The sequence below is a fragment of the Drosophila mauritiana genome, unplaced genomic scaffold, assembly GCF_004382145.1.
Source record: "Drosophila mauritiana strain mau12 unplaced genomic scaffold, ASM438214v1 Y_07, whole genome shotgun sequence".
Taxonomy (NCBI): Eukaryota; Metazoa; Arthropoda; class Insecta; order Diptera; family Drosophilidae; genus Drosophila; species Drosophila mauritiana.
In genome coordinates this window covers 46797-190975 of record NW_022881546.1, presented here as the reverse complement: position 1 = coordinate 190975, position 144179 = coordinate 46797, and the positions used below count along the sequence as shown (strand labels likewise).

The following is a 144179-nucleotide window of genomic DNA, read 5'->3' as shown; positions in this document are numbered from 1 at the left end:
CATATTGCCTTAGCAATATGGGGCTCGCTGGTATCGGACACCCAAGCAAACAAAATTCAAACAATGGAAAACAAATATGTCAGACGAATCATTAACGCCAGCAGATATACGAGACAAGCAACCATAAGGACAATTTATAACATTAAATAATTCGACGAAATTTTCCACAAAGCAAGCCAACGCTTCGCCAACTCCCTTACTGACCATGAAAACCCTCTAATATATGACCTCCTTATTAACGCCTACAAGCCTATCAGACTGGAACTAAGCAGAAGCAGATACGTCAAGCAATTTTCAAAATATTTCCTGCCTCTTCAACAACACCAACCAAAACCACCTGCGGAACCCACCTACAGCTCCATACATGATTATACAAAAAACGAGGAAGCTGAAATAGTCGCAAAAATGAGAACCAAATACAGACAGACCCTTCCAACCCTCCTCCTGATTGCTGACCAAGAATTGGAAATAAGGCAATCTATAGCTGAGAAAATGAGAGTGGAAAAGGAAAAAGCCGAAAGGAGAAAAGCTTTAGAGAAGGGACCACCAGACAGATGGTGTGAACTTGAAATAAATCATTACAGCAAATTATTCAGAAAAGGACTAAGGACCAGAGAGGAAATTCTGGAACTAATGCTCGGACAACCCACCACTGTAATCAAAATTATAATCCCAGACTACGAACCCGAAGCTGACCAACCTAATTAGTCTTCACAATTTAATTAAAGCAATTAAAACCAAAAATACATGTATTTACAATTAATTCCTAATTAATTAAGATACAAACTACAAACTATGACCGACGGAAAGACGCATGTCGACCTGCTTCTCTCTTGACAACAATGATACATATCTTCTTCTCATGCCAAACGTAAAATCCTGAGGAAAAACAAACCAATTAGATGGATGGTACAAAAACCTAATTAATACCCTCACCTCAACGCATCCGGATTATAAAGCCAACGACAATGCACTCCAGCTGACCCTGACGAAGTGATGCGAATAAAACTAACTCCTTGACATAAGGGAGGTACCGGAGGATGGATTCGAAAAGGATTAGTGCGGCAAAAACATGATGAATATAAGACGACTCGCTGCAGCAATATATGCACATCGTCACCTACCTGAATTTTCCTGCCGCACAGTCCCTTGAATAATACTTCAACTCCGCTACAATCTTCACACATCGTCGCACCGCAAAATACGGGTCATCTAAGCTGCCTCCGCGTCGATCAGGAAACTTTGCTGCTCTTACAAACTTCCAGCCGGACGAGCGCCAACAGTAATTTGATACTAAAACCAAAAAAAAAACAAATAATTTATTAACAACAAACAAATCACAAATAAATAAAACAAAACCTAATAAAGCACTTACCTCACTAACCGCAGTCAATGACCCACATCCTACGCAACAGACAAGAGGAGATGGGCCCTTCAAACGTAAAACAAAATCGCGAATTTTCGCGTTAATAAACACAAAAACTAACAAAACTATGATGCCGTCTCCGCTACCTGATGCCACTGCCTTAATATGGATCACCGGCGCGGATCTGACCCCACACCAAAAGGCTGCAAAATTTGTCCTCAAAATGAATACATTTCCTCAGCATCACACTTTCAACGAATTTTCCACTAACCTGTAATAAAAGGAAAATAAATAAGAACGTGATACAAAACTAACCAAGAACACATAGAAAACATCAAACCGGATAAGCAAAGCAATTAATACCAATATCGCCACTCCATCCTGCTGAAAACACGCATGCATCCTCCTTCCAAGACTGCTAATACTGAAAGAAGGAAACACAAGCTATTCTGGGAAATATATTGTAAATTTAATACTTATCTAATTGCCAACTTGAAGAACTCAAAACCACGGCATCCCAGCTGCGACGGCCTTAATATTAGCTGCTACAAATGTACCAAAAAACAAAAACAAATATTACTGCAATTATAACAACAAACAAAATACTTACCTCCAGATTAATTGAAACTTGAAGAACCCAAAACCACGGCATCCCAGCTACGATGGACCTAATATTAGCTGCTACAAATGTACCTGAAAACAAAAAAAAAACAAAAATTTAGTACAATTTAAAACCAACATAATACCCACCTTCAGAACAGCCTACCTAAAAAACACACCTGAAAAACAATAATTAATACAACTATATAAATAAACAAATACTTACCTTCAAATATCGTCCAGCCTGGGCACCTGAAAAATACAAAAAACTAGTGAAACCACAAAAACAATTAACAAATGTAATACTTACCTAAAATTTTACTTTACATTCATTTCCATGGCCCCAATCGTTGCTACGGTCCTCGGCAACAATTCCTGACCCGGAACATCCTGAAATACCATGACCTCTACCGTTGCGGCGGTCCTCGGCAACTATTCCTGATCTGGAAGCTCCTAGCAGCCAGTCCCGACGCAATGGGCACAGGACGCGGCGCTCCGTGCAACCTTCGTCTCCACCACCATGTTGCCAGCAGCTCCAATACATTCCAATGACGGCTGCGCGGGATTTAGCTTCTTCAAAACTCATGCAATTGCTTGCAACACCGACCAGGACGAGCTTGTTGCAAGCGGAGCTCTTCCAGCGGCCACAACAAATCACAGCCAACACACTACAGGCGCTCACCGGTGATGACTCCTGAGGATTCCAACGACTCGGCGCTCCTGTCCTTCTGGCAGGGGTACCTGAAAAGAAATAAATCAAACAACATTGTTAGTCAAAATTGCAAAATCTATTGTAAAATAATCCAATTGTTAAATGTAAACAAACCATGCAAATTTTAATGTTACCAGTCCATGTTACTGTTGAAATCTAAACTAACAAATACTACATTAATACTAACTATGTCCAAGCCCCAAACTCACCCCATGCAATGTTAAAACTCTAAATTTCAAATAATTGTACCTATATATTACACACATTGTAATCAAAGGCAAAATAAATTGTGGATGCGGAACAGAATTCATTCTGTCTCCGTACCTCAATCTACAAAGTTAAAAAAAAAAAATAAAAAACAAAGTAAAAAAAAAGCAAAGTTAAAAAAGTTTAAATAAAATGAATTAAATAAATAAATAAAATAAATTAAATAAATAAATAAATAAATAATTAAATTAAATTTATTTAATTAAAACAAACGCGCTTCGCTTGCCTATTACTCTCATGCGCAAACTTAACTAAACTCGTTCTTCAATAGACAAATTAATTGTTATAAATTGTCTTCCGGCCGCAAAGTATTAAACCGCGACAACAATTAACATTCAGTGGTCTAACGAAAACGAACAATAAAACAGTAATTGTGCAACTTGGAAAAGACGCCGCCACAACCAAAGGAATAAGGAGAAGAAACGCAGAGAGAAAGGAAGAAAGTAAACCAGGAGAAATCTTAGAAGAGAAGGAGGAAATTCAAAGCAAAGATACGATAAACTGGAGAACACACTAAAATCAAAAATCCAGGGTATTTATACCTCTACTAGTATCGCTTAAATTTTTAAATATAATAAAAAAAAAAAAAATAAACATGTCCAGTTCTGACCACCTTTTTCCTGAAGACGAGGTACTTTCAATTACCTCTAGTTCAGAAGAGCGATCTTCCCCTTCTTATTTAAATATTTCGCCTATGTCCCACGGGTCTGGCAATTCCCTGGTTAATACCGTCATTATTAACCAGAAGAAATTGCCTCCAAATCAAAAGAAAAGCCAAATAACTCTTCTTGGGTAGCCTTGAATTTCTTTAATTCCCTTTCACTCAATAAGAAAGAGAATATAAACACCAAAAATGCCCAAAGAGACCCCCTCTCGCTCACCAATACTGCTGCAGTCAATGTTGGCGCCAAAAGCAGCATCTCGAAGGGGAAATCGCCTTCTCCTCCATTCTCTTCACAAATACACAAGGGAAATTCACTCCCCACAACGACTCAAACAAACCGACGCTACTCAAAGAGAGTACTTACCCACCACAGCGATCTGCACTAATGCAGCCGCAGCCACTAATACGGACACAGATTTAAGAGGCGCCAAACTGATCGACGCTATGGGAAATTTCCCCTCTCTACCACACAGCGACAGCACAGAGAAAAATCTCAGCTCATCCACCAAAATTGGACTCAATGCTTTACCCCTCCTTCACATACGCAAACAAATAAAGCCACTGAAATAAATTCTGAAAGCTGCTCTAGATCTCCCGCGTTATCCAATCTTGACTCTCATCTCAAAAAAGCCAATGATATTGACAGTGGGGAAATTGTTTCCCCACTTATACAAATTAATGAAAGCAAGCAGGAGGAAAGACCAAGTACAACTGTCTACGCTTTTTGGTCAATTTTTAACCCTAAGCCGGACATTTCGAAACTCAGCTTAAGCAAGAAACCCACTGTGGCAACCGGCATTGCCAACAACCAAGCATCGAGAGAGCAGCGACGGGACAGGCGCGAACGATCGCCCAGCAGAGGAGTGAGAGAAGGGATTATTCGGGTGCGAACTGTGAAGCGGAGTGGGTGCGCGAATATTATTAAACCGAAATAAACTAACTCATTACAAGCCATAAACCCTAACGTGTATTACTGTGGTTAAGCGGGTCATTACATTGGCGACGAGTGGAAAAATCGGTAAATGATAATAATAATAACTAAAACCTTGGAAAATTTGATGAATTAGGGAAAAGGGCGCGAAATTACGGTAAACGACTGGCGTGATATAGGCTGGACGTGAGTGTGTGTGTGATTGAATGGGCTTACCGGCATATACATATGTGAAAGTGTTAAGAAAGAGGAGAGAAAGAATAAGCTGCGGGAGTGCAGATTGCACGTTGCCAACATAAACTGACTTTAAGCACAAAGCAGAATCAGTGATTCTGTATGCACAATTTTTCACTCACTCTCATCCAACACACATGCACTCCGACAGATAGGCTGAGTGAAGAGATTACTCTTCGCAAGCTTAAGAGAAGGTGAGTTAGAGAGACACTCTCTAGCAACCAGGAGATTAAAAAAAAAAATAACTAATAAGGCCGGGTAAAGAGTAATACTCTTTACAAGCCTGAAAGGTGATTGATTGAGAAATTTCTCTAGCAACCAAAGAGTTGCAAGGGCCGAGTACGCATTATAAGCTCTAAATAGAGGAGCTGAGTAGTGGTACAAGCCAAAGCATATTTAGAAAAAAATAAAAGAAACGGAACACGAAAATATATAAATAAAAAAAAAATTTGTATAAAAGAATCTAATAAAAAAAAAAAAGATAACATTACAAGCTTGTAAGAAAAGAGCTGAGTAATCGGTTTGAGTGGTAAACAGAAGGTTAAAGGTCGGGTGGAGCAGTATTCTCTCCACAAGCCAAAAGAATTAATAAAATTAAAAAGGAAAAAGTTAAACAACTAAACCCCAAATGTAAATTGGAGGTATTATTGAACTGAGACTGAGTAATAATTACAAGCTCCTAAGAGGGCCGGGTATTAATTACAAGTCAAGTCATAAATCTAATAATGTATTTTTTTTTAAACCCCAAGTCTAGGTCCCGTATTTAAAATGACCGACAGTGTCATTAAACCGTTTCTGTGCGAGGTGATCGACAAGGCAATCCTCCGAAATGAATGGGAGAAGTGGTTGAGGGCATTTACAATATACCTCGAGGCCGAGGGCATTGTTACCGAGAAGCAGAAGAGGAGTAAGCTACTGCTTTTGGGAGGAGTCCAGCTACAGTCAGTAGTATTCTCCCTACCTGGTGCGCTAGTTGAGCCCTGCGACGGAAATAAAGAAGACATCTACAAAATCCTCATCGACCATCTAAATAAACACTTCTCACCAAAGCAGAACTCAACGTTTGAGAGACATCTATTCAGAAGTCTGACACCGTTGGACACAGAAAGCTTTGGGGATTTCTTGCTGCGACTCCGTCAACAAATGCAACGATGTGCATTTGGATCCTCAAAAGCGGAGATTGAGGATATATGTCTTAAGGATAAAATTATAGATGTGTGGGCACCTCTAGACCTCAAGAAAAGACTCCTGGGGAAGGAAAATTCACTAGAGGAAGTGATCGAAGTATGTCAGGTTGAGGAGCAGATCAACAAGGAATCAAAAGAAATGACATCAAGACCAAGTGCGGAACCCATCTGTAAAATTGCACATCGTGGTTTCAAGCAGAGTGGGGAATGCCCCAGATGTGGAAAATTCGGACACACACACAATGACCCATCATGTCCGGCAAGAAATGTGACTTGCAATAAATGCTCGAAGCCTGGACACTATGCCAGGAAGTGCCGAACTAACCTGAACAGCCGATTCCCTAAGTCCCAAAGGAATAACCTAAAAAGGCCTCGCACGTACATACGATCTGTCGAAGAGGAGGCCACCAGCTCCAAACTTAAAAAGGGCGAGGCACATTGCTTTCGAGTGTCAAGCGAGGATGAAGAGGAGTTCATACGATGCCGAGTGGGAGGCCGCGAAATTCCTTTAATCATTGACTCGGGGTGCAAGTTTAACCTTATCAGCCACGCGGACTGGTCTCTGCTAGTGAAGAGAAAGGCCACAGTCTTTAACGTAAGAACCCATACAGAAAAGCAATTCCGAGCCTATGCCTCTAATAAATTACTTCGAGTAATGTGTATTTTCGAGGCCCCAATTTCCGTCGAGCCGGGTGCCGAAGGGATTGCTTCATTTTACGTGATTGAAAATGGAGAACAATCTCTGTTGGGCCGAGACACAGCTATCGAGTTAAAAGTCCTCCGACTGGGAAGAAACATTAACCGGATTGAAGAAATAGAGCCTTTTCCGAGTTGGAAAAACATTGAAGTAAGGCTGTCTATCGATTATGACGTAAAACCCGTTCAACAACCGGTGAGACGAATCCCGGCAGCGCTCGAGGACAAAGTCATGGAAAAACTGGGGGAAGCCCTGAGTCGAGATATAATTGAACCAGTCAAGGGTCCGAGTGCTTGGATATCTCCCATCGTGCTTGCGTTTAAGGAGAACGGGGACATCCGCTTATGTGTCGACATGCGACTGGCAAACAAAGCTATCCTACGGGAAAACTATCCATTACCAACTTTCGATTGCTTTATGACCAGACTCAAAGAGGCGAAATTCTTCGCACGCCTAGACCTCAAGGACGCCTATCACCAAGTGGCCCTTGATGAATCGAGCCGGGAGATAACAACGTTCATAACCCCAAGGGGACTTTTCCGCTATAAGCGTTTGATGTTTGGAGTTAATTCTGCTCCCGAAATTTTTCAACGCCTTCTGGAGCAGATGTTATCTACGGTACCTAACGCCATGAACTTCATCGATGACATAATCATTTTTGGCGCAACTGACCTCGAAATCGACAGCGCCGTAAAAGAAGTATGCGAGATATTCCAGGAAAATAATGTCCTACTGAATAAAGAGAAATGCATCTGGAAGACAAGGAAACTAAAATTCCTCGGACATATTTTATCCGACAAGGGAATAGAAGTCGACCCAGAGAAAATTGACGTCATCCGATCTTTCAGAGACCCGAAGAACAAAGAGGAAACACGGAGCTTCCTCGGTTTGGTAACCTACGTCGGAAAGTTCATTCCGGACCTTGCAAGTCACACAGATCCTCTAAGAAAACTGCTGAAAACTGAAAACAAATTCACCTGGGCGAAGCCGAGAAAAATGCTTTCAACAACCTTAAGAATCTCCTATCCAAGGTACCCAAACTATCATATTTCGATCCTAAACATCGAACTCGGGTGATTGCGGACGCTAGCCCGGTTGCCCTTGGGGCTGTCTTATTGCAATTCAAAGTCGACAACGAACCATTAATAATTACCTTTGCTAGCAAGGCCCTGTCAGAGGTGGAGAAACGCTACTCCCAAACGGAAAAGGAGAGCCTAGCACTGGTTTGGGCAGTGGAGAAATTTTATTACTTTCTGGCAGGCCTGCACTTCGAACTCGTAACCGATCACAAACCCTTGGAAGCCATTTTCAAACCAACATCCAAGCCCCCGGCCCGCATTGAAAGGTGGCTGCTGCGACTCCAGGCATATACGTTCACCGTTATCTATAAATCCGGAAAAGACAACATATCAGATGCGTTGTCTCGTCTCTGCCAACTATCTACGGTAGAACCAATCGATCTCAGGACGGAATACAGCATCCTACGCGTCGTACAGAGCTCCATCCCAAAATCTATGACAATCTCGGAAATAGCAGAATCTTCCAAGAGGGATGAAGAGATTATGGACGCAATCGGTTGCCTGGAAAACGACTCCTGGAAGCCTGATAGTTCAGTGAGCTTCTATCCGTTTCGTAACGAGCTGTCAGCGGTTGGCTCGCTCCTGTTGAGGGGAAACCGAGTAGTCGTGCCGAGATCTCTTAGAATGAAAATACTGGAGTTAGCCCACGAAGGTCATCCCGGCGAGACAGCAATGAAACGCCGCCTGCGGTCCAAAGTATGGTGGCCACAAATAGACCGAGAGGCAGAAAAGTTTGTCAAAGCTTGCAGAGATTGTTGCCTGGTATCTCAAGACATCCGACCACCGCCTATGGATAGAAATCCTTTTCCCACTGGCCCGTGGATTTGGGTAGCGTCGGATCTGCTAGGTCCGTTACCTAACAATGAATATGTTCTAGTCTTTATTGACTATTTTTCACGATATATGGAGCATAAGTTTCTTAAAACCATATCTTCAACGACCCTGATAGAGGCAATGAAAGAAATCTTTTGTAGACTGGGATATCCTGAGTACCTACGAACTGATAACGGACGCCAGTATGTTAGCGAGGAGTTTTCTAACTACTGCAAAGCGTGCGGCATTGAACAGGTTAGGACCCCACCGTATTGGCCGCAAGCAAACGGGGAAGTTGAGAACATGAACAGAGCCCTTGTGAAACGCCTAAAAATAGCATACGCAAATGGGAAAAACTACAAAGAGGAAATCCAAAAGTTTATTTTGATGTACAATGTAACCCCACATGGAACAACAGGGTCAGCGCCCACAAAGCTAATGTTCAGCAGAGTCATCCGTGACAAAATACCAGGCGTTGGGGATATCTACGAGAAAACCTTAGACTCTGAGGAAAGAGATAAAGACATTATTGGAAAATATAAGGGAAAGCAGGCAGCCGACAAAAGAAGAGGGGCAAAGGAAGTCGATATAGAAGTGGGCGACAAGGTACTTTTGAAAAACGTAATGTTCCCAAACAAACTTACATCAAACTTCGACAAGACGGAATTTACGGTGTTAGAACGACACAATAACATTGTGGTGATCGAAGGGGGTGGTAGAAAACTAACAAGAAATGCCTCACATCTTAAGAAAGTCCCGGCTAGCCAGACGTATCCAGCCTCCTGCCCAACGCCGCAATCAGATGCCAGCCTACCGGAATCAACACCAACTTCGGAGGTCGCAGTACTTCAGCCCACAGAAGGAGGCCTCGGGATCCACCCCCCCCTGCCGCCATTAAAGCTAAAACTCGTCAATAAAGGAGGGATGTGGCAACCGGCATTGCCAACAACCAAGCATCGAGAGAGCAGCGACGGGACAGGCGCGAACGATCGCCCAGCAGAGGAGTGAGAGAAGGGATTATTCGGGTGCGAACTGTGAAGCGGAGTGGGTGCGCGAATATTATTAAACCGAAATAAACTAACTCATTACAAGCCATAAACCCTAACGTGTATTACTGTGGTTAAGCGGGTCATTACACCCACCATTCGCTCTGTAAATACTGGGAAAAGAAGCATTTCCCCTTACAAAAGGAATGCTTCTTTACACCCTTTTTCTCAGGGTGATTTAAAATTAAAACCCAACAATAGCGCCATGCCCACTGTGGTGAATTTAACAACAGCCCAAACCCTTAGTCGGCCGGCTGCCAAGCGGGACTTATTCAACTCACCGTCCAGGAGCCCAGACGAGCAGCGCATGAGTTTTTCGAAAGTGGTTGCTGGAACAGCCTCTGTTCCGGCTCCAATAACGAAAACTCCGGCCAAGAGGACAAATGACGATCTGGACAGCTCAAGCTTCAAGACACCTAATAAAAGATTATGCGCGACCTCCAATTTCAAATCTCCCAGCATTTTTCCACCCCTCACCACACCCGTTTTCCAAAGCAAGGCAGCCAAATCTGTATATGAGGAATCCAAAACCAGGAATCGACACTCCCACCAGCCGTTACCCTGCAGCACCAATGCTCCTGCACGCAGCGCAACGACGCCAGCCCCTCAAAATACAGATGCTGAGCTACCACCTTGGAAACTTGTGCCACACAGCCGCAGAGCACCACCCATACTCGTCAACGACGTCAAAGAAATTGTCCCGCTCCTGGAAAAGCTAAACTATACATCAGGAGTCTCCAGCTACACTACCAGGGCAATTTAAGGGAACGGGGTCAGGATTCAGGCCAGGGACATGACCGCCTACCACAAAATCAAAGATGTCCTTATAGCTAACGGCTTTCCTCTATTCACCAACCAGCCAAAGTCCGAGAGGGGCTTCCGAGTAGTAATCAGACATCTCCACCACTCCACTCCATGCTCGTGAATTGTCAAGGAGTTGCTGACGCTCGGATTCACAGCGCGTTTCGTCAGAAATATGACGAATCCGGCTACAGGTGGCCCCATGCGCATGTTTGAAGTGGAGATCGTCATGGCCAAGGACGGCAGTCATGACAAAATTATCTAACTCAAACAAATCGGTGGGCAAAGGGTAGACATTGAAAGAAAAAACAGGACACGGGAGCCGGTCCAGTGCTACAGATGCCAGGGCTACAGGCATGCCAAAAACTCATGCATGAGGCCACCAAGATGCATGAAATGCGCTGGCGATCACCTGTCATCTTGTTGCACCAAGCCAAGAACCACCCCTGCTACCTGCGTCAACTGCTCTGGAGAGCACATCAGTGCTTACAAAGGATACCCCGCTTACAAGGCCGAAAAACAAAAGCTTGCGGCAAACAACATTGACACAAACAAAATTCGGATAATTAAAGACGCAACAAATAACTTTTATAGACGTCAAGGCCCTCCTCCACGCAATAATACCCCTCGGCTGCGACACAGCTCAGCAATCCTGAGCAGATCAATCGCTGAAGCCCGCCAGGAAGCAGCCAGAAAGTCGATGTTAATATGAATGACAGAAGGCCACGTTTTTCCTCCCATGACACTGCCGTTCAGATGCGGCTGAATAAATGGCGCCGAAACACTAATAAGATACCAAAAAAGGGTAGGTTAACTTCAAAAAACAATGCAAAGCCAAGACTGGTATCCAAGACAAGCAACCCAGCGCAAAGACATCTGGAAAATTACCAGGAAATGCTCCGAAAACAAAGGAGTGAAGAAAATGACCAGGAACCTGAAAAAGGTACTTCAAATCCCATGCAAGTTAGCAACGACAGCCCTCCTACTACCAGCAGAGCTGCCAGAGCTAGCTTCAAACCAAGATTTATTGATGAAGCCACGCCATCGCCAATAAACTCCAATCCTAACTTACAAAAAGGCCTCTCGGACGACCACACAACAAACCTAGCAAATAGAGTCGACAATTTAGAGAAGAAAATCGACAGTTTATCGGCCTTAATCATACAAGGAAGAGATATCAATCTTGACATGGAAACATCCAATTAAACCTACATCTACTTATATCTATTCTAACGATATCTATATCCGATGGAAAAGCGCACTTCAGTCAGCTCCCAAACTCTTGCACGGTCATCACCTTCCTCGACTCAGCCTAATTTTCTTGGAATACAAATTCAATTAGATAATGGCAATAAAATATAAACAATACTCTCACCTCAAAGCATCCGGATAAACAAGCTTACGAAAACGCACTTCAGCTGATCCTGACGAAACGATACGGAAAAAACCAACCAAGGCCTATAAGGTGAAGATCGATATGAAAAGGATTAGTTTACTTACGTCACTTACCTGAACTTTCTTTCCACACGGTCCCTGATAGTATCCCTTATCACCGATGCAATCTACTTGCAGTGCTGCGCTGCAATAGGCGGGCTATATAAGCTGCCTACGCTTCGATCAGAGCACCTAGCGCGGAGCTGCAAAATCTATCCTTCCTGCTACTCTTATAATCTCCCAGATCGACGAGCGCCTACATTAGTTGACGCTATCATAAAACATGAAAACAAAACAATTAACCAATAAGAAATTAAACAAAACAATCAAATTTTGCTCTTACCTCCTTGACCACAGCCAACTGGTGATCCAATGCAACCAACAAGAAGAGGCGGTCTCCGCAAAAGAAAAACAAAATCGGCAGCTTTCGCAATTATAAACACAAAAAATTGACAATTTTACGACGCCGTCTCCACCTCCTGATGCCACTGCATTATCAAGGATCACTAGCGCGGAGCTGACACCACATTTAAAAGCCTCAAAATCCGTCCCTAAATTGCATTATCGTATGTTCAATAATCTTCCGATAACCTGTAAGGAAAGGAAAATCAATAAGAACATGTTACAAAATTAATCAAGGACACACAGAAAAACGCAAAACTTGCCAGGCAAACTAGCAGATACATATATGCGACTCCATCCTCCTGACGCCACGCACGTAAATCCTTCAACACAACCGACAACAAGAGACAGGCACCGCAAAAGCAAAACAAAATCGCCAACTTTCGCGATTTTAAACACAAAAAGTTGACAATTTTATGATGCCGTCTCCTTCTCCTGACGCCACTGCATTAATAAGGATAATTAGCGCCGCGCTGATGCCACATTAATAAGCTGCAAAATTTGTCCTTAAAACGAATAATTCTCCTCAGTATCGTATCTTCAAAGAATTCTCCGCTAACCTGCAATAAAAGGAAAATAAATAAGAATTGGATACAAAAATTACTCAAGAGCATATAGACAATAACAAACCGGACAGACAAAGTAGCAGATGATAATAGTCGGCTCCATCCTGCTGATGTCAAGCACGCAGCTCCAGCTTCCAAAACTACAACTATTGAAACAAGGGAACACAAGCTATTACTGGGAATTATATTTATAATATAATACTTATCTAATTGCCAACTTGTTGACTCCAAAATCGCGGCATTCCAGCTGCAATAATCACAATAACAAGGGCCTCCAAATTAGCCCTCACAAAACGTACCTGAAAAGCAAAAAATCAACACAATTATAAAAGCAATACAACACTCACCCCAGACAAGCTTCCTCCTTAAGTACCTAAAAAACAATTATAAACGCAACTATCTAAACAATTACACACAAATATAATACTTACCTTAAATTAAATTCCACTCAATGTACCTGAAACAACAATAATTAATGCAATCATAAAAAACAAATAACATATATAATACTTACCAAATACTATTCTTACATTCATTTCCATGCCTATCTCGTTGCGGCGGCCCTCTGCAACAAATCTCGAACCAGCGGCCCCAAACTGCCAATCCTGACGCTATGGCCACAAGACGCGGCGCACCTGGCTTTCCTCGGTGATAGACCAAGCTACAATCCTCAATGACGACTTCTCTGCCACGAGACGAACTCCACCACATAATGCCAGCAGCTCAATAAAAATGCAATGACAGCTGCGTGGGATTACTCTACGCAACTCCTCTTCCTGACGACCGGCAATTTGCATCTGCAATACAAACGATTTATTGCATAAATCTGCCACTGACGATATAACGGATCTTCACCAATGACGGCGGCGCGGGATGCTGCTACCGAGAACAATTCACCTGCAACTCCGGCCGGACATACTAGTTGCAAGTGGCCCACTCCCAGCGGCCGCAACAGTCCACAGCCAACGCACAACAAAAACTCTCCTGTGATGACTCCTTAGGCTCCTCAGCGACTCGATGCTTCCGTCATTCTGGCGGGGGTACCTGAAAAGAAATAAATTACACAATGTTAGTCCTAAATTTCAATGTTTTTTGTAAAATCACTACCATTTATTAATGTAAACAAAACATGCAAGACGATAATGTTACCACTCCATGTCTCTGTCTATAATCTAAAGCTTACAAAAAAAAATACTAACTTATATTATATTTTTTTTCACATATGAGTATTGCAAACATTTAATTATGATATATATACGTGATAGGGCAGACAAATTTAATAAATTTTGTGTGGCTCTAGTCTTGATAAAGTGCCAAATTTGGTGTGTCTGTGTCTTGAACATTTATCTATTTGATAAAGCTGAAATTATTTTGCGCTTGCTCTACTATTTAATGTTGAACAATACGATTTTTTTGAGGCGGATGCTTTAATTAAGGATACTTTCACTTGTGGTTGTTACGTTATAGAAAAGCATTCGCTTTTCTATTTCAGGTTACGTGTTTAAGAGTTACTAATGCCATTTCAAATTGATCATGTCGATCACTAAGCCGAGGATAAACTAATTAACTACGTTCTCATTATTGTTATGTTCAGCTCAAGTTTCTGCATCCATGTACATATACATATGCTTATAAAAATTCAGACGCCCTACCCTACTGCCCTATTCCATCGAATCGACGATGGCGCGTGTGAGACACCCATCGATGGATCGACTCCATTTCATTTAACTACGTACTCTTATAAATGTAGATTTGCCGATTCGCATCTCGGGTAAATATATATATATATATATGGTTTCTATGCGGCACTTGCTCATGCTCTACCATCGCACTCTTATGCGTCGCTTTAAATAAAAATTAATAATGGTATCGAGAACTGTCGAGCCTATGTACAGGATTCGTGGGGACGTGTTCGTCTAGGCGGTAATACAATATTATAGTTTCAATTCAATTGAGTTAACTGGATCACGGAGACTGCTGTAATGCTGGCTGCTGATGCTTTGGTGGTTGCTGGAGTAAAAGTTGTTGTTGCGTATGTTGCCAGGGTTCGCCAGCGGATGCAGCTAAGCAGGGCCACGCGGGCTGCACGCAGTGGATCTTGCACAGCAGGCGCAGATGCATCTCAGCCAGGTTGCGACGACGACAGCGACGGGCGGGACGATGCCAGCGGGGGCAAGTCCTGCCGGCGACGCCGTCACTTACGACGCTGGAAGAAACGTCGCAGTGCCTTGCGCCAGAAAAAGCGATGCGATTTGTTCTTGGTGGGTGTCTGCGGGTCCTCTATTTGAGCAAGTGCCACACCCAAGTCCTCAACCAAGTCCAAATCATTTTCGGGAGCGATGCGACGACGTGTAGGTGTAGCTGGCACTGTGCTGGCCGTGTTTGTCGAAATGGATGCGTGGGGAATGTGGAGTGGGTGGTGCTGAGGCTGTGGTTACGAAGGGTGCAACCAAATAAGGTCGGTCCTTCAGTGCCGCCATTGCTGCAGCCGATATGGAAGCAATTGATGAGATGGAAGCCACCGATGCCGAAGATTCTATATAGCCCCTGCCAACTTCTCCGTCTGCTGTTACTGCCGGTGATCCACCTTTTAGTGCTATTGCTCTTGTTCCTTTTCCTGTTCCGGTTCCTGCTAGAGCTCCCCCTCCATCTGCTGTTGCTGGCTGGGTGGCACGCAGCCAACAACCAGGTTGCATCGTATCTTATCTAAGCCACGGGTGCTGCAGACACTCCGCAGCGGTGGCACGCTTGTTCGGATCGAGCTCGAGCATGGGCTTAAGGAACGAAGCGAATGACGCCGCATCCTTTTGCGACCACTCGTACTTCTCCAGAAGAACGTCCATTAGGCCCCAGGGCTTAAGGCCCGAGATATTTCGTAGCTCGCAGGAACGGGTAAACGACTTCGCCGCATAGGTGCCGTTTAAAAAAATGTACCGCGGTATTGGACCCAGCAGCTCGATGATGTGGGCCAAATGGTCCTCGTCGCGGGTGTACGATTCGCCGGAGTGTGGCTCAAAAAGATAGTCACCGGTGGCCAGTTCGAATACCATGCATGCAGTGCTCCAGATATCCGCAGAGGTGTTATAGCCCACACCGATAATAACTTCTAGTGACCGATATTGGCACGTTTGAATGTCCTCAGTCAAGTGATTATTAACCCAACAAGATTTGCCCAGAGTGGCGATCTTTACGTTGACATTGCATTCCTCTAACGCCGGATCCTGTTTAGCCTTGTGCTTTGCTTGCGGCGGCGGAGGAAGTGTTGAAAGGGTTAGATCCGAATGCGGTCCATTCGTAGCCGAAGATGTATTCTCCACGGAGCGTGAGCGCACATGAGGCTCGTCCACGCACAGGAAGACATTCTCGGGCTTTATGTCCGTGTGGATGATCTGGCAGCACGTGTGAAGATAGTCAAGACCCTCCAGCACCTGGCGGGTAATAGCTTTGACGTTGGCCAGTGGAATACCGCGTAATTGGGACTTCCGTATGAGTTTCAGGAGATTGTCACCCAGCATCTCGAACACAATACAAATATGGGTGCCATTAAGGCCGGTGATCTTGAAGTCGTCCAGCATCTGGACGGTTTTGCGACGGCGTGGATTCGATGGATCGGTCTCGCGCACCGTCTTGAGTATCTTTATTTCGTCCCTTATCGTCTTGGCAAAGTGCGGTGCCGACTTGAAAATTTTAATTGCCACATATCTCATTGCCTGCAAGTCCCAGCACAGCCAAACAGTACAGTAGTCGCCCCAGCTCAATTTACGGATGACATGGTAGCGATCTGCCGAAAAAAAAGTAGATTAAGAAAAAGAAAAAAAAGTAGATTAAGAAAGATTAGAAAAAAAAGCGAGAGCTGCTCTCCGCTTAAATTCAATTAAAATACGACAGCGACAGTTGAGTGCGTTTTCACGGGGCTACTTCTATATTACAGCACAAAGGCCTGAAAGGTATGGTATGGTGCCAGAATCAGTAGATTGGCATTTGGAAGCTCCAAATATTCTACTGACAATGTATATGAACTTGACGTTTATTACAAGGCCTGTTTTATATTTTGTAAACTCTAGCAGCTCCTGTCAAATATAAAGTTTTTTTTTTGTAAATTTTATTAATTGGAATCTACAGCATAGGCATACCAATATATACATTACTTATACATTACAATTTAAACTACTTTAACAATATAAATTTTTTTTTTTTTTTCATTAAAAAATAATTATAATAATCTCGATGGGAGAGCCTTCTTTTTCTCGGGGGTGGATAAGCCTTCTCGCCAGGGTGTTGGGGTGGGAACCTAGTCGCCGCATATTACTTTCCGCATGGGTCCTCAATACAATACAAAAATACTAACTTGAACATTTCTAGTATTTCTGCCCGATATGCGATAGGCTGGCGGCAAAAAAGATAATAGCCGATAAGCCCGCCAAAAAAAAGGCGCGAAATATCGATAACGAGCTGCAGGGAAATTGATAGCATATCGATATTCCGACGTGCCTTGATTATCGAAAAAGCCTGCCTTCTCGCCTAGCCCAAAATTTTCAAGTCAGTTGTGATTATAAAACCGACAGAGGCGTGAGTTACCAGTCGTGGGTTAGGGTAACTATGTTTCCTAGTAGTATTGGTTATGGAATGTTTAAACTGTTCTAATTAAACACGTCTTCGTTGGTTGAAATGAACAAAACGACTATATTTTGATAGTGATAATTGTGCTGCTCACAGGCAGCTCTTATATATATATGTGTGTGTTTTGCTACATAGTTCCGCAAGTAGATCGCTCTGTCCCTGTCTCGCATACTTCTGTAAGTTGTGTGTGTTGGTGCTGCTCAGAGTCCCGGTTGATGGCATAGGCGTAGTACGGGAAGTCTGCAGGGGAACACTGAAAGTGGTAACTCTCTGTCCCTGTCTCGCATACTTCTGTAAGTTGTGTGTGTTGGTGCTGCTCAGAGTCCCGGTTGATGGCATAGGCGTAGTACGGGAAGTCTGCAGGGGAACACTGAAAGTGGTAACTCCTCCCTCCCTAGAATGTCGTGACGGCCAGCGAGATGGAATGCTTGACGGAACGACTTGCGGTGTAGCTAGTGTACTTATAATTAACATTAATATTGTAGTGCTTATATGTATATGTGTTCGTGTGTGTTTTTGTAATAAATATTATTATTATTTACATTAATAATGCTTATCGTGTTGTGTGTTCTATTTGCTTCTTGCAACAGGGTGATGTGTTTTTTTTTTTTTTTTTTTTTTTTTTTTTATTTATTATTATTTTGTTTGTATTTTATATCTTTATTTTATTTATTTTATTTTTGTTCTAAACTGTTTGTCTATCTTTAAATTTTCTTTTTATTTTTTCTTTATGAACTTTTTGTCCTTTTTTTGTTTCAAAAGTTATTCCGTGGTCTGTTCTAACTATATGCTTAGAAAATCTTGGCGTTATCTTATTTCTTCTATTTTCTTTTCTAAATACTATATCTTCTGCTGTTAGTGGTAGTGGGTCTGTCCTTGTTTCATTCTGTTTCTGATTTCTCTCTATGGCCTTTGCTGTCATTTCTGTTTGAACTTGGGTGTATAATTTTGTCTTAAATTCGTTAAGTTTCTGTAAATAATCGTGTTGATCTGAATACTCTACTGTTCTATTGAATACATGGGTCTTTCCTGTAAATAATTCGAATGGTGTCAATTTTGTTGCCGAATGTATTGCATTGTTGTAGGTTATTAAGGTTTCGGTTAGTATTTCTTCGTGGTCACAGTTTATTTTATGGTCTTTTTTTACTTTGTAAATTATTCTGTACGTTTCCGTCAGAGTGGAATGTAGTCTTTCTACTGTGGAATTACTACTAGACTGCTGGAATGAAGTAAAATGAAGTTGCATGTTATATTGTTTACAAAAATCTTTGAATAGTTTAGAGTTAAATTCTGCCCCCTGATCACAAATAATTAGTTGAGGTATCCCATAATTTAAAACGAATTTTTTCAATTCCGTAATAATAGTAATGGTATTTCTATTCTGGATTGTGTATGCTGCTGCAAACTTAGAAAACTTGTCTATGATTGTTAACATAATTGCGCTGTTAATAAAATACAAATCTATGTGAACTATCTGTAGCGGTAATGCTGGTATTTGAGGTACTTGAAATTTAAGTTTCTGAGGGTTTCTGTCGTATTTCATAGTCTGACAAATGTCACAATTATTAATTATTTTTGTTACAACTTCTTTTACTCTTGGGAAATAATACAATCTTCTTACATGCAATATGGTCTCATCTATTCCCCTGTGATTACTATTTTCGTGATCTTGTATTAATATGGAATTTTGTTCTTCAGGGTTTAACACCTCTTTGAGGAACAGTGTCGCACGAATAATTTTACAACCCTTTTTTTTAAAGTAATCCTTATATATCATAAATATTCTGTTGAATATATCGTTGCTTGTCATAATCGCACAAAGCCTTCCTGATTTTAAGGTGTCCTTAAGTATTTTTAATATATTGTCGTCCGTATATTGTGGCTGTACGAATGTTATCCTTATTTTGTTTTTAAAAGGTGTTTCAGTTATCTTGTCTACAATTTCTCCTATTTTCAAAATTAATTGCATCTTAAAATCGTTTATTGGTTTTTCCGTTATTTTCGCGATTTCTCCTGAATCCCCAGGGTCATCCCCGTTGACTGCTTCTACTGACTCACTTTCATTTACAAATGTTTCGACTTGCATTCTACTTAATGCATCTGCGTTAGTATTAAATTTGCCTTTCTTATAAACGATATCATATTCGTACTCCGTTAACTGTAGTCTCCACCTTATTAGTTTAGCGTTATTTTTTATATTATTTAAATAAATTAAGGGCTGGTGATCTGTATAAATCGTAAACTTTGTCCCGTATAAGTATTGTCGAAATTGTTTAACCGCCCAGACTATGGCTAGCATTTCTTTTTCTGAAGCGGAATAATTAACTTCAGCCCTATTTAGCGTCCGACTTGCATATGCTACTGGTTTGTCATTTCCTACTTTTCCTTGTGACAACACTGCTCCTAGTGCGTAGTTACTAGCGTCTGTCGTTAGTAAGAACGGTTTGTCATAATCTGGATATTGTAAAATCGGGTCGTTGCATAGTAATGTTTTTGCGTACTGAAAAGCTTCTCTAAATTCTTGGGTTATCTCCACCGCTTTGTTTTTTTTTAGTTGTACAGTCAAAGGTTTTATTATTTTTGCTAAGTCTTTTATAAATTTCCTATAGTAACTCAACAGCCCTATAAATGATTTTATTTGTCTCCTAGTTGTCGGTAAGACAAAATTTTGTATTGCCTCTATTTTTTTTGGATTAGGTTTTGTACCCTCGGGTGTCACTATGTGTCCCAAGAATTCTAACTCTTTCTTTAAAAACTCTGATTTATCTTGTTGTATTTTAAGATTAGCTGATTTTAATTTATTGAACACAACTTTTAAATCCTGCATATGTTGCTGCAACGATGCTGAATAAACGATGATATCGTCCATATATACTAAGCAACTTTTTCCTATGATTTCGCCTAATAACTTGTTCATGAATCTTTGGAAGGTGGCTGGGGCATTGGTTAGTCCGAAAGGCATTCTTATAAACTCATAGTGCCCCCCTACCGCTGTGAACGCTGTTTTTGGGATATCTTCCGGGTTCATTTTTATCTGGTGATACCCGCTCTTTAAGTCTAATGAAGAAAAGTATTTAGCTTTGCCTAAAGAATCTAATACCTCACTGATAAGTGGTAAGGGATACTTATCCTTAATAGTTTTCTCATTGATTTTTCTGAAGTCTACAACTAATCTAAATTTTCTTTCTCCGGAAGCGTCTTCCTTTTTAGGCACTAGCCATACAGGTGCACTCCATGGTGAATAACTATTTTTTATAATATCCTGGTCTAATAGGTCTGTAATCTGTCTTTTGATTTCTTGATTTTCTTTCAGCGAATATCTAAAGGGTCTTACATAAATTGGGTTTTCGTCCGTTAGTTTTATTGTATGGTTGGCGCCCTTTGTTACTGTTAATTTGTCCCCTTTTTGGTAAAATAAATTCCTATATTGTTTGCATAGTTTTATCACCGCGAATTTTTCTTCTTTATTTAGGTGTTCTATTCTTAATTTTAACTTGGTTGCTTTTTCTGTATTTATTTCCTTTTCAGTTATCTCATTTATAAATAAAAACTCACAGAAGTTTTCACTGTCATACCGCTGTGCAACTATTGGTTTATTAATTGTGATTGTCAAATCTTGTTCGGATGCGTTAATTATTTCGACTTTTGCCTTGTAGTTTTTTGCTCTATAAATTCCTTCCGTAATGGACAATCCGTCTTGTATATATATTTCGTTTATGTATATATCTCCTTCTTTATTTATCACTGGTATTTCTGTCAAGGTTTTTGTTTGACCCTGTATTAACGTCGACGATTGTGATTTCTTCTCCTTTTTAAATAACTTAATCGTTGCGTTTATCGTTTCTAACTTTTCTTCCTCAATATCGATTTTAGCTCCTACTTTCGTTAGGAAATCCATTCCTAATATTCCGTCAAAAAATGGGTGAAATTTAAATATAAGAAATGTAAAGTCTCCCTCTTGTTTAAATTCATTAAAAATCTTATACGTAATTCTATTATGAATATCGTGTGTATTCAGTACTGTTCGAATTTGTACTGGGTTTCTAAGTGATTGTTGAGTACCTTTCTGAACGAATTCGGGGCTAATTATAGATATAGTGGATCCCGTATCAATCAAGAATCTCACCTGTCTACCAAATGGTGAATTTATCTGGACATAAAGGAGTTCCTTTCCGAATCTTGATTGTTCGGTATAGTCTGTGGTTCCGAGGCATTTACTGAAAAATTTTCAGTTTGATTAGTGTTGCTAGCTTCTGTGTGAAACATATTGTTGTGTCCACTACTGCCAGATTGTTGGCTCCTGTCAGAATTAGTACCATTTCCAGATCTAGTTGATCCTTGATAATTCCGTCCTCTGTCCAAAGAACCTGAAAACCTTCCTCTCTTTTGGTGTTGTCCTCTGTTACTATTACTATCGTCATTTGACCTGTCCCGTCCTCTCTTGTAATTATTGTTTCGTTGTTCATCGTTATTAGTTGTGTTATTGTATTGTTGTTGTTCTGAATTATATCTATAACTATTATTATATTGTCCTCGTCCACGTCCCCGTCCTCCAGGGTTGTGGTACTCATCTCTATTTCTGTCTCTTATGTAGTCATCTCTCAACTCCTTTGCTATTTCGTTAGCCTGTCTGAGAGTCTTAGGGTTTTGTGCCTTTACTGTCCATCTCAATGGATTCTTTAAGCCTGCGATGAATTTTTGTATGTAAGTTTTTTCATACGAACTTTCTTTTATTTTTCTTATTTCAATATTAGTTTCATCTCTCTCTAAAACTTCTAACATTGCGACTCTTATTCCTGCAATCTCCTGATATAGATTCTTAATAGCTAGTTTTTTATAAGGAATCTCGCGGAGATCATCCATTAAATTTTCCTCGCTTCTCGATTCCCCAAAATTATCCGTTAAGGCTTGTTTAATGTCATCCCAGTTTAACGGCACTCTCTCTCGAATTAATATTTTGTCTGCATGTCCAATAACTTTGTCTCTAATTACTCCTAATAGTACTTCCCCATATGCTGTCTTGTCTATATTCGTGATCAACTTCAATACTCGTTCTACACTTGTAATGAATTTGTTTAGTAATTCTTTGTCTCCGTCATAAGTGGGTAATAGTTTTATTGCGTCGGGTATTTGTAGTTCGTCCATCACGTCTCTATTGGTTCTTTGTGTCATAGTGGTTTGGTTTATTAGGGATAAATTGTTTTCTTCTTCCTCTTGTTCTGTAAGTTGCAAGTTTCTAATTGCTCTTTCTCTTTCTGCTGCCCTAACTTGGTTTCTCGTTAAAGGTATGGTTCTTCCTTGTTTAGCTGACATGTATTACTATATGAGATTGATAAAAGTAGATATCGTAATGCGGATGTAGTGAAATATTATATATGTGTATGTGTGTGGATATATATGTGTGTATGTATATGTTTTTCAAATAAATGTGTATGTGTTTAGTGTACTATGCTTAATATAATATTTGTATCTATATATGTGCGTTAAATTTATATGTATGTATGTGTATACATGTGGATATATATATATGAGTATATTTAGGGATTTATATATATGGGATTATATATATATATATATATATATATATATATATAGATTTATGCGTGTGCTTATTTTTATAATATATATATATTTTTGTGTGTGACGAGTAAATGTATATCTTTATTAAAATAAAAAAATTATTAATTTTTGTCTGAATATTTGTACACTGATTGCTATTACCTTTTCACGAATATGGTATATTTTGATTTTTAACTTATTGTAATATGGTTTGTTGTTTGGTTGTGATAAATGGCGAAGAATTTTGTATCGATTTTACGATTTAGTTTCTTTGTGCACTTTGTTTCACTGTTAGCGTAAACACTTAAATGCATTTACAAATGTCACTTTCACGTCTTTTGCGTATAGATGTTTGTGTCACAATTAATGTTACTATATATTTTTATATTTGATTTGCGTTTTTTGCATACAAAATTGATATTTTCACAACGATCTTGCTTCACTGGAGGACAACTCTTGAATGATCTAAAGAATTTTAATATTGCCTTACCATAGCTGTGGTCTGTGGCAGCGACGTAGACGACGCTGGCTTAGGCGCCATAGATGTCGCGCCAAAATTTTTTATTATATATATTTTTTTTTTTTTTTTAATTTTTTCCGTTACAAACCCTGTGGTAGTAGTTGTGTAATACCCGTGATCGGACGACATTTACCGTTTCTCGGCTTAGCTGTATTTAGCTGTTAGTCGTGAGTCGGCGGTGGCGACTCGCAACGCCAGCCAGGCGACATCGTCGACGCTAGGTAGGCGCCGGAGTCGTCGCGCAGAACTGCCGAATTGATATACATGCTTATATGTGTATGTATGTATTATATGTGTGTTTGTATATATGTATTTTTTTTGTACGTTTTGTATGTATGTTCACATCAGCTACTGTAATGTAAGCGAACTATTCGACCGATATGAATTCGGCACCTCACACTGCCATATAGAGGATAGCGTGTGAACAAATAGAACACGGCTAACGAATACACTTGCTGATTGAACATTTCGTTGCGGATGGGCATAGGCGCCTGTTTCATCCGTGAGCCTAGGTGGCCCTTTGTTGATCGTTGCGAGTGGGCATAGGCGCCTGTTTCACTCGGGAACCTAGTTGGTTCTTATGCGATGCACTTAACTTGTATACATTTTGCTAATAATATTATTCCAATCTGCATTGCGTGGGGTCTTCGTCCTCGGCTCTTCTTCTAGTCCAATGACGAGTCCGACTGCGCCAGTTACCAGTCGTGGGTTAGGGTAACTATGTTTCCTAGTAGTATTGGTTATGGAATGTTTAAACTGTTCTAATTAAACACGTCTTCGTTGGTTGAAATGAACAAAACGACTATATTTTGATAGTGATAATTGTGCTGCTCACAGGCAGCTCTTATATATATATGTGTGTGTTTTGCTACATAGTTCCGCAAGTAGATCGCTCTGTCCCTGTCTCGCATACTTCTGTAAGTTGTGTGTGTTGGTGCTGCTCAGAGTCCCGGTTGATGGCATAGGCGTAGTACGGGAAGTCTGCAGGGGAACACTGAAAGTGGTAACTCTCTGTCCCTGTCTCGCATACTTCTGTAAGTTGTGTGTGTTGGTGCTGCTCAGAGTCCCGGTTGATGGCATAGGCGTAGTACGGGAAGTCTGCAGGGGAACACTGAAAGTGGTAACTCGTGCGCGCAACAGTAGCTAAAAGTGAAGCCAGCAGCAACAACAACAACTAATGGACGGCCAGAACGTGAACCAAAGCGGAGGATGGGCATCGGTTTTATCCATCTCATCGGACGATAGCAACTGCTCATCCTCGCCGCCATCAGCTAGAGTCTCATCGCTGGATACCACGCCAACGGCAAATGAAACCACCTTAGTAAGAAGAAGCCTATATCAATTAAATGCCGACATGAAATCTTACGATTTTGAAAATATTGTATTAAATGAAAATAAAAATACTATATTGCCAGACCCTTTATTTGTCGATAAATGCGGGAGTACTGCTAAAAAACAGCCTGCCGATAGCCCTTTCCCCATTTCCATAAGCAAAAATTTTAGCACTTCCTCGCCACTAACACATGTAGACACACATACACAAGAAGATGACGCCAGTGCATTCAATACATTGAAAGCAGCTAAAACAGCTAGAATAACCAAACCTCTCACCTACACAGACAAAACTGCAACAATACAGAAAAATCTTCCGACCAAAACACATGTAGACACACCCACACAAGACGATGACACTAATGCAACCAAAGCACCAAAAACCGCTCAAATAAATTCATCACACTCACAACTAAGTGAAACCAAGCCAACACAGCCCGCCAAAAACTCTTCACCCCTTACCCAAACGCAAAACACAAACACAAACATAACAGCCAAGACACACACCCACACAGACAAGCCCACAGCTTCACAAAATCTCTTTCCCGCCAAAATGCATATAAACTTACCCACACAATATAACGACACTTGTCGTCGTGCGTCAAATGGAGTTGCCTTGAACGGCTACTCCACGCATTGATTACCGAAAGAAAGGGCAGACTAATCCGTGGTAGTAGAACACGTTTTATTCTGGAAGAATTCAATGTTTCATAATTGTAACTAACTTAACTTATAGCTCACCGCAGTGTGTCCTCCAACTTTTACACGACAATGAAAAGCTAAATTTTCCCGGCAATTTACAATGGCTAATAACAATGTGCCCAGACACATATGGGCTTACAAATCCTTCCACATTCGGACTTCTCAAAATACTAACTAGCCTATCGATAACAATATTCGATCCGCGACATCCCCGACCCCGTGAAGAACCGCTTCACTCAAATCCAAAACTGCAAGTTTAGAGACGGGTCGCATCATTGTCCTAGATAGGCCGTTGTCGTTCACGCGCACCTTAGCGCGTCTGACGACTCCATCAGCTCCGCTGTAGATCTCCTCCACGATGCCCTTGCGCCACTCTCGTCGGGCCAAGGCAGGATCACAGACGAAGACCATATCACCCTGGTGGATGGGCTCCGTTCGGCGGCACCACTTCTCGCGGCGCACAAGCGTAGGCAGGTACTCCATGACCCACCTCCTCCAGAAACGGTCTCGTAGCAGGCGAGCAATCCTCCACTGCTTCCTCGTAGAACCCTCCTTGGGCAGCTCCGCATCCAATCCAGGCGTATCCGGCAGATTGGCTACTCCCTTGAGTAGATCGTTTGGCGTCAACGGCGCCTCCTGGTCCGCATCCACAGGCAAGTGGGTGAGCGGACGCGAGTTTACAATATTCTCCGCCTCAATCAGGAAACTCTCCAATACATGGTCCCTCGGCGCAACTTCCTTCAGGGTATGACGCAGTACTCTCTTGACGCACTGCACCATGCGCTCCCAAACTCCGCCCTCAGACGGGTTCGCTGGACAATTAAAAACCCATTCAATGCTTCTGCTTGACAACTCACTCTGAAGCTTCTCCATCTCGAATACGTCACCAAAGCGCCTGGCTTCCCTGTCAGCTCCCACGAAGTTCTTGCCGTCATCGCTTCGCAGTCTATATACTGGCCCTCTACGACAGACGAAGTTTCTGATCGCAATTATGCAGGAATCCGTCGACAGGTCATGCGCCAGCTCCAGGTGAATCGCCCTTGTCGTCAAACACGTAAACAAGGCGACCCAACGCTTCTCCTTGTGACGGGACACAGTCACCAGCAGTGGCCCAAAGTAGTCCAGTCCTGTGTATTTGAATGGCCATCCACCCGCATCCAGTCTGTCTTCCGGATGGGGTCCCATTATCGGCGACATCGGCCGCGCTCGCTGCAACTTGCACTCGTTGCACGATGAGATGACTCTCCGCATCACACGCCTCATCTTTGTGACCCAGAACTTTGTCCGGATCTCCGCAATCGTAGCATCCACATTTTGATGCTTCATCCTGGCGTGGAAGTCTCTCACAATCAGCTCTGTCAGACTGTGCCTGTGTGACAGTAATACGGGCCTCCTCGCACTGTACGGCATGCACAGTGCGGCATCAATTCTGCCGTAAGCTCGCAGAATCCCGTCCTCGTCTAGGTAGGGCACCAACCCTCGAATGTCGCTCGATCTACCGACGTCCTGTCCAGTTTCCGCCGACCTCATCTCGTCGGGGAAAGACTCCAATTGTGCCTGTCTGACCAACAGGTTCTCCGCGGCCTTACATTCTGCTGCAGTAAGGCCGTATTCCTCGAGCTCGTTTCGCTGTTTGCGGCACCAGCGCGCAAACCGTAGGACCCAGGCTGTGGTCCTCACCAGGCGACTGAAGCTCGAGAATCTCTGAAACGGAATAACAAATTGGTCTGCCACAACTAATGCAAACTCACTGGGCATCTCTTCTTCAACAGGGGCATCTGGAACACGCTCAGTTCCTTCCTCAGGCCCCGGCCAGCTGGCTGCTGGCTGCCTCAAAAATGCAGGTCCTCTTAGCCACCTTGATTCCTGGCTAAGGTCGACTCCTTTCTGCGACCGCGTCGCATCATCAGCCGCATTATCGGTTGTAGGCACCCATCTCCACTGGGAAACCTTCGACGACTCCAAAATCTCCGCCACTCGGTTGCCAACAAACTGCTTATACCGGCGGTGGGTGCTGCCGATCCATCTCAGCACCGTCTTAGAGTCCGTCCATAACACCAGGTCCGTGATGACCACACTGTGCTCCTCCTTGACAGTGTTCATCAGCCTGGTTCCAAGAACTGCTGCCTGTAGCTCCAGCCGTGGGATCGTCATCGTTCTCATTGGGGCACACTTCGTCTTCGCACTCACGAAGCTCACCTGCACGTCGTCGTCCTCATACGTGACCCTCCAATAGGCCACCGCCGCGAATGCTGCCTGACTAGCATCCACGAAGACGTGCAACTCTACGGCCCGGACTGCTCCACGCCCAAAATAATGGCGCGGACATCGGAACTGTCCCACGGCGTCCATCTCTTTGCGCCAAATCGCAAAGGCTTTGCTTAATTCCTCCGGTAGTGGTTCGTCCCACTGGATCTTCTGCCTCCAAATCTCTCGCAGCAGCAGCTTCGCTGTAACCATGAGGCAGCACAGGAATCCCAGGGGATCAAACGTAGACATCACCAGGCTCAAATATTCCCTCTTCGTAGGGACTCGGTCTCCACTCAGGACGCTGCTTGGCACTCGATGATACTCCACGTTGAATCTGAAGTCATCTGTTGCTACTTGCCAACGCATTCCGAGGATCTTCTCTTCAGCCTCACCCCATCCGACGCTCTTGACTCGACCAGGTCCTAAAGCCGTCTCCACGGTGGGTGAGCTGGATGAAAACTGGCATAATTCGAATCCAGCATCCCTGTGTATCTCCTTCACTCGGGTAGATACGCTGATAGCCTCGCTCTCTGTAGCGAAACTGTCCACATAGTCATCGACATAATGGTAGTCGGTGATGGCCTTGACCGCTCTCGGATCCGAATCCCGATACTTCAGGGCATTCATAGTCTTCACGTAATGCGCAGCGCTCGGCGAGCAGGCTGCTCCAAACGTCATTACGTTCATCTCATAGACATCCGGATCTCTCTCGTCGTCGCCATCTCTCCAGAGGAATCGTTGGGAACATCTATCCTCGGGTCGGATCAGCACTTGGTGGAACATCTCCTTGATGTCACCGCAGACTCCGACGGCTCCCTCTCTGAAATGAAAGAGCACAGCTGGCAAAGGCTTATAGTGCTGAGGCCCTTTGTCCAGCTCCGAGTTTAGCGAGGTTCCTCCAACTTTGGCTGCAGCATCAAACACAAGCCGTACCTTGCCGGGCTTGTTTGGGTTTTCGACACCAAAATGTGGCAAATACCATAGGCAATCGCTCCTTACCGCGACCTCCTCCGGCTGCAGCCTCCTCGCGTATCCTTTAGACACGTAATCCTTTATGATCCGATCGTATTCCTGCGCCAACGGCTTGTTGCGCTTCATCTTCTTCTCGACGTTGACCAGCCTCCTGTACGCCATCTCATAGCTCGGTGGCAGCACAACGTGGTCGTCCTTCCAGAGTAATTCCGTCTGGTAGCGACGCCCCACTTTCACCGTGGTGTCTTCGAGTATCTTTTGGGCCCGGACATCGTCGCTGGCTGCGACCGGCGGCGCGGTCTTCACTCCAAAGTTCTCCATGTCGAAATAGTCCTCCACCATCTTCTCCATCGCGTCATCCACTGACACGGCAAGTAGGCAGGACCTCGGTGACGGCGTGGTCGGTTGCCCACTTACAGGCCCAAACACAACCCAGCCCAGCTCGGTTGCGGCCGCATACGGTCCTTCTCGAGCGAACCGCCTCGTCCTAAGTGGCAACCCCAGATGTCCGTGATCCAGACCGATGAGCAGCTTCGGCACCACGTTGCTGTAAGGCTTCATCGGCAGACGCGCATCCCTGTGCACGCCCTGGACATCTCGTCGGCTCAATGTCTGCATCGGCAAACTCAAACTCGAAACGGCATAAACGTTTCTCAATACATGGCGAGTGGGCTTTCCAACTCCACTTATCTTCAGACTCACCACGTTGGTAGGCTCTCTGGTTGACTTACCTCCAAACCATCGGATATTTAGCTGCCGACGCTCTCCTTGCACTCCAAGATCCCTTCGAAGTTCGTCATCGATCATCGTGACGGAGGATCCCTCATCTAGGAGCGCATACGTATCCACCTTTCGCCCCGCTCCGTACAGCGTAACCGGCAGTATACGGAACAGTAGATGGCCTCCTTCGGCGTCAACGCAGCTCAAATTCCTCTGCATGGGCGCTCCCGCTTCACGAGGAGCTCCTGGTTCCAGGCTGTTGCTGGGAACGGCTGGCTGCCGGTTCCTCTCCTGGTCCCTGTGACCATCTCGTAGCGAAGGCCTCCTGGCCGGGCTGCGTCTGGAAACTGCTGGCTGCTGGTTCCCTTCGTGGCGTCTGAAGCCACCTCGCTGCAGCGGCCTTCGCTCCTCGTCCGCACCATGTAGCAGACGGTGATGCTCCCTTCGGCATCCATTAATCTGGCACTCACCTTGCGTATAGCAGGATCTAACCGTGTGCCCGCTTCGCAGGCAATTGAAGCAGAGCCGATGCCTCTTCACATTGCTCCACCTTTCCTGTGGCGAAGCTCCAATAAATTTCCTGCAGCTCAATATTCCATGCTGTCCTCCACACATGGGACAACCTCCATGCCGATCATCCTGTTGATCGCATTCATTATGGTCGACGCTTGCATGTAGAAGTCGACGCCTCGGCTCCTTTCCCTCGACGTCCAAAACCGTGCACACCACGTTTGCGTACTCCTGTAGCCACGCGCTGAAGTGGACTACAGTGGGAAAGGGCGCAATCGTTGCAGCATGCCTGGCCCAGTCCACTCGCTTGCTCGTTGGCAGCTTGGCCACAAGCTCCTCCATGAGGGTTGGGTTCCCCAGGTGTTGCTCCGCCTTCGCTGACTGCAAGAAGTCCGCGAGGTTACTCACTCGGGTTGCGAAGGGAATGATCTTCGCCAAATTGTGCTCCGAGATTGGCTGCACCTCTCGCACGTTGTTGAGCTGGCTGCGTATAAGCTGCTCCGGTCGGCCGAACCTAAAGCGTAGCTGCTCCATCACGGCGCTGACATTCCCTGGATGAATCAGTAGCGCCTTCACTGCCTCGCGCGCTTCATCCTTCAGCGCCTTCAACAACCTCTGGTTGTTCTCCAGGTCCGTGCAGTTGTACGCTCGGGTCGTCTCCACGAACGCACAGCTGAAGATCGGCCACTCCTCGGGCTGCCCTCCAAATATAGGCAAGTCCGGAAGCTTCCTTGGCCCATATGCTCCCTGGATTCCACTCGGCGTCGTCGCGGCGTAGGATCCGACAAGTGGCGATGCTGTTGCCGCATTGTGGATGCTCACGCCCGGTAGCACGAGTCCATGCGCTGGCTGCGCAGTGCCTTTTGCACACAGTGGCTCCACAAAATAGTTGCTAGTCGTTAGCAATGGCGGTCCACTCGAAGATGGCGGCAGCGTGCAGGCCGCACCGCTCGCACCGTCACCGTTGTATGGCACCGACCCGACCCCGTTATGTAAGGCCTCTACGTTAGATGTGGGTATTGGCTGGCCGCTCCAAGATGGCGGCCGCCCCGACGCTCCACTGTTGGCGCCAACTGCGCTTGGGCCAACTGCGATTGGCGCGCAATTGGCGGTGCTCACACTTTCCTTTGATCTAGCCTTCTCCAGCTCCCTCTCCAACGCTGCGATCCTCTCCATGAGTTCCAACACGAGGGGCTGGTTCACCTCCGGTACTAAACTCGCAGCTGTGACAGCAGTACTTCTAGGTTGGGAAGCTACTGTAGTCACCGTAGTGGCCGGGCAAGGAATCGATGCCGCCGTGGTGTTCACCCGCGTCCGAGTTCCTGCTCCACTACTGGCTGGCTGCTGACTCACTGTTGTTATAGGGGTGGCTTCCCCTCCGTTCAGCCGGGCACTCTTCCTGGGGGAATGCTGCATCTTCCCCAGCTCCTAAATGGCGGCGCCTCTGCGCGTCCAAAATGGCGTCTCTGACGCTTCGTGCAGCTGGCTGCGGCCACGGATGCTTGGCGCTCCTTGCGCCTTCTGACCGCTGGCTGCGGTCTCCACAAATGACGCTTCTTGCGCTGGCTGCGACTCGTTCGTACCGGCGTTCGACGCTGGCTGCGTCCCTCTATGTCACTGACTGCGACGCCACTGTCGCTGGCTGCGACTCCTCTGCCGGTACGTAGCGCTGGCTGCGTTCACACAAATCCTGGCTGGCCGTCTAAACCGTCACTCCAGCTCCGGCAACTCTATAGCTGGCCGTCTAAACCGTCATTCCAGCGCAAGTTGCCCCTGCAGTCGCCCTAGGACTGCGAATAAAAGATTGTCGTCGTGCGTCAAATGGAGTTGCCTTGAACGGCTACTCCACGCATTGATTCCCGAAAGAAAGGGCAGACTAATCCGTGGTAGTAGAACACGTTTTATTCTGGAAGAATTCAATGTTTCATAATTGTAACTAACTTAACTTATAGCTCACCGCAGTGTGTCCTCCAACTTTTACACGACAATGAAAAGCTAAATTTTCCCGGCAATTTACAATGGCTAATAACAATGTGCCCAGACACATATGGGCTTACAAATCCTTCCACATTCGGACTTCTCAAAATACTAACTAGCCTATCGATAACAATATTCGATCCGCGACAACACTAATGCAACCAAATCACCAAAAACCGGTTAAATAAACCTATCTTCACACTCACACCTACGTGAAACCAAGCCAACACAGCCCGCCAAAAACCCAGTGTTCACGCCGGAAGGGCGCAAACAGTTGAGCGGCAGTGTAAGCGGCCAATGCTTGCACTCAAAGCTCCTCCACGGCTCGCAAGCACCGCTGCACGCGCTCTCCTTCTCTCCTCTCGCTCTCCTCCCTTTCCTCAAGGTATTCACCTCTCCGCGGTCCCGCGGTATTTCCACTGTTAGTGTTAAGGTAGTCTTAAGTTACAAGTGCGCGAATAAAGTACGGAGTTTTCGTGAAGTCGATCCCGAGTGTTTCATTTCAGGGAGAATCAGCAGCAGCCGCAGCAACTACAACCACGGCAATTTTCCGCCCACTCCATTTCATGGTCCTTCGAGCCGGATGAGCTCTGATCCTGCCAGCGCTCCTTGCGGAAAATTCAAGATAAGTACGGCTTTAAATCCTATTCCGTCCGTGGTCGCCATTTTCGTTTTTTCCAACGGCGTTTATTCTTTCCGTCCATCCGTATCAAGTGAAAAGTGAAAATATATAAGTATGTCGCATTACGAATGTATTTTGACCACTGTACGTGTCTGTCATATTATTAGCATGGTTTGACCACTGTGCTTGCCAGACGCAGCTGCGCAATAAGTTTGGTATATTGTGAGGACATTCTTAGAATTTGACTACAACGTAGAATATGACTGGCGCCAAAGTACCGTTACGAGTGAGGCGACAGCGTTGTCGCGCTGTCGCCAAGTGTAGTCCAGCTAGCGTGTGTAAAGGATAGATCGATGCGTAGAAAATACGATCAGTTGCATACAGACAGTCGCGCACGCCGGTTGGAATTCGCTTCACTCGAAAGGTTTATTTGCTAATATGGAAGATCAGGAGCAAGAAAATGCCAACGCTGCGACATCAGAAGTGGGATCTGCTTTGCCTACAAATATCACCGATGCATACCTGGCAGCTTTACAAGTGCAAAACAACAACCTATTGGAGATCATCAAAAATATGCAGACACCAAAGGCATCGGCAACTGATGAAAAGGGAAAACATATAACTCTCCCAAAGTTTCATCCTGAGGGAGCTGGTGCAGATGCCTCCGCTTGGTGTACAACAGTGGATCTTATTTTTGCTGATAAAATGCCCGAAGGTAGCAGCCTGATGATAACTTTAAGTAAGGCGCTAGAGGGAAGTGCATCACAATGGCTGTCCCAAATATGCTTTGCTGGCATCACATGGCCACAATTTAAAGAACTCTTCGTTCAACGCTTCATTGGCATCGAAACGTCTGCAGGCACACTGATGAAAATTTTGAGCGGGCGACCAAAATCTGGAGAAAGTTACACCGAACATGGAAGCCGAATCGTCACCTTACTTATGTCCAAATTTAAATCTATTGATCTGGAGGAAATTGCGGTTTCACTTAATCTGGCTCACATGGCACAAATTGATGACAAATTGTCGCGCTGGGTTTTTACAAACAATATTAAAACTCGAAATGACATGCAACAACAACTACAAGCGCACACTTTTAAAAAACGGAACCTTGATGACGACGCATCTACAACAGACCCGGAGCGTAAAAAGTCTAAGTATCTCTCTCAAGTGGAATGCAATTATTGTGGAAAGACTGGACATAAATACGCTGAATGTCGTGCTCGGCAGAGGTCACAAAATCAAAGTCACAACGGAAGTTCAACGCAGGGATCAACAGTCAAATGTTTCAAATGCGACGAGTTTGGGCACTTCGCATCCGCCTGTCAAAAAGGACGATCACGAGGAAACGACCAAGTAACCGAGAAACGTGTTGACATCTGTACTGTAGCTCCAACATCAGGAATATTGTGAAGTTCAACCGGTGAGTCCGTTCCATACTTTTTTGATTCCTTATTGAAAGAGGGATTAGCGGATGTGTTCATGGAAGGATGAATTAGTAGTGCTGTGCTTATGAGTGGTATAGGTAACGGCTTCGTGACATGCACGATGCAAATTCTAGCTACGTAAAGATTTGTAATTTTAATTTTATAAATAAATCAGATTCAATATAAGAAATAAGATTCAATGTGGCATCAAACAAAGCTAAACCCAAGGTTTGGGGCCATATGTAATGGCGGAAAAGCTTGATGGTGACCGATATGTGTTGAGATCTTTGACAAGCAAGAGAACGTATAGTAGGCCCACGAAAAGTTATGGTCGATGCCTGTTGAGGTAGACGCAGACCAATGCGAGAGATCGCCGACTGAGGCACTCGTAGAGATCAATGTGAGAGATCGCCGACTGAGGCACTCGTAGAGACCACTGCGAGAGATCGCCGACTGAGGCACTCGTAGAGACCATATACTCTGAGTTAATTATTCACAAGGCTACAGCTATGAGGGTCCGGAGAGACCATGACGCATGAGGATGCGTGAGATCGTTGCAAGGAGTGCAGCAAGAGCCTGACAGTGTGACATAATAGAGAAACTGAAGACCGCACCATAGCAGAAGAGACTTGTTATGGCGGGGGTCGTTTGTGTAAAAGGAACTACACAAAATATAAGTTCAGTTTGTGTAAAAGGAACTACACAAAATATAAGTTCAGTTTGTGTAAAAGGAACTACACAAAATACAAGTTAATTATGTGTAAAAGGAACTACACTAAAGATAGGTTTATTATGTGTAAAAGGAACTACACAAAAGATAAGTTAATTATTTGTAAAAGGAACTACAAAATATGTTTGATTTGAAAGATTAAGAGAAAAATGTGTTAAAGGAATTACACGAGTGGTATGATTTGTTAAATTTGAGTTGTGTTACGAAAATTTAAGTAATTTAGTCATGTTATGATAAGACTAAAGTTGAAACTAATTTGAATCAGAAAAGGATTGAATGGAAATAATTCTTTGAAATATCCAGGGAGTCTTTGAATCCTGAAGTGTTATCACTTATGTGGTAGATTTAAGACAACACACGAGGACGTGTATTATGTCAGGAAGGCCGTGTCGCATTACGAATGTATTTTGACCACTGTACGTGTCTGTCATATTATTAGCATGGTTTGACCACTGTGCTTGCCAGACGCAGCTGCGCAATAAGTTTGGTATATTGTGAGGACATTCTTAGAATTTGACTACAACGTAGAATATGACTGGCGCCAAAGTACCGTTACGAGTGAGGCGACAGCGTTGTCGCGCTGTCGCCAAGTGTAGTCCAGCTAGCGTGTGTAAAGGATAGATCGATGCGTAGAAAATACGATCAGTTGCATACAGACAGTCGCGCACGCCGGTTGGAATTCGCTTCACTCGAAAGGTTTATTTGCTAATATGGAAGATCAGGAGCAAGAAAATGCCAACGCTGCGACAAGTACATGCGCCCAGCCACCGTGATTACTTTTTTTTTAAGTGCATAAACAAGCACTTTGCCAATACCGGCCCCCTAATTCGTCTCACGGTGCTCCGCTGATATCCAAGCGCATGTACATATATATATATATACACTGTCCAAAATTCACTGTTATCGTCCGCTGCTAAACTGCTGTTTTTTTTTGTGCCTCAATAAAATATACAACCCAATACAAATACAACAATACAATACAATATACAAATTTAATTAAATTCAATTAAATATACACATACATATAATCACCAAAAATTTCACATACACACAAATATACATAGCCATATACATACATTACGACATATCCATTGTCATACATAGATTCCAACGATATTCACATACACACAGTCGCGACTTACACAGACTTGCCAAGTGCAAGTTCTTTCGTCTCCTCTTTGTTCGTTATTGCCCTGACCAAAAAAAACCAGCGCATAGCGACGAGAGAATACCCTATTGTCGAGACATAAAATAAAATAAATAAGTCCGACGATAAAATTTAAAAATAAATAATTTAATAAAAAAAAAAAAAAGGGAAAGAAACGATTGTTTTAATTATTATTATTATTGATTATTATTTAATAATTATTTAACCCAAATAATAATTTTTTTTACAAGCTATTTCTGGCTCCCATTTCTGGTTCCCAAAATAAAAATAATAAAATTGTGGTCCTAAATCCGGTAGCTATTTTTATAAATTTAAACTTGAATTTTCTAGCTATTTTCCATATATTAGCTATTGTTTTTCGGGATTTCCAGTCGATAGCGATTTTTTATAAATCCTTGGCTATTTTCCAGACTCCAGCCGGTAGCTATTTTTTTTATAAATTCAAGTTTATAGCTATTTTCTATATATTAGCTATTCTTTTTCGGGATTTGCAGTCGGTAGCGATTTTTTATAAATCCTTGGCTATTATCCAGACTCCAGCTGGTAGCTATTTTTTAGCTATTTTTCCAGAAATTGCAATTTATAGTCTTTTTATAAATTTGAGCTACTGTTTTTTCTAGACTCCAATATAGCTATATCTTCTTGTGGACTTCACTCTAGCTGTTGCTTTTTGTGAATCCTCCTAGCTATTTTTTCACACTGAGTTTTAGCTATATGAAATCCGGTAGCTATTTTTTATAAATTCAAGTTTATAGCTATTTTCTATATTAGCTATTCTTTTTCGGGATTTCCAGTCGGTAGCGATTTTTATAAATCCTTGGCTATTATCCAGACTCCAGCTGGTAGCTATTTTTTAGCTATTTTTCCAGAAATTACAATTTATAGTCTTTTTTATAAATTTGAGCTACTGTTTTTTCTAGACTCCAATATAGCTATATCTGCTTGTGGACTTCACTCTAGCTGTTGCTTTTTGTGAATCCTCCTAGCTATTTTTTTCACACTGAGTTTTAGCTATATGAAATCCGGTAGCTATTTTTTATAAATTCCAGTTTATAGCTATTTTCTATATTAGCTATTCTTTTTCGGAATTTCCAGTCGGTAGCGATTTTTATAAATTCTTGGCTATTATCCAGACTCCAGCTGGTAGCTATTTTTTTAGCTATTTTTTCAGAAATTGCAATAAACTGAATTTTAGCTATATTGTACTTCATTTAAGCTTTTTTCCAGTTGATTTAAGATCTATTGGGGCCTTATTTCACAAAAATTGGGATTTTTTTTCCTTCGTGCTCCAATCTCCAGATCCCAATTGCAACTTTCTCCCGAATTCCGACGGGATCCTTTGTCCATCCAGATTTGGATGCCCTCTGGGTCTGGTTCCTTTTCAATTCCACATTTTTTGCGGCGTGCAGGCCTTCTTGACTTCCTTCTCCTAGGGCATAGCTGAGCATGCCCCTAGAGGGAGACAAGAAAAAGACACCCGCACCTGGAAAAGAACAAAAGTTCAAACCGCAATCTCCGCTATCCACTCGCGGTAGGCCAGCACCCAAGTCCGTTAGTCCCAGGGTCAAAACCGCGACTCCCACTCCGAAACCAAAGGTTGTGCCATCGACCAGTTCGAAGACAACTCCTAGGTTGGTCATTTCCCGACCAGTGACGCGAGCGTCTAGTGAGTCTTCTCTATCGAGAAAATCCGAGAGTCCCTCCGCTGTCGGGATTGATTTCCTCCGCGTCACACGCTCTACCACAAAGAGAATGGCATCCTCTGAGCAGCCGACGCCCGCAAACGCAGCGTTGCATAAATTCATCGCCGTCAGCGATCGCGTAAGCCTTTTCGAAGCGAAGATCAACACTCCTGATCAAGCCTCTCCGTCCCTACACACGTTACAAGTCCGTCTGCAACAGGTGCGAGCCTTATGGGACAAAGTGGAAAGAGAGTACGAAACATGCTCTGACCTAATGGCCCAAGAAGGATCCCTCGACACAGTGCCTATTCTCCAGGCCAAATATGACTACTGCTACTCAGTATACGAGCCATGTGCAGCACAAATTGGCGAAACAATCGACAGAGCAACGCCTCAAGTCGCGCAAGCACCCTCTCAGCCGCTAATTGCGTCCGGCTGCCGCTTACCTCCATGCGACACGGAAGTCTTCGATGGCGACTACCTCCGATGGCCCACTTTCCGGGACCTATTCACGGCAATTTACGTAAACAACCCCAGGTTGACTCCGGTCGAGAAGCTATTCCACCTCCTTACCAAAACAAGTGGCGAAGCAAAAGCCATCGTGGCGAAATCTCCTCTCACGAATGATGGTTTTGCTTCGGCTTGGGAGGCGCTTCGAGATCGGTTCCAAAATAAGCGACTTTTAGTCAACAGCCAGCTCAAGCTTCTTTTTAACTTGAGTTCAATTTCGCAAGAATCTGGTCATGCTTTAAAAGAGCTACAATCCACGATTCAGGGGTGTTTAACAGCACTGGCGCATTCCCAGGTATCCACAGAAAACTGGGATTGTCTCTTGGTTTTCCTTTGCGCGAGCAAACTGCCCAAGCAGACCCTGTCCTTATGGGAACAGTCGCTAACTGCCAAATCCGAGATCCCAGCTTGGGAAGAAATGAATGCCTTCCTGAGCGAAAGGTATCGGACATTGGAAGCCATCGAAGATATGAAACCGACTCAGGCGGTTCCAAAAAGGATTCAATCCTTCGAGACAAAGGTCAGCACCAAACAGAAAGGGTGTGACTTATGTTCTAAGGAGAACCATCCGGTACGATTGTGCCCGCGTTTTCTTCAAATGTCTGTTGACTCGCGCTCCGGATATATAAAAAAGAAGCAGCTATGTCTGAATTGTTTTGCCAGAGGTCACCAGCTACGTGACTGCACAAGCACACACAGCTGCTTTACATGTAAGGGCAGGCACCATACGCTGCTGCATCGCAGCCCCCCAAATTCCGAAAATGCGAGTTCCTCAACCTCGCCCCCTACACAGCAACTTCCGAGACCCTCTAGCAGAAATGCATCGGCAAGCACCTCAGCGGTGCAAACTTTCTTCGCGTCCGGCACTTCAGCCGTCCTACTGAGCACAGCGATGATTGACGTGTGCCATTTGGGGACGAACTACCGAGCCCGAGCCTTAATCGACTCGGGATCCGAGGCGACGTTCATTTCAGAACGCTTGTTCAACCTCATCAAGTTGCCATTCCGCAACACCCAGACCCAAGTCTCCGGGTTAAATCAGTCGGTCTCCGCGAAATCCTCGAAGCTGTGTCACTTCGGGATTCGCGCTCCTACTAAGCCAGGTCTACAGTTAGACACTGAAGCGTACGTCCTTCCGGAGCTCTCAGGCAAACTGCCCTCCTATCCGATCCCTCGGAATTCTTTGAAGGACCTGCCCGCACTCCGCTGGGCAGATCCTACCTTTTTTGAGAGCTCTCAAATTGATGTACTGATCGGGGCTGACATTCTACCATCCATAATGATGGATGGCACCCGACAAAATATTTGCGGCTCGCTCCTGGGCCAAGAAACTATTTTCGGGTGGGTGCTAACGGGGCCGATTTCCAAGGGTAAGCCGAAACGGGTCGCATCCTTCACGACCCAGGTGCACCAAACAGGCGACCCTGATTCGCCCGAGATAAAGGGCGAAGCAAAGTCGATAATAAATCGATGGCAACACCTCAAGGCACAACATCAGCAGTTTAGTGCACGGTGGAAAGAGGAGTATCTCAAAGAACTCCATAAACGAAGCAAATGGCAATTTCCGACCAGGAACCTACAAGCCGACGATATGGTAGTTGTCAAGGAGGACAATCTACCACCGAACGAATAGCGGCTCGGCAGAATTGTTTCTGCCTTTCCAGGAGCCGACGATCGCATTCGAGTCGTTGAGATCCGTACGTCTCGCGGCACCATAAAACGCCCTGTCCACAAAGTAATTCTGCTACCGATGGAGGACAAAGAGTCCTCCGTTCCTAGGGATAGGGCACTTCCCCCATTCCGGGGCCCAAATAGTAGTCGGCTCACACTAAGCTTTTCATTTCTTTATTGGCAGACTTACTCACTTCCTCCAATAATGGCTCCTCGTCCTCGTGCCACCCAGTCGTTGGAGAGCAGACGTGCTCGAGGTATTAAATCCTACCGCTGCCGAGTCTGCTCTGGAATCCATCCTCTTCGAAAGTGCACGAGGTTCCACAAACTGAGCGCTGAAAAGCGCCTTCGGGCAGTACTTATTAATAAGTACTGCTCGAACTGCCTCGCCCATCAGCACTCAGGAGGAGACTGTCGCAGCCAAGAGGGATGCAAGAAGTGTGGAGGAGACCACCACACCCTACTCCACATGCACGAGGTCCTCCCCGCTCCGAACCCGGCAGCGCTACCTGCTCCGACGCGCAGAGAGCGCCATCCCGCTGCACCTCGTCCGGTCCGGATTTCCCGCACTCCGCCACCAGTCGCCAACATTCGCCCGCGTCAGCAGCAGCAGAAGGCTGTCCCCATACTGCCTACAGCCATCGTCGTGCTGGACACGGGCTCGAAGACCTTCGAGACCGGGGCCATGATCGACCCATGCATGCCGGTGAGCAGCATCGACCGGTCGTTAGCGGCTGCGTTCCAGCTGCCCATCACTCGGCTGGGAGGCAACGAGGTCTGCTCGGTGACACTCCGGTCCCGAACAAGCACCTTCCGACTCAACGTCGTCCTGAAGATCGAACCCAGCCTAAGGATCCGGACACCCATCCGAGCTCTGAGCGACGCCGCCAGGGCCAAGTTTGACGGTGTTCGTCTCGCGGACGAGCGCTTCCACCGGCCGGCCTCCATCTCCCTCGTGTTGGGATCAGATGTATATGCCAATTTGATCCAACCGGGGTTCCTAAAAATTGATGATGGGTTGCCCGTCGCGCTGGATGGACCGTTTCTGGAACGTGCACGAAATGAAGAGGCCGATCCTGCTGTCTAGCCGGACAGGGATACCTTTGCCTACGCAAGGGGGGGGAGAATGTTCACGCCGGAAGGGCGCAAACAGTTGAGCGGCAGTGTAAGCGGCCAATGCTTGCACTCAAAGCTCCTCCACGGCTCGCAAGCACCGCTGCTCGCGCTCTCCTTCTCTCCTCTCGCTCTCCTCCCTTTCCGCAAGGTATTCACCTCTCCGCGGTCCCGCGGTATTTCCACTGTTAGTGTTAAGGTAGTCTTAAGTTACAAGTGCGCGAATAAAGTACGGAGTTTTCGTGAAGTCGATCCCGAGTGTTTCATTTCAGGGAGAATCAGCAGCAGCCGCAGCAACTACAACCACGGCAATTTTCCGCCCACTCCATTTCACCCAGCAATAGCAACAGCGAGCATAGCAGCCAAGACACTCACCCACACAAATAAACACACAGCATCACAAAACTTTATTCCCGCCAAAACACATATAAACTCACCCACACAATACAACGACAATAATGCAACCACAGCATCAAAAACCGCCAAAGCAGCTTCTCCCTCCCACACATGCTTACGTGAAACAAAGCCAGCACAGGCCGCCAAAAACCCCTCCCCCCTCTCCCAAAAGCAAATCCAAGCATTGCAGCCAAGACACACACCCACACAGGCAAACACATAGCATCACAAAACCTGCTTCCCGCCAAATCACATATAAACATACCCACTCAACATAATGACACCAATGCAACCAAATCATTAAAAACTGCCAAAGAAGCTTCTCCCTCCGACTCATACTTACGTCAGAAAAAACCAATAAAGCCCGCCATAAGCGCATCGCTTTCCGCCCAAGACACAAACCCAAGCCCAGCAATCAGTGCTGTCACTCACGCAGGCAAACCCACAGCTACTCAGAACATTTTTCCCGTCAAAACTTTAGCTGAGTTGGTTAGAGAAAATGCAAAACGCTCACCAACTCCAATGCAAAATTTACCCCACGCAAAACATGACTCTGCCGCCCTCGGACGCTCACCGAGTGCAGCTAGAAAAAACCTAACTAAAACACTGAGTTCTCCCAAAACTCCTGGGAAGCGACGCGGGGACTGTCTGGATGAGGGCCTACTCCAAACCTCTAACAAAAAGGTTAGAATACGCGATGACTTCTCTGAAAAAATCTACCCTCCGAAACACCCATATTCAAAAGCAAAGTAGCTCTTAAAATTCGGCAAGACTCAAGTAGAGAATCCCTGCAGAAGTCAGCCAAAATGGACACAGCACCAGCAATCAGTCCCTCAAACACAGCAGCTGATCCCGACTTACAGCCTTGGAAAATGGTTCCAGCTAGCAGAAAACCACCATCAATCTTCTTGTCCAATATACAGCAGATAATCCCGCTAATAGAAAAACTAAACTATAAAGCCGGGGTTAATAGCTTTACCACCAAATCTGAACTTGGCAACAATATTACAATCCAGGCTAAAACGATGGATGCCTACAATGCAATTCAGAATGTTCTCCTTGAGGCAAACATTCCCCTACACTCCCACCAGCCAAAGAGTGCAAAGGGCTTTCAAATGGATTGAAAGCCAACTTCAAGACATCGGTATAGCTACAAAATTTATCAGGGCAATGCAGTTTAGCAGTGCACGAGAAATCCTATGCGCATTCATGAGGTTGAGGTTGTACCGAAAGCTGATGGCAGCCATCTCAAGGTCCTCCTACTAAAATCCCTTGGAGGTCAAACGGTCAAGGTCGAAAGGAAACGGGTATCGAAGGATCCCACACAATGCCATCGCTGCCAATCTTTTGGACATACAAGAAATTATTGTAGAAACCCGTTTAAATGTATGAAATGTGGCCAGCCGCACGCCACGGTTTCATGCACTAAACCCAAAAACCTTCCGGCTACTTGTGCAAACTGCAATGGAAGCCACGTAAGCAGCTATAAAGGATGTCCTGCTTTCCAAGAAGCAAAGCAAAGACTATCTATTAACAAGATTCAATCCCTACATCCCTACATTCACGCGTATTGTCTGAGATTGTAAGAAATAAAGATCGATAGTCTGTTTGTATTTCTATACCGATTACTCCATATAAATAATTTCTGAGAAACTAACTATGGCTAACAATTCTTTTTTATTCGTGGCATAAAGTTGTTCAGTTTTATTTATGGTTTTAGATATGAAAGTAATTTTTTTATTATCCTGTGATACGGCTCCGATAGCTACATCTGATGCGTCTTTCGTCAAAGTGAATTTTTTGTTAAAGTCCGGTTAAACTAATTCTACGTGCGGTATTAAATAATCTTTGGGTTCGTTAAAGGCTTTTACAGCTGGGTCATATAACTGTATTGTTATTTTTGTAGACATTCTCCTAGACATTTTACCATATCTCCTCCTAAATATTTTGTTAAAGGTTTGTCAATTTTTGGATAATTTTGGATAAATTTTCGGTTATATCCTGTGAGGCCTAAAAAACTTCGAAGCTCTCTAATGTGTTGTGTAGTCGGATACTTGTGGAAATTTTTTCAGGATCTGTTTGAATTACATTGCTAGAAGCAATATAATCAAGAAATGCTGTTTCTAATTTAAATAATTTTGATTTTTCAAGAGAGATTTTCATATTATCTTGTTGTAAAATATTAATTATTTGAATTAGATCGGTATAATGTTTTTCAGTTTTATTTGAAAAGATTATTTTATCATACATATAAAAATGGCAAGTTTTTCCGACTTGTTCTTTTTGTGAAATCTTGATTCCAAATCAATTGTTAAAAAATATTTTGACTTTCCTAAGTTAGATAATATTACAGAGGGGTCTTGCATTTGGTATCTGTCCGGTATTGTGTTTTCGTTTAATTTTTTATAGTCAATAACTAGTCGATATTTTAGAGTTCCATCTTCGTTTTGACCCTTTTGTGTACTACCAAAAACATTACAATAACAAGATACGTAACGTCATACGATTTTTTGGCACACGATTTTTTCGGCGTGGCTCTATAGGTGTCTCCAGGTGTAGGTGTAAAAAAACACTATAGGTGTGGCTTTATAGGTGTCTCCAGGTGTAGGTGTAAAAAAAGACTTTATATTAGAATATTTGTTGAGCATTAAGTGCATAAATGAACGTAGTGCTTTCTCATTATGGTTTTATGTAAATCATGAATGTTATATGTACAATGTACATTTTAAATATTAGACATAATTAATTATCAACATAAATATAGTATATAAACGGTATCTAATTCGAACTGCGATTTTAACAAACAAATTTAAAAAACTCTAAAATTATAATAATCAGGGCGTGAATTTTTAATTATTATTTTATTTAATCATATTCCTACGAAATGGGAAATACTCCAAATAAGTACATAAATTAGTATACAAGTTAAAGTAAACGTTTGTTTATTTTCACAAGAAGGTAAGTAGGACCGGTGGTCCGTATTTATTTTGACAAAAATCGGAACTAAATTTAAAGTACAAAATTGGGTGGTATTTATGCCCCCCAGCACCGTCGCTGCTTCTGCCATCGTCGCTCCCACGGATGCGCTCCAGATCTGATCTTGCATTTATGGGCTATTGCAGGTGCACGGCCGGATGCGCGTGTAAGCCTTCGCAGATTGTTGTTGCGAATTCTTTTGGTGCTAACTCCCCGCCTATAAAATCGAGTGTCCCCACTCGTTGCGGTCGTTGGTCGGTTTGTCATCGGTGGTTTGGTTGATATGGAATTTTATAACCTTTATAAACTTAATCAAGATGCGGATCGTTATTACGACGATTCCGGTGATTAGGACGCAGCCCATCAGTATATCGGCTGTGTGGGAGGTTGTTTAGAACAGCTCCAAGGTTTTAATATTATTGACATTAAGTTCACATTAAGAATTCTAGTGATAGTTTCTCTTCTAGGTTTTTAATTCTCATCTCGGTTTGGAGGATTGCCGGTATAGGTTGGTGGTATACGGTGTACTTGTTCGTAAAGGCTTGTTCATCAATTTCTATGGTGGTATTGCGTTGACTGAGTAAGTTGAGTAAGATAACTCCGGGTGCGATTTTATCAATTGTGGGGATGTGTTGGTTGTTGATTCTAATGCAGGTGGCAGGGCGACTTTTTACGAGATTTGAAGAAGATTAAGATTAATTACTAATGTCTACCATGTTCTTATGTTTACAAATCGTTATATCATTATAAGTATTACATTTTGTAGTTTTTGCGAATATTTTATCCAACATTAAATTACATTTTCGGTTTCTATTTTGTTGACATATTGACCAATTTTTATTGGTCAATATTATTTATACAATATAGATTAACATTGGAACGTTACTTGCTATGTTTACTTCTGCTATGTGCATGTCTTCCTGCAAGTTTGTGTAAGGTTATTGATTCTGATCTAATATTCATTTAACTTCATTGATCTCCTCGTCTCCTAATATTTGGGGGTTGCTAATGTCTGCTTTTGCCCACTGTATGGCCTGATTAAGGTTAAGAATTTTTTCTTTAAGCATTTGAATTTAAAACATTAATCTAGTGATAGTATCCCTTTGAGCGTCTCCTTCATATTTTAGGCTGTTTTTTAAATTTCTATTGGCCAGAGTGATTTTATTTATTTTGTCAATGATAACCCTTTTAAGAATAACCTGGTTATTGTTGTTAGTTAAAGCTGAATGCAGCCATCTCAAGGTCCTCCTACTAAAATCCCTTGGAGGTCAAACGGTCAAGGTCGAAAGGAAACGGGTATCGAAGGATCCCACACAATGCCACCGCTGCCAATCTTTTGGGCATACAAGAAATTATTGTAGAAACCCGTTTAAATGTGTGAAATGTGGCCAGCCGCACGCCACGGTTTCATGCACTAAACCCAAAAACCTTCCGGCTACTTGTGCAAACTGCAATGGAAGCCACGTAAGCCGCTATAAAGGATGTCCTGCTTTCCAAGAAGCAAAGCAAAGACTATCTATTAACAAGATTCAATCCCTACATTCACAACCCACGCACCTTCAGACCCCACGCGTATTGTCTGAGATTGTAAGAAATAAAGATCGATAGTCTGTTTGTATTTCTATACCGATTACTCATAAATAAATAATTTCTGAGAAACTAACTATGGCTAACAATTCTTTTCGTGGCATAAAGTTGTTCAGTTTTATTTATGGTTTTAGATATGAAAGTAATTTTTTTATTATCCTGTGATACGGCTCCGATAGCTACATCTGATGCGTCTTTCGTCAAAGTGAATTTTTTGTTAAAGTCCGGTTAAACTAATTCTACGTGCGGTATTAAATAATCTTTGGGTTCGTTAAAGGCTTTTACAGCTGGGTCATATAACTGTATTGTTATTTTTGTAGACATTCTCCTAGACATTTTACCATATCTCCTCCTAAATATTTTGTTAAAGGTTTGGCAATTTTTGGATAATTTTGGATAAATTTTCGGTTATATCCTGTGAGGCCTAAAAAACTTCGAAGCTCTCTAATGTGTTGTGTAGTCGGATACTTGTGGAAATTTTTTCAGGATCTGTTTGAATTACATTGCTAGAAGCAATATAATCAAGAAATGCTGTTTCTAATTTAAATAATTTTGATTTTTCAAGAGAGATTTTCATATTATCTTGTTGTAAAATATTAATTATTTGAATTAGATCGGTATAATGTTTTTCAGTTTTATTTGAAAAGATTATTTTATCATACATATAAAAATGGCAAGTTTTTCCGACTTGTTCTTTTTGTGAAATCTTGATTCCAAATCAATTGTTAAAAAATATTTTGACTTTCCTAAGTTAGATAATATTACAGAGGGGTCTTGCATTTGGTATCTGTCCGGTATTGTGTTTTCGTTTAATTTTTTATAGTCAATAACTAGTCGATATTTTAGAGTTCCATCTTCGTTTTGACCCTTTTGTGTACTACCAAAAACATTACAATAACAAGATACGTAACGCCATACGATTTTTTGGCACACGATTTTTTCGGCGTGGCTCTATAGGTGTCTCCAGGTGTAGGTGTAAAAAAAGACTATAGGTGTGGCTCTATAGGTGTCTCCAGGTGTAGGTGTAAAAAAAGACTTTATATTAGAATATTTATTGAGCATTAAGTGCATAAATGAACGTAGTGCTTTCTCATTATGGTTTTATGTAAATCATGAATGTTATATGTACAATGTACATTTTAAATATTAGACATAATTAATTATCAACATAAATATAGTATATAAACGGTATCTAATTCGAACTGCGATTTTAACAAACAAATTTAAAAAACTTTAAAATTATAATAATCAGGGCGTGAATTTTTAATTATTATTTTATTTAATCATATTCCTACGAAATGGGAAATACTCCAAATAAGTACATAAATTAGTATACAAGTTAAAGTAAATGTTTGTTTATTTTCACAAGAAGGTAAGTAGGACCGGTGGTCCGTATTTATTTTGACAAAAATCGGAACTAAATTTAAAGTACAAAATTGGGTGGTATTTATGCCCCCCAGCACCGTCGCTGCTTCTGCCATCGTCGCTCCCACGGATGCGCTCCAGATCTGATCTTGCATTTATGGGCTACTGCAGTTGCACGGCCGGATGCGCGTGTAAGCCTTCGCAGATTGTTGTTGCGAATTCTTTTGGTGCTAACTCCCCGCCTATAAAATCGAGTGTCCCCACTCGTTGTGGTCGCTGCTCGGTTTGTCATCGGTGGTTTGGTTGATATGGAATTTTATAACCTTTATAAACTTAATCAAGATGCGGATCGTTATTACGACGATTCCGGTGATTAGGACGCAGCCCATCAGTATATCGGCTGTGTGGGAGGTTGTTTTTAACAGCTCCAAGGTTTTAATATTATTGACATTAAGTTCACATTAAGAATTCTAGTGATAGTTTCTCTTCTAGGTTTTTAATTCTCATCTCGGTTTGGAGGATTGCCGGTATAGGTTGGTGGTGTACGGTGTACTTGTTCGTAAAGGCTTGTTCATTTCAGGGGTTGTTTAATGTCTTGGGTTGCTCGTGAATTGACTATTTTAGCTTGTGCGAATTTAGAAAATGTATCTATTGCTGTGATGACTACTTGTTTACATGTGAGATAAAAGTCGACGTGAATAATTTGCCCTGGGTATTGTGGTATAGGTGTGCTTTGTAGCTCTGGCTTATTTGGGTGTCTTTCGTATTTGTGTTCTTTGCAGGTCCGACATTCCTTCGTTATTTTTGTGATTGTAGCCCTCATTTGTGGAAAATATACTTTTTCTAACAGCCGCTGTTTGTTTTCGCTGCTATTGCGATGTGCTCTCCTGTGTTCCGATATAATTGCGTTTTCTTGGTCATTTTCGTCGGTCAGGTCTGTAACTATTTTATTATAGAATCTTGTTTTTTAATTATTAAAAAGTGGATAAATTTTTTGTGGTTTCCCTAAGGTTTCCTCGTCGGTGTATATTCCATTTATGACGGACGGATTGAGTCTGTCCCTATACAGGAGTTCAGTTCTGAGTACGTTATCAATCGCGATAACACTGCTAAACCCACTTCAACTTCGAAGTCCATTATCGAACCTAGTGATAATCCAAAGGCTCTAGTTCTTCCTTTATTGGAAATAATAAAAACGTTTAATAATACATAAAAAACATAACTGTTTTTTTTTTTTAGTATACTCTCGGTCTGAATTTTTAAATATATATAATAACGAATCCAAGGTAATTTATAAAGAAAAAAAATATATTCTTTATTCAAATAAAATTACAAGTGTAGAATCGGAGACAATTCACGTCTTATTTGTAGAGCGAAAGAATTAAATCTAATTGTAAGTTGCGAAGCGAACGCTTAGCAAACGAAAAACGGCTGAGACTTATTTACTTGTTTATGTATTGAGCGTGGTTGGAGTCGTGAATGCGGCTGCGGATGTTTATGTCTGGTGAATTGGGTGCCCTCTTGAGTGGATCGCGTATGGATACTGAACAGCCGAGAACTTGAGCTGCGTAAGCGGTTTTGACCCTTTGTTGGCAGGATTCGGCAGCGGATGTTAATGTTTATGGTACATTAGGGCAAGCTGGATTTGTTATTGTCACCAAATTGGGGATCTTATGGGATACTTGAATTTAATTTACTTATATCCTAAGGCATTCTATGATTTGGTGTATGGTTGTTGCTATGTTTTTTTTTTTAATTCGTTTATTGAACCATTAAAATTAGCTATTTAACTATTTACAATATAACATTATAAATTTAAGGAGGGCAAGTCCAGGACTCCAGCAAGTATGGCCGTGAAGAATTGCTTCGCGAGGACGATCAGGATTTGCTCACTCGTGGACTCTCCTGGCTCTCTCGGCTCTTCTGAGCTCGGTGGTTATCGCTGCGGCGAAGCTGTTGACCGCTTGCCATTCCACCTCCCCCTGCAGCATGAATGGGACTAGGTTGTCCGCATTCAGTCAGCTGCCAAGTACGGTTTCCAGAGAGCTCCGTTCCCTAGCGTATTTATCGCACGGGAAGAGAACGTGCTCAGCGGTTTCGCTCCGTCCACTTCCGCACCATGGGCAATCATCCAAAGCGCTTCAGGTAGCTGCGAAAGCAACCGTGCCCGCTGATCAGCTGCGTTAGGTGGAACGTTATTTCGCCATGCTTCCGTTCTAGCTACGGCTTAGGGTTGGGTATTAGCTGCTGCGTCCAGCGACCCTTAAGCTCGTTGTTCCATCTGTGCTGCCATGCTCCAGGGTGTGCTGCCTTGCTTCCGCACGTATTGTCCTCTTGACGCAGGGGGAGAGGTATCAACCGTGGGTTTGGTTGAAGACCACTTCGTTTTCCTGCGCTAACAGTTCTAGAGGCGGTATTCCTGCGATCACCAATGCCGCCGCGTTGGACACTGTTCTGAAGGCGCAGCAGATACGTAGTGCCGACAGTCTGTGGGCCTGGTGCCTATCATGACTCCCAGGTACTTGATTGCCCGAGAGGAGGACACTGCCTACCTCGACAGTGGCTGTTTCCACTGCCTTCCTTGAGCTAATCAGGACAGCCTCGGTCTTCTCCAGCGCCAGCTGATGTTTTGGTTACACTTCTCCTCAGCCTTGCCGGGATGCTTGTCAACAACGAGCAAGGCTACGTCGTCCGCGAAGCCTACGATCTCGCTCCTCCCGACCAATTGTAGGGGAAGTATCCCGTCGTACATGGTGTTCCACAGAAGCGGGCCGAGGACCGAGACTCCACCCTTTTTTTTTTTTTTTGTAAATTTTATTAATTGGAATTAAACTAGTTAACTGCTACCTATGTGGCAGCTTGACCAGGTTTTACATAAAATTTTACAGCATAGGCATACCCATATATACATTACTTATACATTACTTTATAAATTAAGTTATTCTAACAATATTTAATTGATTTCTTTTCCATGAACAAATAATTATAATAATCTCGATGGGAGATCATGTGGATGGTATCTTTTTAGCCTTCTTTTTTTTGGGGGATGGATAAGCCTTCTCGCCAGGGTGTTGGGGTGGGAACCTAGTCGCCGCATATAACTTTCCGCATGGGATGATCCTGATTAGGTAGGCTGGGACGCTGAAGCCAATTAGTGCTTCTAGGATCCGGTCCCATCTCGCTGTGTTGGAGGCGTTCCTGATGTCTAGTGTGACCATGAGGCAGTACTCTTTGCTACCCCCCTTCCATCTGGTGCCCTCGATTGCTTGGGCCGCTACTTCGACCACTCTGTTGACCGCGTCGACGGTAGACCGCTCTTTCCTGAATCCAAACTGGGACCGTGGTAGGTCACCCGCGTTGGAGATAGCCCTCTCTAGCCGAATGCACACCAGTTTCTCCAGGAGCTTGCCAGTTCGATCGATGAGGCATATTGGCCGGAACGATGAAGGGAACACTCCTTCCGTCAGGCACTTGGTGAATGCCTTCGCAAACGAGTCTGGCTGGAGGTAGAGAGCGAGCCGATGCGCCCTGATCGGGATGCCGTCGGGCCCGGGGGCCTTGCCGTCCTTCAGCAGATTTGCCAGCTCCAGGATCTCTCTGTGGGTGGGTCGGCGGGGCGTTACCCATCCATCACAGGGAGCGGAGCATCGCTGGGTCCAGTAGCTTGGGAGTCCTTGTGTACGCCTTCTTGACCACCACATTGTAGGCACTTCCCCAAGGGTCGCTGTCGGCAGAATCGCATAGGTCGAGGAAGCACTTGCCCTTTCTCTCCCTTATGGCTATCTTGAGAGCTTCTCTGCGGGATCTGTACTCGGATTGGCGTTCGGCAAAGGACTCCGCACCTCTCGCGCGTTGGTAGCGACGTCTGGCGGAGAGGCACTCTCGACGAGCCGTCTCTATCTCCTGGTTCCACCAGTAGACAGCTGAATTACTGGGTGCACTTGTTGCATTGCTTAGTCCGACGGCAAAGTGTGCCGCCGTCGGGGCGGGGATGGGAGAATGTTGGGTAGGGCCTCTAGAATCCGTGCCCTAGCCTTGGGAACAGCCAAGGGTGGATCTCCACATGTGTGGCTGCCAACTGGAGTAATCAAGTTTGGTGGAGTGAGCAGGGGGAAAAAATGTTGCGACGGTGGGAGATTCACCGCTCCAGCTAGGTCGCCAGAGCCCAGAGTTTATAGTGTGCAGCCTACGTTGGGGGGTTCTGCCTCTCCTGCTCGATTTATGGATCTGTCTCCGGGTTGCCATTGAATGTTGCCAAGGATAACCGTTGGCCGCCCATTTATGTATGCTACGCCCGGAGAACAGATCGTTAGGTGATTTCGGTAGCTGCTAGCTTTTGTCAGTGTGTACACTGAGAAGAAAGCGCCACCTATGCTAGGGGACTCGTGCAGCCGACCAGCGCTGCCAGACCTGGGAGCTTTTGCCGTTTGCCAGCACTGCTATCCCAGCTGACTGCGTGATAAGCTGGCGTGCCTGGCAAGTGGCAGCCACCGCAACAACACACGGGACGAAGAGAAAATAGCAAAGAGAAAGTTGTTTGCTACTCTCACCCTGTCCTGCCCCATGGCCCTAAAGATCGTCGTCGGCGGGCGATCCCTGGACCCTTGGAGCTGTGCATACTGCTGGTAAGTACGGCCCAAACATTGTGCGTTAGGGACATCCGCTCCTGTCTCTGTCGGGCCGGCGCGACCCGGAAAATTTAGAGATTTTCTATGCATTACACTTACACATGTAGTATTTAAGGCACTATGTATTTCCTCTTTACATTTCTCAGCGCAGGTCTCATTGTGACCGCCGCTGAAATAAAGAATCAGATCAGTTTTGTCATCGAACAAGAATCAACGTCTTTTCTCTGAACACCAAAACTCGAAACTTCGGGCAACTAACACAAAAGCTTCAAACCCAGCAAAACTACCTTAAGGACGTCGCATCCTGAATCATAACTGGCGCAGCCGACGACTACGAACCGGGATGGGTCGCTTCATAATGATGTTGTTGTAAGCAGACACATACACCAATTGATGGTTATCTGTGAGTAGTAAAAATTTGTTTTAAATTTAAATATCTGAGTATAAAGAATACTAAAGAAAATAAGGTGCGACATGGGAAGCAAAAAAAGAAAGAGAAGTAAAGTATCGTTTTGGTGTTGTGTAAATAATAATTTAATAATTTAATTAATAATTTAATATTGACCAAATAATTTTTGATATCCACAGTGTCATTTAGCTTGAGTTAAAATTTTTTTTTAATTTGTACTGATCGGAAAATTAATTGGAGACCAGTCTGCAGTCTCATCGCGATTCTGCAGAGTGCAGCCAATTTGTTTTTGTTGTGTCATAAAGAGAAAAGTAAAGAAAATAGAGATAGGTCAGGAATAGCATCTGCAGTCCCATCGTGTGTTCTGCAGAGCGCTGTAAAGTGTACGTTACTTATGAAGTAATAAAGAAAAGGAAGACACAAAGAAAGGTTAAAAAAAAATATTTGGTGAAAGAGCCTCGGCAGTCCCATCGTATGTTCTGCGGAGTGCAGCAAATTAAGTTTCATCAATGAATTAGAACAAAAAAAAAAAGAAAGAAAACAAAGGAATATAGAGAGAAAAGTTAAAAATAAAAACAACTCTGTAGTCCCATCGTGTGTTCTGCAGATTGTTGCAATATTTTTCTTTTTGGGTCAATCAATTAATAAAAAGAGAAAGAAAATATAGAAAGAAAATTTAAAAAATATTTTTAGAATAACTCTGCAGTCCTATCGTGTGTTCTGTAGATTAGCGCAATATTTTTCTTGCCGTGTAATGAATAATTAAAAAAAAAAAAAGAAAAAAAAGAAAAGAAAAGAGATGATAAAGATAAGAAATATCAAAGATAAATACATAGAGTTAGCTCCTGCAAGTCCCATCGCGTGTTCTGCAGGGGTTAACCAAAGTGTTAGGGGTACTGACAAAAAGAGCCGTGCATTTAGGAAGGAACTTCCAACAGTATAAAAATAGAATTAATATTTTTAATAAATTGTGCTTATAAAAAAAAAGAAAAGGATGAACAGTCCGAGAAAATACGAATATTCGGCGTAAGTCGCAAGGTATTGGATATTCTCGTAGGTAGGTCTAGATCAGCAGTATATAAAGAATAGAGCAGCGGGCCAAGGTCATCAAACGCCTGTAGTATATGTTGTACCAGTCTGTGAACCTGTTCTACGGTGCTATGACACTCTCGGAAGCCGAACTGATGTTCCGGCAAGATGTTAGTTTGGATTGTGACAAAACTGGTACGCTTGGCAATAAGCCTCTCCCACAACTTAGAAATTGAGGTCAGAAGACTTATTGGCCTGGCCGGTTCGCCTGGCTTGTGAATCATATGGATAGTTGCCATCTTCCACTGTCTTGGGAAAAACTGGACCCGAAGCATAGCGTTGAAGATCGAGCATAAGTAGATAATTGCTCGAATTGGTAGAGCTTTGAGTGTCGCATAGCAGATCCTGTCGATACCAGGAGCCTTGTTCTTTGGTAAGACCTTTTTGACATCTACTATCTCCTCGACCCTAGCTGGCGTGTTGAGTTGGTTTGCAGCGGTGTCTGTAGGCCGTCATTTGTTTCACTGACCTCTTCCGCAGTAGCAACATCGTACGGTGTGAATCGTATTTGCAGATGTTGAGCAAATGCATTTGCCTGTTCTTCCTCATTCCTAGCAAGATTACCTCCAGGGCATTGGACAGGAACCTGCCTAAAGGGGTGTCGTTTGAGTAAATTTTTACATTTCCAGAAAGAGTAATTAGCATCCACGGTATAGCAACGTCAACTTTTGCTCAAAGAATTCGTTTCCCATGAGTCTTGATATCGAATCACTCGTCTTCGTTAGCGCCTTTTTGTTGCAATAAGCTCTCTGGCCTCTCTTGTGAGTATGATGCCATATCTTAACGGTTCTGTCGGAGAATCAGGAGGAGTTGAATCAGCAGCTGCTCTTCCCCGGAATTATCATAAGCGTAATATGTAATTGAATCGAGCTCTCCAAAAGCTGTTTAAAAGCTGTGATGCTGGTAGGCTTGGTAACTAGCCAAGCAGATGGACGCGTGATAACTCCAGCCGATTGTATCGTGACGACTAGAGCCAAATGGTCAGAGTCAAGACCCCGGTATACCGTGATGCAATGCAAAATCAATGCAGGTGGGCGTATGACTTGACACATATGGATACCTTGTAGGTGATCCTGTTGCACGAATATTAGCCCCACAGCTAGAAATGACTTGAGCTAGTTCTGGCACCAGTGTCGCGCATTCCAGTCACCACCTACCAAGTGCCTTTGTCCGCAAGCATGGAGTAGATTAGTGAAATGTCTTTCTTCTAATCTGTTTCTTTGAGGGAAGTAAATGGCATTGAACTCCATGTTACCAAGGTCAGTTGCCACCCTAACTGATGACATCTGGATAGTTTGCGTTTCAATGACCTTCTTTGGGAAATGGCAAAGGGTATTCTTCACCAATACCGCCGCTAGCCCGACGCCGTGATTATTAAGCGATGGTTTGTATGCAGGATAGAATGTATATCCATATATTTTCACTGCTTCTCCTCGGTTCAGCCTAATCTCATTTAAGAGTAGGATATCGACGCTGTTGTTGTGTGCGAAGAGCTCAATTTCTCTGGCTTTGCATGAAATGCTATTGACATTCCATACAAGAACCTTAAGGGTGTTCATTGCGAGGACGAAACTTTTCTAATCGCTGGTTGACATGTTTCTTTTGCTGTTGCTGTTCCTGTTGTTACTGTTGAAGCCACATGAGAAATTGCTGTTGCTGATGCTGAACAGCTCCTGTTCTTGCTATTGCTGAAATTGTTGTTGTTGTTGCTCCAGAAGCGATTGTACATCAAGAAATCTGTGCTGTTGATTACTGTCTACTCGTTGTTGCAGTGAATTTTGCTTCTGTATAATATCTAGTCGGCGCTGAGCAACTAGAACGTTGCTTGGTTTAAAATTTCACATCCTGGGGACTTTTTCACATCCTTTATAATATTTGCTATTTTGTTGGCTCGAAATTCGATTGGCTCATGTGGTGTTTGGTTGTCGTCTGTTAGCGTCGGTAATACCAACGAACTTGTAGCAGGGTTCGGCTGGAACACATGTTGAAGGTGCGTTGCGAATGTGGTAGCTCTCTCTATATCGCTTCGGGTCCATCCACCTGCGATGGTTCTTAAAGGTGAAATAGTTTCTGCCGGGGTAGTTAAACTGGGATGGGCTTTCCATAGTCTAGCCGCTTGACGGCAAGGTTTGTCATCGTAGGGGTGCGAGGTGCACTCTCAATTTTTGGTGTAGAGATGCGGGCCGCTGCAGCTAAGACACTCTCGAGAGTATTTGTTGCGGATTCAATATCGGCATCAGAGTTAAGCATTGGATTTAGCGCGATATGTGAGCTTATATATTTTCTGTACTCGATCCAGTTTATTCTTTTTGATGTTAATCTGCTAGTCATAAAATGTTCCTCCTCTGCAAATGTTCATCTTCATTTTAAGCAAGTTCACCTCACGGACACCTTATAGGAACCGGTCTAAACGGCTGTCCTTCAAGGGACTTGGTGCATTTCCATAGCGAGTATCCAGCATCCACTGTGTAGTCCATAGTAGTTAGTTTCTGCCCAAAAAAGTTCTCTTAAGACATTTCGTAGTTGCTTTGCAGCACGGTTCCATAAAAGTCGGTCGCAGGGGTCTTGAGATCGGATTGCTCGCCTTCGGAGTCTTCTTTTCTGTGTCAAAAGCTCTCTAGCCTCTCTTGTCAAGACTATCCCATAGGTTGTGCCTGTCCGAGGGACGGGAGAAGTAGAGACAGCCGCAGCCCTATGAATGCTTTCTGTTAGGTTGTCAACAGCCATTTCAATTTCCTCACCAGAATTAAGCATGGTGTTCAACGATATAAGGCTCTCCAATTGTTGACTAAAGGCAAGGAGGTCAGTGTGTTTGGTGACTAGCCTGGGACTTGGATTGACATGAGTACTATCTGTCTCAATGCTAATGATAAGAGGCAAATGATCAGAATCCAAGTCCCAGCTTTGTGTTATAGTTGCTAGGTGGTCTGGTATACCATGATACACTGCGAAGTCTATGCAGGAGGGCGTATGGCTGTACACGTACGGGTACCTTGTCGGAGAGCCAGTTGCGAGGATCTTAGCTCCAGTCACGGACAAGGCTTCTGCAAGTTCCCGCCCGCGAGGTGAATTGTAAGTGTCGCCCCAAAGCCAGTGGCGGGCATTCCAGTCGCCACCTACCAAGTACCTTTGGCCGCAGGCGCGTATTATTTCACTAAAATGTCTTTCCTCGATTCTAGTACTTGGGGAGCAGTAAATGGCGCTAAACTGCAGGTCCCCCGGTCCTGTGGCTACTTTTACTGATGACAATTGTATGTGGCGTGTCTCAATGACCCTTTGTGGAAAGTGGCGAAGAGTTGTCCTCACGAACACCGCTACTCCGCCAACAATATTAAGGGATGGCCTATATGCTGGATAGTACGCATATCCATATATCTTGACAGTTTTCCCTCTTTTATGTCTAAGTTCAATCACAAGAAGAATTTCTAACTTATTGTTGTGCGCGAACAGCTCAACATCTTTGGCTTTTCTTGAAATGCCGTTAGCATTCCAAATAAGAATCTTTAGTGGATTCATTGGGAGGCTGAGACGCTGTTAAAGAGATGGGGGTTAAGTTAACTCCCAGTCCATTCTTTTAACATATTCGCTAGTTCAAGAACCATTTTTTCAAGCTTTTCCAGTCGTTGATTGGTTTGGCTTTTATACTGTAGTTGTTCTTGCTGCTGCTGTTGCAACCACATAAGAAACTGCTGGTGTTGTTGTTGTTGGATCTGCTTTTGTCATTCCAGAAACTGTTGTTGTTGCTGTTGTAAGAATACTTGCACATCAGATGAGTTATTCTGCTGTGTATTCGATCGATGTTGCTGCAATATCTGTTTCGTTTGTGATTTGTTTAGGCGTTGACGCTGGGTTGGTCCATCCTTGGAGGGCGCTATATTTGGGAATCCTTTTACTACTGTAGCATAGGATACTGCTCTGTTTCCGCCAGTGCCTATAGATGGTTGGCTTTGGGCAAAATTAAGCTGTGATTGTGTTGGTAGCTGCTGTACTGTTAATTGGGTGTTGTTCTTGCGGTAATTGGGCTGCAAGGCAGGAAGCACTGGCTGGTCTCTAGAAGAGTGATGATGGTTGTTCTTATTTAACCTGTACACATTTTTTGCAGGCCCCATAGATCTGCGAAGAAGCTCCTGATCCTTTAGGCAACCTTTGAAGCTAGCTGTATGATTTTGAGAGCAATGGTAACATGTGGACAGCGCGTCTATCGGTCGGGTGCATTGCATGGTTTGGTGATGTTCGCCACATCTGGCACAATTTGGGTGTCTGCGGCAGTATTTAGCTGTATGGTCGTACTCCTGGCAACGACGACATTGCGCAATTTCAGAAGACTTTCTCACAGGGCTTTGTATTAAAAAAAAGATGTTTAATTTTTCGTCCTTATTAGTCCTAGAACTAGGGTTGTGAATGTGGCGGTTATGTCTTTGTTTGATGTACTGTGATGTAAGTCCCTTATTACAATTCTGTGTGGTTTATCTGTCAGCATTTGAAAAGTGTGAAACTGAATACCAATGTCATCCATATGGCTTACTATTTCCCTGTAAGTGTCACTGTCTTTTGGAAATATTCTGACCTTTTCCCCATGATTAGTTTTGACGACAACGTTATGTAAGCTTGTCTTTTCTTTTATAATCTCAAACAGATCATTCAAGTTACTAATATTAACAACAATTTGTGGTGGTTTTTTGTGAAAATTAAGTTGATTGGTTGTATTGGATGGTTCCTGCAAGTTTCGCCTAGTATTGGAACCATCGAGTTGAGAATCATCCATATGACAGTGCCCGTCAATATCAGCACCCTCTATCATCATGCCTTCCACGCTATCTTCTTTAGTAAAAACATCCGTGTCCAGGATGGCAAACCTATTATTGGAGCTTATCTTCAGGCTAGTCGTAGGGGGCGAGTGTAAAACGTGGCTGCTACTTCCTCTTTTCGGATTGGAAATGGGGACAAGGGCTTTCCATTTTTCCTTTTACCCGCTCTCTGGTTTTGATCATTTAATAAAATTCTGGCAGCATCGCTGAGATTATCTTCTACGATGCCGGAGTTTGTCGATGTGGAACTTTCCTGGTGAGTGGATCTTGTTCCAAGGCACGGGCTGCTTATTGCGGCATTTGCCATTGTATATATAATGCTGCTATTGGCACTAGTAAATGTCACCGTTGTTGTGGTGACGCTACTGCTTTGGGTTACGTTGCTTGTAGAGCGTAGCTATTGAGAACATTGTTCTATGATTACTCTGTTTATTTAAAAGCTGGGAGTCATCAGAATTGTTCGCATTCATTGTCTTAATAATAATTCTTAATATTTACAAAATAACTTCCTTAACTGACCAAAAAACAGATCATATACGGATCAGTTTTACTGATAAGCATAGATTTTATTGCCCCCTTTAGCGGCTCTGCGCGGGGTTGTTGCCCGAAGGGCAGTTATCGTAGCTACACCGCACTTCGCGCGACACAACTTATCTCTATGAATGCAGATTTGCGACTCCAGCTAAACAGCTGTTTTTTATTTTTGCACAAGCAAATAATAATCAATAATCAGCGTTGATTCGGAAGGTCATTGCGGCGAAGACGGGATCGGTCGCAAGCCCGCGATAAACTTTTTGCAAGATGATTAGGATGTGAAGTTAATTTGCTCATGTAATTTTGTTTTTGTTGAGTTATTTCCTCTCTGACAGATGATGTTAAGGTCTCTTTGGATATTTTCGTTTCGGATATACCAGGTGCCCCAGTTTTTGTTTTCAGTATCTTGGATATGATCTTTGATTACATTTCGTACTTAGACATTTATGTGTGTGTGTGATTGTTTACAATAGTGTGTGTGGTTGGGGAGTTGTGGGTGTAGATATGTTACTATATATGTCGTCGATATAAATGCTAAAATTTCTCAAGTCTCCGCTGAAAAATTTTAGGAGCTGAGTCCCTTAGTTTCATCATAAATGTCTCATGAGGCAGTGGCCTTATTTCTATGCAAATTCTAGTGTCGCCATTCTCTTTGAATTCTGTTACCATGGGTGATATCCAAGGTAAATGTCCTATTACTGGATCAATAATATCAAAACCGACAGCTCCTTTCAATTTCGCGATTAATTTGTCCTTAAGTCCAACGAATTGCTTGCTGACTCGATTTGATATTTGCATAGATTGATACTTTTACCGCCTGTCCTTTCCACTTTGGAAACGGAGTCACATTTTCAATTTTCTTTATTTCGAGTCCCAATCGTGAGACATTTGGTTTGAGAAGTTTGCCGTATCCTTTCGCAATAGACATAGAAATATAAATTTACAAGACTAAAAAAATTAGGACAAAATTTCGAAAAATGCTTACAAAATGAGCGGTTTTAGGGCGTTATAGTGGGCGTGGCAGAAATTTTTTTAAAAGTGTGGACGTGGCAGTTTTGTGCGGTTTGTGGGCGTGGCAATATGGGTCAACAAACTTCCGCTGCGTTTTCGTCTCCAAAAACTATATGCTGAATCTCAACCTTCTTGCTTTTATAGTTCCTGAGACATGGACGTTCATACGGACTGACGGACATGGCTAGATCGACTCGGCTATTGAGAGAAGAATATATATGTATATATTTTTTTATTATAACTTTACTTTATTTTTTGGATCTTCTCAGAAATTATTATTATAAGTTTATAAATCTTAATTATGTACTTTTTAATTTATTTATTTAGAAGCGATGAATCCATACAATGCAGTAACAGTAACATAACAGGGCAATTAACAGATAAATGATAAAACCATTCCTCGCACTAAGCATGTGAGGACTATGTCCTTACAACTATGTCTCATACTTCGGGTCTTTCGGGTTGTCCGAGTGTTTTGGCGAAACCCTTCCTTTTTAATCTCCTTAGAGGCCTACCAGGGAGTAAGCGTCTAGCAAGTATACTGTGTTGTTGTCTAAGTCTATTACTATATCTGCTGGTGTGCCTGGAGATCTGCTCTTCCACTGTATGAAGATTCAGATCACGGTGAAGGGTAGTGCCACGTATGTAGTATGAGCGGTCTGTAATTGCACGCATGGCACGATTTTGCAATACCTGAATGCGGTTGTAGTTGGATTTTGCAGAAATACCCCAATCAGCCAGATCGGGGCTACGCAGTGGACGTAGACTGCTCTTTTGGCTCTCAATGACATTGTGCTTTTTCTGTTTATCAGCCATCGCAGTTGTTGCATCCTTTGATAGCATGGGATTCATGGGATCTACCATATGATAGGCGTTTGTGCAGGGCAGATATGCAGTAAATACTGAGTAGAGCAGCGGTCCCAGTACGCTGCCCTGCGGAACTCCATCTCTCATAACACAGTGAGTCGAGTAGGAGTTTCTGACCCTGACCATGAATTTCCGATCTTCCAAGTATGATCTTAGAACTCCATAATATGGTGCTGGGAATAACTTTTTAATTTTGCTGAGAAGGCCGTCATGCCAGATCCTATCGAATGCCTGTTGCATGTCAATGAACACAGCATTACAGTATTCCTTATCATCAAAGGCCTGGAGGATGTGTTTTGTCAGTCTGTGTACCTGCTCCACAGTGCCGTGTCCCTGACGAAATCCAAAGTGATGATCCGGCAGGATACGACGCTCGGTCATAATGTCATCTAATCTGTTGGCAATCAGTCGTTCCCATAGCTTAGATAGCGAAGATAAAAGACTTATGGGTCGGTACGATTCAGGGCTCTCTTCAGGTTTACCAGGCTTATGTATCATTAAGATTGCTGCCATTTTCCACTGTTTTGGGAAAAACTGCACCCTGAGTATGGCATTATATATCAGCGCCAAGTAGAGAATTGCTCGAACAGGTAGTGCTTTTAGTGTGGCATTGCAAAAATTGTCGATGCCGGGAGACTTCTTTAACGGGAGAGATTTGATAACTTCGGCAATTTCCTCAACCCTGATGGGCTTAATGGGTGGTGACATTTGCAGAGGTGTCTCTAGGCTATCAAGCGTCTCTTGATACTGCTCCGTTGTAGCGAATTGTTTCCTTGTAGGAACCTGTCTAAACGGCTATCTTTTAAGGGACTTTTCCATAGCAAGTATCCAGCATCCACTGTGTAGTATTGTCCAGACTATCCCATAAGTGGTGCCTGTCCGAGGGACGCGAGAAGTAGAGACAGCCGCAGCCCTATGAATGCTTTCTGTTAGGTTGTCAACAGCCATTTCAATTTCCTCACCAGAATTAAGCATGGTGTTCAACGAAATAAGGCTCTCCAATTGTTGACTAAAGGCAAGGAGGTCAGTGTGTTTGGTGACTAGCCTGGGACTTGGATTGACATGAGTACTATCTGTCTCAATGCTAATGATAAGAGGCAAATGATCAGAATCCAAGTCCCAGCTTTGTGTTATAGTTGCTAGGTGGTCTGGTATACCATGATACACTGCGAAGTCTATGCAGGAGGGCGTATGGCTGAAAACGTACGGGTACCTTGTCGGAGGCTTCTGCTAGTTCCCGCCCGCGAGGTGAATTGTAAGTGTCGCCCAAAGCCAGTGGCGGGCATTCCAGTCGCCACCTACCAAGTACCTTTGGCCGCAGGCGCGTATTATTTCACTAAAATGTCTTTCCTCGATTCTAGTACTTGGGGAGCAGTAAATGGCGCTAAACTGCAGGTCCCTCGGTCCTGTGGCTACTTTTACTGATGACAATTGTATGTGGCGTGTCTCAATGACCCTTTGTGGAAAGTGGCGAAGAGTTGTCCTCACGAACACCGCTACTCCGCCAACAATATTAAGGGATGGCCTATATGCTGGATAGTACGCATATCCATATATCTTCACAGTTCCCCTATTTTATGTCTAAGTTCAATCACAAGAAGAATTTCTACCTTATTGTTGTGCGCGAACAGCTCAACATCTTTGGCTTTTCTTGAAATGCCGTTAGCATTCCAAATAAGAATCTTTAGTGGATTCATTGGGAGGCTGAGACGCTGTTTAAGAGATGGGGGTTAAGTTAACTCCCAGTCCATTCTTTTAACATATTCGCTAGTTCAAGAACCATTTTTTCAAGCTTTTCCAGTCGTTGATTGGTTTGGCTTTTATACTGTAGTTGTTCTTGCTGCTGCTGTTGCAACCACATAAGAAACTGCTGGTGTTGTTGTTGTTGGATCTGCTTTTGTCATTCCAGAAACTGTTGTTGTTGCTGTTGTAAGAATACTTGCACATCAGATGAGTTATTCTGCTGTGTATTCGATCGATGTTGCTGCAATATCTGTTTCGTTTGTGATTTGTTTAGGCGTTGACGCTGGGTTGGTCCATCCTTGGAGGGCGCTATATTTGGGAATCCTTTTACTACTGTAGCATAGGATACTGTTCTGTTTCCGCCAGTGTCTATAGATGGTTGGCTTTGGGCAAAATTAAGCTGTGGTTGTGTTGGTAGCTGCTGTACTGTTAATTGGGTGTTGTTCTTGCGGTAATTGGGCTGCAAGGCAGGAATCACTGGCTGGTCTCTAGAAGAGTGATGATGGTTGTTTTTAATTAACCTGTACACATTTTTTGCAGGCCCCATAGATCTGCGAAGAAGCTCCTGGTACTTTAGGCAACCTTTGAAGCTAGCTGTATGATTTTGAGAGCAATGGTAACATGTGGACAGCGCGTCTATCGGTCGGGTGCATTGCATGGTTTGGTGATGTTCGCCACATCTGGCACAATTTGGGTGTCTGCGGCAGTATTTATCTGTATGGTCAAACGACAACGACGACATTGCTCAATTTCAGAAGACTTTCTCATCTTTTCAATCCGTATTTTCTGTCGGCAAAGGGTCTTCACATGGTAAATTTTTTTTATTTTTGAACAGGGCTTTATGTTAATAAAAAAAGATGTTTAGTTTTTCGTCCTTATTAGTCCTAGAGTACTTCGTAGCCTAAACATTTCAGATCGGCGGTTATGTCTTTGTTTGATGTACTGTGATGTAAGTCCCTTATTACAATTCTGTGTGGTTTATCTGTCAGCATTTGATAAGTGTGAAACTGAATACCAATGTCATCCATATGGCTTACTATTTCCCTGTAAGTGTCACTGTCTTTTGGAAATATTCTGACCTTTTCCCCATGATTAGTTTTGACGACAACGTTATGTAAGCTTGTCTTTTCTTTTATAATCTCAAACAGATCATTCAAGTTACTAATATTAACAACAATTTGTGGTGGTTTTTTGTGAAAATTAAGTTGATTGGTTGTATTGGATGGTTCCTGCAAGTTTCACCCAGTATTGGAACCATCGACTTGAGAATCATCCATATGGGCACTGTCAATATCAGCACCCTCTATCATCATGCCTTCTACGCTATCTTCTTTAGTAAAAACATCCGTGTCCAGGATGGCAAACCTATTATTGGAGCTTATCTTCAGGCTAGTCGTAGGGGGCGAGTGTAAAACGTGGCTGCTACTCCCTCTTTTCGGATTGGAAATGGGGGACAAGGGCTTTCCATTTTTCCTTTTTCCGCTCTCTGGTTTTGGTCATTTAATAAAATTCTGGCAGCATCGCTGAGATTATCTTCTACGATGCCGGAATTTGTCGATGTGGAACTTTCCTGGTGAGTGGATCTTGTTCCAAGGCACGGGCTGCTTATTGCGGCATTTGCCATTGTATATATGGTATGGTGCTGCTATTGGCACTAGTAAATGACGCTACTGCTTTGGGTTACGTTGTTTGTAGAGCATAGAGGATATTTGCTAGCTATTGAGAACATTGTTCTATGATTACTCTGCTTATTTAAACGCTGGGTGTCATCAGAATTGTTCGCATTCATTGTCTTAATAATAATTCTTAATATTTACAAAATAACTTGCTTAACTGACCACAAAAAAGGTCAAATACGGATCAGTTTTACTGATAAGCATAGATTTTATTGACCCATTGACGGGATTGGTCGCAAGCCTGATGCATCTTGATTTTTTGGAACCACCCAGATGGGACTATTGTAAGGTGAGTTAATAGTACGAATAATACCCTGATTTAGCATATCTTTTATTTGGTATCTGTAAATTTAGGAATAATGGGTGGATTATGCTTTGTATTAATGGTATGTTTGGTTTGATTAGTAAATCTCAACTTGTCGCCTTCGTGGTACTGTATGTCATGGTATTGCTGCAGGAGTGCACGCAATCTTTGCTTTTCTTCGTTATTTAAATTTTCCAATCTGTATAGGTCTGATTCTAATATGGGTGAAATTTTTTCTGGTTGTCTAAACCGTTTCCAGCACGACGATGGCTGTAGGCAGTATGGGGACAGCCTTCTCCTGCCCTGTTGCCACCGCCGGAGACGCGACGGAGACCTTCGGACGCGGGCGATTGTTGGCGACTGGGGCTGGTGGCGGAGTGCGGGAAATCCGGACCGGACGAGGTGCAGCGGGATGGCGCTCTCTGCGCGTCGGAGCTGGTAGCGCTGCCGGGTTCGGAGCGGGGAGGACCTCGTGCATGTGGAGTAGAGTGTGGTGGTCTCCTCCACACTTCTTGCATCCCTCTTGGCTGCGGCAGTCTCCTCCTGAGTGCTGATGGGCGAGGCAGTTCGAGCAGTACTTATTAATAAGTACTGCCCGAAGGCGCTTTTCAGCGCTCAGTTTGTGGAACTTTCGAAGAGGATGGATTCCAGAGCAGACTCGGCAGCGGTAGGATTTAATACCTCGAGTACGTCTGCTCTCCAATGACTGGGTGGCACGAGGACGCGGAGCCATTATTGGAGGAAGTGAGTAAGTCTGCCAATAAAAGAAATGAAAAAGCTTAGTGTGAGCCGACTACTATTTGGGCCCCGGAATGGGGGAAGTGCCCTAATCCTTAGGAACGCAGGACTCTTTGTCCTCCATCGGTAGCAGAATAACTTTGTGGACAGGGCGTTTTATGGTGCCGCGAGACGTACGGATCTCAACGACTCGAATGCGATCGTCGGCTCCTGGAAAGGCAGAAACAATTCTGCCGAGCCGCCGTAGGGATGTTGAGAGTCCCGACTTGATTAGTCGGCTTAACTTCTCGGTTCCAAGTAGATTCACTAGAAACTATATATATACCCCTTATCTTAAATCATTGACCATGAGAGTCTATGAGATACTTTGAAGCTCCCCAGGGATACCAAAATTCTGAAACTTCAAAATCAGAATCGTTAAAGCTGTAAATAACATTCCAGCCATGTTCTAATAATTTTTTTCATTCGAGTAGGACTGTATGAAAAGAACACAAAGCGAATAATATCTTCTTATACTTGCTGGGTTCACTACAATTTTCCATATTAGCCTCATTTATGTTGTTATGTAGACGTTTCATATTCGATTTGATTCCACGAGGAGGTTCAGTTGTCATCTTAATACTGTTTTGCAAAATAGATATTGGAAAGTCCGGATGAGGGCTTAAGCTTAGCCACAGTCGAAATTTTTTATGTAGTTTCATGGACTGCATAATAGCTATCATCTTGTCAAGAGTAGGCATCCAACTAAGAGACAAATGACAATTCGCTAAAAATACCCAATTACCATCCTTAATGCCATTCATTATAAGCTTTGTTGCAATAGGTGCTTGCCCTTGACCCAAGCAAAGTGAGTACATTCGCTGTGCCATTTTACCTGATTCTGATAGAGATATGAGTGATTGGGCTGGATCGACACCTGGTGATAAAACGAATATAAGGGGAGTCGGTGAAATCGATTCATCAAAAGTTGCCTTGAGATCAAGAACTGGCGGATCAACATATCGCGGCCCAAGTTTGGTAATGATAAATTGTGTCACACTAAATGAAATTCTATCCGGTCGTAGTGAACGTAGAACACAAATTTTTTGAAAATCTGTAAGTTTATCATTCCATTCATTAACGAGATCTTCTTGTTCTGGAAAGGTCGTGGCATACCAACCTATACAATTAAATATTTTTTAATGTAAAACATATTTAATGTGACTATACTACCATACCAAGCTAGCGTAGCAAATTAAGCAAATTGTATTGTGATAGTCTTTCATTTGCATCCTCCCTCCGAAGTCTTCCCAGGTATGTACAGTATATATATAGGTTTGACCGTCCCTCCAGACGGGGAGGTGGAGTCTTAATTGCGGTTAGATCTACCCTCGCGTCGGGGGAGTTACTTTTGGACGATTCCCGTAACTCGGAATTTTTATGTGTAAAGCTGTCTTTTTCCGACAGATCAGTTTATATTACGGGCTCGTATATTCCGCCATCTTCTGAATTCCCAGAATATCAGAATCATCTGTCCGCTATCCAGTCCATCTTGAATAAACTGTCTGACAGGAACCAATTGGTAGTTCTAGGTGATTTTAATATACCTGGCACAATGTGGTCCCCAGAAAAACAATCGAATATCCTTCTCCCCTTACCACCACATGACTTTATTGACGGCTTGCTCGACTTATCGCTGTCGCAAGTTAATTATATTCCAAACTCTCTTGGTCGACTATTGGATCTATGTTTTGTAACAAGTCCTGAAAGTGTGTTTCTGACCAGGGTAGTACCTCTTACTCAACCTGAAGATCCATATTATCCTACTTTCGAGGTAACAATCGACATAGGTACGGTATTAAAAGTAAATTCAGAGAAGTCAACAAAGCGAATTCCCTGTTTTCGCAAGGCAAATTTTCGGAGGCTAAACAATTTTATAGCTGGCTTTAATTGGTCCGATCTTTACTCCTGCAACATAATGGCGGATGCGATTAATATGTTTTATACCGCAATTAAATCATTTTTTCACGTTGTGTTCCGATGTACTATCCGTCAATCTCTAAACCTCCTTGGTTTAATAAAGAGTTGACACACCTAAGAAATGTAAAGTCCAGACTCTATATGAAATTTAAAAATACCGGTTCTCAGTCCATCCTTTGTAAATATTTAAGCGCTCGGTTAAACTTCACCGTGCTTAATGCTCAGTGCTACAAAAATTATTTAAACCGTTGTAAGTTCCAGTTTGCACAGGATCCGAAACAGTTTTATAATTTCGTTAGCACTAAGCGAAAAACAAGTTCTTATCCTTCTTCGCTATTTTTTGAAAACACTACGGTTACATCGGATCAGGAAATAGCCGATCTATTCGCCAAGTTTTTTCAAACAACATATTCAACTTTACCTCATTCCGAACAGCCATACTCGTATGCGGAATCTAAGTCGAATCTAATATTTTGCCCCCCTATTACCGAAAGCTCACTGCTTAACGATCTTCAGCGTGTTAAACCGGTCTATTCGCCAGGTCCCGATGGAATCCCTGGCTGTGTGCTCAGATTCTGTGCGGAAGACTTGTGCAAGCCTCTACTGAAACTGTTTACCTTATCTCTGGAATCTTCACAATTTCCTCATATATGGAAGGATTCCTCTTCCTCTTCACAAAAAAGGTAGAAAACTGGATTCAAGCTATTACAGAGGAATCTCTAAATTGTCGCCTATCCCAAAACTTTTCGAAAATGTTATCACTCCTCATTTGCAGCACCTTTGTAGATCAATCATATCACCGTGTTGACACGAAAAGCAGATCTACAACCACTAACCTCTTGGAGCTAACTTCTTTCGTAATACAGGGTTTCAAAAATAATCTTCAAACAGATGTCATCTACACTGATTTTAGTTGATTTTAATAAAGCATTTGACTCTGTTAAGCATTACCTTCTAATAAGAAAACTTGATCTTATAGGTTTCCCTGTTGATCTTCTAAATTGGATTTCAAGCTATCTGAATGGCAGGACACAAGTCCTCTTTAAAAATTCTTTATCTTCTATTCTCGGAGTCACATCCGGTGTCCCACAAGGGAGCCATCTTGGTCCGCTTCTTTTTACCTTATTCATTAACGAACTTCCCTTAATAATAAAACATTCGCGTGTACTTATGTACGCAGACGATGTTAAATCATGCCTCCAGTACAAGGACACTTCGTGCCATTTGGACTTACAATCCGATATAGACCGATTTCAAATATGGTGCCGTGATAACATATTAGACTTAAATGGCTCCAAGTGTAAAGTTATGACCTTTTGTCGTGTCAACCCAATACGCACGACTTACATCCGTGGGTGCTCTTTGGACAGAATAACACGAGTTGATGTTCTTGGTGTTCTTCTGGACCCAAAATTAAAATTTTTTTCTATAAGGCCAGGGGTGTGCTTGGTTTTATAGAAAGGTGGTCAAAGGAATTTGATGATCCTTACTTGACTAAAGCCTTATTTATTTCGTTAGTCCGTCCCATTCTCGAGTACGGATCACCTGTTTGGAGTCCACAATACGCAGTCCACTCAGACCGCATTGAATCGTTCAAAAAAAAACTTCTTACTTTTTGCCTTGAGGCGCCTAAATTGGGATGCAAACCGTATATTACCTTCTTATTCCAGTGGACTACTTTTAATCAATTTACCGTCCCTAGCTAACCGTAGAACTATGCTTGGAACAGTCTTTATTTGTAAGCTAATTCGTGGGGATGTTGAGAGTCCTGACTTGATTAGTCGGCTTAACTTCTCGGTTCCAAGTAGATTCACTAGAAACTATATACCCCTTATCTTAAATCATTGACCCTTACAGAGTTTTAGTTCTGACTATGATAGACTTTATCCTATTATCTGTAATCTTGACTCTCTGCCGCTATTAAAGCAATCGATTTTATCTTTTCTATTACATAATTAGATCCTACTAACACTAATATTTAACATAGTTATTTTACATTATATTCATTTCCTCGTTCCTGATCTCTTTTTTATATCGCGGTATATCTTCTCGCGAATCGAGCCGTACGATACACGGCAGCGCCCCTCGGTCGGTTGGGCGGGAGGTGTGGCCGTGGGACCCGTGGGAATTATATATAAGTTATTAAGAGTCGGCGATCCCAATCGTCGGTAATATGTCCTCCGTAATTTACACCTGCTATGAGATACTTTAAAGCTCCCCAGGGAGTGTCTTCATATTCATTAAGATACCATAATTCTGAAACTTCAAAATCAGAATCGTTAAAGCTGTAAATAACATTCCAGCCAAGTTCTAAAAATTTTTTTCATTCGAGTAGGACTGTATGAAAAGAACACAATGCGAATAATATCTTCTTATACTTGCTGGGTTCACTACAATTTTCCATATTAGCCTCATTTATGTTGTTATATAGACGTTTCATATTTGATTTGATTCCACGAGGAGGTTCAGTTGTCATCTTAATACTGGTTTGCAAAATAGATATTGGAAAGTCCGGATAAGGGCTTGAGCTTAGCCACAGTCGAAATTTTTTATGTATTTTCATTGACTGCATTGTAGCTTTCATCTTGTCAAGAGTAGGCATCCAACTAAGAGACAAATGACAATTCGCTAAAAATACCCAATTACCATCCTTAATGCCATCCATTATAAGCTTTTTTGCAATAGGTGCTTGCCCTTGACCCAAGCTAAGTGAGTACATTCGCTGTGCCATTTTACCTGATTCTGATAGAGATATGAGTGATTGGGCTGGATCGACACCTGGTGATAAAACGAATATAAGGGGAGTCTGTGAAATCGATTCATCAAAAGTTGCCTTGAGATCAAGAACTGGCGGATCAACATATCGCGGCCCAAGTTTGGTAATGATAAATTGTATCAAACAAAATGAAATTCTATCCGGTCGTAGTGAACGTAAAACACAAATTTTTTGAAAATCTGTAAGTTTATCATTCCATTCACCAACGAGATCTTCTTGTTCTGGAAAGGTCGTGGCATACCAACCTATACAATCAAATATTTTTTAATGTAAAACTTATTTAATGTGACTATACTACCATTCCAAGCTAGCGTAGCAAATTAAGCAAATTGTATTGTGATAGTCTTTCATTTGCATCCTCCCTCCGAAGTCTTTCCAGGTATGTACAGTATATATATAGGTTTGACCGTCCCTCCAGACGGGGAGGTGGAGTCTTAATTGCGGTTAGATCTACCCTCGCGTCGGGGGAGTTACTTTTGGACGATTCCCGTAACTCGGAATTTTTATGTGTAAAGCTGTCTTTTTTCGACAGATCAGTTTATATTACGTGCTCGTATATTCCGCCATCTTCTGAATTCCCAGAATATCAGAATCATCTGTCCGCTATCCAGTCCATCTTGAATAAACTGTCTGACCGGGACCAATTGGTAGTTCTAGGTGATTTTAATATACCTGGCACAATGTGGTCCCCAGAAAAACAATCGAATATCCTTCTCCCCTTACCACCACATGACTTTATTGACGGCTTGCTCGACTTATCGCTGTCGCAAGTTAATTATATTCCAAACTCTCTTGGTCTTGGTTTTGTAACAAGTCCTGAAAGTGTGTTTCTGACCAGGGTAGTACCTCTTACTCAACCTGAAGATCCATATTATCCTACTTTCGAGGTAACAATCGACATAGGTACGGTATTAAAAGTAAATTCAGAGAAGTCAACAAAGCGAATTCCCTGTTTTCGCAAGGCAAATTTTCGGAGTCTAAACAATTTTATAGCTGGCTTTAATTCGTCCGATCTTTACTCCTGCAACATAATGGCGGATGCGATTAATATGTTTTATAGCGCAATTAAATCATTTTTTGACCTTGTGTTTCGATGTACTATCCGTCAATCTCTAAACCTCCTTGGTTTAATAAAGAGTTGACACACCTAAGAAATGTAAAGTCCAGACTCTATATGAAATTTAAAAATACCGGTTCTCAGTCCATCCTTTGTAAATATTTAAGCGCTCGGTTAAACTTCACCGTGCTTAATGCTCAGTGCTACAAAAATTATTTAAACCGTTGTAAGTTCCAGTTTGCACAGGATCCGAAACAGTTTTATAATTTTGTTAGCACTAAGCGAAAAACAAGTTCTTATCCTTCTTCGCTATTTTTTGAAAACACTACGGTTACATCGGATCAGGAAATAGCCGATCTATTCGCCAAGTTTTTTCAAACAACATATTCAACTTTACCTCATTCCGAACAGCCATACTCGTATGCGGTATCTAAGTCGAATCTAATATTTTGCCCCACTATTACCGAAAGCTCACTGCTTAACGATCTTCAGCGTGTTAAACCGGTCTATTCGCCAGGTCCCGATGGAATCCCTGGCTGTGTGCTCAGATTCTGTGCGGAAGACTTGTGCAAGCCTCTACTGAAACTGTTTACCTTATCTCTGGAATCTTCACAATTCCCTCATATATGGAAGGAGTCCTTTGTGATTCCTCTTCACAAAAAAGGTAGAAAACTGGATTCAAGCAATTACAGAGGAATCTCTACCATAAATTGTCGCCTATCCCAAAACTTTTCGAAAATGTTATCACTCCTCATTTGCAGCACCTTTGTAGATCAATCATATCACCGTGTTGACACGAAAAGCAGATCTACAACCACTAACCTCTTGGAGCTAACTTCTTTCGTAATACAGGGTTTCAAAAATAATCTTCAAACAGATGTCATCTACACTGATTTTAGTTGATTTTAATAAAGCATTTGACTCTGTTAAGCATTACCTTCTAATAAGAAAACTTGATCTTATAGGTTTCCCTGTTGATCTTCTAAATTGGATTTCAAGCTATCTGAATGGCAGGACACAAGTCCTCTTTAAAAATTCTTTATCTTCTATTCTTGGAGTCACATCCGGTGTCCCACAAGGGAGCCATCTTGGTCCGCTTCTTTTTACCTTATTCATTAACGAACTTCCCTTAATAATAAAACATTCGCGTGTACTTATGTACGCAGAAGATGTTAAATCATGCCTCCAGTACAAGGACACTTCGTGCCATTTGGACTTACAATCCGATATAGACCGATTTCAAATATGGTGCCGTGATAACATATTAGACTTAAATGGCTCCAAGTGTAAAGTTATGACCTTTTGTCGTGTCAACCCAATATGCACGACTTACATTCTAAGTGGGTGACCTTTGGACAGAATAACACGAGTTGATGATCTTGGTGTTCTTCTGGACCCAAAATTAAAATTTTCTTCTATAAGGCCAGGGGTGTGCTTGGTTTTATAGAAAGGTGGTCAAAGGAATTTGATGATCCTTACTTGACTAAAACCTTATTTATTTCGTTAGTCCGTCCGATTCTCGAGTACGGATCACCTGTTTGGAGTCCACAATACGCAGTCCACTCGGACCGCATTGAATCGTTCCAAAAAAACTTCTTACTTTTTGCCTTGAGGCGCCTAAATTGGGATGCAAACCGTATATTACCTTCTTATTCCAGTGGACTACTTTTAATCAATTTACCGTCCCTAGCTAACCGTAGAACTATGCTTGGAACAGTCTTTATTTGTAAGCTAATTCGTGGGGATGTTGAGAGTCCTGACTTGATTAGTCGGCTTAATTTCTCGGTTCCAAGTAGATTCACTTGAAACTATATACCCCTTATCTTAAATCATTGACCCTTACAGAGTTTTAGTTCTGACTATGATAGACTTTATCCTATTATCTGTAATCTTGACTCTCTGCCGCTATTAAAGCAATCGATTTTATCTTTTCTATTACATAATTAGATCCTACTAACACTAATATTTAACATAGTTATTTTACATTATATTCATTTCCTCGTTCCTGATCTCTTTTTTATATCGCGGCATATCTTCTCGCGAATCGAGCCGTACGATACACGGCAGCGCCCCTCGGTCGGTTGGGCGGGAGGTGTGGCCGTGGGACCCATGGGAATTATATATAAGTTATAAGGAGTCGGCGATCCCAATCGTCGGTAATATGTCCTCCGTAATTTACACCTGCTATGAGATACTTTAAAGCTCCCCAGGGAGTGTCTTCATATTCATTAACATACCATAATTCTGAAACTTCAAAATCAGAATCGTTAAAGCTGTAAATAACATTCCAGCCAAGTTCTAAAAATTTTTTTCATTCGAGTAGGACTGTATGAAAAGAACACAATGCGAATAATATCTTCTTATACTTGCTGGGTTCACTACAATTTTCCATATTAGCCTCATTTATGTTGTTATATAGACGTTTCATATTTGATTTGATTCCACGAGGAGGTTCAGTTGTCATCTTAATACTGGTTTGCAAAATAGATATTGGAAAGTCCGGATAAGGGCTTGAGCTTAGCCACAGTCGAAATTTTTTATGTATTTTCATTGACTGCATAGTAGCTTTCATCTTGTCAAGAGTAGGCATCCAACTAAGAGACAAATGACAATTCGCTAAAAATACCCAATTACCATCCTTAATGCCATCCATTATAAGCTTTTTTGCAATAGGTGCTTGCCCTTGACCCAAGCTAAGTGAGTACATTCTCTGTGCCATTTTACCTGATTCTGATAGAGATATGAGTGATTGGGCTGGATCGACACCTGGTGATAAAACGAATATAAGGGGAGTCTGTGAAATCGATTCATCAAAAGTTGCCTTGAGATCAAGAACTGGCGGATCAACATATCGCGGCCCAAGTTTGGTAATGATAAATTGTATCAAACAAAATGAAATTCTATCCGGTCGTAGTGAACGTAAAACACAAATTTTTTGAAAATCTGTAAGTTTATCATTCCATTCACCAATCTTCTTGTTCTGGAAAGGTCGTGGCATACCAACCTATACAATTAAATATTTTTTAATGTAAAACATATTTAATGTGACTATACTACCATTCCAAGCTAGCGTAGCAAATTAAGCAAATTGTATTGTGATAGTCTTTCATTTGCATCCTCCCTCCGAAGTCTTTCCAGGTATGTACAGTATATATATAGGTTTGACCGTCCCTCCAGACGGGGAGGTGGAGTCTTAATTGCGGTTAGATCTACCCTCGCGTCGGGGGAGTTACTTTTGGACGATTCCCGTAACTCGGAATTCTTATGTGTAAAGCTGTCTTTTTCCGACAGATCAGTTTATATTACGGGCTCGTATATTCCGCCATCTTCTGAATTCCCAGAATATCAGAATCATCTGTCCGCTATCCAGTCCATCTTGAATAAACTGTCTGACAGGAACCAATTGGTAGTTCTAGGTGATTTTAATATACCTGGCACAATGTGGTCCCCAGAAAAACAATCGAATATCCTTCTCCCCTTACCACCACATGACTTTATTGACGGCTTGCTCGACTTATCGCTGTCGCAAGTTAATTATATTCCAAACTCTCTTGGTCGACTATTGGATCTATGTTTTGTAACAAGTCCTGAAAGTGTGTTTCTGACCAGGGTAGTACCTCTTACTCAACCTGAAGATCCATATTATCCTACTTTCGAGGTAACAATCGACATAGGTACGGTATTAAAAGTAAATTCAGAGAAGTCAACAAAGCGAATTCCCTGTTTTCGCAAGGCAAATTTTCGGAGGCTAAACAATTTTATAGCTGGCTTTAATTGGTCCGATCTTTACTCCTACAACATAATGGCGGATGCGATTAATATGTTTTATACCGCAATTAAATCATTTTTTCACCTTGTGTTCCGATGTACTATCCGTCAATCTCTAAGCCTCCTTGGTTTAATAAAGAGTTGACACACCTAAGAAATGTAAAGTCCAGACTCTATATGAAATTTAAAAATACCGGTTTTCAGTCCATCCTTTGTAAATATTTAAGCGCTCGGTTAAACTTCACCGTGCTTAATGCTCAGTGCTACAAAAATTATTTAAACCGTTGTAAGTTCCAGTTTGCACAGGATCCGAAACAGTTTTATAATTTCGTTAGCACTAAGCGAAAAACAAGTTCTTATCCTTCTTCGCTATTTTTTGAAAACACTACGGTTACATCGGATCAGGAAATAGCCGATCTATTCGCCAAGTTTTTTCAAACAACATATTCAACTTTACCTCATTCCGAACAGCCATACTCGTATGCGGTATCTAAGTCGAATCTAATATTTTGCCCCACTATTACCGAAAGCTCACTGCTTAACGATCTTCAGCGTGTTAAACCGGTCTATTCGCCAGGTCCCGATGGAATCCCTGGCTGTGTGCTCAGATTCTGTGCGGAAGACTTGTGCAAGCCTCTACTGAAACTGTTTACCTTATCTCTGGAATCTTCACAATTTCCTCATATATGGAAGGATTCCTCTTCCTCTTCACAAAAAAGGTAGAAAACTGGATTCAAGCTATTACAGAGGAATCTCTAAATTGTCGCCTATCCCAAAACTTTTCGAAAATGTTATCACTCCTCATTTGCAGCACCTTTGTAGATCAATCATATCACCGTTTTGACACGAAAAGCAGATCTACAACCACTAACCTCTTGGAGCTAACTTCTTTCGTAATACAGGGTTTCAAAAATAATCTTCAAACAGATGTCATCTACACTGATTTTAGTTGATTTTAATAAAGCATTTGACTCTGTTAAGCATTACCTTCTAATAAGAAAACTTGATCTTATAGGTTTCCCTGTTGATCTTCTAAATTGGATTTCAAGCTATCTGAATGGCAGGACACAAGTCCTCTTTAAAAATTCTTTATCTTCTATTCTCGGAGTCACATCCGGTGTCCCACAAGGGAGCCATCTTGGCCCGCTTCTTTTTACCTTATTCATTAACGAACTTCCCTTAATAATAAAACATTCGCGTGTACTTATGTACGCAGACGATGTTAAATCATGCCTCCAGTACAAGGACACTTCGTGCCATTTGGACTTACAATCCGATATAGACCGATTTCAAATATGGTGCCGTGATAACATATTAGACTTAAATGGCTCCAAGTGTAAAGTTATGACCTTTTGTCGTGTCAACCCAATACGCACGACTTACATCCGTGGGTGCTCTTTGGACAGAATAACACGAGTTGATGTTCTTGGTGTTCTTCTGGACCCAAAATTAAAATTTTTTTCTATAAGGCCAGGGGTGTGCTTGGTTTTATAGAAAGGTGGTCAAAGGAATTTGATGATCCTTACTTGACTAAAACCTTATTTATTTCGTTAGTCCGTCCCATTCTCGAGTACGGATCACCTGTTTGGAGTCCACAATACGCAGTCCACTCAGACCGCATTGAATCGTTCCAAAAAAACTTCTTACTTTTTGCATTGAGGCGCCTAAATTGGGATGCAAACCGTATATTACCTTCTTATTCCAGTGGACTACTTTTAATCAATTTACCATCCCTAGCTAACCGTAGAACTATGCTTGGAACAGTCTTTATTTGTAAGCTAATTCGTGGGGATGTTGAGAGTCCTGACTTGATTAGTCGGCTTAACTTCTCGGTTCCAAGTAGATTCACTAGAAACTATATACCCCTTATCTTAAATCATTGACCCTTACAGAGTTTTAGTTCTGACTATGATAGACTTTATCCTATTATCTGTAATCTTGACTCTCTGCCGCTATTAAAGCAATCGATTTTATCTTTTCTATTACATAATTAGATCCTACTAACACTAATATTTAACATAGTTATTTTACATTATATTCATTTCCTCGTTCCTGGTCTCTTTTTTATATCGCGGTATATCTTCTCGCGAATCGAGCCGTACGATACACGGCAGCGCCCCTCGGTCGGTTGGGCGGGAGGTGTGGCCGTGGGACCCGTGGGAATTATATATAAGTTATTAAGAGTCGGCGATCCCAATCGTCGGTAATATGTCCTCCGTAATTTACACCTGCTATGAGATACTTTAAAGCTCCCCAGGGAGTGTCTTCATATTCATTAAGATACCATAATTCTGAAACTTCAAAATCAGAATCGTTAAAGCTGTAAATAACATTCCAGCCAAGTTCTAAAAATTTTTTTCATTCGAGTAGGACTGTATGAAAAGAACACAATGCGAATAATATCTTCTTATACTTGCTGGGTTCACTACAATTTTCCATATTAGCCTCATTTATGTTGTTATATAGACGTTTCATATTTGATTTGATTCCACGAGGAGGTTCAGTTGTCATCTTAATACTGGTTTGCAAAATAGATATTGGAAAGTCCGGATAAGGGCTTGAGCTTAGCCACAGTCGAAATTTTTTATGTATTTTCATTGACTGCATAGTAGCTTTCATCTTGTCAAGAGTAGGCATCCAACTAAGAGACAAATGACAATTCGCTAAAAATACCCAATTACCATCCTTAATGCCATCCATTATAAGCTTTGTTGCAATAGGTGCTTGCCCTTGACCCAAGCTAAGTGAGTACATTCGCTGTGCCATTTTACGTGATTCTGATAGAGATATGAGTCATTGGGCTGGATCGACACCTGGTGATAAAACGAATATAAGGGGAGTCTGTGAAATCGATTCATCAAAAGTTGCCTTGAGATCAAGAACTGGCGGATCAACATTACGCGGCCCAAGTTTGGTAATGATAAATTGTATCAAACAAAATGAAATTCTATCCGGTCGTAGTGAACGTAAAACACAAATTTGTTGAAAATCATACCAGAAAGTTGTTCTGGAAAGATCGTGGCATACCAACCTAAACAACCTAAATATGTTTTAATGTAAAACATATTTAATGTGACTATACTACCATTCCAAGCCTTTTAATGTTGCTCAAAATAACCTTTTTTCCCATGAAATCCAGAAACTTTATCTAATTCTGTTATCCCAGTTTTGCTCACTTATCCACCCTGAAATGGTATATGACACAAACACCACAATATATTTTTTACACCTCTTTATTTTTACTTACATGGTGCCGGGTTGGCACCTTGTCCCAGCTTATCTAATACTATACCTCCTTTCAGAATAAAATCATACTCTTCTTCCAAAAGCTTTCCAGCATTTGAAAGAATCTTTGCTGTCATATGAATTGAAAATAGTAGCTAATGTCACTCGAAAAGCGACACGACAGGTATTTCGGTAGACCGAATAGGAATGGTATTCATTAATGTTTTGTTTTCGTTCGTGGATTAGCTGATTACGAGGACTTTGTTCAATAGACTGTGTGAATAATAATATATATAAGCTGCCAGAGAAAAAACATACATTGGATCAATTTTAGACATATCCATTAAAACAAAGAATAAAATGGATGCGCGTTCCGATGCTGGTTTGTATTTTTGTCGGGCGGCATCGATTTCCACTTCAGTTACCTCGGCAATGCTAAGAGACTCCTTAACTAGCACTGATGTCTGCCGAGATTTTTGTAATGTTGAGAATAACTCGTCGTAATCTAATAAGGAACCTCGACTTTCAATAAGTAGCCGTAAAATCTCATTATCAAGTACAATTAGTGTCTGTTTGTTTCGAGCTATTGTCAATACCAGTTTGTCTTTTTATACTTCTAGGGCGTGTTTTTCTTTTCAAACAATAATTCCTAGTAGTTGGGCTTCAAGCCCATCTTGCTTAAGTGCAAAATTTACAATTGTTGTTTTTGATGAGATTTCCGGTGGGTAATGTGGATTCGATATTTTTGTAATTATGTAAAATCTGAACGAATTAGCGGCATGGGCTAGAGACTTAATACGTCGTGTAGGACATTTTAATAGTTGGGCGAAAACACTCCGCTCTCCAATATTATTTTGGCTCGCAGCTTATACGTTTCCAACCGGATTTGTTACAGCAGTATTACAAAAATCAGCTCGAGCCACCAAAACACCAATTGATGAACTGTCTTGGGATTTCTATGTGTTTGTTGAAGAAGATACTGCCGCAGCTCGTATGATAAGAGAAGGAGGAGGTGTTTACACTCGAAGCTTGTTTTTGGAGGGTGCCGGATGGTTGAGGAAGAACCAATGCCTTCAGGATCCACTTCCGAAGAAACTAATTTGTCCATTACCAGTAATACACTTTAAACCAGTAGAAAACCTAAAAAAAACGATGTCGTGGTGTTTACCAGTGCGCCGCATATTACTATCCCGTTAGGTCAGGATCATTTTTAATAGCCGTGGACTTAAAGTCTGGTAATGAAAAGGCTGACTACTGGATAAAGCGAGGTACTGCACTTTTATTAAGTTTAGCAAACTAATATTAAAATAACTGGTTTATTTAATAAATTTTGAAAAATACTTGTTGAAGCGTGTAGGGGTTGTACGGAGACAGCATGACTTCAGTTCCGCATCCACCACATTATTGCCTTCGATTATTATTATTAATATCAAGTGGGTTTCTATGTGTACTGCGACCCAGTAGGATCTATTGTACTACCAATCAGGGTTCATCAGGGTTCAGGGCTGCAATTGTTTCACGTGGGACTACATACATGCCCAGGAGTCTGTTCCTCCTGATGGAAAGCGCCGTGCAGTCACATATAATATGTGCAGAGCTCTCCTTCTCCATGCAACAGAAGCGACAGAGTTCACTGTCTGCAATGCCAATCTTATGCAAATGACTGCGACGTCGGCAGTGCCCCGTAAGAAGGCCAGTTAAAATGCGCAAGGTGTTTTTCCCGTGTGTCATTAATGTCTTGAATCTTTTGTGGTTATATTCACGAAGGAGAATCTTAGACTGCTTAAGTCCTGGTCGGTGTTCCCAGAAGAACAGACGTTTTTCTTCCTCTATTGACTTAGTACTCCCAGTACTCTGTGGTGACCAACACCACAGAATGGTTCGGGCCCAATTATGTTGTTGGGATGTTGTTGTGTCCCGGAACCCACCTTATTGTGAGTTTGTTGACAGCTCCCAGTTTGTCTAGGGCTGTCCTCACTTGATTTACTAGCTTAGATGTTATCTTAGCTTTGCTGAGCGCCTTAATGGCTGCTTGACTATCAGACACTATAGCAATGTCCTTACCACGATAGTTCCTTTGCAGATTAAACTCCGCACAGCGTCCAATAGCACAGACTTAAGCTTGAAAAATGCTGGTGTATCTGCCCATTGATTCGTGGTATTTTAACCTGGGCCTACAACCCCCAGCCCACTCCCTAGTCGGTGAGGGATGCGTATTTACCTCTGGCTATAATGACAATATCGTCAGCATAGCCCTGGCAAAGTATACCTCTGCGGGTCAGTCTGTCCATCAGCTCGTCTACCAGCAAGCTCCACAAGAGAGGCGAGAGGACACCACCTTGGGGACATCCCCTTGCGGTAGATAGTGTGGACGACTGTTCTCCTATAGTGGCCATGGCTCGCCTAGATGCCAGTAGTGATTTGATCCATTTACTGGTTGTTGCATCTAGTCCTCTTCTTGCCAGGGATGCGTTGACCGCCTCATGAGAGGTATTGTCGAATGCACCCTGTATGTCTAAGAAGGCACTTCCTTATGAGTAAGTGGATCCTCAATAAGGCTTTCCAGGTGATATAGGGCAGTATCAGTTGACCTGCCCGCCCTGTAGGCATGCTGCGTCCGTTGCTCTACAAGCAGAGTGCTTCTAATGCTGACATCCACTGCTGACACCATCCTGCTTCACGCGTCTTCCGCACACCAACGACCACATACCCGAGTGCACCAATACACTCTTCATTTGCACCGACCATACTGCGTAATTTTCGCCGTTCAATTTGTCGATCGCACACAGCCCTTGTCCGCTCATGTTTATAAAAAATGTTCAAGCTAATTATATACAATAATTATTTTCCTCTTGATCACACACAATTATTAAAGTCTTTACTACTCCTGGGCCCATAACCTATTATAAATGGTGGAGTAAAACGCGAGGCGATTTAGTTAAAGTTTAATAACTGTTTTATTTGACATAAGCGTGACACCGTTGTGAGTCGTTTGGAAGTTAACATAAGAAGAAGGAAGTTTCCAGAAAAACAAGAAGAACTTATTCAGATCAGTGTGACCAACTTTCAGCATATAGTTGTTGCCAACTTAACATACATAATATTCTAGTATTTCAATAAAAAATTTCTGAAACTCAGGAAAAAGTATCCTTAATGTCTGACGAGCTTAAAGCTAGCTCTGAACAAGTTAAAATACTTGCTAAAGAATGTGAAGATTTTATATCCATGATTGAAATTCAAAAGACTGAAGCAACGGAACAAAAGGAAAAAGTGGATGCCGAAGCCGTGCTTATTAGAAGGGAAGAAATATTTTGCCTCGAATTAGCAGCTACAGCTCGTGCGGACTTGGAGGTTGTAATGCCTATGATAGATGCTGCTGTAAAAGCATTAGATGCATTAAATAAAAAAGACATTTCAGAAGTTAAGTCGTATGGACGCCCGCCAATGAAAATCGAAAAGGTTATGGAAGCGGTATTGATCTTACTTGTGTGGCGCCCAGATTGAAGCCCGGTCTGGCATCACGGCGAAAACAAGTATTAACGCCAAGACCTTTCCTGGAGGACGATATCTTCTGATATCGTCAGACTGGACACACTGGAACTTCAGCTCTGCCCGCGCAACAAGCTCACGGGCATAAAACAATAATATATTATACATAGTGATTAAATAAAGCGGTAACTACATAAGTTACTATATTGGTGACCCCGCAATAAGCAAAATGCAGAACACCGGAGATTGTTTGCCTGCACCGCCAACTTCGCCTGACTCTGGTGAAATTCAACGCGGCAACAGCACAAGCACCGTTATTCCTGTCGTCGAGACGGTTGCCACCATCAAGCTACCGCCATTTTGGAAGCAAAATGTGCGGTTATGGTTTGTGCAGATCGAAGCGCAATTTCAATGCAGCCGCATTTCTTCAGATAACACGCGCTACTACCATTTAATCAGTGCTTTGGATGCTGATATAATGACTGAAGTATCTGATGTTCTGGCGCAACCCTCGGAAGTAAACAAATACGAGCACCTGAAGGAGATTATTATCAAGCGATTTACGGAATCGCCGGACAGACAGTTGCAGCGCGCTTTACTGGAGCTTGACCTTGGGGACAAGAAGCCCTCGCAGCTCCTTCGGCAAATGACAACACTTGCTGATGGTCGCGCGTCTGCAGACGCCTTGCGAGTCCGCTGGCTCTCTCAGCTACCGCAGCACGTACAACGGGGCTTGAAGCTCCTACGCTCAGCAACTTTGGAAGAGCAAACTGCACTCGCTGACGATCTCATGGAAGAGGAATCGGGTTCTTTTGTCATGGCTGCTGGGTCCTCCTCGGCACAATTCAGAGGTAACACCCGCGAATACGCGCGGGAGACCAAGTCTACATCGCCGTGAAGACGGACGTCTTAAAGTAACGCTGCGCGAAAAATTCGAAATTGTTGAAGTTGTGTCGGCCGGTGAGTGCGGCAAGGTGACAGAACAACACGGTGGAGCCGCGCCACAACGTTGCGCTGCAATCCCGCGAGTTAGTTGCGCGCCTGTTTCAGGTAAATGGGTAAATTTGAATATTGGCTGGCGTTTGTTTGTTGCAGCTGATAAAACAGCTGATAGCGCTGCCAACTCGGCGCAACGGGTGATCTGGAGAGGGCGGCGTTGCCAGATCAACCGTGCGATCAGTGTTGTGTTGCGACAGTAGGGCGCGAAATTCAAAATTAAATTCAAAATTAAGCCGTTGAAATTTAATTTAATTGAATTTTGTAACTGGTTACTGGGAGCGCACAAGTCGTTAAGAAAGGAGAAAAGGCACAAAGGTCGCGGACAGACCAAAAATCATCCTCTCACCGTTCTGGTGCCTAAGCAGAGGCTCTGGTGTCCGAGACGAGGCGGTCCAAACCTCCAGCAGTAAAAGCCAGGGGGAAATCCGTGGCCTACGTGGGAACCCCTTTCTAAGGCTGGTGCTTCGCCTAGGTAACCTTAGGCCATCCCCCAGTTGATGGACAGCTCAGTGGGGGGCAGTCCCCCTGATCGCAACGACCCGTTCAGGAGGAGCTCCCGACTTTCGAGATCACCCACCAGAGGAGTCGGTAACCCGTCCCATGGTGACGGAATCCCAGTCCCGTCGGTGGCGAGGGGTGAGCATGCAGGCTCCCAGCCGCCGTTGTCTAGCGACTGCAGCGATGCTGTAGAGGTGGAGAACTTGGCTCCTACAGCATCTACGACCGCGACAAGTCAGAAGTCGATGGACCACATCGCCGTGCCATCGCAAAAGACGGGAGGGAAGTCCCCAGCTGGTTCCCCTCATCGGTCTTCGGACCTAACCACGGCTCTCCAGAACGAGGACCTGAGGGGCATTCTCACCAGGATGAATGGCAAGATAAACATCCTGCTATCCGCTTTCGAGACCCAACGGCACGTGACACGAGAGACAAAGGGCATAGCGTCCGAACTCTCAGCCCTTAACACCAGGGCGTTAGAGCTGTACGAAGGTACGTCTAGCGAGCACCGCTTGAAGAGCAGTGCTACCCAGACGGAAGTACAAAAGCCTTCGAAAAAGGTTTCTAAAAAGGCGCAGGTACCCAAGGTGCAAGTGCCAAACGCCCAGGCGCCCAAGCCGAGCAACCCTACGTTGGGTGGCAACGGTGAAGAAAAGGCGCCATCCAGAACTAACGAGTCCAAGCCAGGCAGCTACGCATCTGTCGCCAAGAATGCTAGCACGGGTGCAGAGTGGACCAAGGTGAAGCCTACGCGCCTGCGTAAAAAACCGGAGGCTCTCATTGTAAAAAAGACAGGAGAGGCTTCGTACGCAGAGATGCTCCGGAAGCTAAGATCGGACCCGAGCCTTAGCGAACTGGGCAGCCACGTACGTAAAATCCGGAGAACGCAGAAAGGTGAGCTGTTGCTTGAGGTAGAGGGGAAAGCTTCGGAAAGCGTTCCCAAGTTTAAGAGCGACCTGGAAGCGGCGCTCAATGACTTGGCCTCTGTGCGCACGGGAGCGCAAAAAATAGCTCTATCCTGCAGCGGTTTGGACGAGGCTACGACAGCAGATGAGCTCCACAGCTGCATGGTCGCCCAATTCAAGGGTCTGCAGATAAACCCTGAAGATATCAGGGGCCTTCGCAGAATGCGGCATGGCACGCAGATAGCCTCAGTGCTGCTGAACGCGAATGTGGCGATACCAGTCCTTAAACAAGGAACCATAATCGTTGGATGGTCAAGATGTCGTTTCACCCAGGACGTCCGACCAACGAGATGCTACAGGTGTTTGGGCTATGGACATCGATCAGTAAACTGCAAGGACATTGACAGGGCAGACTGCTGTCTTAGATGCGGTGAGCGTGGGCACAAGCCAAAGGGGTGCGTTGCAGCACCAAAATGCCTGATCTGTAGCAGCGAAGTGGACAGAAACCACCCGACGGGTAGCTTTGCGTGCCCGACCTACAAAGCGACCCTAAGAGAAGCCAAGAGCCACCTCAATGCACGGCCATATTAGAGTAGTACAGCTCAATGTCAATCATTGCGCAGCAGCTCAGAGCCTCCTGGCCCAGACTGCGGCTGAGCGCAATGTAGACATCATGCTCCTAAGCGAACCCTACGTCTCTGGTTGTGGAGAATCACCCATGATTCTTGACGAGACAGGTAAAGCAGCTATCAAATGCTGCAGCTCTCTCCACGTCCAGGAACTGGCTGCTTTACCTATGCGGGGTATCGCTTATGCGAAGCTAAATCACGTGCACATGTACAGCTGCTACGCTCCGCCGAGCGACACCCCCGATCAGTTCGAGGAGTTTCTGGAGGCGCTCGTGGTCCATGCGAGAGGGCGAAGCCCGAAGGTCGTTGCCGGCGACTTTAATGCCTGGGCAGTGGAATGGGGCAGCAGGACATCCAACGCCAGAGGCCGAGCTGTGATTGACGCCATGGGCATGCTGGACCTTATACTGCTGAACGACGGGCGGAAGCCGACGTTCAACATCGATAGGGGCACGTCCTTTATTGACGTTACCTTTGTCAGCAGAGGGCTAGTGGACATCAACAACTGGATGGTCCATGACGTCATGACGCTGAGCGACCACGCCCTGATCTCTTTCAGTCTCTCCCCGGAGGGCATGCCCAGGAGACGGCAGAGCAGAACAGCCGGGAAAGCATGGGACACCAGGAAGATCGATTAGGCCATGCTGGCCTATCAGATCAATTCCCTGGAAATCCCAAATGGGGACGCAGAGAGTATGGCGGCAGGCCTCATGTTTATGCTCGAAGGAATCTGCGACGCAACCATGCCTAGGAAAAATAAGGCACAGCGCAAACCACCCGTTTACTGGTGGAGTGCCTCCCTAAGCCAACTAAGGTCTGATTGCCTCAGGGCTAGGAGAACGGCGCAACGTGCCAGAGGCAGTACCCACCACGCGGAACTCTTAGAGGCTTTCAGAAGGAAACGCCTAGAGTTCAAGCACGGCATCGCGGCTGCCAAAGCGCGGTCGTTTAAGGAGCTGCAGGATGGCGTAGACAGCGATACCTGGGGCCTCGCCTACAAACTCGTTACCAACAAGCTAAGGAGGAGAGCGGCAACCCCATCCGACCCGGGGGTCCTGGCTAACATAGTAGGCGAGCTATTCCCAAAGCAAACCACTCTATGGAGGCCAACAGAGGCAGCCCCTGCCCCAGTTTTCCAGTGCGTCACAAAACTTGAAGTCGTCGAGGCAGCCAAGCGCATCAAACCGAACAAAGCCCCTGGACTAGACGGTATTCCTGGAGCTGTTATAAAAGCAGTGGCGCTGGGTAGACCTGAAATCTTCAGGGCCACCTTCCAGCAATGCCTTCTGGACGGAATCTTCCCAACAAGGTGGAAAAGCCAGAAGCTAGTCCTGTTGCCGAAAGGCAAGGGACCAGCACATGCTGCAAACAGCTACCGCCCTCTATGCCTACTAGATATAGTAGGAAAACTATTCGAACGTATCCTGTATACTAGAATAGAGGCAGTCACCGAGAGCACCAACGGCCTGGGAAGCCATCAATATGGCTTCCGGAAAGGAAAGAGCACACTGGACGCTCTTTCGGCCGTTAGTAACATCGCCAAGACCGCTCTATCTGGTGATAGATGGTTAGGGGCAGGAAGGAATACTGCGCTATAGTGACTCTGGACGTAAGGAACGCATTTAACACCGCCAGATGGCCCGTAATACTCGCAGCCATGAACCGCATGGGGATCCCGGAGTACCTAAGGATAGTCGTTTGCAGCTACTTTAGGGACCGGGACCTATGGTACGATACTGAAGATGGCCCAAAAAGATACCGAGTTTCGGCAGGTGTTCCCCAAGGATCGGTACTTGGACCAATCCTATGGAACATTATGTACGATGGGATCTTGGGCATCAACAGGCCCGTAGGAGTAGAGCTGCACTGTTTTGCTGACGATGTGGCAATCACAGCTGTCTCTAAAACAATCGCAGGGTTGGAGGACAAATGCAACTCTACGATCGGTGCTGCCATCCTGTGGCTCGAGAAAGCCGGGCTAGCAATAGCGGCTCACAAGACCGAAGCAGTCCTTCTCAGCAGCAGAAAAAAGGTGGAGAACATGCTGGTCTCCGTCAATGGCACACAGGTGACCTCTCAAGAGTCCCTAAAGTACCTGGGGGTAATGATAGATCGCAGACTATCGTTCAAGGACCACGCAAGCTACGCCAGCAAGAAGGCAGCAGTCACAGCCTCTTCGTTGGCTAGGCTTATGCCCAACGTCGGAGGCCCAAGACACCCGGCCAGGAAACTGCTGGTTTCAGTAGCAAAGGCTTCTCTGTTATACGCTGCACCAATCTGGAGCAATGCCACTAGCAGGGGCTCATACCTGAAAGGAGCTCGTTCGGTGCTACGGTCAATGGCCCTCAGGCTCATTCGAGGTTTCAGGACCATATCCGAGGACGCGGCGCTAGCCCTGGCAGGCCTGCCGCCAATTGATCTGGAGATCAAGGCTCTCAGCCTAATGCGAAGTGGCGCTTCCAAGCAAGAGGCACACGAGTGGCTAACAGGTGAATGGCAGAGCAGATGGCAAACTTCGCGACGGGGGAGGTGGACTCATCAGCTCATCCCTGAGTTGACGGTTTGGGCAGAGTGCCAGCACAAATGCTTGGACTACCACCTAACCCAGTTTCTTACGGACCATGGCTGCTTCCGGGCCTACCTACTCCGGTTCCGTCACGTAGAGTCAGCTCGATGCATGTTCTGCGTCGACGGTGAGGAAACAGCAGAACATGTGCTAATGCACTGCTCCAGGTTCACGGCGGAGAGGGAGCAGCTAAAGACGCTGTCAGGTACCCCGTTCAGCCCTAGTGGCTTGTTCGCGGCTATGCTGGCGAACAGCGAGGCTTGGGAGCTGGGACACAGCCTTATCATTAATATGATGAAGCGTGTCCGATCAGACGAGATGGCCAACAGAGCGGATGTCTAAGCCCAAACTGGCGCCCTGGGTGACGGCGGGCGAAGAATTTTACCCCAGAGTTCCCGGCTCGTCGTAATAATCAACTAAAGGGTGGAAGGAGGAGCCACCATGGACTACACTGAAGGCAGGGAGTGCGACCTGGCCTCACATCCTGCTCACCGAAGTCATACCTTGACTGGCAGTCCCGGTGAGCGAGTAAGGACTGAAGAGCACGCGGAGGTCTTTGTTTTAGTACGTAGGCATAATTCCAATAGGGCTTATGAATCGTGCATGCCACCTACGGACAGTAGGTGGTATCTTTAGAAGATTTTAATTTTCCTACCGTAAGTCGAATAATAAAAAAAAAAAAAAAAACCCGCGAATACGCGCCGGCTGCTGGCACAAGTGTCGTGGACGACTTGAAACGCGACATCGCTGCCATCAAGGCCTCTTTAACTCTTCTGCAGAACATGCAGCCTCAGCAACCAGCAGCAACTCCGAGCACCACGTGTCTGCTTTTATCATGCCAAATTCGGACCTAATGCACGAAAATGCTTCTCGCCCTGTGCCTGGGTGCCACAGCAGGGAAACTAAAGAAGCTGTCACCTGTTCAGGCGACTAGTGACAGCAGACCTCCAAGCACTCGCCTCTCAAAGGAGTACCGACTTCACATAATCGATCGTAATACCCACATAAAATTCCTTATCGACTCCGGATCAGTCATCTCACTTATACCTGTTTCGATAATCAAGGGATTGCATCGTCGCAAAGACGACTTCAAACTCTACGCGGCCAACACGTCTATAATTGATACCTACGGCACGCTAAATCTAACTTTTGGTCTCAACCTACGGCGTAACTTCACCTGGTCGTTCGTCGTTGCAAACGTCCAATCAGCAATCATCGGAGCAGATTTCCTCACGCACCACGGCCTCATCCTCGACCTCAAGGGTAAACGCCTTATGGATCCCTCAAAAGCTGTTTCGACCAAAGGAGAAGTTGCAGAAGCAAAACTCTACAACGTTTCTACAATCAACGTGCAAAGTTCCAGTGGAATAGATCGCCCGTACTCCAATCTTCTTAGTCGCTTTGTGCAGATCACACGTCCTAATGAGCCTTTAGCAACCCGCATTCATAACGAGGTTGCGCATTGCATTCAAACAACTGGCCCACCTGTTTTCGACAAGCCAAGACGGCTTACAGGCGAAAAATTAAAAGCGGCACGCCGAGATTTCGATCTCTTACTCCAGCAAGGAGTGATTCGTCCCTCCAGCAGTCAATGGGCCAGTCCTATTCATTTGGTCCCCAAGGGGAGCAACGAATGGCGTACTACTGGGGATTATCGCAAACTTAATGCGTTCACTATTCCAGATCGCTATCCGATTCCCCATGGGGAAGACATTCTTCAACGTCTGCATGGATGCTCGGTTTTCTCCACAATCGATTTGGTGCGTGCCTACCACCAGATCCCAGTCGCTCCAGATGATATTCCGAAAACAGCCGTCACTACACCGTTCGGCCTTTTCGAGTTTGTCGGCATGCCACCCGGACTCCGCAATGCAGCGCAAACCTTCCAGCGCCACATGGACAACCTGCTTCGTGGCATTCCATTCGTAGGATGCTATATGGACGACATCATCGTGTTCTCCACAACGCATGAGGAGCATTTGAAGCACCTCCAGACAATCTTTGAGATTTTGCAGAGGAACCACCTCCAAATTAACCCTAAAAAGTGCCAATTTGGTAAAAGTGAGGTTATTTTCTTAGGGTTCCAAGTCAACGCGAGCGGATTCAAGCCCCCTGTTGAGCGCACGCAAGCAATCAACAATTTTCCCAAGCCTCAAACTATCATGGAATTGCGCCGGTTTTTGGGAATGGTCAACTATTACCGACACCTCATCCCAAACGCGGCTCAGGCTCAAATCCCGCTCACAGACTACCTAAAAGGCGCAACCAAAAATGAAAAGCCCGAAATAGCCTGGACCGGCCCTGCGGAGAGTGCATTCCAGGCCTGCAAGCAAGGAATTTTACGTGCCACGTGCTCTTCGTTCCTTTCCCCATCGGCTCACCTCGCCCTTAAAACGGACGCCTCCGATACAGCGATCGGTGCTGCTCTCGAACAACTAGTCGGCAACGTTTGGCGTCCCATCGGGTTTTTCTCGCGGAAACTATCTCCGGCAGAGCAAGGCTACAGCACGTATGATCGCGAGCTCCTGGCTATTTTCGCTGGTATCATCCATTTCAAGCACATTCTAGAGGGTCGTCCATTCATCATCCAAACCGACCATAAACCATTACAATACGCTTTCAGGCAGAAAGCAAGCAAAGCATCGCCTCGACAACTCCGCCAATTGGATTTTATCTCCCAATTCTCAACGGAGATAGTGTACAATCCCGGGCAAAACAACGCAGTGGCAGACGCCCTCTCACGCATCAACACCATAAGCATGCCGTCTAGCTTCAGTGCTCAAGCGATATTCGAGGCCCAACAAACCGACGATGAAATGGCTGAGCTCTCTCAAACCACGTCCCTGGTTCTACAAGTTAGGAACATCGACAACCTAGACATCTGGTGTGACATCTCGGGTGGACGCGAGCGGCCATATTTACCCAAAAGTCTGAGACGCCAAGCTTTTGATGCAGTACATGGATTGGCGCATCCCAGCGGCCGTACAACTGCGAAATTACTTAAACAGCGGTTTGTCTGGCCAGCAATTAACCGTGATGCCACCCTCTGGTCTCGACAATGCGTTCCTTGCCAGCGGGCCAAAATCCATCGCCACACACGCAGCCCGGTGGAGAAGATCGATGTTCCTGACAATCGTTTCGAGCACATTCACGTCGATCTGATTGAACTTCCCACAATCCGTAACTTACGCTACTGTCTCACCATCATCGACCGCTTCAGCAGATGGCCTGCAGCTATTCCACTATCCAATATCACCGCGGAGACTGTCGCGACAGCTCTGTATACACAGTGGATCTGCATGTTTGGCTGCCCACTCATTATAACAACGGACCAGGGAACTCAATTTGAATCCTCATTGTTTGCTGAGCTGGCTAAACTAATTGGAGCCGAAAGGATTCGTACAACCGCATATCACCCTCAGTCAAATGGCATTGTGGAGAGATGGCACCGAACCCTTAAGGCCGCCCTGATGTGTAAGTCTCACATAGCATGGCCGGATCTCCTGCCTACAGTTCTGTTGGGGCTGCGCTCGGCGTTTAAGGCGGACCTCCAGTCATCGCCAGCCGAAATGCTTTTTGGCACCACTATTCGTATCTCCCAACCACTCGAGCCGCCTTACACGGGACCTCATCGGGTAATACTCCGGGTTGATGACAAGTTCTACATCATCAGCATTCATGGACAAGAGAAGGCCATATCAGTCGATCTCCTCAAGCCTGCCTTCTTAGCTGAAGCTGACGCTTGCGAAGACCACCACGAGGATCCACCGCCTGACCAACAGATTTCGCAGCCACCTACACCACCGAGCCCTGCACCTGCAGCTCCTGAATTTATACCGTTACCTTCACCACCTGGCGAAGTCACTGGACGGGGAGTAGATGTGGCGCCCAGAATGAAGCCCGGTCTGTCATCACGGCGAAAACAAGTATTAACGCCAAGACCTTTCCTGGAGGACGATATCTTCTGATATCGTCAGACTGGACACACTGGAACTTCAGCTCTGCCCGCGCAACAAGCTCACGGGCATAAAACAATAATATATTATACATAGTGATTAAATAAAGCGGTAACTACATAAGTTACTATACTTGGAAAAGAACCAACATGGGAAAGTGCTAAAAAAGTTTTAAGTGAATCAACATTTTTGAACGACCTAAAAAACTTTGATAGAGATCATATTTCCAAAAAAACTATTAAACGTATTGCAATCTATACAAAAAATCCTGAGTTAGAACCCGATAAAGTGGCTGTTGTGTCTCTTGCGTGCAAATCATTGATGCAATGGATAATGGCCATAGAAAATTACGGAAAAGTTTACCGAATAGTCGCTCCAAAGCAGGAAAAATTAGATAGTGCAATGAAGTCACTTGAGGAAAAGCAAGCTGCTTTAGCTGCGGCAAAAAAAAAAACTTGAAGAGCTACAAGCTGTCATTGAAGAACTTTACCGCCAGCTTGAAGAAAAAACTAACCTGCTTAATGAATTGCGTGCCAAGGAAGAACGACTAAGAAAACAACTGGAGCGTGCCATAATTTTGGTAGAATCGCTTTCTGGAGAGAGAGAAAGGTGGTGTAATGATGAACTCCAATTAAGAACACAAGTCCGTTTTAAGTTGAATGCAGCCGTCGGGCTGACTTATATTTATTAAATTTCTTCTTTTGATTTTAGAGTAGGCAGAAATGGTTCTGCCAGAGTGTCTGTCTGTCTTCAGAGTGTCTGATTTGTCAGTTTTGAATATATTTGCTGGGTACGCCAGCGGCGGAGCGGCGTTCTTATGTATATCTTATATATCTAGGCTTATCGGGAGAGCGAGCTATGTATGTACGTATGTATTATGCATTTGGTCGGTGTGGGAATGCTGACCATGCACATACTACATCTCCCTCCTTTTGAAAAATAACGTAACCTAGTGAAGTTATTTAAATTATTAAATGCAAATTATTTTTTTTTTTTTGTGTAATATTTTTTTTTTTTTGTGTTTTTGTTTGAACAACAATAGTATTATTAATATAAAAGTTGATTTTTTAATGCGAAAATAAAAATATACATAGTGTATGGAAAATTTTGTAATAATGATTAAGGAAAATATAAGTTTAAAATCAATCATGAATGAAATTTCTTTAATCTATCTTTATGAACTACTTGTTTCTTATTTTTATTAGTAAGTAGCGTAATATTGTTATTATCTCCTATGCTTTCTATCTTATAGGGCCCTGTGTATTTAAAGTCTAATTTATGACTTACCTCATTTCTTAGTAAAACTTTATCTCCTACTTCTAACTCTATGTCATTTACTTTTAAGTCGTAATTTTCCTTATTTTTCTCTTTATGTGCTTCAAGCAGTTTTCTTGCTCGAGCATATGCTACTTCTAACCTATATTTACTCTCCTTAGCGTAATCATCTATGTTATATATTGGTTCTATGCTATGTAGTTTATTAAAATGTTTTGGTGAATTACTTGTTCGACCGAAAACTAATTCATATGGACAGTAATTATGTACTATAGATGGGGTCGTGTTGAAGCAGTATACGAAATATTGAAGCCATACGTCCCAATCGGATTTGTCCGCCGATATGTAGGATCGTATATACTCGTTTAAAGGTCTATGACTTCTTTCTACTACTCCAACTGTCTGGTGGTGATGAGCTGTTGATGTTATAATTTTTATTTTCAAATATTTACATAGGTCAGTAATTATTGAATTCTTATACTCTGTTCCCATGTCCGTTATGATGTCTTCATTGGACCGTACTTTAGAATAAAAGATTCAAATATAGCTTTTGCGACTGTTTTTGCGCTTTTATTTGCTATTGGTATGGCAACTAAGTACTTGGTTAAATCACATATGAGAGTGACTGCGTACTCGTTACCATTTTCTGACTTAGGTAGTGGACCAATTGTGTCCACGACAACTCTATCGAAAGCATGTTCTGGTGTGTCGGTTATAGTCATTGGGGTCTTTATATGCTTTGTTGTTTTTGCTTTTTGGCATTTTTGGCATTTTCTTACGTACTCTTTTATGTATTTACTCATATTTTTCCAGTAGTAATGTCTTTTGACCTTGGCCAAGGTTTTTATAATGCCTGTATGCCCTCCTTGTATTGGATCATTATGTAGTGTAGACAATATAGCTTCTTTTTCATTATTTATTTGGGTCACCGGGATAAGTAGAGTACTACTACTACTACGTAGCGTAGTACTTTTAAATTCTTTAATATTTTTTTGCCCATATTTTTCTTTTCCTGCGCAGGATTTTTGTCTACTTTGAAATCTTATAGTGATTTTTAATATATTTCCAGTTATTTCTTTTAGCTCTTTGATGGTTATTCTTGATAACGCATCAGCTACATGATTGTCTTTGCCCTTTAGATACTCTACCGTAAAATTATATTCCTCTAATTCAAGCCTTATTCTTGTTAATTTAGAACTGGGGTTCACCATCGAGAATAAATATGTCAATGGTCTATGGTCTGTTTTCACAGTGAAGTGTTTTCCGTAAATGTATGGTCTAAAATGTACTATTGCCTAATGAATTGCTGCTAACTCTTGTTCTGTTGTACTCTTATTGCTTTCACCTTTCGTAAAAGCTCTTGGTGCATAGGCAACTGGGAGTTGGTGGCCATTATGGTTTTGAGTTAAAACTGCGCACACGCTTGCTTGCTTGCATCTGTTATTATGCAAAATTCTTTGCTGAAGTCTGGGTACTGCAAGAGTGTTGGGTTAATTAGCTGATATTTTAAATGTATGAATGCTTTTTGACATTCATCTGTCCACTCGAATGGAACATTCTTTTTACATAATCTTGTTATGTGCCGCGAATGGTCGGTGAAATTTTTGATAAAACGTCTGTAGTAATTGCAAAATGCTACAAAACGTCTAGCGCTGTCCGCATCAAGTGGAACTGGGTAGTTCTGAATGACATCATATTTTTTTGTCATCCGACAAAATTCCTTTGTCTGTGCATTTATGTCCAAAAAGGTGACTTCATGCATGAAAAATTAACATTTTTCAGGATGTAACTTAAGGTTGTATTCCCTGCATTTACCAAAAACTTCAGTCAGGTTTTTAAGCATATGTTTTTCGGAACAACCCATGACTATTAAGACATCCATATAAAGGAATGCCTGAGACGGTTCTATTCCGGAGAATGCTATAGTCATCATTCTTTGGAATGAATTAGGCCCTTTTTTTAAACCAAATGGCAATCGCTTGAAACGATATGAGCCATTGTTAGTTGAGAAAGATGTTATATCTCTCGAGCCTTCATTCAGTTCGAAGACTAGTTTTACGCCTGTTTCGGCATGAATGAATGTAGAAAATATGTTGAGATTATAATTGATGGTGTATACTCTACGATCTTCTTCTACTGAATAAAGGCTGTTGCGAGATTCCCTGATCTTGGATTACTCGTACATTTGCATTATTTCCGTTACAGTTATTCTGATTGTTGTTACGGCCTCTATTTCCATTATTGCGGCCTCTGTTATAGTCATTATAGCGGTTATTATTATTATTTCCATTACAGCGGTTTTGGTAACCGTTATTCTGGTAACCGTTATTTTGGTAACCGTTATTGTAGTTGCCTCTATTACTATTGTTATTGAAGCCTCTACCTCGGTTACCACCTCTATTGGTATTTCCGTATCCTCTGTTGGATATGTTACCTCTAAATTACATCACTTTATTGATGTCACCGGTAACTCTTGCGCTCGTTCTTATGTATGCGCTTATCGCTGCATCCATAGTGGTGCAAGTCCCTGCTTCCAGTACTGTTTTTATACTTTCGTGCTCAGCACGATTTATCATTGTGTCAATTGCCTCTTTAGTACTTAGACCAGTGGCATGTTCGAGAGGTATACCCTCATCGATAAAGGAAGCTTCTAATAGCTTTCTCAGTCTATCAACTTCAGCGGTAAATTGCATTGCAGTTTTACCTCTTTGCTGAACTGTTGATAGTTTTGCCTAGACATTACTGCATGTTTCACCTACGACTACTTTCTGCAATTTGTTTATAATTGCCGGAATCGTCGTTTCATTGTCAACTGAGTTCAAAATTGTGCCAACTTTTTGACTTAATGACCTCAACTGCAATGTCTTCAAATTGTCCTTTAGCTAGGTCTACCAATTTGATTGCCTTAATGAATCTTTGTAAATGGATCTTTTGCCCATCAAATTCTGGCACTGCGCAAGCGACTTCCTTAATGTACGACCTAATGGCTGCTGCTTGTTCTGCCATGGTTAATTTATTTTCGGAGTCAGCTGCGTTATTTGTTTTATCTTCGTCCTTCAGCATTAATTTTGCTGGTAAAGTTAGATCGTGAAGATCTTCCTCTTTAATATCTTCTTTGACTATAGTCCTATTTTCTTCGTCAGAGTTAGTGCTGTCTTCATTCAAATTTGTTCTTAGCGGAGTGTTTACTATTGTCGAAATTTCTATCTGGAGGCTGAATTTATTTTTTATAAATATTAATTTTTCTCCTTATGTCACCAGTAGTTCCGAAACTTTAGCACACTGTTTGCTGTCCAAATTCATTCTATTTTGTTGGATCAGTTCTCTGACTTCATTATAACTATTTACCAAGGTTTGGGCATTCTTATTAATTGTTACAGCTTGTATTGATCTGTTTTGCGTTAAGCATTTATAAGATTTTCTGAAATTTTCATTTGAATCTTTTATCTGATCAATAAGCTTTTCCCAGTCCATGCTGTTGTATACTCATACTTTCAAATTTATGCATTTGTATTTTTAGGTTCTAATCTAGATAAAATAAATAGATTTTTCTTCAAAAAAAATTTTTTTTTTCATATTTTCATTCATAATTGAGTTTCTTCAAAATCTTCCTTAAATATTATCTAAACCGTTAGCAGTGCTACGGTATCGTTTCTTAAGACACTTGTTGTGCAATTTGTATATTTTTATTAATGCATTGGATACCATAATTAGTGCAATTACAATTAGTATTATGGTTATCCAGAACAAATCCGCATTTTGGACTTCCACTTTATTAATAACATTAGCTGTAGAGTCCACAGTTTTAGTGTCTACCATATTAGACCCATTTTGGGTATACTAATTTTATATTTTGGTAGAGAATCTTTATTTATATTTATATTTTTATATTATTTTTTATATTTTTAGTTTTACTTATTCCATTTGTCTCTATAGACATTTGGAATTATTTATTTCTAAAATTTTTGCCAATGTTCGAAAGAAAAAAAAAAAAATTGTACTTTACATTATTGCCTGCCTGATTCTAGCTATGGCTTCACGGGCCATATTGGGTTAACAGGGCATAGTAGTTTATGCTCCGTTTTACAATATTTCTTACAATTTTCTTATATATATATTTTATATTTATTGTTATTTATTTAATGTTCTGCTGCTGCTCATCAGGTGTCAGATGGTCGTCGCCGGGGGTGGCACGTTGACACTCCCTCGCTGCTGTCTATTGCTTGGCCGCTGTCGATGTTGATGGCTGCTCACAAGTCCCCAGGCAGTGAGTACTCCAGATTCCTTCGCAGCCAGGGGGGCAGGACTTCTTCGGCTTTGTTAGTGCTGGTGCTGGACATGCCTTGTATTTTGGAACTTCATTAGTTTTGGGTATATTTTTAATATTATCTGAGTGAGTTTTTGGGTATTTATCTATTGCTGATATTGCAGCAAGTGGTCTAGCTCTGCATGTAGCTTTAGAGCTTTCGACCAAACCGGTGGCGTTTTTTGACTGTATATTAGCCACCTTACGTGGGCTATACGTTTATTCAGCTTAGTTTTTAAACCGCCACGGTGTTTTCCCATACTCAATAGAACTCTACTCACTCAGATTTTTCCTTAGTTTTGGAAATTCCATTTAATTATTCCTTGGTGATGGGTCTTCTTCCAGTCCAGTTTTCCTTTTTTTGTTTTTAACTGCTTTAGTCAATTCGCCCAGCGTTGGACGACTGTCACGGTCGCCATGTAAAGAAATCTCCAAATAATAACACAAGTCCTTTTTGTAGTTAGTTGCAGCCGTCAGGCTGACTTAGGTTTATTGAATTCTTTCTTGTATTTTTAGTTGGCAGAAATGGTTCTGCCAGCTCAACGTCTTCAGAGTGTCTGATTTGTCAGTTTTGAATATATTTGGTCTTAGGCTAATCCGCGTAGCTGCGCTGCCGGGTACGCCAGCGGCGGAGCGGCGTTCTTATGTATATCTTATATATCTAGGCTTATCGGGCTTATCGGGAGAGCGAGCTATGTATGTACGTATGTATTATGCATTTGGTCGGCGTGGGAATGCTGACCATGCACTTATACTTTGTGGCCTTCAAGTGTGCGATCATGTTACATCCGCCCTGGGCCTTACTGCTTGCATAAACATAAACATAAACATAAACGTAGCAACAAAGTGCTGCCATATGTTAGTATGCTATTTTATTTAATTGTTCTTAATATTGCATAGGCACATACTACAATATAAAATCTTCACATTATCTAGCAAGTATTTTAACTTGTTCAGAGCCAGCTTTAAGCTCGTCAGACATTAAGGATACTTTTTCCTGAGTTTCAGAAATTTTTGAAATCTATCTATTTGAAGCAGTTGATACTTCTAATCTTTTTTTTTCTAGGAGTTTTTTAAAGCCACTTACAAGCTGCAAATAATTTGGTGAGGTTGCATAGTTATATCGCTTAACTTCTATATACATATTTTCCGACATTTTTGCAACACTTGAGTGAAGTACTGAAAAAACATAGGGTGGGTTTCTGTGCTTATAACCAAACTTTCTCGATGTTTTTCGTCCCCTTTTCCAGAAAACACTACGTTTAATGGAAATCCGATTAGGAAATGCGAAGCTACTTCCAAAAGGGCTTCTTGTGGCCAAAATCTAAACCAGTTTGGTGTTGTTGAACTTAACAAAGCCGGATATTGCCTTATAAAACTTGAAAAATTTTTTCCGATTGGGCTAAAACAAAGTGCTACATTAAGAAAATCGCGCACATTTAAAATAAAATAGGAATACAGTGCTTCAGTTGTTTGAAGAACCCCATTTTTTTTTTGCCGGGCGTTCAAGCTCAGCTGAATTAAATAAGTTTATTTCCCCAGTACTTAGCATATTGTTTGTTGTTTCCAGGAACGAGACTTCAGCTATTTGGTCGATGACATCCATTATAAGCTTGGTCGCAATAGGTCATCTTATACTTGATTGCTTCACTACAAATTTCCATATTAGCCTCATTTGTGTTGTTACACAGTCGAAAGATTTTTATGTAGTTTTATGGACTGCAGAGTTGCTGTCATCTTGTCAAGAGATGTCATTATCAACACGTGTGTCTCTAGCCTAATCATCACTTCACTTTATATGTTACAGCGGATGTACTCAGCTTTTCTGAGGATAATGGATGTCATCAGGGATGAGAACTGGTCATTTTAGCAAATTGTCATTTGCCTTTTAATTCTCATCCCTGATGACATCTATTATAAGGTTTATCGCAATAGGTCATTCCCCCTCACTACAAAAAGCTGAGTACATATGCTGTAACATTTTAGTGACACGATAATTAGGCTAGAGACATACGTGTTGATAATGATCCCGACGCGCATTTTGCATCCTCTGCAACCGGGAATAAATATTGCTTAATCACATAAATCATACACACGACTGAGACTCCCGACGCCACCAGCAGTCGGCAAATTTCGGCTTCATTGGCCTGAAAAAATCTCTAAGGACTGCGGAGTGTCATCTTTTCCTTTCCTCCGGCGGCGCTTCTGAATGGGAAATACATCATCGCCTCAAAATGCGATGAGGCAGGGAGGAGAGGGTCGCGAAGGCCGAATAAGATACCGAACGTCACAAAAACCGGTTGTATCAATTGGTCAGGGAAGGGTGGCACTGCACAAGACTTAAAAAAAAAATCCCCCTTTTATCAAAGGTGTTCTCAACCCGCGGACGATACACCCTGAAACCATAACATCCTATTCTCATTCGAGCCGGCACGAGGTCCGTTTTCAAGGACACAGCAGAAGCAACGCGATCATCGAAGGAGTCAGCAGTAAAATCACACAAATCATTAATTTGGTGGGATGAACACAAACTTTCTGCGATAGCCTTTACAACTCGTAGCGAGCAGAACTAAGAAAAACAGTTCGTTTCACATAGACGTACCGCAACTTTGTAAGAGAAAATATCAAAACATTTTACAAAAGTTTTGGCGTGGCAGTTTTGGGCGGTTATTGAAAAACTAATTAAAATACGAAAAATATCAAAAATACGAAAAATCAAAAAAAAGTGTGATCCAGCAGCAGACTCCACCGCCAAATGATGCCAGTAGCTTCTAAGAATCTGCAAACTACCTGACGATTGGCGGAATGTCCCTGCCATTCAAATCAATTCAGTTCAATCTGCAAATAACTGGCGCTTTTATTTTTGCAAGTTTCGCGCATCTTGCGCCTGCAAGGCCAAAACCCGTAACTTCTTTCCAGCTATGACTCCTGAGGCCTAGAGCGATTCGGCGCATCGGTCCTTCATTAGAGGTGCCTGCAAATAAAATTTAATTAAATTTTGGTCTTAATTTTAATAAATTCGTAAATTTTCATATATAAATATCCAAGCAATATGTTAATGATACCAGACCATATTTCGTTATAAATTCTTAGGAAAAATACTAGCTCATAAAATACTTACCTCTACTAACCTTACTGCACACTGATCCTAGACCCCAAAGTTAAATCTCACACACTTCTACCCATATATTTCAACCAAATTTAATCGAAGGCAATTTGGCCGCCACGCCAGTAGGTATCACAAGGGGATCAACGCGCCACCAACGGTGGTACGCGCCGTAATTCTGACACACTACTGGAAGTGCATCTACACTCTCCACGCGAGGGTGGCTGGAAACAAGCTCTTAGTTACGTCATGTCTCTGCTAAGAGTGCTGGCTAATCGTAGTTGGGCTGGAGCTGGTAACTCTCAAAAATTTCCACACCTCCGGGCCGGACTAAGGTGTCATTCGACCCGTGCCGAAAGTCTGCAAGGCTGGGGGCCCGTGTACTAACTAGCCCAGTCGATAACGGAGAGTCCGGGCAAGTGGCGTCCGCCCGGTCTAGTTAGCCTGGCCGAGCGGACTTTTATTTCTCTGCAACTCGTGGGTACTATGAGCAATAGACCTAATAAGTTTAAAGTACCGCAGGCCTTGACTGCTGGAAATGTCGCAAGACATTACGAGGACCGTCTCCTTGACGGAGAGCGGCCTACTTCGGTGGTAACACCAAAAAATGCTCCTAAACGGAGTGCGCCAACGGCACAAGCACGCCCAGTTGCGGGAGGGAAGTATCGGGCAGCCACACCGAGTCACTCGAATGTGGTCCAAGCCGCCCAAGCGGGACGGGCTAAAAACCCATTACCGCAACTTGGTCAGCCTGGGGCCCGGGATGACCCTAACCGTAAGGGGGTGAGCGGGGCCAGAACGAAGTGGTAACTTCGTTACCTTCAGCAGGTCAAGTCACCCGCAGAAGCTTTGTCTCTGGCCAAGACACCGCAGCCGCTAGAGCAAAAGCCCAACTCTGCTTCAAAGCGGGCAAACACCAACCTGACGCCTCCAACGGAAACGCCTAAGATGCAGAAGGTGGAGAAGAGCAGGCCAATAACTGCTTACTTCGATGGCCCAAGTACCTCAAGAGCAGCAAAGGCAACTGAGGTACTGGGTCCATTAAGGTTGCGGTCGTACCAGAGTGGTACCCCAAAGTTATCCCCAGCAGTGAGAACCTCTCACAGCTCGAGGACGCACTACTGGAGGAAATAGTCCTCTCCGGTTGAGATTCTCCAATCAAGTTTGGAGGAATCCACTTCAGGGTGGGCCACCTGATAGTGGACTGCCGCAACGAAACCACTGCTGAGTGGCTGCAATCAGCAGTCCCCAGCCTCAGTAAGTGGAGCGTCGTCTCCCTGGAGGTAAGGATGGGCGACAACCTGACATCGTCACACAACATGACCATCTTCTGACCCAGGACAGGGGACAAAACAACAAAGTGGATCATGGAATTGATCAAGAAACAAAATGAGAACTGAGAACTGGCGTCTCATATCAAGGAAGAATGAGGGTGGTGGCTCCCTCCTCAGCCTTGGCATTGATGACAACTCATGCGCCAAGATTATCTCTAGGGACCACAAGCTGAGCTTCAGATTTGGAGACATCTCAGTTTGTGGTCTAAAGAAGGCTAAAGCGATGAAATCCGGCCCAAGACACGTCGAGACTCCTCGAAATCCACCAGTCTCCGCGGAGAAGGAGAAGCCCAATAAGCTCTCCGAATCCAGCGAGGATCTGGCGGATGATGAGGATCTTGATGCGACCATCATCGAGATGGGGGATCAGACCCCGTTATGCTCTCAGGAGCTAGGCATGGAACCAGACCAGCTGAGTAAGGAAGAAGCGATACCGGTGGATGGTGATCTGGGTATCTCCAGATCATCAACGCCGACGATGGAGCCGATCATCTAATGGTCGGAAGTACAGGGATAGCTCAGGTGAACATCCATCGCGCCAAGGCGGCCTCGGCTGTGCTGGCAAGGTTGTTCACCAAACAACGTCTTGGGCTAGCCCTGGTACAGGAACCCTGGTATAACCAGGGAATAAAAAGACTGTACGTGAAGAACGCCAAGGTAATTTGGGATCAACGCGCCTCTAGCCCTAGAGCCTGTATCCTGGCATGTAGAACTATTAATTATTATATACTTACAGAATTTCTCACGCGGGACTGTGTATCGATCGTGGTAGAAGATGTGGGAGCAGCCAAGAAGACTGTGGTGGCATCGGTGTACTTTGCCGGTGACGAGGCGTGCCCACCGCCCGAAATCACTGCACTGGCAGAATACTGCAAGAGGACACACTCATCCATCATCATCGGATGTGATGCAAATGCACATCACGTGATATGGGGCAGCAGCGACGTAAATCAAAGAGGTGAGCCACTCTTAGAATTTATCTTGAATAATAATCTAGAAATCCTAAATGTCGGCAATGTTCCGACGTTTGTTACCAGGGTAAGATCTGAGGTTCTGGACATTACACTTTCCAGCAGATCAGTGGCTTCGCATATAAGCGACTGGCACGTATCTCCTGAGGAGTCAATGTAAGATCACAGAATTATTCGTTTTAACATAGGGCTAAATCTAGAATGAAGCGAGCGTAGGCGCAATCCCAGGAATACGAACTGGGAAGGGTTCAATGCCTCCTTACTGCGGAATCCAGCTTCTGGGGTAACCGGGAAACTACGTACCACTCTAGAACTGGAGGCCGCCGTAGAAGATATTAACTCGTGTCTTACTAACGCGTTTATAGAAAACTGCTCCCTTGGTCGAGGTGGAACGACCAATTGGAGAAGTTACGGAAAGCGACCATGCGTCTCTTTAACAAAGCAAAAAGAGAAGGGAACTGGGATGCCTACCGGAATAAACTGACTATGTATAACCATGAGATCAGGAAAGCCAAACGAAGGAACTATAGAACCTTCTGTGAGGCAATAGTAAACACATGTGAAGGCGCAAGACTTCACAGAGCAATCTCCAAAGGAGTTCCAGAATCAAATCAGACACTACGTACGGAGGATAACTCCTATACTATAGGAAGTAAGGAGAAACTTAAGCTACTACTGGCAACTCACTTTCCGGGAAGCACGCTTCAAACGGATGGGAATACCCCGGTTACGGCTCAAAATTGACCGTTTGCTACTGATTGGACCAAAGCAAAATCCATAGTGACAACAGAGGGAGATTAAGATGGGCAATTGGTATATTCCAGCCCTACAAATCTCCTGGTCCAGATGGCATTCAGCCAATCCTGCTACAACGAGCGCTAAATCAGCTCGCAGTGCCGATCAGGAAAGTACTGATCAGCAGTCTAGCTTTAGGACACATACCTATTGCCTGGAGTATAGCAAAAGTGGTCTTCATTCCAAAAGCTCGAAAGAAAGACATCACTGATCCGAAGTAGTTCAGACCTATCAGCTTGACATCGTTTTTGCTAAAAACGTTGGTTAGTGGATGTCAGCATTAGAAGCACTCTGCTTTTAGAGCAACGGACGCAGCATGCCTACAGGGCGGGCAGATCAACTGATACTGCCCTATATCACCTGGAAAGCCTTATTGAGGATCCACTTACTCATAAGGAAGTGCCTTCTTAGACATACAGGGTGCATTCGACAATACCTCTCATGAGGCGGTCAACGCATCCCTGGCAAGAAGAGGACTAGATGCAACAACCAGTAGATGGATCAAATCACTACTGGCATCTAGGCGAGCCATGGCCACTATAGGAGGACAGTCGTCCACAGTATCTACCACAAGGGGATGCTCCCAAGGTGGTGTCCTCTTGCCTCTCTTGTGGAGCTTGCTGGTAGACGAGCTGATGGACAGACTGACCCGCAGAGGTATACTTTGCCAAGGCTATGCTGACGATATTGTCATTATAGCCAGAGGTAAATATAAGGAAACACTCTGCGATATCAATTAACTGGGCCTCAACATGACCAGCGAATGGTGCAATACCTTTGCTGATGCACCCAAGGGATGAGATGCCAGCTAAGCACAGGTTCGCTCAGAACTTCAGCACTCATCTCAGTAATAAAAACAGTTGGACAACCCTGGGGAAAGTACACCCTATGAAACCACAAACAATAAAGTGGTATATAAACGCATCCCTCACCGACGAGGGAGTGGGCTGGGGGTTGTAGGCCCAGGTTAAAATACCACGAATCAATGGGCAGATACACCAGCATTTTTCAAGCTGAAGTCTGTGCTATTGGACGCTGTGTGAGGTTTAATCTGCAAAGGAACTATCGTGGTAAGGACATTGCTATACTGTCTGATAGTCAAGCAGCCATTAAGGCGCTCAGCAAAGCTAAGATAACATCTAAATCAAGTGAGGACAGCCCTAGACAAACTGGGAGCTGTCAACAAACTCACAATAAGGTGGGTTCCGGGTCACAACAACATCCCGGGAAATAACCTAGCCAGGAAAGGGGCAGAGAACCCTCTAATTGGGCCCGAACCATTCTGTGGTGTTGGTCACCACAGAGTACTGGGAGTACTAAGTCAATAGAGGAAGAAAAACGTCTGTCCTTCTGGGAACACCTACCAGGACTTAGGCAGTCTAAGATTCTCCTTCGTGAATATAACCACAAAAGATTCAAGACCTTAATGACACACGGGAAAAACACCTTGCGCATTTTAACTGACCTTCTTACGGGGCACTGCCGACGTCGCAGTCATTTGCATAAGATTGGCATTGTAGACAGTGAACTCTGTCGCTTCTGTTGCATGGAGGAGGAGAGCTCTGCACATATTATATGTGACTGCACGGCGCTTTCCATCAGGAGGAACAGACTCCTGGGCATGTATGTAGTCCCACGGGAAACAATTGCAGCCCTGAACCCCAATAAAATTCTGGCTTTTATACAGTGCATTGGACTTCAGGGAGATCTTTAAGTCATGAAGGGGTAGTACAATAGATCCTACTGGGTCGCAGTACACATAGAAACCCACTTAATATTAATAATAATAATCGAAGGCAATAATATGGTGGATGTGGAACTGAAGTCATGCTGTCTCCGTACAACCCCTACACGCTTCAACAAGTATTTTTCAAAATTTATTAAATAAACCAGTTATTTTATTATTAGTTTGCTAAACTTAATAAAAGTGCAGTACCTCGCTTTATCCAGTAGTCAGCCTTTTCATTACCAGACTTTAAGTCCACGGCTATTACAAATGATCCTGACCTAACGGGATAGTAATATGCGGGGCACTGGTAAACACCACGACATCGTTTTTTTAGGTTTTCTACTGGTTTAAAGTGTATTACTGGTAATGGAGAAATTAGTTTCATCGGAAGTGGATCCTGAAGGCATTGGTTTTTCCTCAACCATCCGGCACCCTCCAAAAACAAGCTTCGAGTGTAAACACCTCCTCCTTCTCTTATCATACGAGCTGCGGCAGTATCTTCTTCAACAAACACATAGAAATCCCAAGACAGTTCATCAATTGGTGTTTTGGTGGCTCGAGCTGATGTTTGTAATACTGCTGTAACAAATCCGTGTGGAAACGTATAAGCTGCGAGCTAAAATAATATTGGAGAGCGGAGTGTTTTCGCCCAACTATTAAAATGTCCTACACGATGTATTAAGTCTCTAGCCCATGCCGCTAATGGTTTCAATGAATTATATGCTGGAGATAGATATACAACATGAACAACATTTTTTTAATATAATTTTATTTACCTTTTAACCATTGTAATGGCAGAATGGCTTCCTTCAGAGACAGCTACATAAATATCCTCTAAGTCCGAACTCATTACAACAAGTCCCTGTATTCCACGTCTTAAGTCACGTAATTGAGTGGACATGTCGACAAGAAGTTTATTATAGCGCTCAATTTCTTGAAGTAAGACAACTTCTAATAATTTATTAGAATAAATTCCAATAATTTTTGCCGTCTGTTCATAGTTTATCTCATCCGGTGTATTTATTAAAAGTTCTGTAGCTAGATCAAATACTTTTGTCTCACCGTTTTCATTACTACTTGTGCTATTAGTCTGAGCTTGCATAGAAAGGAGGGCCTCAAAAAGCATTCTAGTTTCTCCTATTAAAGACGCTATATCGGCATTTAAATGTTGTCCAAAAGCATCAGGCTTATCAAAATTGGGAAAAATTTGTATGTGGTCTAAATATGATTGCACATCGCCGTCATCGGGAATAAAATAATTTGGAAGGGTTGATAATCTTCAAATGGTATAAATTTAAAATCAATTCTGATTAGATTAAAACAGATAATTATTTTCGTACCTAAACTTTCTAGTCTGCAATGCTTGGTCACAGAAAAATTGGTTTATATTATTATATTATATCTATTAGCTTTCAAAGCGAACGGTCGTGTTTTTTTTTTTGCGCCCCGGTTTTTATTTTGTGTTTGTCAAACCAGCCGTGGTTTTTAATAATCTTCTTTAATTATCTTATATTTAAACATAATTATTAAAGATCCGTTCGCTTCGAGAGTGATTCTTTTGTGATTTGTGCAGTTAAAATAAATATGGTATACAAAGTATTTTGCATTTTTTGTCTTTGTGTTTTGTTTACTCTCCCTTTTTGTGCGTTGTTCGCAGTGGTGTTTGGTGTTGTTTTTTGCATGCACATAAACTGCACTTTTTGCTCTCACTCTCTCTCTCTCTTTCGCTCTCCCACACAAAAGTCTAAATTTCTCAGCGTGCAGACTGCTCTCGTGCGGTTCTTTTAACAGCTCGCTTGAAAGTTTTTGTCTTGTGTTTTCGTGCACAGTGGTCTGATTTCAGTTAAACATGGAAACCGTAAGTGTTGTCTGCTTTTATAAAAATTGTTGCCAGGTTATAAAACCTGAACAGCCAAAAATGACTTGTTGGCTATGTGATAGAATGGTGCATACTAAGTGCGCTAGTTTTAATGGCCGTACAAGTGATGACCTAGCAAAGGGTAAAAATCCAAATTACTGTTGTGATGCTTGCCTTGTGGTTGCGAACGAGATGAAATCGTCTTTCAACATAACTGTCCCAAACGAGCTCTTTTCGACCATATGTTCGGGTGATTTTTGGCCGGATTGTATGGTGAGTAAAAGAGTTCGAAGCTAAGATCAAAAATAAGAAAAAGGGGCCCGTGGGAATTAAACTTCCCTCACGTGGCCAGACCACTGCACCATCCGCCTCTTCGTCTTCTTCATCTTCAAAAAACTAACAACAAATCTTACTATCTCCTATCAAAGAGGAGGCTTGCGTAGCAAATTAAGGAAATTGTATTGTGATAGTCTTTCATTTGCATCCCATATAATAGTGCTTACAGAGACTTGGTTAAAGCCGGAGATTCTTAACTCCGAAGTCTTCCCAGGTATGTACACTATATATAGGTTTGACCGTCCCTCCAGCCGAGGAGGTGGAGTCTTAATTGCGTTTAGATCTACTCTCGCGTCGGAGGAGTTACTTTTGGACGATTCCCATAACTCGGAATTCTTATGTGTAAAGCTGACTTTTTCCGACAGATCAGTTTATATTACGTGCTCGTATATTCCGCCATCTTCTGAATTCCCAGAATATCAGAATCATCTGTCCGCTATCCAGTCCATCTTGAATAAACTGTCTGACAGGGACCAATTGGTAGTTCTAGGTGATTTTAATATACCTGGCACAATGTGGTCCCCAGAAAAACAATCGAGTATCCTTCTCCCTTTACCACCACATGACTTTATTGACGGCTTGCTCGACTTATCGCTGTCGCAAGTTAATTATATTCCAAACTCTCTTATTCGACTATTGGATCTATGTTTTGTAACAAGTCCTGAAAGTGTGTTTCTGTCCAGAGTAGCACTTCTTAGTCAACCTGAAGATCCATATCATCCTACTTTCGAGGAGGCAATCGACATAGGTACGGTAAATTCAGAGAAGTCAACAAAGCGAATTGCCTGTTTTCGAAAGGCAAATTTTCGGAGGCTAAACAATTTTATAGCTGGCTTTAATTGGTCCGATCTTTACTCCTGCAACATAATGGCGGATGCGATTAATATGTTTTATACCGCAATTAAATCATTTTTTGACTCTTATGTTCCGATGTACTTTCCGTCAATCTCTAAGCCTCCTTGGTTTAATAAAGAGTTGACACACCTAAGAAATGTAAAGTCCAGACTCTATATGAAATTTAAAAATACCGGTTCTCAGTCCATCCTTTGTAAATATTTAAGCGCTCGGTTAAACTTTACCGTGCTTAATGCTCAGTGCTACAAAAAAAAAAAAACAACATATTCAACTTTACCTCATTTCGAACAGCCATACTCTTATGCGGTATCTAAGTCGAATCTAATATTTTGCCCCACTATAAACGAAAGCTCACTGCTTAACGATCTTTAGCGTGTTAAACCGGTCTATTCGCCAGGTCCTGATGGAATCCCTGGCTGTGTTCTCAGATTCTGTGCGGAAGCCTTGTGCAAGCCTCTACTGAAACTGTTTACCTTATCTCTGGAATCTTCACAATTCCCTCATATATGGAAGGAGTCCTTTGTGATTCCTCTTCACAAAAAAGGTAGCAAACTGGATGCAAGCAATTACAGAGGAATCTCTAAATTGACGCCTATCCCAAAACTTTTCGAAAATGTTATCACTCCTCATTTGCAGCACCTTTGTAGATCAATCATATCACCGTGTCAACACAGTTTTATGAAACGCGGATCTACAACCACTAACCTCTTGGAGCTAACTTCTTTCGTAATACAGGGTTTCAAAAATAATCTTCAAACTTATGTCATCTACACTGATTTTAGTAAAGCATATGACTCTGCTAATCATTACCTTCTAATAAGAAAACTTGGTCTTATAGGTTTCCCTGTTGATCTTCTAAATTGGATTTCAAGCTATCTGAATGGCAGGACACAAGTCATATTTAAAAATTCTTTATCTCTATTCTCGGAGTCACATCCGGTGTCCCACAAGGGAGCCATCTTGGCCCGCTTCTTTTTACCTTATTCATTAACGACCTCCCCTTAATAATAAAACATTCGCGTGTAATTATGTACGCAGACGATGTTAAATTATGCCTCCAGTACAAGGACACTTCGTGCCATTTGGACTTACAATCCGATATAGACCGATTTCAAATATGGTGCCGTGATAACATATTAGACTTAAATGGCTCCAAGTGTAAAGTTATGACCTTTTGTCGTGTCAACCCAATACGCACGACTTACATCCGTGGGTGCTCTTTGGACAGAATAACACGAGTTGATGATCTTGGTGTTCTTCTGGACCCAAAATTAAAATTTTTTTCTATAAGGCCAGGGGTGTGCTTGGTTTTATAGAAAGGTGGTCAAAGGAATTTCATGATCCTTACTTGACTAAAACCTTATTTATTTTGTTAGTCCGTCCCATTCTCGAGTACGGATCACCTGTTTGGAGTCCACAATACGCAGTCCACTCAGACCGCATTGAATCGTTCAAAAAAAAACTTCTTACTTTTTGCCTTGCGGCGCCTAAATTGGGATGCAAACCGTATATTACCTTCTTACTCCAGTGGACTACTTTTAATCAATTTACCGTCTCTAGCTAACCGTAGAACTATGCTTGGAACATTCTTTATTTGTAAGCTAATTCGTGGGGATGTTGAGAGTCCTGACTTGATTAGTCGGCTTAACTTCTCGGTTCCAAGTAGATTCACTAGAAACTATATACCCCTTATCTTAAATCATTGACCCTTACAGAGTTTTAGTTCTGACTATGATAGACTTTATTCTATTATCTGTAATCTTGACTCTCTGCCGCTATTAAAGCAATCGATTTTATCTTTTCTATTACATAATTAGATCCTACTAACACTAATATTTAACATATTTATTTTACATTATATTCATTTCCTCGATCCTGATCTCTTTTTTATATCGCGTCTATATCTTCTCGCGAATCAAGCCGTACGATACACCGCAGCGCCCCTCGGTCGGTTGGGCAAGAGGTGTGGCCGTGGGACCCGTGCGAATTATATATAAGTTATTAAGAGTCGGCGATCCCAATCGTCGGTAATATGTCCTCCGTTATTTACACCTGCAATGAGATACTTTAAAGCTTCCCAGGGAGTGTCTTCATATTCATTAAGATACAATAATAGTAGTATTTCGGAAACTTCAAAATCAGAATCGCTAAAGCTGTAAATAACATTCCAGCCAAGTTCTAAACATTTTTTTCATTCGAGTAGGACTGTATGAAAAGAACACAAAGCGAATAATATCTTCTTATACTTGCTGGGTTCACTTCAAGTACAGACGTTTCATTTTTGATTTGATTCCACGAGGAGGTTCAGTTGTCATCTTAATACTGGTTTGCAAAATAGATATTGGAAAGTCCGGATGAGGGCTTGAGCTTAGCCACAGTCGAAATTTTTTATGTAGTTTAATGGACTGCATAGTAGCTATCATCTTGTCAAGAGTAGGCATCCAACTAAGAGACAAATGACAATTCGCTAAAAATACCCAATAACCATCTTTAATGCCATCCATTTTAAGCTTTATTGCAATAGGTGCTTGCCCTTGACCCAAGCTAAGTGAGTACATTCGCTGTGCCATTTTACCTGATTCTGATAGAGATATGAGTGATTGGGCTGGATCGACACCTGGTGATAAAACGAATATAAGAGGAGTCTGTGAAATCGATTCATCAAAAGTTGCCTTGAGATCAAGAACTGGCGGATCAACATATCACGCCCCAAGTTTGGTAATGATAAATTGTGTCAAACAAAATGAAATTCTATCCGGTCGTAGTGAACGTAAAACACAAATTTTTTGAAAATCTGTAAGTTTATCATTCCATTCACCAACGAGATCTTCTTGTTCTGGAAAGGTCGTGGCATACCAACCTAAACAATTAAATATGTTTTAATGTAAAACATATTTAATGTGACTAGACTACCATTCCAAGCCTTGTAATGTTGCTCAAAAGAACCTATTATCCCATGAAATCAAGAAACTTTATCTTATTCTGTTATATTATCCCAGTTTTGCTCACTTATCCACCCTGAAATGGTATATGACACAAACACCACAATATATTTTTTACACCTCTTTATTTTTACTTACATGGTGCCGGGTTGGGCGCTTGTCCCAGCTTATCTAATACTATACCTCCTTTCAGAATAAAATCATACTCTTCTTCCAAAAGCTTTCCAGCATTTGAAAGAATCTTTGCTGTCATATGAATTGAAAATAGTAGCTTATGTCACTCGAAAAGCCCACGACAGGTATTTTGGTACACCGAATAGGAATGGTATTCACTAATGTTTTGTTTTCGTTCGTGGATTAGCTGATTACGAAGACTTTGTTCAATAGACTGTGTGAATAATAATATATAAGCTGTCAGAGAAAAAACATACATTGGATCAATTTTAGACATATCCATTAAAACAAAGAATAAAATGGATGCGCGTTCCGATGCTCGTTTGTATTTTTGTCGGGCGGCATCGATTTCCACTTCAGTTACCTCGGCAATGCTAAGAGACTCCCTAACTAGCACTGATGTCTGCCGGGATTTTTGTAATGTTGAGAATAACTCGTCGTCATCTAAAAAGGAACCTCGACTTTCATTAAGTAGCCGTAAAATCTCATTATCAAGATCAATTAGTTTCCGTTTGTTTCGAGCTATTGTCAATACCAGTTCGTCTTTTTATACTTCTAGGGCGTGTTTTTCTTTTCAAACAATAATTCCTAGTAGTTGGGCTTTAAGCCCATCTTGCTTCAGTGCAAAATTTACAATTGTTGTTTTTGATGAGATTTCCGGTGGGTAATGTGGATTCGATATTTTTGTAGTTATGTAAAATCTGAACGAATTATTATATGAAATATATTTGTCATTAAATTTTAATAACCTTTCTCCACTTTGAATGGTAAAGCTCTGCCGCAGAATTGGATAAATAGCTTGATCTAAGTATTCCCCCACGTTTTGCAGCAATACAGGCAAACCTTCTTTTAGAGCTCGTTCTAGCTGACGTAAATAATCCGCCATACCAAAATCTAGTATCATTAATTGATTACGCTCCTCCATATTTTTTATCGAGTTATTAGCTTGCATTTAAGGGTCAATAATAAGTGACCAACGACTGCCTTGAGAAACTATTACTCCGTTTTCAGTACTTAAATCATCAGCAGGTAGACCTTGAATATTCCATTCTCGAATCGAAACAGCATCGACTAGAAAATACGTTACCTTAAGCTCCAAAGTTGCTGGTATTTAAAGATCTTTAATTAATAAAGACCATTTTACAACTAATTCTTCTCGGTATTTGGTGTCAAAAGCCCCTAAATATGACATAAATGCAACAGAAAGCAAGCAGTCACCGGGAAGTTATTCAAAGGATAAGTCCAACTGATTTACCGTTTCAATCCACCTTTCTCTCTCTCCAGAAAGCGATTCTACCAAAATAATGACACGCTCCAGTTGTTTTCTTAGTCGTTCTTCCTTGGCACGCAATTCATTAAGCAGATTAGTTTTTTCTTCACGCTGGCGGTAAAGTTTTTCAATGACAGCTTGTAGCTCTTCGAGTTTTTTTTTTGCCGCAGCTAAAGCAGCTTGCTTTTCCTCAAGTGACTTCATTGCACTATCTAATTTTCCTGCTTTGGAGCGACTATTCGGTAAACTTTTCCGTAATTTTCTATGGCCATTATCCATTGCATCAATGATTTGCACGCAAGCGACACAACAGCCACTTTATCGGGTTCTAACTCAGGATTTTTTGTATTGATTGCAATACGTTTAAGAGTTTTATCGGAAATAGGATCTCTATCAAAGTTTTTTAGGTGACGAGGCGTGCCCACCGCCCGAAATCACTGCACTGGCAGAATACTGCAAGAGGACACACTCACCCATCATCATCGGATGTGATGCAAATGCACATCACGTGATATGGGGCAGCAGCGACGTAAATCAAAGAGGTGAGTCACTCTTAGAATTTATCTTGAATAACAATCTAGAAATCCTAAATGTCGGCAATGTTCCGACGTTTGTTACCAGGTTCTGAACATTACACTTTCCAGCAGATCAGTGGCTTCGCATATAAGCGACTGGCATGTATCCCCTGAGGAGTCAATGTCAGATCACAGAATTATTCGTTTTAACATAGGGCTAAATCTAGAATGTAGCGAGCGTAGGCGCAATCCCAGGAATACGAACTGGGAAGGGTTCAATGCCTCCTTACTGCGGAATCCAGCTTCTGGGGTAACCGGGAAACTACGTACCACTCTAGAACTGGAGGCCGCCGTAGAAGATATTAACTCGTGTCTTACTAACGCGTTTATAGAAAACTGCTCCCTTGGTCGAGCCAAGAGGGAAAAAGATGCTCCATGGTGGAACGACCAATTGGAGAAGTTACGGAAAGCGACCATGCGTCTCTTTAACAAAGCAAAAAGAGAAGGGAACTGAGATGCCTACCGGAATAAACTGACTATGTATAACTATGAGATCAGGAAAGCCAAACGAAGGAACTATAGAACCTTCTGTGAGGCAATAGTAAACACATGTGAAGGCGCAAGACTTCACAGAGCAATCTCCAAAGGAGTGCCAGAATCAAATCAGGCACTACGTACGGAGGATAACTCCTATACTATAGGAAGTAAGGAGAAACTTGAGCTACTACTGGCAACTCACTTTCCGGGAAGCACGCTTCAAACGGATGGGAATACCCCGGTAACGGCTCAAAATTGACCGTTTGCTACTGATTGGACCAAAGCAAAATCCATAGTGACAACAGAGGGAGATTAAGATGGGCAATTGGCCCTACAAATCTCCTGGTCCAGATGGCATTCAGCCAATCCTGCTACAACGAGCGGTCAATCAGCTCGCAGTGCCGATCAGGAAAGTACTGATCAGCAGTCTAGCTTTAGGTCACATACCTACTGCCTGGAGTATAGCAAAAGTGGTCTTCATTCCAAAAGCTCGAAAGAAAGACATCACTGATCCGAAGTAGTTCAGACCTATCAGCTTGACATCGTTTTTGCTAAAAACGTTGGCTAGTGGATGTCAGCATTAGAAGCCCTCTGCTTGTAGAGCAACGGACGCAGCATGCCTACAGGGCGGGCAGATCAACTGATACTGCCCTATATCACCTGGAAAGCCTTATTGAGGATCCACTTACTCATAAGGAAGTGCCTTCTTAGACATACAGGGTGCATTCGACAATACCTCTCATGAGGCGGTCAACGCATCCCTGGCAAGAAGAGGACTAGATGTAACAACCAGTAGATGGATCACTATAGGAGGACAGTCGTCCACACTATCTACCGCAAGGGGATGTCCCCAAGGTGGTGTCCTCTCGCCTCTCTTGTGGAGCTTGCTGGTAGACGAGCTGATGGACAGACTGACCCGCAGAGGTATACTTTGCCAGGGCTATGCTGACGATATTGTCATTATAGCCAGAGGTAAATACGCATCCGTCACCGACTAGGGAGTGGGTTGGGGGTTGTAGGCCCAGGTTAAAATACCACGAATCAATGGGCAGATACACCAGCATTTTTCAAGCTGAAGTCTGTGCTATTGGACGCTGTGCGGAGTTTAATATGCAAAGGAACTATCGTGGTAAGGACATTGCTATACTGTCTGATAGTCAAGCAGCCATTAAGGCGCTCAGCAAAGCTAAGATAACATCTAAGCTAGTAAATCAAGTGAGGACAGCCCTAGACAAACTGGGAGCTGTCAACAAACTCACAATAAGGTGGGTTCCGGGTCACAACAACAACAACAACAAAGGGGCAGAGAACCCTCTAATTGGGCCCGAACCATTCTGTGGTGTTGGTCACCACAGAGTACTGGGAGTACTAAGTCAATAGAGGAAGAAAAACGTCTGTCCTTCTGGGAACACCTACCAGGACTTAGGCAGTCTAAGATTCTCCACAAAAGATTCAAGACCTTAATGACACACGGGAAAAACACCTTGCGCATTTTAACTGGCCTTCTTACGGGGCACTGCCGACGTCGCAGTCATTTGCATAAGATTGGCATTGCAGACAGTGAACTCTGTCGCTTCTGTTGCATGGAGGAGGAGAGCTCTGCACATATTTATGTGACTGCACGGCGCTTTCCATCAGGAGGAACAGACTCCTGGGCATGTATGATATGTAGTCCCACGGGAAACAATTGCAGCCCTGAACCCCAATAAAATTCTGGCTTTTATACAGTGCATTGGACTTCAGGGAGATCTTTAAGTCATGAAGGGGTAGTACAATAGATCCTACTGGGTCGCAGTACACATAGAAACCCACTTAATATTAATAATAATAATCGAAGGCAATAATATGGTGGATGTGGAACTGAAGTCATGCTGTCTCCGTACAACCCCTACACGCTTCAACAAGTATTTTTCAAAATTTATTAAATAAACCAGTTATTTTATTATTAGTTTGCTAAACTTAATAAAAGTGCAGTACCTCGCTTTATCCAGTAGTCAGCCTTTTCATTACCAGACTTTAAGTCCACGGCTATTACAAATGATCCTGACCTAACGGGATAGTAATATGCGGGGCACTGGTAAACACCACGACATCGTTTTTTTTAGGTTTTCTACTGGTTTAAAGTGTATTACTGGTAATGGAGAAATTAGTTTCATCGGAAGTGGATCCTGAAGGCATTGGTTTTTCCTCAACCATCCGGCACCCTCCAAAAACAAGCTTCGAGTGTAAACACCTCCTCCTTCTCTTATCATACGAGCTGCGGCAGTATCTTCTTCAACAAACACATAGAAATCCCAAGACAGTTCATCAATTGGTGTTTTGGTGGCTCGAGCTGATGTTTGTAATACTGCTGTAACAAATCCGTGTGGAAACGTATAAGCTGCGAGCCAAAATAATATTGGAGAGCGGAGTGTTTTCGCCCAACTATTAAAATGTCCTACACGACGTATTAAGTCTCTAGCCCATGCAGCTAATGGTTTCAATGAATTATAGATAGATATACATGGAGATAGATATACATATATTTTTGTATGAACAACATTTTTTTAATATAATTTTATTTACCTTTTAACCATTGTAATGGCACCCTTCCTTCAGAGACAGCTACATAAATATCCTCTAAGTCCGAACTCATTACAACAAGTCCCTGTATTCCACGTCTTAAGTCACGTAATTGAGTGGACACGTCGACAAGAAGTTTATTATAGCGCTCAATTTCTTGAAGTAAGACAACTTCTAATAATTTATTAGAATAAATTCCAATAATTTTAGCCGTCTGTTCATAGTTTATCTCATCCGGTGTATTTATTATAAGTTTTTTAGCTAGATCAAATACTTTTGTCTCACCGTTTTCATTACTACTTGTGCTGTTAGTCTGAGCTTGCATAGAAAGGAGGGCCTCAAAAAGCATTATAGTTTCTCCTATTAAAGACGCTATATCGGCATTTAAATGTTGTCCAAAAGCATCAGGCTTATCAAAATTGGGAAACATTTGTATGTGGTCTAAATATGATTGCACATCGCCGTCATCGGGAATAAAATAATTTGGAAGGGTTGATAATCTTCAAATGGTATAAATTTAAAATCAATTCTGATTCGCTCTCACTCTCTCTCTCTTTCGCTCTCCCACACAAAAGTCTAAATTTCTCAGCGTGCAGACTGCTCTCGTGCGGTTCTTTTAACAGCTCGCTTGAAAGTTTTTGTCTTGTGTTTTCGTGCACAGTGGTCTGATTTCAGTTAAATATGGAAACCGTAAGTGTTGTCTGCTTTTATAAAAATTGTTGCCAGGTTATAAAACCTGAACAGCCAAAAATGACTTTTTGGCTATGTGATAGAATGGTGCAAGTGATGACCTAGCAAAGGGTAAAAATGCATGCCTTGTGGTTGCGAACGAGATGAAATCGTCTTTCAACATAACTGTCCCAAACGAGCTCTTTTCGACCATGTGTTCGGGTGATTTTTGGCCGGATTGTATGGTGAGTAAAAGAGTTCGAAGCTAAGATCAAAAATAAGAAAAAGGGGCCCGTGGGAATTAAACTTCCCTCACGTGGCCAGACCACTGCACCATCCGCCTCTTCGTCTTCTTCATCTTCAAAAAACTAACAACAAATCTTACTATCTCCTATCAAAGAGGAGGCTTGCGTAGCAAATTAAGGAAATTGTATTGTGATAGTCTTTCATTTGCATCCCATATAATAGTGCTCACAGAGACTTTGTTAAAGCCGGAGATTCTTAACTCCGAAGTCTTCCCAGGTATGTACACTATATATAGGTTTGACCGTCCCTCCAGCCGGGGAGGTGGAGTCTTAATTGCGGTTAGATCTACTCTCGCGTCGGAGGAGTTACTTTTGGACGATTCCCGTAACTCGGAATTCTTATGTGTAAAGCTGTCTTTTTCCGACAGATCAGTTTATATTACGTGCTCGTATATTCCGCCATCTTCTGAATTCCCAGAATGTCAGAATCATCTGTCCGCTATCCAGTCCATCTTGAATAAACTGTCTGACAGGGACCAATTGGTAGTTCTAGGTGATTTTAATATACCTGGCACAATGTGGTCCCCAGAAAAACAATAGAGTATCCTTCTCCCTTTACCACCACATGACTTTATTGACGGCTTGCTCGACTTATCGCTGTCGCAAGTTAATTATATTCCAAACTCTCTTATTCGACTATTGGATCTATGTTTTATAACAAGTCCTGAAAGTGTGTTTCTGTCCAGGATAGCACTTCTTAGTCAACCTGAAGATCCATATCATCCTACTTTCGAGGAGGCAATCGACATAGGTACGGTAAATTCAGAGAAGTCAACAAAGCGAATTGCCTGTTTTCGCAAGGCAAATTTTCGGAGGCTAAACAATTGTATAGCTTTATAGCTTTAATTGGTCCGATCTTTACTCCTGCAACATAATGGCGGATGCGATTAATATGTTTTATACCGCAATTAAATCATTTTTTGACTCTTGTGTTCCGATGTACTATCCGTCAATCTCTAAACCTCCTTGGTTTAATAAAGAGTTGACACACCTAAGAAATGTAAAGTCCAGACTCTATATAAAATTTAAAAATACCGGTTCTCAGTCCATCCTTTGTAAATATTTAAGCGCTCGGTTAAACTTTACCGTACTTAATGCCCTGCCCAGTGCTACAAAAATTTTTTAAACCGTTGTAAGTTCCAGTTTGTACAGGATCCGAAACAGTTTTATAATTTCGTTAGGACTAAGCGAAAAACAAGTTCTTACCCTTCTTCGCTATTTTTTGAAAACACTACGGTTACATCGTATCAGGAAATAGCCGATCTATTCGCCAAGTTTTTCAAACAACAAACAACAACAACAAAGTCGGATTTAATATTTTTCTCCATTATAAACGGAAGCTCACTGCTTAACGATCTTCTGCGTGTTAAATCGGTCTATTCGCCAGGTCCCGATGGAATCCCTGGCTGTGTTTTCAGATTCTGTGCGGAAGCCTTGTGCAAGCCTCTACTGAAACTGTTTACCTTATCTCTGGAATCTTCACAATTCCCTCATATATGGAAGGAGTCCTTTGTGATTCCTCTTCACAAAAAAGGTAGCAAACTGGATGCAAGCAATTACAGTGGAATCTCTTAATTGACGCCTATCCCAAAACTTTTCGAAAATGTTATCACTCCTCATTTGCAGCACCTTTGTAGATCAATCATATCACCGTGTCAACACAGTTTTATGAAACGCAGATCTACAACCACTAACCTCTTGGAGCTAACTTCTTTCGTAATAAAGGGTTTCAAAAATAATCTTCAAACTTATGTCATCTACACTGATTTTAGTAAAGCATTTGACTCTGCTAATCATTACCTTCTAATAAGAAAACTTCGTCTTATAGGTTTCCCTGTTGATCTTCTAAATTGGATTTCAAGCTATCTGAATGGCAGGACACAAGTCCTCTTTAAAAATTCTTTATCTTCTATTCTCGGAGTCACATCCGGTGTCCCACAAGGGAGCCATCTTGGCCCGCTTCTTTTTACCTTATTCATTAACGAACTTCCCTTAATAATAAAACATTCGCGTGTACTTATGTACGCAGACGATGTTAAATCATGCCTCCAGTACAAGGACACTTCGTGCCATTTGGACTTACAATCCGATATAGACCGATTTCAAATATGGTGCCGTGATAACATATTAGACTTAAATGGCTCCAAGTGTAAAGTTATGACCTTTTGTCGTGTCAACCCAATACGCACGACTTACATCCGTGGGTGCTCTTTGGACAGAATAACACGAGTTGATGTTCTTGGTGTTCTTCTGGACCCAAAATTAAAATTTTTTTCTATAAGGCCAGGGGTGTGCTTGGTTTTATAGAAAGGTGGTCAAAGGAATTTGATGATCCTTACTTGACTAAAACCTTATTTATTTCGTTAGTCCGTCCCATTCTCGAGTACGGATCACCTGTTTGGAGTCCACAATACGCAGTCCACTCAGACCGCATTGAATCGTTCCAAAAAAACTTCTTACTTTTTGCATTGAGGCGCCTAAATTGGGATGCAAACCGTATATTACCTTCTTATTCCAGTGGACTACTTTTAATCAATTTACCATCCCTAGCTAACCGTAGAACTATGCTTGGAACAGTCTTTATTTGTAAGCTAATTCGTGGGGATGTTGAGAGTCCTGACTTGATTAGTCGGCTTAACTTCTCGGTTCCAAGTAGATTCACTAGAAACTATATACCCCTTATCTTAAATCATTGACCCTTACAGAGTTTTAGTTCTGACTATGATAGACTTTATCCTATTATCTGTAATCTTGACTCTCTGCCGCTATTAAAGCAATCGATTTTATCTTTTCTATTACATAATTAGATCCTACTAACACTAATATTTAACATAGTTATTTTACATTATATTCATTTCCTCGTTCCTGATCTCTTTTTTATATCGCGGTATATCTTCTCGCGAATCGAGCCGTACGATACACGGCAGCGCCCCTCGGTCGGTTGGGCGGGAGGTGTGGCCGTGGGACCCGTGGGAATTATATATAAGTTATTAAGAGTCGGCGATCCCAATCGTCGGTAATATGTCCTCCGTAATTTACACCTGCTATGAGATACTTTAAAGCTCCCCAGGGAGTGTCTTCATATTCATTAAGATACCATAATTCTGAAACTTCAAAATCAGAATCGTTAAAGCTGTAAATAACATTCCAGCCAAGTTCTAAAAATTTTTTTCATTCGAGTAGGACTGTATGAAAAGAACACAATGCGAATAATATCTTCTTATACTTGCTGGGTTCACTACAATTTTCCATATTAGCCTCATTTATGTTGTTATATAGACGTTTCATATTTGATTTGATTCCACGAGGAGGTTCAGTTGTCATCTTAATACTGGTTTGCAAAATAGATATTGGAAAGTCCGGATAAGGGCTTGAGCTTAGCCACAGTCGAAATTTTTTATGTATTTTCATTGACTGCATTGTAGCTTTCATCTTGTCAAGAGTAGGCATCCAACTAAGAGACAAATGACAATTCGCTAAAAATACCCAATTACCATCCTTAATGCCATCCATTATAAGCTTTTTTGCAATAGGTGCTTGCCCTTGACCCAAGCTAAGTGAGTACATTCGCTGTGCCATTTTACCTGATTCTGATAGAGATATGAGTGATTGGGCTGGATCGACACCTGGTGATAAAACGAATATAAGGGGAGTCTGTGAAATCGATTCATCAAAAGTTGCCTTGAGATCAAGAACTGGCGGATCAACATATCGCGGCCCAAGTTTGGTAATGATAAATTGTATCAAACAAAATGAAATTCTATCCGGTCGTAGTGAACGTAAAACACAAATTTTTTGAAAATCTGTAAGTTTATCATTCCATTCACCAACGAGATCTTCTTGTTCTGGAAAGGTCGTGGCATACCAACCTATACAATCAAATATTTTTTAATGTAAAACTTATTTAATGTGACTATACTACCATTCCAAGCTAGCGTAGCAAATTAAGCAAATTGTATTGTGATAGTCTTTCATTTGCATCCTCCCTCCGAAGTCTTTCCAGGTATGTACAGTATATATATAGGTTTGACCGTCCCTCCAGACGGGGAGGTGGAGTCTTAATTGCGGTTAGATCTACTCTCGCGTCGGAGGAGTTACTTTTGGACGATTCCCGTAACTCGGAATTCTTATGTGTAAAGCTGTCTTTTTCCGACAGATCAGTTTATATTACGTGCTCGTATATTCCGCCATCTTCTGAATTCCCAGAATATCAGAATCATCTGTCCGCTATCCAGTCCATCTTGAATAAACTGTCTGACCGGGACCAATTGGTAGTTCTAGGTGATTTTAATATACCTGGCACAATGTGGTCCCCAGAAAAACAATCGAATATCCTTCTCCCCTTACCACCACATGACTTTATTGACGGCTTGCTCGACTTATCGCTGTCGCAAGTTAATTATATTCCAAACTCTCTTGGTCTTGGTTTTGTAACAAGTCCTGAAAGTGTGTTTCTGACCAGGGTAGTACCTCTTACTCAACCTGAAGATCCATATTATCCTACTTTCGAGGTAACAATCGACATAGGTACGGTATTAAAAGTAAATTCAGAGAAGTCAACAAAGCGAATTCCCTGTTTTCGCAAGGCAAATTTTCGGAGGCTAAACAATTTTATAGCTGGCTTTAATTGGTCCGATCTTTACTCCTACAACATAATGGCGGATGCGATTAATATGTTTTATACCGCAATTAAATCATTTTTTCACCTTGTGTTCCGATGTACTATCCGTCAATCTCTAAGCCTCCTTGGTTTAATAAAGAGTTGACACACCTAAGAAATGTAAAGTCCAGACTCTATATGAAATTTAAAAATACCGGTTCTCAGTCCATCCTTTGTAAATATTTAAGCGCTCGGTTAAACTTTACCGTGCTTAATGCTCAGTGCTACAAAAAAAAAAAAAACAACATATTCAACTTTACCTCATTTCGAACAGCCATACTCTTATGCGGTATCTAAGTCGAATCTAATATTTTGCCCCACTATAAACGAAAGCTCACTGCTTAACGATCTTTAGCGTGTTAAACCGGTCTATTCGCCAGGTCCTGATGGAATCCCTGGCTGTGTTCTCAGATTCTGTGCGGAAGCCTTGTGCAAGCCTCTACTGAAACTGTTTACCTTATCTCTGGAATCTTCACAATTCCCTCATATATGGAAGGAGTCCTTTGTGATTCCTCTTCACAAAAAAGGTAGCAAACTGGATGCAAGCAATTACAGAGGAATCTCTAAATTGTCGGCTATCCCAAAACTTTTCCAAAATGTTGTCACTCCTCATTTGCATCACCTTTGTAGATCAATCATATCACCGTGTCAACACGGTTTTATGAAACGCAGATTTACAACCACTAACCTCTTGGAGCTAACTTCTTTCGTAATAAAGGGTTTCAAAAATAATCTTCAAACTTATGTCATCTACACTGATTTTAGTAAAGCATTTGACTCTGCTAATCATTACCTTCTAATAAGAAAACTTCGTCTTATAGGTTTCCCTGTTGATCTTCTAAATTGGATTTCAAGCTATCTGAATGGCAGGACACAAGTCATATTTAAAAATTCTTTATCTTCTATTCTCGGAGTCACATCCGGTGTCCCACAAGGGAGCCATCTTGGTCCGCTTCTTTTTACCTTATTCATTAACGACCTCATCTTAATAATAAAACATTCGCGTGTAATTATGTACGCAGACGATGTTAAATTATGCCTCCAGTACAAGGACACTCCGTGCCATTTGGACTTACAATCCGATCTAGACCGATTTCAAATATGGTGCCGTGATAACATATTAGACTTAAATGGCTCCAAGTGTAAAGTTATGACCTTTTGTCGTGTCAACCCAATACGCACGACTTACATCCTAAGTGGGTGCTCTTTGGACAGAATAACACGAGTTGATGATCTTGGTGTTCTTCTGGACCCAAAATTAAAATTTTCTTCTGTAAGGCCAGGGGTGTGCTTGGTTTTATAGAAAGGTGGTCAAAGTAATTTGATGATCCTTACTTAACTAAAATCTTATTTATTTCGTTAGTCCGTCCCATTCTCGAGTACGGATCACCTGTTTGGAGTCCACAATACGCAGTCCACTCAGACCGCATTGAATCGTTCAAAAAAAAACTTCTTACTTTTTGCCTTGCGGGGCCTAAATTGGGATGCAAACCGTATATTACCTCCTTATTCCAGTAGACTACTTTTAATTAATTTACCGTCCCTAGCTAACCGAAGAACTATGCTTGGAACAGTCTTTATTTGTAAGCTTATTCGTGGGGATGTTGAGAGTCCCGACATGATTAGTCGGCTTAACTTCTCGGTTCCAAGTAGATTCACTAGAAACTATATACCCCTTATCTTAAATCATTGTAGATCTAACTATGAGTTGCATGACCCTTACAGAGTTTTATGTTCTGACTATAATAGACTTTATCCTATTATCTGTAATCTTGACTCTCTGCCGCTATTACATAATTAGATCCTACTAACACTAATATTTAACATAGTTATTTTACATTATATTCATTTCCTCTTTCCTGTTCTCTTTTTTATATCGCGTCTATATCTTCTCGCGAATCGAGCCGTACGATACACCGCAGCGCCCCTCGGTCGGTTGGGCGAGAGGTGTGGCCGTGGGACCCGTGCGAATTATATATAAGTTATTAAGAGTCGGCGATCCCAATCGTCGGTAATATGTCCTCCGTTATTTACACCTGCAATGAGATACTTTAAAGCTCCCCAGGGAGTGTCTTCATATTAATTAAGATACAATAATAATAGTATTTCGGAAACTTCAAAATCAAAAGCGACACGACAGGTATTTCGGTAGACCGAATAGGAATGGTAGTCATTAATGTTTTGATTTCGTTCGTGGATTAGCTGATTACGAGGACTTTGTTCAATAGACTGTGTGAATAATAATATATGAGCTGCCAGAGAAAAAACATACATTGGATCAATTTTAGACATATCCATTATAACAAAGACTAAAATGGATGCGCGTTCCGATGCTGGTTTGTATTTTTGTCGGTCGGCATCGATTTCCACTTTAGTTACCTCGGCAATGCTAAGAGACTCCTTAACTAGCACTGATGTCTGCCGGGATTTTTGTAATGTTGAGAATAACTCGTCGTCATCTAATAAGGAACCTCGACTTTCATTAAGTAGCCGTAAAATCTCATTATCAAGATCAATCCGTTTGTTTCGAGCTATTGTCAATACCAGTTCGTCTTTTTATACTTCTAGGGCGTGTTTTTCTTTTCAAACAATAATTCCTAGTAGTTGGGCTTCAAGCACATCTTGCTTCAGTGCAAAATTTACAATTGTTTTTTTTGATGAGATTTCCGGTGGGTAATGTGGATTCGATATTTTTGTAGTTATGTAAAATCTGAACGAATTATTATATGAAATATATTTGTCATTAAATTTTAGTAACCTTTCTCCACTTTGAATGGTAAAGCTCTGCCGCAGAATTGGATTAATAGCTTGATCTAAGTATTCCCCCACGTTTTGCAGCAATACAGGCAAACCTTCTTTTAGAGCTCGTTCTAGCTGACGTAAGTAATCCGCCATACCAAAATCTAGTATCATTAATTGATTACGCTCCTCCATATTTTTTATCCAGGTATTAGCTTGCATTTGAGGGTCAATAATAAGTGACCAACGACTACCTTGAGTAACTATTACTCCGTATTCAGTACTTAAATCATCAGCACGTAGACCTTGAATATTCCATTCTCGAATCGAAACAGCATCGACTAGAAAATTCGATACCTTAAGCTCCAAAGTTGCCGGTATTAAAAGATCTTTAATTATTAAAGACCATTTTACAACTAATTCTTCTCGGTATTTGGTGTCAAAAGCCCCTAAGTATGACATAAACGCAACAGAAAGCAAGCAGTCACCGGGAAGTTTTTCAAAGGATATCATAAGTCCAACTGATTTACCGTTTCAATCCACTGTAGTATGTGCCTATGCAATATTAAGAACAATCAAATAAAATAGCATATTAGCATATGTCAGCACTTTGTTGCTATGTTTATATTTATGTTTATGCACGCAGTAAGGCCCAGGGCGGATGTAACATGATCGCCCACTTGAAGGCCACAAAGTATAAGTGCATTGCCCACTCGAAGGCCACAAAGTATAAGTGCATGGTCAGCATTCCCACGCCGACCAAATGCATATTACATACGTACATACATAGCTCACTCTCCCGATAAGCCTAGATATATAAGATATACATAAGAACGCCGCTCCGCCGCTGGCGTACCCGGCAGCGCAGTTACGCGGATTAGCCTAAGTCCAAATATATTCAAAACTGTAAAATCAGACACTCTGTAGACGTTGAGATGGCAGAACCATTTCTGCCTACTCTAAAATCAAAAGAAGAAATTAAATAAATATAAGTCAGCCCGACGGCTGCATTCAACTTAAAACGGACTTGTGTTCTTAATTGGAGTTCATCATTACATGGCGACCGTGACAGTCGTCCAACGCTGGACGAATTGACCAAAGCTGGTGAAGACAAAGGAATACTGGACTGGAAGAAGACCCATCACCAAGGAATAATTAAATGGAACTGCAAAAACCAAGGAAAAATCTGAGTGAGTAGAGTTCTATTGAGTATGGGCAAACACCGTGGCGGTTTGAAAACTAAGCTGAATAAACGTATAGCCCACGTAAGGTGGCTAATATACGGTCAGCAAACGCCACCGGTTTGGTCGAAAGCTCTAAAGCTACATGCAGAGCTAGACCAAGAATTAAAGACCCATAAACTCGAGAAAACTCACTCAGATAATATTAAAAATATACCCACAATTAATGAAGTTCCAAAATACCAGGCATGTCCAGCACCAGCACCAGCATTAACAAAACCAAAGAAGTCCTGCCCCCCTGGCTGCGAAGGAATCTGGAGTCCTCACTGCTTGGGGACTTGTGAGCAGCCATCGACATCGTCAGCGGCCAAACAATAGACAGCGGCGAGGGAGTGTCAGCGTGCCACCCCCGGCGACGCCCAGCTGACACACAAGAAATAGACAGCAGCGAGGGAGTGTCAGCGTGCCACCCCCGGCGACGCCCAGCTGACACCTGATGAGCATCAGCAGCAGCAGAAAATAAAATATATATAATAAATATAAAATATAAATATAAGAAAATTGTAAGAAATATTGTAAAACGGAGCATATACTATTATGCCCTGTTAACCCAATATGGCCCGTGAAGCCATAGCTAGAAACAGGCAGGCAACAATGTCAAATACAATTTTTTTTTACTCTTGCGAACATTGAAAAAAAAATTTTATAAATAAAAAAATTCCATACATAAATGTCTATAGAGACAAATGGAATAAGTAAAACTAAAAATATAAATATATATATAGAAGATTCTTTGCCAAAATATAAAATTAGTATACCCAAAATGGGTCTAATAGACACTAAAACTGTGGACTCTACAGCCAATGTCATAAATAAAGTTGAAGTCCAAAATGCAGATTTGTTCTGGATAACCATAATACTAATTGTAATCGCACTAATTATGGTATCCAATGCATTAATAAAAATATACAAATTGCATAACAAGTGTCTTAAGAAACGATACCGTAGCACTGCTAACGGTTTAGATAATATTTAAGGAGGATCTTGAAGAAACTCAATTATGAATGAAAATATGAAAAAAAAAATTTTTTTTGAAGAAAAATCTATTTATTTTATCTAGATTAGAACCTAAAAATACAAATGCATAAATTTGAAAGTATGAGTATACAACAGCATGGACTGGGAAAAGCTTATTGATCAGATAAAAGATTCAAATGAAAATTTCAGAAAATCTTATAAATGCTTAACGCAAAACAGATCAATAAAAGCTGTAACAATTAATAAGAATGCCCAAACCTTGGTAAATAGTTATAATGAAGTCAGAGAACTGATCCAACAAAATAGAATGAATTTGGACAGCAAACAGTGTGCTAAAGTTTCGGAACTACTGGTGACATAAGGAGAAGAATTAATATTTATAAAAAATAAATTCAGCCTCCAGATAGAAATTTCGACAATAGTAAACACTCCGCTAAGAACAAATTTGAATGAAGACAGCACTAACTCTGACGAAGAAAATAGGACTATAGTCAAGGAAGATATTAAAGAGGAAGATCTTCACGATCTAACTTTACCAGCAAAATTAATGCTGAAGGACGAAGATAAAACAAATAACGCAGCTGACTCCGAAAATAAATTAACCATGGCAGAACAAGCAGCAGCCATTAGGTCGTACATTAAGGAAGTCGCTTGCGCAGTGCCAGAATTTGATGGGCAAAAGATCCATTTACAAAGATTCATTAAGGCAATCAAATTGGTAGACCTAGCTAAAGGACAATTTGAAGACATTGCAGTTGAGGTCATTAAGTCAAAAAGTTGGCACAATTTTGAACTCAGTTGACAATGAAACGACGATTCCGGCAATTATAAACAAATTGCAGAAAGTAGTCGTAGGTGAAACATGCAGTAATGTCTAGGCAAAACTATCAACAGTTCAGCAAAGAGGTAAAACTGCAATGCAATTTACCGCTGAAGTTGATAGACTGAGAAAGCTATTAGAAGCTTCCTTTATCGATGAGGGTATACCTCTCGAACATGCCACTGGTCTAAGTACTAAAGAGGCAATTGACACAATGATAAATCGTGCTGAGCACGAAAGTATAAAAACAGTACTGGAAGCAGGGACTTGCACCACTATGGATGCAGCGATAAGCGCATACATAAGAACGAGCGCAAGAGTTACCGGTGACATCAATAAAGTGATGTAATTTAGAGGTAACATATCCAACAGAGGATACGGAAATACCAATAGAGGTGGTAACCGAGGTAGAGGCTTCAATAACAATAGTAATAGAGGCAACTACAATAACGGTTACCAAAATAACGGTTACCAGAATAACGGTTACCAAAACCGCTGTAATGGAAATAATAATAATAATCGCTATAATGACTATAACAGAGGCCGCAATAATGGAAATAGAGGCCGTAACAACAATCAGAATAACTATAACGGAAATAATGCAAATGTACGAGTAATCCAAGATCAGGGAATCTCGCAACAGCCTTTATTCAGTAGAAGAAGATCGTAGAGTATACACCATCAATTATAATCTCAACATATTTTCTACATTCATTCATGCCGAAACAGGCGTAAAACTAGTCTTCTTCTTGATACAGGTGCAGATATCTCTATTCTCAAAGAGAACTCTGACAAATTTTCTAATATTCAAATAATTAACAAAATAAACATTCAAGGCATAAGCCAACAGAAAATTCAGTCGCGAGGACAGACTTTTATTGAGATACAGACAGGTAAATACATTATCCCACACGACTTTCATTTAGTAGATACAAATTTTCCCATACCGTGTGATGGAATAATAGGAATAGATTTCATTAAAAAATATAATTGACAAATCGATTTAAACCCAAAAGAAGATTGGGTTATAATTAGACCAAACAATTTGACATTTCCAATTTATATTCCCATAACATACAGCTCTGGCATTAACACAACTTTATTACCAGCAAGATCCCAAGTTGTCCGAAGATTAATTGTATCATCCCATGATGATAACATTTTAATTCCAAACCCGGAAATTCAAACTGGTATTTATGTTCCAAATACAATCGCAACATCAAGTAATACAGGTGTCCGAATTTTAAGAACGACAGATTCTGACCAGTTAGTCAATATGGACACTTTAAAATATGAGCCACTTTCGAACTATAATGTAGTTCAGGCAAATAGTGAAAACAGAAATAAAACTGTCTTATCTCAATTAAAGAAAAATTTCCCCGAATTGTTCAAATCACAATTAGAAAATATATGCAGCGAATATATAGATATATATATGCTATAGAATCAGAACCAATAACGGTTAATAATTTTTATAAACAACAGTTGAGATTAAAAGATGATGAGCCGGTATACACGAAAAATTATAGAAGTCCTCATAGTCAAGTAGAAGAAATACAAGCCCAAGTTCAAAAATTAATAAAAGATAAAATAGTCGAACCATCAGTTTCACAGTACAATAGCCCTTTGCTATTAGTACCTAAAAAGTCAAGCCCAAATTCAGATAAAAAGAAAAAAAAGAAGATTAGTAATAGACTATCGCCAAATTAATAAGAAACTTTTAGCTGACGAATTTCCACTACCGAGAGTAGATGATATTTTGGACCAACTTGGTCGAGCAAAATATTTCTCCTGCCTTGATTTAATGTCAGGTTTTCATCAAATCGAACTAGATGAAGGCTCGAGAGATATAACATCTTTCTCAACTAACAATGGCTCATATCGTTTCACGCGATTGCCATTTGGCTTAAAAATAGCGCCTAATTTATTCCAAAGAATGATGACTATAGCATTCTCCGGAATAGAACCGTCTCAGGCATTCCTTTATATGGATGACTTAATAGTCATAGGTTGTTCCGAAAAACATATGCTTAAAAACCTCACTGAAGTTTTTGGTAAATACAGGGAATACAACCTAAAGTTACATCCTGAAAAATGTTCATTTTTCATGCATGAAGTCACATTTTTGGGACATAAATGCACAGACAAAGGAATTTTGCCGGATGACAAAAAAATATGATGTCATTCAGAACTACCCAGTTCCACATGATGCGGACAGCGCTAGACGTTTTGTAGCATTTTGCAATTACTACAGACGTTTTATCAAAAATTTCACCGACCATTCGCGGCACATAACAAGATTATGTAAAAAGAATGTTCCATTCGAGTGGACAGATGAATGTCAAAAAGCATTCATACATTTAAAATATCAGCTAATTAACCCAACACTCTTGCAGTACCCAGACTTCAGCAAAGAATTTTGCATAATAACAGATGCAAGCAAGCAAGCGTGTGGCGCAGTTTTAACTCAAAACCATAATGGCCACCAACTCCCAGTTGCCTTTGCACCAAGAGCTTTTACGAAAGGTGAAAGCAATAAGAGTACAACAGAACAAGAGTTAGCAGCAATTCATTAGGCAATAGTACATTTTAGACCATACATTTACGGAAAACACTTCACTGTGAAAACAGACCATAGACCATTGACATATGATATTTATTCTCGATGGTGAACCCCAGTTCTAAATTAACAAGAATAAGGCTTGAATTAGAGGAATATAATTTTACGGTAGAGTATCTAAAGGGCAAAGACAATCATGTAGCTGATGCGTTATCAAGAATAACCATCAAAGAGCTAAAAGAAATAACTGGAAATATATTAAAAGTCACTACAAGATTTAAAAGTAGACAAAAATCCTGCGCAGGAAAAGAACAATTGGATTTGCACGAACAAACCAAAGAAAAAGCTTCAGAGCCCAACGTATACGAAGTCATAACAAATGACGAGGTACGAAAAGTAGTGACATTGCAATTGAATGACACGATATGTTTATTTAAACATGGAAAGAAAATCATTGCAAGATATGATGTTGGTGATCTTTATACTAATGGAATTCTTGATTTAGATCCATTTTTCCAAAGGCTTGAATTGCAAGCCGGTATATATGATATCAGCCAAATCAAAATGGCACCGTGGAAGAAAATCTTTGAACACGTTTCAATAGATGAATTTAAAAATATGGGCAATAAAATATTAAAGAATTTAAAAGTAGCGCTACTTATCCGGGTGACCCAAATAAATAATGAAAAAGAAAAAGAAGTTATATTGTCTACATTACATGATGATCCAATACAAGGAGGGCATACAGGCATTATAAAAACCTTGGCCAAGGTCAGAAGACATTACTATTGGAAAAATATGAGTAAATACATAAAAGAGTACGTAAGAAAATGTCAAAAATGCCAAGAAGCAAAAACAACAAAGCATATAAAGACCCCAATGACTATAACCGACACACCAGAACATGCTTTCGATAGAGTTGTCGTGGACACAATTGGTCTACTACCTAAGTCAGAAAATGGTAACGAGTACGCAGTCACTCTCATATGTGATTTAACCAAGTACTTAGTTGCCATACCAATAGCAAATAAAAGCGCAAAAACAGTCGCAAAAGCTATATTTGAATCTTTTATTCTAAAGTACGGTCCAATGAAGACGTTCATAACGGACATGGGAACAGAGTATAAGAATTCAATAATTACTGACCTATGTAAATATTTGAAAATAAAAAATATAACATCAACAGCTCTTCACCACCAGACAGTCGAAAGAAGTCATAGAACTTTAAACGAGTAAATACGATCCTACATATCGGCGGACAAAACCGATTGGGACGTATGGCTTCAATATTTCGTATACTGCTTCAACACGACCCCATCTATGGTACATAATTACTGTCCATATGAATTAGTTTTCGGTAGAACAAGTAATTTACCAAAACATTTTAATAAACTACATAGCATAGAACCAATATATAACATAGATGATTACGCTAAGGAGAGTAAATATAGGTTAGAAGTAGCATATGCTCGAGCAAGAAAACTGCTTGAAGCACACAAAGAGAAAAATAAGGAAAATTACGACTTAAAAGTAAATGACATAGAGTTAGAAGTAGGAGATAAAGTTTTACTAAGAAATGAGGTAGGTCATAAATTAGACTTTAAATACACAGGGCCCTATAAGATAGAAAGCATAGGAGATAATTACAATATTACGCTACTTACTAATAAAAATAAGAAGCAAGTAGTTCATAAAGATAGATTAAAGAAATTTCATTCATGATTGATTTTAAACTTATATTTTCCTTAATCATTATTACAAAATTTTCCATACACTATGTATATTTTTATCTTTGCATTACAAAATCAACCTTTATATTAATAATACTATTGTTCAAACAAAAACACAAACAAAATTTAAAAAAAAAAAAAGTAAAAAAAAGTATAAGTGCATGGTCAGCATTCCCACGCCGACTAAATGCATATTACATACGTACATACATAGCTCGCTCTCCCGATAAGCCTAGATATATAAGATATACATAAGAACGCCGCTCCGCCGCTGGCGTACCCGGCAGCGCAGTTACGCGGATTAGCCTAAGTCCAAATATATTCAAAACTGTAAAATCAGACACTCTGTAGACGTTGAGCTGGCAGAACCATTTCTGCCTACTCTAAAATCAAAAGAAGAAATTAAATAAATATAAGTCAGCCCGACGGCTGCATTCAACTTAAAACGGACTTGTGTTCTTAATTGAAGTTCATCATTACACCACCTTTCTCTCTCTCCAGAAAGCGATTCTACCAAAATAATGGCACGCTCCAGTTGTTTTCTTAGTCGTTCTTCCTTGGCACGCAATTCATTAAGCAGGTTAGTTTTTTCTTCAAGCTGGCGGTAAAGTTCTTCAATGACAGCTTGTAGCTCTTCAAGTTTTTTTTTTTGCCGCAGCTAAAGCAGCTTGCTTTTCCTCAAGTGACTTCATTGCACTATCTAATTTTTCCTGCTTTGGAGCGACTATTCGGTAAACTTTTCCGTAATTTTCTATGGCCATTATCCATTGCATCAATGATTTGCACGCAAGAGACACAACAGCCACTTTATCGGGTTCTAACTCAGGATTTTTTGTATAGATTGCAATACGTTTAAGAGTTTTATCGGAAATATGATCTCTATCCAAGTTTTTTAGGTCGTGCAAAAATGTTAATTCACTTAAAACTTTTTTAGCATTTTCCCATGATGGTTCTTTTCCAAGTAAGATCAATACAGCTTCCATAACCTTTTCGATTTTTATTGGCGGGCGTCCATACGACTTAACTTCTGAAATGTCTTTTTTATTTAATGCATCTAATGCTTTTACAGCAGCATCTATCATAGGCATTACAACCTCCAAGTCCGCACGAGCTGTAGCTGCTAATTCGAGGCAAATTATTTCTTCCCTTCTAATAAGCACGGCTTCGGCATCCACTTTTTCCTTTTGTTCCGTTGCTTCACTCTTTTGAATTTCAATCATGGATATAAAATCTTCACATTCTCTAGCAAGTATTTTAACTTGTTCAGAGCTAGCTTTAAGCTCGTCAGACATTAAGGATACTTTTTCCTGAGTTTCAGAAATTTTTTATTGAAATACTAGAATATTATGTATGTTAAGTTGGCAACAACTATATGCTGAAAGTTGGTCACACTGATCTGAATAAGTTCTTTTTGTTTTTCTGGAAACTTCCTTCTTCTTATGTTAACTTCCAAACGACTCACAACGGTGTCACGCTTATGTCAAATAAAACAGTTATTAAACTTTAACTAAATCGCCTCGCGTTTTACTCCACCATTTACAATAGGTTATGGGCCCAGGAGTAGTAAAGACTTTAATAATTGTGTGTGATCAAGAGGAAATTAATTATTGTATATAATTAGCTTGAACATTTTTTATAAACATGAGCGGACAAGGGCTGTGTGCGATCGACAAATTGAACGGCGAAAATTACGCAGTATGGTCGGTGCAAATGAAGAGTGTATTGGTGCACTCGGGTATGTGGTCGTTGATGTGCGGAAGACGCGTAAAGCAGGATGGTGTCAGCAGTGGATGTCAGCATTAGAAGCACTCTGCTTGTAGAGCAACGGACACAGCATGCCTACAGTGCGGGCAGATCAACTGATACTGCCCTATATCACCTGGAAAGCCTTATTGAGGATCCACTTACTCATAAGGAAGTGCCTTCTTAGACATACAGGGTGCATTCGACAATACCTCTCATGAGGCGGTCAACGCATCCCTGGCAAGAAGAGGACTAGATGCAACAACCAGTAAATGGATCAAATCACTACTGGCATCTAGGCGAGCCATGGCCACTATAGGAGGACAGTCGTCCACACTATCTACCGCAAGGGGATGTCCCCAAGGTGGTGTCCTCTTGCCTCTCTTGTGGAGCTTGCTGGTAGACGAGCTGATGGACAGACTGAGGTAACCAGAGGTAAATACGCATCCCTCACCGACTAGGGAGTGGGCTGGGGGTTGTAGGCCCAGGTTAAAATACCACGAATCAATGGGCAGATACACCAGCATTTTTCAAGCTGAAGTCTGTGCTATTGGACGCTGTGCGGAGTTTAATCTGCAAAGGAACTATCGTGGTAAGGACATTGCTATAGTGTCTGATAGTCAAGCAGCCATTAAGGCGCTCAGCAAAGCTAAGATAACATCTAAGCTAGTAAATCAAGTGAGGACAGCCCTAGACAAACTGGGAGCTGTCAACAAACTCACAATAAGGTGGGTTCCGGGACACAACAACATCCCGGGAAATAACCTAGCCAGGAAAGGGGCAGAGAACCCTCTAATTGGGCTCGAACCATTCTGTGGTGTTGGTCACCACAGAGTACTGGGAGTACTAAGTCAATAGAGGAAGAAAAACGTATGTCCTTCTGGGAACACCTACCAGGACTTAGGCAGTCTAAGATTCTCCTTCGTGAATATAACCACAAAAGATTCAAGACCTTAATGACACACGGGAAAAACACCTTGCGCATTTTAACTGACCTTCTTACGGGGCACTGCCGACGTCGCAGTCATTTGCATAAGATTGGCATTGTAGACAGTGAACTCTGTCGCTTCTGTTGCATGGAGGAGGAGAGCTCTGCACATATTATATGTGACTGCACGGCGCTTTCCATCAGGAGGAACAGACTCCTGGGCATGTATGTAGTCCCACGGGAAACAATTGCAGCCCTGAACCCAAATAAAATTCTGGCTTTTATATAGTGCATTGGACTTCAGGAAGATCTTTGAATCATGAAGGGGTAGTACAATAGATCCTACTGGGTCGCAGTACACATAGAAACCCACTTAATATTAATAATAATAATCGAAGGCAATAATATGGTGGATGCGAAACTGAAGTCATGCTGTCTCCGTACAACCCCTACACGCTTCAACAAGTATTTTTCAAAATTTATTAAATAAACCAGTAATTTTATTATTAGTTTGCTAAACTTAATAAAAGTGCAGTACCTCGCTTTATCCAGTAGTCAGCCTTTTCACTATCAGACTTTAAGTCCACGGCTATTACAAATGATCCTGACCTAACGGGATAGTAATATGCGGGGCACTGGTAAACACCACGACATCGTTTTTTTAGGTTCGCTACTGGTTTAAAGTGTATTACTGGTAATGGAGAAATTAGTTTCATCGGAAGTGGATCCTGAAGGCTTTGGTTTTTCCTCAACCATCCGGCACCCTCCAAAAACAAGCTTCGAGTGTAAACACCTCCTCCTTCTCTTATCATACGAGCTGCGGCAGTATCTTCTTCAACAAACACATAGAAATCCCAAGACAGTTCATCAATTGGTGTTTTGGTGGCTCGAGCTGATGTTTGTAATACTGCTGTAACAAATCCGGTTGGAAACGTATAAGCTGCGAGCCAAAATAATATTGGAGAGCGGAGTGTTTTCCCCCAACTATTAAAATGTCCTACACGATGTATTAAGTCTCTAGCCCATGCCGCTAATGGTTTCAATGAATTATATGCTGGAGATAGATATACAACATGAACAACATTTTTTTAATATAATTTTATTTACCTTTTAACCATTGTAATGGCAGAATGGCTTCCTTCAGAGACAGCTACATAAATATCCTCTAAGTCCGAACTCATTACAACAAGTCCCTGTATTCCACGTCTTAAGTCACGTAATTGAGTGGACACGTCGACAAGAAGTTTATTATAGCGCTCAATTTCTTGAAGTAAGACAACTTCTAATAATTTATTAGAATAAATTCCAATAATTTTTGCCGTCTGTTCATAGTTTATCTCATCCGGTGTATTTATTAAAAGTTCTTTAGCTAGATCAAATACTTTTGTCTCACCGTTTTCATTACTACTTGTGCTGTTAGTCTGAGCTTGCATAGAAAGGAGGGCCTCAAAAAGCATTCTAGTTTCTAGACGCTATATCGGCATTTAAATGTTGTCCAAAAGCATCAGGCTTATCAAAATTGGGAAAAATTTGTATGTGGTCTAAATATGATTGCACATCGCCGCCATCGGGAATAAAATAATTTGGAAGGGTTGATAATCTTCAAATGGTATAAATTTAAAATCAATTCTGATTAGATTAAAACAGATAATTATTTTCGTACCTAAACTTTCTAGTCTGCAATGCTTGGTCACAGAAAAATTGGTTTATATTATTATATTATATCTATTAGCTTTCAAAGCGAACGGTCGTGTTTTTTTTTGCGCCCCGGTTTTTATTTTGTGTTTGTCAAACCAGCCGTGGTTTTTAATAATCTTCTTTAATTATCTTATATTTAAACATAATTATTAAAGATCCGTTCGCTTCGAGAGTGATTCTTTTTTGATTTGCAGTTAAACAAATATACAAAGTATTTTGCATTTTTTGTCTTTGTGTTTTGTTTACTCTCCCTTTTTGTGCGTTGTTCGCAGTGGTGTTTGGTGTTGTTTTTTGCATGCACATAAACTGCACTTTTCGCTCTCACTCTCTCTCTCTTTCGCTCTCCCACACAAAAGTCTAAATTTCTCAGCGTGCAGACTGCTCTCGTGCGGTTCTTTTAACAGCTCACTTGAAAGTTTTTGTCTTGTGTTTTCGTGCACAGTGGTCTGATTTCAGTTAAACATGGAAACCGGAAGTTTTTTTTTTTTTTTTTTTGTACTTTTCTTTTTTATTTATTGAATCTTCTTGTATAAGAACTAACAATAAGTTTAAAAATCTTTACTATAACAAGTATTTTTTGAACAGTTGTATTATTCCAACTGTTCTATGATTAAACGGCCCTAATAATTTATTCGCTGGGTTGGTAGGTCCTTTCGCCGGAGACGGGAACGGCTGCTGAGCTGGATTAGACCTCGCGCTAGGTGGTTGGGGTGCGTGTAAAGCTTGCTATGGTATTTTTCCTTAAGTTCCGTGATTGCGTTGGTAACTGATGGGATATTTAAGTCTCTTTGGATGTTTTCACTCCGAACGTACCACGGTGCCCCAGTGATGGTTCTCAGAATCTTTGATTGTGCTCGCTGTATGATGTCAATATTGCTGTTGCTGGCATTGCCCCATAACTGTGAGCCATAGGTCCAGATAGGTTTCAATATAGAATTGTAGAGCAAGACCTTGTGATCTAGGCTGAGCGGAGAACCAGAGTTGATGAGCCAGTGTAAGTTGTTGGCTTTGAGTTTAAGTTGGGTTTTTTTGGCTACAATGTGCCTGCGCCATACCTCATCTGCTTTCGGGAGTGGTATTTTGTTCAACAAGAGCGGAGGACAGTCTTGTCTGTTTAGCGTAAACGTCACGTGCTTGCATTTTTGCTCGTTTACTTTTATTCGCCAGTCAGAGAGCCACTTCTCAATGTCGATGAGGTACAGTGCCAACTGTGCTGTAGCTTGGATAGGGGACCTTGAACGGCTAAGGATAGCTGTATCGTCGGCAAATGTGGATACCGTTAAGCGACTATTTGTAGGGATGTCGGCTGTATAGATGAGGTATAAGATTGGCCCAATAACGCTGCCTTGGGGGACTCCAGCCTCAATTGTATGATCAGTGGAAGTGGCAGTGTTGCACCGCACTGCAAACTTTCTGTCATAGAGGTAAGACTTTAGAAGTTTGTGTGTGCTTTCGGGTAGGGATGTTTTAATTTTAAACATTAGGCCGTAGAGCCAGACTCTGTCGAATGCTTAGGATACGTCTAAAAATACTGCTGTACAGTATTCGCGATATTCAAATGCAGTTCTTATTTCCGTTGTAATACGATTCACCTGTTCAATGGTTCCATGGCTTTCGCGAAATCCAAATTGGTGGGCTGGGATTATATTGTGGTATATCAGATGTTGATTAAGTCGGATCAGCAGGCATTTTTCGAATAGTTTCGAAATACATGAGAGTAGACTTATTGGTCTGTAAGATGAAGCGACTGTGTGGTTCTTACCAGGCTTTGGAATCATTATGATAATCGACCTCTTCCATCGTTGTGGAAAGTAACCAAGTTTGGTGATGGCATTAAAGAGCTTGGTTATGTAGCGAACTGCAGAATGTGGCAGCTGGATGATCATTTCCGGTGTTATAAGGTCGCAGCCGGGTGATTTTTTCGGGGGTGAGATTGTCTTTGATTATTTTAGTTACTTCTTTAGGACGAAACACAATTGGGGTGTGTTGCTGGTGGCGGTTTACGGGATAGAACGGTAGCGCGAATGTGCTAGTAGCCTGGTTTGGCGTGAACACATTTTGTAGGTGAGCGGCAAATGTGGTGGCTCTGTCTTCATCACTACGGCCACCTGAGGAATTCCTTATCGGCAAAACGGTTTCAGTCGGTGGGCGAAGAGTTGAGTGGGCTCGCCACAGTGACTTTTGTTTTGTGCCTGTTGGTGTGAGTTGCTCTATGTATCGGCGCTGATCGTCGACCTCTTCTTGTTTCAGAGCGTTGGCCAGTTTCCGTGTGGCTACTTTTAGCTTTTGTTTTGCAGTTGGGGATCTGGAAGATTGCCATTCTATGCGTAAGCGTCGTTTTACGTGGACGAGTTGCTCGATTTGTACGTTGGTCTTTTTGAATTAATTGTATTATTTGTTATTTTGGGTGTTGCAGTAAGAGCTGCTGCAGTAAGGATGGATTGCAATGCACACGTGCAGCTCTCTATATCAGATTCAGTATTGAGTTTTGGGCTTAGCTCAATATGTGAACTTATATATTTTTTATACCTGAGCCAGTTTGTTTTGTAAGAAGTCAATCTGGATGGTGGTTTCACGTTTTCTGCGTACCGGCGGAGGTGAATTAGTACAGGCGAGTGATCAGATGACAGATCCGGCAGACATTCAGCTTTAACTAAACTGCGGGAAATATTTTTCGTAACTGCGAAGTCGATCAGGTCAGGCAGCTTATTGAGGTCTGATGGCCAGTATGTAGGACTCCCGGGGGAAACATGGTCAAGTTTATTAGTGGCTTTTATTATAGTCTTATAAAGCTGTTTTCCTTTTGGGTTCACAAGTCGCGATCCCCAGTGAGTATGTTTAGCGTTGTAGTCGCCTGCTGCAATGAAGTGTGGCCCTAGTGCTTGGAAGAAATCCAGGAATTGAGCTTCTAATACTGTGAAACGGGGGGGGGGGCAGTATACGGCCGCTAGTGTAAGGAGAGTGTTGTCATCCAGCTGAATGTTGATAGATGTGGCCTGAAGATGATTTCCAGCAAATTCTTTGTAAAAGTGGTGCTTCATACGGTTCCTTATGAGTATGGCGGTGCCACCGTGTGCTTTTCCGTCGGGATGATTTGTACCGTATAAATGGTAGTCTCTTATTTGAAAATTGTATTTGCTTCTGAGATGAGTTTCCGAAAGAAGCATTACGTCGATATGCTTCTCATGTAGGAATTGAGCTAGCTGAAGTTTGCGCTGTGAGACGCCATTGGCGTTCCACGTAGCTATGCGTAAGGTAGCCATTATTTATTTGATTGTTGGGCTACAAGCATTTGTATCAAAAGGTTTTGATTACGCATCATGTCTTGAATGGTGGTCTTCATAAATGTCATAAATTCCATCATGCTCTGTTGTAAGGCTTGCATCATAGCTTCAGTTTTTGTTTCCTGCTGCGCAGCTGGGTTATAGTTTTGTTGTGTGTCTAATTTTGTGTGCACTTCATGTGGAGTTCGGGAATTTTGTGTTGGAGGCGTCATACCTGATTTTAAAACGTTTGCAAATGTTGTCTTGTAGGCCAGGGAGCGAAACTTGCTGCTTTCGAGAAAATTACTTCAGGATTTGTCTCTGGTGGTATCAGCGTAGCTGTTCCTTGGTGTGCCCGCGCCGTGTTCATTCTTTTGTGAAGACGGATTTTCAGCTCTTTGTAGATTGGACAGCCTCTGTAGTTTGCTGTGTGATTGCCCCCACAGTTATTGCATTTTTTCTCGCATGCATTTTTTTTGTTAGTTTGACACTGTTTGGAGTCGTGGAGATCTCCACAGACTACGCACACCGGGCGAAGTGTACAATACGACCTCGTGTGGCCATACTCTTAGCAGTTTGTACATTGTACAGGAGCGTTACGTTTGTGCGGCTCTTCTACCGTGATCCTACGGTGTAGAAGGAGCTGGAGTTTGTAAATTGGGTGAACCTCGTTTTTTCTAGGAGGCTTGTTTTCTGGTTCAAGCTCAATCTTGAAGAGTGGTTGGGGCTGCTTGTTTCTGTTTTTGATATTGAACACGCTTTTGGCGTAAAATCCCTTTTCCTTTAGCGCCTCAGTTATCTCTTCGGGCGTAACATCAGACTCAATGCCCTTCAGGACTACTTGCAGGCCCTTGCTGCTTTTAAGCTGGTAGGTGTAGAAGCCTATTTTTTGTGCGGTAAAATAGTTTGTGACTTTTCTGTAGTTGTCCTCCGTTTTCGTCTGAAGTTTGATTTCATTGATAGTACCTCTTACGAGGGGAATTATATGAAAGCTATCTTTTCCAATAAGGCCAATCAAAGTATTTACAAAACCGCTTGTGCTCTTCTCGCGGATGTATATTGGCGTAGGTTTTGTTTTCTTCGGTTCGATATCAACGGATCCCAGCGGCACGTCCTCAGCGGTATCTACCAGCAAGGCAAATCTGTTGGTATTTGCAGGGGCTACATTTTTGATCAAGGTAGAGTTGTCGCGTGTATTTTTCGGCTTGTTTTCCAAATCTGAATTTTCCGGGCTGAGCTTTCGCTTTATTGTAATGTAGCGGTCCATTCCAGTCTGCCAGGTCGACCCAGCTTTTTTGTTTACGTTTTCGTTTTGTTTTGCTGGTAGTGCAGCATTACCGTTTATTGCTTGCGGTTTTGCTTTCGCTGACTCAGTCAGACCGTGAGCGGGTGCAGCCGATGACGAGGTAGAGCGGGCTGTCGGTCTATCTCCAGCTGTTGTTGTTGGAGGTAGCGGGGCTTCTGTCGGAGCTAAGAGAGCTGGAGAGCAGGAGCGCGCTCTTTCTTGATTTGTTGGTAGAAGAAGGTTTCTTGGGCTATGGGTTATTGACCGCTCGATGTCTGCGTTTGGGGTTGTCGGTGAGACGTAGGAGATGTACGCGTTGTTGCGTTTAATTGAGAGCCGGCGTTTGTCTTGCTCGCGCTGTCGCTGAGCGCGAGTGTCGTTTTGACTCATAGTTTTATAATTTAAGATAACAAATCACTATATATTTAAGCGATCTTGCATCGCATAGAGCGTCTCTTTCGCTTTCGCATTTTTTATTTAGTTTACTTTATTTGGCGTTCACTTCACTCAAAACAACCGATTTTGTGCGGAGCTCGATAAAAACGTATTCACACTTCGACGGTCACCGCGGATGAAAGGAAACCGTTGTCTGCTTTTATAAAAATTGTTGCCAGGTTATAAAACCTGAACAGCCAAAAATGACTTGTTGGCTATGTGATAGAATGGTGCGAATTAAAATTGTTACTCTTTATTTATTTAAAAAAATAAATTTTATTTTTTATTATTTAACATTTATTTGGTGATAAACTTTTTCACTTATACTATTACGAGACACTTGGTAACTTATCTTTAACTTCGAGCTGTTGACGATCTCGTCCCGATTTAGATTCCCGACTCTTTCAGACTCCCGATTCAGCCTGATCTTCAAATTCTAAGTCCTAATCCAATCAACCTCGGCCAGAAGCTTTTCTTTCGGAAAATTACCGAACTTTCGATAAAAGCTTTATGCTGGAAATTTTCCACTGCATTGTGAAATTCAATTTTGCTGATCGATGCAATTTTTGATTGATACGCAATAAGTCGGCCGTGGCTTGGTCTCCAAGCAGAAGTTGTGTTTACGTTAAGTTTGGGTTGCTTATGTTAGCGGGTAGCTGAGTGCTGGCAAAGGCAATGACAAAAACAAAGACAAGGGCAATTCCGACGAGATTGAGAATTGGAATTTGTTTATAAATTGTGGAAGGGAGCTATGTTCATGGGTTGGATAACTCTCCCCCTCTAAAATGACGCGTCCCGCTTCATTATTAATTTCGTTCAAACGTTCATTTAATTCTGTTAAAAATTCTACATCATTATTTGGTTTTTCGGGTTCTGGCCGTTTTTGTTTGGTTACAAATATATAATATCTGAATTTTATTATTAATATAGTAATGAAATACAAAATGATTAAAATTAATAATATAAATTAAATTGAAATTTTCCAATTGTAAATTTCAATAAATGGGATTAAAATATTAATGTTGTCAAGAGAAAGTTCTGAATTGTTGGATTTTATATATTCAGATATTTCTAAGTTTTTAAAGTGGTTGGTAGTTATGTACTCAAGTATTTTGTTTTCTGAATTGGTGTATGAAATATTATTTATTGTAGTTGTGCTGTTAAATGTTATTAAATATGACCCATTTAAATGAGAATCGTTCACAATATTATTTCCATTTATGAGAATGGCACCTTCTTGAATGATATCTATATTCTTATTCTTTTCTAGAATTTTAGTGCAAATTGATTTTTCTCCATTTAGTAAGCGGGTAAAACAAGTCTTATCTTTACTTATAATAAAATAGTTGTTCAAAAGTTCGTTCTTAAAATTAAATATTTCATAATAGGTATTTTCGCATTTTGCGACCTGATTACTTATAAGTAATTTTCCATCATTATGTGAAATGGATCTGGCATAGTAAATTTCGCATCTGTTTGTTATAACGGGGTATTTTATATAAATTATTAAGAGTTCTTTATGCAATACAATTTTGAATATGGCGATGTCCATTAAGTCTGCAATAAGTACAGGCTGTTGTTCGTGATCTAATATTTCTTTGATGTCTTCATTGTTTAAAATTTTTGTGTTGAATAAATCAATTTTGGCCAGTGTGATAGTATCAATAATGTTTTGTAAGTCAAATGTTAATAAACGTAGGCGATGTTTTCTTAATGGCAATTCTTGATCGATAAAAATGTTTTTAAAATGATCGGAAAGTGATTTTATCTCTTTAAACAATTTGAAATTAATAATAAATTGTTGGTTATTGTTTTCAATTAAATCATTTATTTTATTCTGTATTTTAATGAATGTGTCCGTGTATTTTTATCTTTTCTTACATATCCTGATTCTAGATTTATTATTTCTTTATAAAAACTTAAGTTAGTTACGTGGTATAAGTCAGCATATGATTCATAGGTAAGGACATCCTTTTTGTCCTTGAACAGGAAAAATTCGTGATTGGAGTAATCAATTATTTCTGAAGTGGTTATCATTACGAATGTTATTAAAAGTAATACGAAATGCATTTTCTGTAATTTAATAAAAAAAAATATGGTATTTGTTAAAACTTAATGTTGTCTTTGTGAATAGTCCTGTTTCTACTATTTATTATAACTTTGTTAGGTAAGTTTTCCTTAACAACCTTTTTTTATATCTAGTTTTTAGCTTATTTCTTTCGCCGTGTTTTTTCTCATAAACAACTTGACCTACGTGATATTCTTTTTCTCTGCGACCTTCATTGTGTGTTACTAACATTTTTTCTTGTGTATTCTTTAGAATTCTTGAATGTTTTCGTGATTAATTTTATTATATAGAATATCAAAGGGTTTTTGGTTTGTTGTAGAATGAATGCTTTGATTGAATTCTTTTGCGGCTCTAATAATTATTTCAGAATAGTCAGTGAGATTAAATTCTTCTTCTTTTATACAACGAGCTAATTCTGTTAATGTTGAATGTGCTCTTTCTACTTGTCCGTTCGAGGTACTATGTCTGGGGTCGGCGAAATGTAGAGTTAAACCACATCTTTGTGCAAAGGATTTAAATTGAGCAGAGGTGAAGCTCGGTTCATTATCTGTCATAATTACTTTGGCGTGGGGAAAATGTTGGAGTAATTCCATTACTTTATTCTCGATGTTTAGTTTATTTTGAATTTCTTTTACAACCAAGAATTTTGAATATGCGTCAATACAGGTTAAGAAAAAAAGACTTTGCGCGTAAAAAATGTCGATGTGTAAATTCTCTCCTTCTTTAGTTGGAATAGGAGCTTCTCCAATAGGGATTTTAATAGGATGCCGGTTGTATTTATTTTCGTTGCAAATTGTACAATTTTTTATGTATTCCTTTAATTTGATATATAAATTTGGCCAATAAAATAATCTATTAATTTGTTTATAATTTTCGTCTAATCCTCTGTGAGCACGACTATGTGTTTCTTCTATTATGATAGCCTTATCTTCGTTATTTTCCACGTCTTGTAGAAATATTTTAGTATAAAGAAATTTGTTGTTAAAGTTATTTTTTAATGGTAATTGAATATGATAAAGATCTTCTAAAGTGCAATGAATTCCTACCGTTATGTTTGGTTTTAGATATTCCCTTAATATTTCTATTAAGTTTTCAGGCGTATCATATTCAATGTCTAGTTTTATCAAAAACATTCAATGACTCATGTATTGTATACCTCCCCTTTGTTAATAACAGTTGTTGTTGAAACTGATTTAACGGTTTTCGGGTCTCTTGTATTACATTTTCAAAACTACTTTCGGCAGAATGCTGTGTAATTTGATCTGAGTTTGATTGTTCTAAGTCGCTGTTAGTAATATTATTTATTTTTATTCAAGATAATGCGTCGGCTACGACATTAGTTGTTCCGGGTTTATAAATTATTTTCGGGGTGAAACAATCTATAAAGGAGTACCATCTTTTCATTTCTACGTTCGGGTTTTTATCTGAGATTGTGAAAGATAAAGATTGATGGTCTGTTTGTATTTCTATACCAATTACACCATATAAGTAATTCCTGAGATTTTTAAGAGCCCAAACTATTGCCAACAATTCTTTTTTATTTGTGGCATAAAGTTGTTCGGTTTTATTTAAAGTTTTGGATATGAAAGTAATTGGTTTATTATCCTGTGATAAAACTGCTCCGATAGCTACATCTGATGCGTCTGTCGT

General features: G+C 41.9%; 2 protein-coding genes, 2 long non-coding RNA genes and 2 pseudogenes across 4 annotated transcripts; all 6 read right to left on the bottom strand.

Annotated features, from left to right (window-relative positions):
• Positions 1–1982: 1982 nt before the first annotated feature.
• Positions 1983–2806, bottom strand: LOC117149977. The gene is made up of 4 exons (XR_004460638.1): positions 2277–2806; positions 2193–2218; positions 2133–2145; positions 1983–2059 (listed from the first exon to the last, which is right to left on the bottom strand). It is a non-coding gene; the product is annotated as an uncharacterized LOC117149977 (long non-coding RNA).
• An 11498-nt stretch (positions 2807–14304) lies between these two features.
• On the bottom strand, positions 14305–16748 carry LOC117149979 (annotated as a pseudogene).
• A 7133-nt stretch (positions 16749–23881) lies between these two features.
• On the bottom strand, positions 23882–24568 carry LOC117149975. The gene is made up of 2 exons (XR_004460637.1): positions 24529–24568; positions 23882–24225 (listed from the first exon to the last, which is right to left on the bottom strand). It is a non-coding gene; the product is annotated as an uncharacterized LOC117149975 (long non-coding RNA).
• Positions 24569–25479: 911 nt separating this feature from the next.
• LOC117149978 lies at positions 25480–26717 on the bottom strand. Its single transcript, XM_033316869.1, has 2 exons — positions 25572–26717; positions 25480–25520 (listed from the first exon to the last, which is right to left on the bottom strand). The coding sequence occupies exon 1, from the start codon at positions 26715–26717 to the stop codon at positions 25707–25709; it is 1011 nt and encodes a 336-aa protein (XP_033172760.1). The 3' UTR covers positions 25480–25520; positions 25572–25706.
• Positions 26718–69297: 42580 nt separating this feature from the next.
• Positions 69298–111448, bottom strand: LOC117149984 (annotated as a pseudogene).
• A 2136-nt stretch (positions 111449–113584) lies between these two features.
• Positions 113585–123975, bottom strand: LOC117149983 (dynein heavy chain 2, axonemal-like). The gene is given in 2 exon segments (XM_033316874.1): positions 113585–113774; positions 123314–123975. Coding segments are annotated over 2 exon segments (852 nt in total).
• Between the last annotated feature and the right edge of the window lie 20204 nt (positions 123976–144179).

Coding starts and splice junctions, on each gene's coding strand:
- LOC117149978 (XM_033316869.1), bottom strand. CDS start 26,717: ATGGGACCCCATCCGGAAGACAGACTGGATGCGGGTGGATGGCCATTC.